At 50.5% G+C, this 142782-nt stretch overlaps 2 protein-coding genes across 2 annotated transcripts; one reads left to right on the top strand and one right to left on the bottom strand.

The window, feature by feature from the left end:
- Positions 1 to 25616: 25616 nt before the first annotated feature.
- On the top strand, positions 25617 to 47190 carry IGFBP5 (insulin like growth factor binding protein 5). The gene is made up of 4 exons (XM_047870067.1): positions 25617 to 26746; positions 40367 to 40596; positions 41193 to 41312; positions 42435 to 47190. The coding sequence occupies exons 1-4, from the start codon at positions 26413 to 26415 to the stop codon at positions 42564 to 42566; spliced, it is 816 nt and encodes a 271-aa protein (XP_047726023.1). The 5' UTR covers positions 25617 to 26412; the 3' UTR covers positions 42567 to 47190.
- Positions 47191 to 53961: 6771 nt separating this feature from the next.
- IGFBP2 (insulin like growth factor binding protein 2) lies at positions 53962 to 79121 on the bottom strand. The gene is made up of 4 exons (XM_047873661.1): positions 78567 to 79121; positions 56954 to 57183; positions 56067 to 56207; positions 53962 to 54464 (listed from the first exon to the last, which is right to left on the bottom strand). Exons 1-4 carry the CDS (start codon positions 79018 to 79020, stop codon positions 54300 to 54302), a joined length of 990 nt encoding a protein of 329 aa, XP_047729617.1. The 5' UTR covers positions 79021 to 79121; the 3' UTR covers positions 53962 to 54299.
- Between the last annotated feature and the right edge of the window lie 63661 nt (positions 79122 to 142782).

A 142782-nucleotide genomic window follows, 5' to 3' on the forward strand; every position in this document is an offset into this window, starting at 1 on the left:
CCATTCATATAACGTTCACTCAGTCAGCAAATATTGAGTACCTACTGGAGTATTTTGGTATCTCTAAGGATGGGTGCATGGACAAGACAACCTGTGAGACCTTACAGCCCAAGGAACCTGTCCTGTATGACTTTGTCTTCAAAGGACCTCTTTGTAGAATGGTTTCTTCATTAACGGAAGCCCTGAGTACTCAGGACAAGAAGTATCCACAAAAGAAAGAGGCACAAGCTTTTTCCTCTTCTTTCCTCTCCATCAGCAGTATGGATACCAATGATAACCATATCATGGAGTCATGGATGCTGGGCCACCCAGGGCCTCCATGGCTCATTTTGTCCATCCTCCTGCCCCTAAGAATAAACAATACTTTCTTGGACCCAGGTGAGGATGGGCCATTTTTAGAGATTCCCAGCATAGTTAATTCCATAGCTTCCCTTGGTCTACTTTCCTTGACTATTGGCCTTTTCCATATGAGTTCTGCCCTCATACCTTGCTGCTATACCTATTTAAGTTCTTTTGTAAAGTTCATCTCAGTTATCACAGGCGATTCCATAGACACCAGAACCCCTTTTGCACCACTTACTAAAGACTACATTAAAATCTTAATCAATCAGCCAACAAATAAATATGCATCGGGCATCAATTATATGCAAAAATCTATGGTAGGTTTAGGGAGAAGTACAAAAAGAAGGCAGAAGAAAGAGCCATGGATCTGGAGATGTAAGTGAGAATCACAGCTCTGACACTTGTTCCCATGAGGACAAATCTTCTTCCTCACGTCAAATTTCTCATCTGTGAAATGGGGCGGCCAATTCTTGCTCCATCTATCACACTGGGTTGTTGTGAGTTTCAATAAAAATTACAACAAGCAGGGGCTTTATAAACTGTAAAATTCCATAGAAATAATGAGTCAGATGTAAGACGATGCAGTGGAAAAACACTGAACTTACGGCCACAGGGCTGAGTGGGCCTGACTCCATCATTTACTTCCCTTGGGACTTCGGGCAGCTCATTTAACCTGTTTGCCTCTCTGTAAAAATGGCTTGTTGTGCAGATTGAGACACTGAACACAGAAGCATCCATCATTAGCCTCTGGTACCTTAGCAGATCTCACATCTGTATTTGTTCATTCATTTGCAGGTGACCAGGGGCAAGAAGGGCATGCAGGCAGACCAAGAAGAGATTGCAATTGTGGTGAACACCTCGGTTCGGCCAGGCACAAAGGGTCAGCCTGGGAGCAATGAGAAACGAGACTGGAAGGGTTGTGGAGGGGGTAGGGAGGGTGAATGCCAGACTAAGGAGTCTCAACTAGACAGGACCATTTGTAGCCATTAAGGAACCATTGATGGTTTTAGAACGGCAAGTTAGCAGATGGCAGATATTTCTGTTCTTTGTGGAAAGTGGCTCAGGAATGGGGAGTCTTCTGGAATTGTTGGGTTCTCCACTCAAGGGCTGAGTGGCTAACCTGCTGGAATGCAACGTGGGCTTCAGAGGGTCAAGGCCTGGCTAGCACCTCTTTTGACATAGCTAGAGCTCAGAGCAAAACCTGCTCAGGGCCTTGTATTCATCACATACAGCTACGTAACAAATGACTTCAAGAAGTAGTGGTTAAAGCCAATTAATAAATATGTATGTATTTATTAAATATTTAAAATAGTAAAGATTTATTAAATAATTATTCTTATCTCACAGTTTCTGTGGGTTAAAAATTTGAGAGCGTGTTAGCTGGGGTGGCTTAGACTCTGGGTCTTTCATGAAGTTGCAATCAAGATGTCAGTCAGCCCAGCCTGGAGTCATCTGAGGGCCTGACTGGAACTATCGTATCCACTTCCAAGATGGCGTACTCATATGGCTGACAAGTTGGTGCTGGTCGTTGGCAGGAAGCCTCGTGACTCAGCACATGAACCTCTTCACAGGGCTGCTTGAGGGTGGTCATGACATGGCAACGAATTCCCCAGAGCAAGTGTCCAAGAGAGAGCAAGGCAAAGGCTACAATGTCTTTGATGCACTAGTCTCAGAAGACACACACCCTCACCTTCATGATATTCCATTGGTCATACTGGTTTATTCTGGTTCAATGTGGGAGGGAACCTACAAAGGGACTGATCAAGGATGATTGGGGCCTTCTTAGGGGCTGGCTACCATGGCAGGGAGAGTGGGATATCAAAGAGAATGATCTTGGAATCAAATAGATCGGGTTCAAATTGTAGGTCCTTGACTTACACCCTGTGTGACTTCAAGCAAGTCACATATCTCAAGCTTCAGTTTTGTCCCTCTGAAACGAGAATAAAATTAGCAGTGGCAGCGTCATAGAGCGTTGTAAGGAGCCAGCAAGGTGAAGCACATAGGGTGCTTGGTCCAGCTCCAAGCCCAGAGTCCATATTTGGTAGATAGTAGCTTTATGTGCTGGTATAATGCACAAACAGGTAGGTAGAGAGTTGTTCTAGAAGCACAAAGTGTCCCTGTGGTAGGCTGAATAATGCTGCCTAAGGATGTCCATGCACTAATCTCCATAATTTACGAAAATGAGACCATATATGGCAAAAGGGATTTTACAGATGGAAGCCAGTGATCTTGGGGTGGGGAGATTGTCCTGGATTAGCTGAACGGATACAATGATGCCATCACATGGGTCTTTATGAGAGGCAGGCTGTAGTGATGTGGAGGTGAGAGGGTGAGGTGATGACAGAAGCAGAAACTACAGTCAGGCAGCCGCGAGCCAAGAGGCCAACGTATGCTGGCAGCTTGAAACTGGAAGAGGCAAGGAACAGATTCTCCCCTGGAGCTTCCAGAAGGAGCCATCCCTTCTGTCGCCCTGATTTTGGCCCCCTTTAGGCTCATTTCTGACTTCTGACACCAGAACTAGAGGACAATAAATTTGTGTTGTTCGAATCTACTAAATTTGTGGTAATTTGTCGCAGCAGCAAGAGGAAGCTAATAGGATCCTTTGAGGGGCTTGAGGAGGGGGATGGAGAGGGAAAGAAAGGATAAAGGGAGGAGGAGGAGGAGGAGGAGGAGGGTGCATCTTACGAAAACCATTGCTCTCTCACAAGACAGAATGACAGCCCTGATGCTGTGGGCTCTGGAACTATCCAAGCACAAGGCATGGATTCAGGGCCCCAGCAGGGATAGTGGCTATATAGAGAAAGCAAAGAGTAACAGAGCAGTTCTGAAGATGACTGGCTTGGCCTGTCGACTTAAAAGGCCTTTTGTTTAATGCCATATCTGATAAAGGGTTAGTATCCAAAATACATAAAGAACAGATACAACTCAACACCCAAAAAACAAACACTGCAATAAAAAATGGACAGAAGGGGCGCCTGGGTGGCTCAGTCAGTTGAGCACCAGACTCTTGATCTCAGCTCAGGTCATGATCTCACAGTTCTTGGGATGGGCTCTGTCAGCGCAGAGCCTGCCTGGGATTCTCTCTCCCCCTCTCTCTCTGCACCTCTCACTCTCTTGCTCGCTCTCTCAAAATAAATAAATAAACGTTTTTTTTTAAAAAATGGGCAGAAGACATGAATAGCCATTTCTCCAAAGGAGACTTCCAGATGGCTGACAGACACATGAAAAGATGCTCAACATCACTCATCATCAGGAAAATGCAAATCAGAACTACAGTAAGATATCACTTCACACCTGTCAGAATGGTCAAAGTCAAAAGCACAAGAAACAAGTGTTGGCGAGGATGTGGCGAAAAAGGAACACGTTACACTGCTGGTGGGAATGCCAACTGGTGCAGCCATGGTGGAAAACAGGATGGAGGTTCCTCAAAGAGTTAAAAATGGAACTGTCCTAAGACCCAGTAGTTGCACTATTAGGTATTAACCCAAATAATAGAAAAACACGAATTCAAAGGGATACATGCACCCCTATGTTTACTGCAGTATTGTTTACAATAGCCATACTATGGAAGCAGCCCAAGTGTCCGTCAATAAATGAATGGATAAAGAGAAGGTGGTGTATATATATATATATATGGTATATATATGGTATATATGGTACATATATGGTATATATATATATGGTATATATGGTATATATATGGTGTATATATATATGGTATATATATGGTATATATATATGGTATATATATATGGTATATATATGGTATATATGGTATATATATGGTATATATATGGTATATATATATATGGTATATATATATGGTATATATATGGTATATATATGGTATATATATATATGGTATATATATATATGGTATATATATGGTATATATATGGTATATATATGGTATATATATATGGTATATATATAATATATACACACTATTATTATATAATATATATATTATATTATATAAGAAGGTGGTATGTATATATATGTATATATACATACATATATATGTATATATACATATATATGTATATATAATGTGTATATATATATACATTATGCAACCATAAAAAAGAATAAAATTTTACCATTTGCAACAATATGAATGGAGCTAAGAGTATAATGCTAAGTGAAATAAGTCAGAGAAAGAAAAATACCTCTGATCTCACTCATATATGGACTTTAAGAAACAAAGCAAATGAGCAAAGGGAAAAAAGAGAGAGGCAAACCAAGAAACAGACTCTTAGCTCTAGAGAAGAAACCAATGGTTACCAGAGGGGAGGCAGGTGGGGGTGGGGGAGATAGGTGCTGGGGATGAAAAGTACACTTACCACAGTAAACACTGAGCAACGTATAGAGTTGTTGAATCACTCTATTATATATACACCAGAAACTAATATAATATATCACGCTATGTTAACTATACAGGAATTAAGATTTAAAACTCGACAATAGGGCGCCTGGGTGGCTCAGTAGGTTGGGCGTCCGACTTCAGCTCACGTCATGATCTCCCCGTTTGTGAGTTTGAGCCCCACATCAGGCTCTGTGCTGACAGCTCAGAGCCTGGAGCCTGCTTTGGATTCTGTGTCTCCCTCTCTCTCTGCCTGTCCCCTGCTCACGCTCTCTCTCTCTCAAAAATAAATGAACGTTAAAAAAAATTTTTTTAATAAAAGTTTTAAAAACTCAACAATAAAAAATGAGTAAATAAACAAAATGCCTTTTGCTTGACAAGAAGTAAAATTGGGTGGGCCGGTTCCTGATGACCTCAGTGGCCCTGCTCCGAGATGGACACTGGGCAAACTTCTCTCTCCCCTCAGAAAGGGGACAGAGACAGGGACTAGGAGAAACTGCCTCCTGAAACCTTGGGGAGATGAGAGGAAGTGGGGGATGCAGGAGGCGGTGGGCAGCTCATCAAGAAAAACAGGATTCGGAACCCCAAGTTCTTCCAACTTGCTGCTCAGTGACACTGAGAAAGTCAGGTTCACTTTTGTCATACGTCAAATGAGATTGCTGTAAGAATTGCATAGGTGAAGCCGTGTATTGTATTCTACACAACAGGCATATGGGACGCGATCAATAAATGTTAGCTATTATTACAGCGACCCGAACGTCTGGTCTGACCTCCCCACCCACAACACCCCCATCTGTAAGAGAGGCACGGCTCCGTGGGTGGTGTTAAATCGTCAGTAAAATCACCCACGTAGCAGGGGCTCCGTTAACGTCAGGTACTCTTAACATTATTAGGAACCCAAGCTTGGGAATCCTACAATTCATCCTCACGCTCACGGAGCACTTAGGAGCAGCCTGACCTTGGAAGATCAGTTGGTCATCTCCGACCTAGGAATGACTATCCCTTCTTTCAGGGTAGCTGTGAGGACAAGAGACATGAACCGATCGCAGTGCGCTGGGCGCTGAGTAGATCCCCCGTAAACGACAGCTATTGTGATGGCCGGTGGCCAGGCCCATCAGCGGGGAGAAGCGTCTCCCACCAAAGGCAAATCAGATGACATTGAAGAATCTTTCTGTTCCCCCGTGACCCTTGCAGCTCACCTGGCTGACACGTGATGACGAAGGCACTCAGCTCTTGCCGCCCGACACGGCCAGCTGGATAAGCGGGAGAGGAGCGATTAACAAGCCGGGAGCAGAGCCCACGGCATCACCCTCAGGGTCCCGTGTTTCCCACGCAGTCACCTCCAGGCAGCCCCACCAGCAGCCCTGCTCTGGTCCAATGGAAAGGCAGTGCCTCCACTTCCAGGGACCATACCAACTGGTTACAGATAGAAGTTCTCACTGGCACAGCATCTCGGTTCCTGCTGCCGGGTGGGGCCCAAAGATGGGTGTGCCCTGTCCCTAAGCAAAATCCTTGCGGTCTCCTGCGAGAACAGTAATAATAGAAGCTTATAACCGTGCTTGTGCACCAGGGGCTCTGCTGAGCACCCTTCTTAAGGAGGTAGATTACCTTCTACCCACTTGACAGGTGAGAAAACTGAGACACAAGGAAATTAAGCAACTGGCTGCAAGTTATTCAAGTTATTCGAGTGGTAAGCAGAGAATCAGGATTCAAATCCAGTCATCTGTCTTTGGAGGCCCTGCTCTCCCCATCAGGCCACTCAAGCGCACTACCCTGGGCACCCGTAGTCATAAAAGTCGCCCTCGTTGATGGCCTTGGAGCCTGCAATGCAGAGAGGAGGCAGACGCTGGCACCACACTCCCGGGATCGCAAGAGGATCCCTGCCTGGGAGGAACCAACCAGACCGCACTTGCCCTACTGGAGCTCGGCCCCCTCCCTGTTCCTTCGCTACCCTCTGTACTGCTCCTCTGAGACCTTGAGACCTTTGCGGAGTCGGCTCCCAGATCCCTGGTGGAGGGAATCCGGTTTCACCCAGGTCCTCCCCAGCGCCTCCAGGTCAGTCCTAAGTAGAATGCTTCCTGGCCAAGACACTAGAAAGTTTCCAACCCTTCACAAACCCCCTCTGGGTGGGGAGTTGAAATAAAAAGACAGAGAGGGAGGAGGGGCCATCTGAGAACTGAGTTTTCCCCAGACACTGAGCAAGCCTTCAACATCCTGAGGACTGGAGTCCAACAAGTTGCAACTCACCAAAACGTCTTCCCCTCCAGCTGCACCGACTAATTACAAGAGAAAGGCTGAAAGGGAAGGTTCAGGCTTTCCATGACCGTGTGGTTTTTCTCTCTTACTCTCCTTTCTCCCCCTCCTCCATTCTTCCTTTCCCACTCTCACTCCTCTTCTTCCTCCCACTCTGGCTCCTGGCAACATGCTCCTGCAGAGAGGTACGAGTTAGCTGTGTGCACTGAGCACAGACTCATCTGTCATAAGGGTCTTCCAGAGGCCACAGAATCGAACCCCTGGCTCCTAACACACACACAAAAAAATCTGCTCACCTGTCAGCATCCTCCAGAAAAGGGGTAGCAAAGGGGAGGCTGGACGGCTCCCCCTCAAGACAGCCTTCCAAAGTAATGCTTACTTTTCTTTGCACAAGTGATGCCCACTCATGCAGAAGATACAAACGCTTAAGATTAGCCCCGACTCCAGCCACCGGCGATAACACATTATCGATACTTTGCTATGCACTAAATCCTTGACAGTCCCAAGAATTATACCTCAAGATCTCCATGACTCTCCAAATTTAAGAAGATGGATATGTTAGGGGCAAACCCCAAGAGCCTTTGCAAAGAGATCCTTACTCTACATCTAAACTGTATCATCGTAGGCTTTAGGAAGGGAATGTCCTAGTTTGAGACCGGGAGTGGATGCAGTACCACCCACTTTACAGATGAGGAAACTGAGGCCAAAGGGATGCATCCGTTTTTTTGTGGCCCTCAATTAAATGGGAGTCAAAAATGCAAAGAGAAGGGAACTTCTTGGCAGAGTCTGCAGAGAACTGGCTGGTGCCTGTGTTGGCCAGGAACTTGGGAGGCACAGGGAAGCCAGTAGGAATCTTGTCCTCCACCTGCACTAACAGGTTGAGTCTCCAGCTTGACCAAACCCGAGTTTTCCAGAATTTGCCACCCGGTGTGTTGTCTGGGTCTGGGAAATGAGACATTGGTGGGTCTGAACAACCACCTTGTGGCCCCAGGTGGCCCCATGCTGACACAGGGTGTGTGCTCCCAGGTAGTAGAACTGGGACCAGCGTATCCCCAGAGAAGGCCACCAAGGAGAGGGCCAGATAGATGCTCGCATTGGATGTCACAGGAACGCTCGGTTCCAGAGAGCGTGTCCTACCCAGGCATTCAGGGAGAGCTTGCCAGGACAGGAAACCTGGGACCAGCCCGCCTCCTCACCCCTGTCCCGCACTTAACACTACTTAACCCTGGCCAAGTCCTCTGACAACCGGCATCAAACAGGGGCAAATACACCTTGAACAAAAAGATCCAGACACCCCAGACTGGCGGTTGAGCTTACCCCTCTATTCCAGGGCAACCAAAAAGCTCTGGGCAATGCTTTGGAGTTAGTTGCAACCTGTAATGTTGCCTGCCCCTCCCCTTCCTCCTCCAGGATTGAGCCTGGAGCTAAAAGCCCTCACTCGCCACTCCCTTTGCACAGCCCAGAGCCAGCCGCGGAGAGTCTTCCATTCCTAGACCTGCTACGGATTGACTCATCCCCTGCCAGCTTTCCCTGAGTCCTAGCCCAGAGTCTGTTCTCGCCGCACCCACAAAGCCCTCGCTGGATGCCCCTCTTTCTTGCGCCGGAACCTCTAAGAAGAGTCCATTTATTTTTTCCCCCAGCCGTGCCCAAGCTCCTACAGCTTCTGTCTTCATATTTCATCTCTCTGGTGGCTCATCACAGAGAAGAAAGAGGGGTTTAATGAGAACAATTCTAGATAATGATAAAAAGAGGAAGGAAAGATCCACACGCTAAGAATCCCAGCTAGCTCATTCTTCCAAATGACCTCGTGGAGAAGTTTAATGGAGGAGACCCGTTGCCCAAGTTTCACGAGGGGCTTTGGAGCACTCCAAGGATCTCTAAGTTCTTGGGAAGTGTTTGGAAATAGAAAATTAATAATTTTGGAACCATTCAAGAGCCAAAAAAATAAAAATAAAAACACTCATATGACTTCTGACCCAGATACTGTTTCCTCCCAAGATACAGACACACCCTTCTTATGTGCTTTGGTACCCATGCCTCCTACGTGTAAACATCCACACACACCATCTCCACACAAACCGGGAGATGCCGGGGATTTGATCTGCCCCAGGTAGAGCAGGTAGAGTTGTCAGATAAAAAAAAAAAAAAAAAGTAGGCTACTTGGTTAAATTTGAATTTCAAAGAAACAACAAATTTCAATGTAAGTATGTCTCAAATATTGCATGGGACATTCTCATGCTAAACTCTATTCATTGTTTATCTGCAACTTTAATTTAACTGACCATCTCATGCTTTATCTGACATCCTCAACCCTAAGTAAGGCATCTACCCTAGGCCCCCCACAGAAACACTACTACCCAGCCCCACATAGACCCTCTACCATAAACGTGAACCTTGATCCGTTGTGAATTCTATTTTCGTATAACCGTCTGAAAATTACTAGGGCTGAGGATCTAGGGCAGAGCAAGTTGCTTTAAGGCCCCTCACCATCTGCCTTAATCCTGCTCCCACTCAGGAATATGCCCATGATTAAATGTTAAGAGTGTAGGGATGCTCAAACTCACCAAATGTCAAAGACTTTTGGTATCCCAAAAGGCTATTTTCTCTCTCATTCTAAATTTTCCCTCCACAACAGTACTGGTTTGGATTAAGAAATGGCTCAAAGTATTGGTCCGGGTGAAGAGTTTAATTCTCAGGTGCTAGAGAAAATCAAAGAAGTGGCTTAGCTGGTTTCTAAGGTAACATCACAGAGATGCCCAGGACAGCAGTCGTGCTATCTTAGCAGATCTATTGTTAAAGGACTAGATGTATATTGAGCCTATCATGAAGGCTACAACTCTGTACTCCATAAACACTGACCATGACAATGAAGACAAGGTCTTAGGGCATCCCTAAGTACTTCCCCTGCTCATCTCCCGGATAGCTATGCACCCTCCAATTTGATGAGCTCTCTCTCTCTCTCCTAGAGTAGAGCAAAGATCTCCCAAATTTCTGATAGAACTCCTTGAAACATCTCTGTTGGGGGCCTTTCCCTTGTTAGGCATGTGTGGACAAGATTCCCTCACGCTTTTGACTCACCCTGAAACGAGGTCTGCCCAAGGCTCAGGTCTCTAGCTGGCAGCTTGGCAGTGAGCCTGTGATGGTTGGGAAAAGAAGCATTCTATTCGGCTTTCCAATGCTGGCTTGCCTCAGAGATCGATACTGCCAACCGGCCCTCCTGCGGCTTCTATCTCCAGGCTGGTAGAATGGGTTCACGTAACTAACCAGATATTGTCAGAAGGACCAAAGAGATGATGTCTGTGAACATTTGGTGAATTCTCAGAAGGACATGGTCAGGTTCTGAAACATAAGGCATCCTTCAAGGATAAGATATGGCTTAAAGCTTCCAAAGAGATTTTTCTATCTCCAGGACATCTCCCGTGAGAAACTCAGAGTTTTTAGGTGCAGAAAAAACATCTCTGGTCTTCTAGGACCCACACAATTTTTTGGAAAAAGAAAGAGCTACAGGGCTCCCAGAGGGAATACAAAGCATAATGGAAGAGGGGTTCAACCTTCAGCGAGAGGACCAGCGTCAGAGCTTCCTAAGAGTGGGAGATTTCTGCTCCTGAAAGCTGACAAAACAATGAGCTCTTACCACACAGCATCTTGCAGAGTCAACGTACCATAAACATACACAATTCCAACACTCTTCGAGGTGGCGGAAGAAGACGTCAGGGACCGCCCGGCGCCACTCCAAATCCAAAAATCCACGAAGACGTTGTAGTGAAAGTCCTTTTGATTGCAAGGAACAGAAACCCTCTCGGACGAGTTCAAGGAGTGACAGGGGCTGTTGAGAGGGAATACTGGAATCATGTCATGGAGTGTCATGGAATCGTGGGGAAAACATCAGAGGATCCAAGAAAACCAGGGTGACTCTCACTGGTCTCCAGCTTATCAGCCGCATCCTCCTCACTTGCCACTGAGTGCCTGTTCACCTTGTTGCCCAATATCCCAGTCTCCGCTACGACTTTTCAGCTCCTGTGACCACGACCAATTCTTCCATCTGTACCTTTCACTTACATGTCTGAACGAGGGTCTAGTGGGCCCAGCTCACTGAGGAATGAGTCTTGACGGGGTCAGGTGTCCTTCCCTGAGCCAATCACTGTGATGGGACAAGGAGGGTTCAAGGCACTGAGACTTGCTCCCCGTGAGCAGAGGCAGAACAACCATCATGATGCCTGGTAACAAGGGAACGATGAATACACCAATGGGGGGAGTTAAGGCCAAGAGGAAATACCCTCCTTGTCCACAGTGAATTGAGACTTCAGGCCAAAAGGCCATCCATTTAGTGGGCAGTATGCTAAGAAGTTTACATATGTTGTCCTGTTTCGTACTCCCGTCAACCCTGCACAGGGGGATAATTACTCCCATTTCACAAGCAAGGAAAACTGAAGCTCAGCAAGGTCACACACCAAGGTCCCTGAGCTAACGGGTGGAGGCGCTATGGTCCAACCCAGGCCTGTATGACTCCTGACTAGTGCGTCTGCAGACACAGTCCTCCATGGAACAAGGTTCTGCCTCTGTACATGGACTCAAATGAAATGCAGACAATGAAAGGGATTTTTCACCCCAAATCACCCTGAGTGAGGAAGAACGGGAAGGGACAGGGAGACCAAGAAAAAAAAATGATGTGTTTTTCCTGAGTAAATAAGGACGAAATGGTAGAAAGGTGGAAGAAGGCTGGCCTATTATAAGGACCTCGGGTGTGAAACAAAGGGTAGCAGAGAAAAATGAAAGCCAAGGCCATAGAAGAGTACTTACTTGAAAGGAGTGATTTTTTGCTGCTGATCTTTGTTCCTGTACCAGAAGTGCCTATTAAAAGAAAAAAAAATGCTGTCGCTTCAGCAACAGACGGAACCGGAAGCCCCACAAGGCCTTTGCCAGGTCAAGAGCTTTTTCTATTCCCCCGGCCCCCATCATTTCCATTGTCAAGACGAGGGGCAGAGGCTTGCTGAGGCACACCGCTCAGAAGGTGTGGCAGAAACCCAGACCTCATCTGAACCGAAGAAGAAGTTAAAGAAGCCTTGAGGGGCAGGGGCACCCTACTATGGGCTCTGCCCAGTCATACCTGAAGACAGTGACCGAAGCTGAGACCAAAAGCAAGTCCTGAAGCAGATCCCCACAGGAAGTAAGAGGAAGGGGGACGGAGAAATGATCAAAGCTAAGACACACACCCCTAAGATCCAGAAACGGACACATACACACTCGCACAGAAACAGGGAAACGGAGACCGCAGAGAGCAGGCTGCCTTGTTTATTCTCCTGAAAGGCATCTGGATTTCTCAGTGAGATCCTGATTTGGGTCTTTTCCTCATTTTCCATCTGGACTGAATGGTGAAACGGCCTGGCACGAGACGTGCCGTGAGTCAGCTGCAGATTCAGGCTTGGTCCCTCTGCCCCTCCGCTCTGCTCTTTGCCAGACCACACAACCTCCCTCCCTCCTGCCAAGCGTGGCTTAGCTCACCATCCAGGTAGCGCACTTCAAAGACTCGGGGGTGAGGTGGGCTGGGCTGGGCCAGCCTCGGGAGGGGAGCAGAGTCCACTCCCAGCCCAAACACTCTTCGTCAGTTCTCTTGAACGCCTTCCGCTCCTCTCACACCCCTGACACTTGGAATAACCCCTGGAAGTTAGAGCTGGAAAACCCGACTTTTCACTGGAGCGGTCTGTCTCTTCCACGCTGCAGGTCTGTGCAGCTTTATGACTGTGGGGTTGACCAGATGTCAGCCAAAGCCCAAGCACCGCCTGGCACCAGCAGTCTGTGTGTTCCTCCCTGAAGTATACTCCCCAGGGCGATCCAAAGACCAGGGGTGCTTGAGTGACCAGAAACCACAGGACATCTTGCAAGGTGTGTGGATCATCAGGGTGTGGTCTGCCTCCTACATCTTCTAAGGTATGACCTTTAGGCCACTTTGTATCAAGAGTAGGGGTGCGATCTCCCACGGAAAACTGTAAAGACCTCTGCGATCAGGAAACACACTCATCTCATCTTCGTGTCCCCGGCAACACAAAGTGAAGGGCAGTGCCTCGTGCTCTCCCTAATTGTCTGCTGACCGGTAGCCTCCTCTGACTTTTTTTTGAAACACGGCAGAACTGGAGCAGCATGAAAACAACATGACGTTTCTTCCTTTCTCAAATCTGTTCTCTCCTGACGCTTGGGTCTATGCATGAGCCTGAGCGCTGGTCCAAGGACTCAGTGTCCTATTGTTTCACTGGTGGAAAACCTGAGGACAAAAATGTCTTTGACATAAAAAAGTAAAACAAAATAAAAGCTTTTAACACTCAGTGATCTGTCAGGCATGGTGGCGGTGAGCAGAAGACGACCCCCCATGACCCGTGTGCTCTCGTATAAAGTCCTCCCCCTGAGTGTTAGTGGGGCATGTAATTTGCTTTCAACCACTAGAATATGGCAAAGGTGACGGGGCATCACTTCTGTGATTGTGGTACCTCATACGGCAAAGGTGAAGGGACTTTGCCGATGTAATTAATTTGCAGTTGACTGAGTCAATTCCGAGGGAGATTTTCCTGGGTGAGCCTGAACTAATCAGGGGAGCTTAAAAAAAAAAAAAAAAAAAAAAGAGGGTCTAGATGTTCCCTGAAGTTAGAAATTTAAACCTGCAGAGGTGCTCCCTGCCCACACATACCCTGTCTCTCTGTCTCTGTCCCTACTGTTTCTCTCTCTCTCTCTCTCTCTCTCTCTCTCTCTCTTTTTCTCTCGGCTAGAATGACACTTTCTGATGTGGGTAGAGGGGCTTGGTTTCTGGATAGGCAGACAGCCACCCCCCTCTCCATTCCCCCGCCCCAAGTCCATCCTACCTGTCTCAAATGTTCATTTCCCTCGACACATCCCAGTCTCTTCCTGCCGTGACGTGATGACCAGCTCTTGACGTCTTGCAGCAAGATCTAGTCAAATCAAACAGGTGGCCTCCACCTGCCCTTCCTCCCCAGCACCTCCTCTCCGCCTTCCTGCAAAATGGAGCATGATTGCCCAGAAAACGTGAGTTCTCCTCCCAAGCCCAGACCGTGGTGTTCTATTCCGCACAGAGCCTTCCCTCTGGGAGTCCATACTTTCACTGCCACGTTTTTGTGGATGATTCCCCAGATCTCTACCACCAGCCCTGCCGTGCTGTCTGTGCTGAGGCTGGCTTCCACCAGACGTTGCCCACGTCCGCCTCCTACTCTCCACTTTTCCTCAGTGCTTCCTCTGCCCGGATCATCTGCCTCCCACCCCATCCTCTCAGATGTCCAGCCTCTAGAACCTCAAACTCACGTAGCCTCCACACACCCGCCTTCCTCAAATATTCCTTTACTGGCCACCGAATTCTGCCTCCGTAATATAGAAGAAAATCATCTGTCGTCCTACTTATTATTCGAGAATGTTCAGGTGAATGTTCAGGGTGTGAGAACAAAGAAGCTCCATAAATTTAACAGCGTACCTGAGGCAGAACACTTACACTTTCATTCTGTGTTAACATTCAGTCTGTAGAAACAGCGGAAGCGGGTAGAGCCGTGTACGTGGGGCCGGACGGCCGTGGAATAATGATCGTCCAGGCTGAGGGATGGGCTCGTGGGGATGATTACACTCCTCTATTTGCTTCTGCGTATTTTTGAGATGCTCCACCATAAAAACGTTTTTAAGTCAAGTTCAATACCCAGTTAAATCCTTAATTAAAAAAGAAGTGGGCAAGGATGAGCCCACAGTGTTTTCATTGGTCCCAAGTGGTAACAGTAGCCTGAAAGTATATCACTGCTTTGCTATTGCCTCTCCTGAACCCCAGCCCCCACCCGGCTGGATCCTTCCTGTTTCTTGCCAGGGGCTGTGTGCATGTGCAACATCTGTTCTACAGCGGTGAGAAGCTGGCTGGGCAGATGGATAGATGCATTTGTACCGTGATGATGCCAGCACACTATTAGGGTGTTTTCACTGTTTTCTCTCACCGGAAGGTCAGGGGCGGGGGGGGGGGGGGGGGGTTTGAGTCCGGGCACCAGTACAGAGCTACTTAGCTTACAACAGTCCGTCTCTGGGTCTCTCGAATACACAGCATGGTCTGTCGGCGTTTCACACTCCACTTCCTGTCCAAGTCCAAGATTCACACAACTCCTGACCTGTTTTCAGACCAGGAGCCATCAGACACAGGTGGCCACATCTTTTGGGCCTGCACTGGCGGTGTGCGGACAGAGAATCATTGCACCAGATGCGGGGGGCATCCATCACACCTTTCTGAGGACCAGATAAAGTCCCTGTACCTTTCCAGGCCTGTGGCTCTTCATTTTGACTTTGACTTTCAACCTGTAGAGCCAATATTGACCTCACTGGTTTCTTCCCAGACTCTCAGAGTAGAGTTGGGCCACATGCATTCCAAATACCCAGCTCTGGCCAAAATCAAGCACCCGGGAAGTGCCCAGAATGGCCTCTAAGTGTCCCCAACACAGGCACTTCACTCCCCCCACCCCCAGCAACACTTCTGCTGCCCTCTGCCATCTGGCTGGGTTTCTCACTGGCTGCAGGAAGCAAGTGATTATGGAGGATTTAATAATTATCAACAAAGGAAATTAAAATGTGTTTGGTTTCACGTCTTTTGCCTTTAATGCTTTCGCAATCTAGAAAAGGTAACTAAGGTGGAAGGCTGGACACTGAGAAATAAAAAATAAGTAAATAGAAAGGAGGAGAGAAACAGACCTCATTCATTAATCTGTAGACATTCCGTGGGGCTTCCAGGGGGCCTACTGCTGCCTAGACCCTAGACAGCACAGGACTGAACCCCACGGTCAAATCACCTGCTCTCAGGGCACTTTCTTTCTAGACATAATGAAGGCCTGGAAAGACGATGAGAAAAAGATGCAAACCTGGCTACAAAAATACCCCCATGAAAACGTGTTTGAAGAAGGTATTGTGAATAATAACTACCACTTGAGTGTTTACTATGTGTTATGAATTGAATTCTGTCCCTGCCCAAATTCCTGTGTTGAACTCCTAACTTCACGTCCCTCACAAGGTGAACATATTTGGAAACAGGGCCACCGAGGGGGCACCTGGGTGGCTCAGTCGGTTGGGCGTCTGACTTCGATTCAGGTCATGATCTCACAGTTCATGGGTTCAAGTCCCATGGGAGCCTGCTTTGGGTTCTGTGTGTGTTTCTCTCGCTGTCTGCCCCTCCCCCGCTCATACTTTCTCCGTCCCAAAAATAAATAAAAACATTAAAAAAGTTTTTTACAAAATAATAACAAAATTAAATAAATAAAAAGGAAATAGGGCCATTACAAGTGTAATCAGTTAAGATGAGGTCATATTGGAGTAAAGTGGCCCCTAATCCAATATGACTAGGGTCCTTTTGAACAGGGACATCAGGACACAGACACACACAAGGGGTACGTCATTCACAGACCACAGCCAGGCTATTCCCAAGGAACTACCAGAAACTGGGAGAGAAGCCTGGAACACATCCTTCCCTGGCACCTTCCAAGGGAGCCCCGCCCTGCCGACGACACCTTGGTCTTGAACTCATAGCCTCCCGAAGCGTGAGACAATGAACTTCTGTTGTCACAGCAGCCCTAGCAAATTAATACACTGTGTAACAGGTGCTGTGCTATGTGATTTAGAGATTATCTCATTTAACCCTTGTGCCAACCCATTGGTAGGTACCATAGCCCATTTTACAGCAGAATAAACTGAGCCAGGGGAAGGTTAAGTAACTTCCTCAAGGTTGGGCTGCTTTAGTCTGAAGGGACCGTGTTATTCAAAACTCGGGGCTCAGGAGCAGCTGGGTGGCTCGGTTGGTTAAGCGTCCGACTCTTGGTTTCAGCTCAGGTCATGATCTCACAGTTCCTGGGATCTGCCAGTGCGTGAAATCTGACAGTGCTGGGCTTGCTTGGGATTCTCTCTCTCCCTCTCTCTCTCTCTCTCTGCCCCTCACCTGCTCGTGTTCTCTCACTCTTTGGTTCAGACTGCATGAGAGATGGAAGTGTTGAATCACTATATGGTACACCTGAAACTAATATAACACTGTATGTTAACTATACTGGAATTAAAATAAAATGTGAGGGGCGCCTGGGTGGCTCAGTCGGTTAAGCGTCCGACTTTGGCTCAGGTCATGATCTCACGGTCCGTGAGTTCGAGCCCCGCGTCGGGCTCTGTGCTGACCGCTCAGAGCCTGGAGCCTGTTTCAGATTCTGTGTCTCCCTCTCTCTCCGTCCCTTCCCCACTCTCACTCTGTCTCTCTTTCAAAAATAAATAAACATAGGGGCGCCTGGGTGGTTCAGTCGGTTAAGCGTCCGACTTCGGCTCAGGTCATGATCTCAACGGTCCGTGAGTTCGAGCCCCGCGTCGGGCTCTGTGCTGACCGCTCAGAGCCTGGAGCCTATTTCGGATTCTGTGTCTCCCTCTCTCAGACCCTCCCCCATTCATGCTCTGTCTCCCTCTGTCTCAAAAATAAATAAACGTTAAAAAAATAAATAAAATAAAATAAAATAAAATTTGAAAAATAAAGTTATCATCAAAACAAAATGAACACGGGGGCACGTGGATGGCTCAGTTGGCTAAGTGGCTGATTTTGGCTCAGGTCATCATCTCACGGTTCATGAATTCAAGTGCCACATCAGGTTCTCTGCTGTCGGCACAGAGCCCACTTTGGACCCTCTGTCCCCTTTTCTCTCTGTCCCTCTCCTGCCTGATGTCTCTCTTTCAAAATAAATAAATAAAATTAAAAGAAAAAAAAAAAGCATGGGGCCCAGGGAAACCAAACCCACCCTCCACACCCAGTGTCGCCTCACTGGGTAAACCCCCCATCTTTCTCCCCTCGGCCTTTGAATCCTTACTCCAGACAGATGTTGTCTCTTTGGCTGGCTTATGGTTAAGATGCTTCCCTGTCCTGCTCGGTGGTCGAGTTGGTGCCTTCATCTGTTCTAAGTCTATACAAGTGGAAGGGCCTGGTGAGACGGGATATTCGTGCTGCGTGTGATACCTCAACTCAAGCACCCTCGTTCACCAGCAAATCGGTAGCCATCTCTTTCGGAATCACGCCATCTGTGCAGGCAGCCTCTGACACATGCCTCCCAGCCATCAGAATACAGACCGTTCACGTTCTTTATGTGTGTTTATTTTAAAAAAAAAAAAAATTTTTTTTTTCAACGTTTATTTATTTTTGGGACAGAGAGAGACAGAGCATGAACGGGGGAGGGGCAGAGAGAGAGGGAGACACAGAATCGGAAACAGGCTCCAGGCTCCGAGCCATCAGCCCAGAGCCTGACACGGGGCTCAAACTCACGGACCGCGAGATCATGACCTGGCTGAAGTCGGACGCTTAACCGACCGCGCCATCCAGGCGCCCCTCTTTTATGTGTGTTTAATACGCGTCTTTGTCTAAGGCTTGTCACTCTGTGGCATGCGGATTCCTTCTGTCACACAGCCTCCCACGCCACTCTGGAAGACATGTCCCATTTTCAAAGGCATGACAGCCAAGTAGCACCACTGTCTTCATCACGGGCCACTAGGCTAACGGGTGGATGCGAGCCTGACCCTGAGACAGTGCACCAGCGCCGACTGGGGCGACGTGATGCTGTCTCATAAAAGTGAAGATGTCGCGGGACCATTTTGTCTTGCAGGTGATTTAAGGGAGTTTTCACGGGTGATTTCGACTCTACTCAATTTGTGTATTTCAAGCTGATTTCAGTCACTACATAAGCCATGACTCCATTGTAGTTTTTAAAAAAACAGTGAAGATGGGGCGCCTGGGAGGCTCAGTCAGTTAAGTGTCGGACTCAATTTTGGCCAAGGTCATGAACTCATGGTTCATGAGATCAAACCCCTGCATCAGGTTCTGTGCTGGCAGAGTGGAGCCTGCTTGCAATTCCCTCTCTCTCTCTCTCTCTCTCTCTCTCCCTCTCTCTGCCCCTCCTCTGCTCACGCTTGCTCTCTCTCTCTCTCAAAATAAATAAATAAATTTAAGTAAATATATAAATAAATAATAAAAGCACCGTGAGAGAGGGACACCTGGGTGGCTCAGTTGGCTCGGTCAGTTGAGCCTCTGACTTCAGCTCAGGTCATGATCTCATGGTTCATGAATTCAAGCTCTGCATCGGGCTCTCTGCGTCCATGCGGGGCCCGCTTCAGATCCTCTGTCCTGCTCTGTCTCTGCCCCTCCGCAACTTGTGCTCGCTCTCGTGCTCTCTCTCTCTCTCAAAACTAAACATAAAAAAAAAATAGCGAGAGGATTATGTCAGCAAAGAAGACATCATACAAGCCAAAAAATCTTGTACCGTAACAATTAAAGCATAATCAGGACAGGAGTGATTTATTTTCAGCAGAACATCAAGTAAACATCAACCAACACACTAAGTTAATGTTGTCATTTTGCGTTTTGTTGGGTTTGTAGTTTTGATTGAGTTTATTGACATATTTGTTGGATTTTACAATGAGATAAGCTTATGGAACTTAGGCCTTATTGTGTTTGTACATATTTAAGTTATACTACAAGTAACATATTTTAAGTCCAACAGAAGGAGTATATTGGAACTTATTGATATTTTAAAAGATTTTAAGTAAAACAAGATTATTTCAATTATTCACATTTGAGACACAAAGGGTTGAGCAGACTAGTAGATAAAGGGACAAAATAGAAACACATCAACAGTGACATGACCAATAGTCAGAATGATGCAGAAATAAAACAAGGTGATTAACAAAATGCTGGAATAATTAGGGAATGGTAAATCGTTTTCATTCAAGAGTAATTTATTAAGGGCCTTCCGTGCCAGGAACTGTCCTGGGGACTCCTGGCCAAGAAGGAGGGAAAGAAGGAAAAGTGGAAATAATATATGAAAATGAGTATGGCCTTGGGTCCTTCAAAACATTCTGTCCAAAGGGAAAGATTCGGTCTAGTAGGTAATAATGATCAAGCACTAATGAGGCTCACATCGACTGCCTCATTTAAGGCTCACGAAAACCATACGGGGTAGACAATAAACTCCCTCCATTTTACTGATGAGGACAGAGGACCACATAGGATAAACACAGCTACATAGCTAGGTGTCTTTAGGAAATTACACATGTGAGTCAGGGAAACCTTTCAAAGTAGATGCGATTTCATTTGGGTCTTTAATAATGACTAATTCACTAGTCAGAACAAAGGGGAAAGGCATTCTTGTCAGAATGAATCGTTTGTGCAAAGATATGGGAGCATGGAAAGGCATAGCTTCTCTAAGGAATGGCACAAAGGTGCAGACCGGCCCAGCTGAGAACATGGCCAGAGTCAGCTGCTGTGAAGGGGTTCAGGCCCATTCCTCAACTCTGGTAATGGATCAAACCATGTCACTGGACCAATCCTTTCCACACTAGTAGAAAAACAGTGTTTCCTGATGGCTCAACTTTTCCAACCAGGGCTACCACATACCATTGCATAGGTTGTGCACTGCACAATAAAGAGCCCCATCTAAGTGGCACTATTCACATATCAGACATCATAGATATGTACATTCATTATGACAATTTCCTGGAAGGGGGAGTAAAGTTTCTCATTCTAACAAAGTCTGTATTTCACAACAATTTTCTGACAAATAGATGTATCCTGAGGAAGAGTATCTTTTTCTAAATCACATAAATTTGCCCTATAGGCTGGTGGTGGTAAGCTAGCTCTTATGGTTTCTTTCCCTTTAACTGCAAAGGAACCTAGATTCCAACCATGCCCTGAAGTTTTATTTGGCCTTTTCATGGCTCAAATGCATCTGCTTCAAAAAGTTAACACACTCTCTGTCCTCCTGTCCCATGTGATTTCATCTTCCCTAACTCACCCACCCCTCTTCTTCCTAGATCTGAATCTACCAACACTGTTTTTGTTTTTGTTTTTGTTTTAATCACACCAGATCACTCTTTACGGTTAATCTCATTTTTCCAAAACTGAAATGCAGCTCTAGGGCTGTCCATTGTACAAACATGTCAGACCCCGTGATCCAAGAAGGCCTCCAACCAGAAACTGGGTTTATGGAGCCATCCCTATTCTGTCGTATCTCTCTGGAATGGTTCCAGAAGCCTTCTAAACATCAATTCTTAAAACTATGAACTTCACTCTTGCTCACATAGTCACTCTGAGTCACAGTTGGCTCCAGCTCCTTCAAAAGGAGCCTGGGGTCAATGTGGACTGTAGTTAACTCGTCACCATAGCAGGCACCACTGCAGAATTAACTCCAAGGAGCTCGTGGCCTCACCCTCAAAATTGTCCTAATCCTGTTCTGTAAGAAACTTCTAGTAAAACCTAGAAAAACACTGTGCAAAAAGGATTCGAAGCTAGTTCAGACGAGTGCCGGGCTCTACAGAGAAAAGAGGCAGGGGCGGGAGCAGGCAGTGAGCTGTTCTCTGCAACACTATCTTTTTAACAAAGTCTCAAACCAGGATGGCAAAACTGTAACGTGTTCAGCCCGGTTAGTTAGTACAGGGTATGTTCTACTATCTTCTGCTCTTTGAATGGCTGAAATATACCGTAATTAACACTTAAAAAAAATTTCGAGGACTTTTTTTATGCACTTTGGCTGAAGGTCATATTCTAATTATTCATCAGAGAAGCTTTAGGGCATTCTTTGATGAATCCAAAGTAATCAAGTTCTGACCTGGCCGAACCTGTCTCCAAGGTACAGTGATCACCAACGTAGCTGCTGGTGGGACTTGGAAGGTGTCCCACGTCCCCTGTATCGGTGCTGTCATGGCAAAGGGGCAGTGCCCAGGCTCCGGGGACATACAGATGACCCACGGGGTGTGGCTGGGGCCCTCCACCGGTGCCTTTGCTACCCCCACCCCCCATCCCCGTGGCTAAAGACCTCCACCAGTGTCTGCTTCTTTCCCTTCCAGAAAGGAGGCGGGCGTGAAATGATGTATCCACTCTGCCACCTAGCCTCCAGCCCCATCACTACAACACAGCTGCCTTGAGCCATTCTGCACAGACCTCAATGTCGCTGAACTTCCCTCATCTGGGGAGGGACCTGAGCAACTGGGTACTTCATTTCCTAAAGGTCACCATACCTTAGTTTCAGGCTAAGATGAAGTGGCAGGACTAATATGCCTGCCGTGTGCTGGCCTCCGGAAAAGGGACTGGTGTCAATCTCTTAGGATCTTTAAAATAGAGTAATTACTCACAGTAGGGAGTGGTTTAGGCAAGTCTGTCTGTCTAAGACAGTGAGGAGAGTAACGCAAAGGAAAGAATGAAGACAAGACCCTCCAGCTGACAGTTTTCCTTTCCAGCGGGGAGGAACCAATGATACTTTTGTTTTGTTTTGTTTTCATATGAAATTTATTGTCAAATTGGTTTCCATACGACACCCAGGGCTCATCCCAACAGGTGCCCTCCTCAATGCCCATCACCTACCCCCCCACCAACCCTCAGTTTATTCTCAGTTTTTAAGAGTCTCTTATGGTTTGACTCCCTCCCTCTCTTAACTTTTTTTTTCTTTCCCCTCCCCCATGGTCTTCTTCTTCTTCTTCTTCTTTTTTTTAAATATGAAATTTATTGTCAAATTGGTTTCCAGGAACCAATGATACTTTATGTCTTATTAAAAGTCCAGCTTTCCCAACCAGGTTAGCAGCTTCCACCCTGGCCTTGAAAACCACTTAGAAACTCACAGAAAATGATCAGAGGAAAAGATTCAAGCTTCATAAAACACAAATGTTAGGTGCCCTTTGAAAAGTTGTCCATATAAACACATAAATCTATGTTGTACTTCTTGGAGCCAGGTTTTGATAAGCAGTGAGTCTTTTAAAGGAATAGGGAGGAGTGAGCTCCGGGGGGATAAGACACAAGTGGATGATATTTAACTTCTTACTTCTCCAAGAAAAATGTGGTTGAAAGACATCAAAACTTGGACATGCCAGGGTGGGGAGCAGAGTTGGGAAGCTAATGGCAAGGAAAGCAAGTCAGCAAGAAAGGAGGGAAGGGAACCTGGCCTCTGACATTTGCATCTGGCAGGAATAAATGAGCCCCTCCCAACTAAAGTCATTGATGCAAACATTTTTTTTTTCTCCAAAAGCAATCTTCTAAAGGTGACTGTGAATAGACGTAGGTCTTCAGAGTGGAGGGGAGGGGGTAACAGAGTCAAGAAAAGCTCATCGGCATGCCCCACAATCCAACATTGTGCACCAGCCCTTCCCTTCTGCTGTCATATGTAAGTATGGAAGCAGACCCATCTGGCCAGTCCCGCCTTTGGACAGACAGCCCCAGGCTCCTGAGAATTCTTTCTCTCGTGCTCTCTAAAGAAGCCTACCCGAGGTTCCTGGGAGAGCAACTTAAACTCTTTTGAAGGGAGACCCGTGATGATCACTTAATGTTAACAGAATCACTTAATGTTTACAGTGTATCCACTCTCCATGGCCCCTCTGTGCCCTACCCCAAGGACCAGCCCCAGCCACCTCCTTCTCCTCCTCCTCCTCTCCACAGGCTTTTCGTCCTCTCCATGAATCATTCCCCTCTTCCTTCTACCTGTCCTCACACATTTTCTTTTCCAGCCACTGGAAGTCGGCTAGACAAAAAGACGTGTCACCGGAGGCCGTCTCTCTCGGAATAGAGGGTGGCTGGAAGCAGCAACTCATGTTTCTCTGGAAGGAGCACCACAGTTTCCCTGTTCATCTTAAATGCTACCAGTGTGCTTGGAGGATCTTTGCTGCGAGCTGGTGCAGACAGAGGAGCAGGGGTCAGAACGCACACCGCACCGCTGGGCCACCCTTCTAGTCTGAACTTGACACAAAAGGGAAAATAACACATGATCTCCCCGGTTCCTCAAATATTTCAACCAAATTTTTGGATATTAATTTTCCCCCTACCTTCCCAAGTCCCCAGATGGAGGGGGAAATGCAATGCAAACAGGTCTTGTAGTTGGAGGGTTTTTTTGTTTGCTCGTTTGGGATTTTTTTTTTTTTTTAACCTTTACACACACAACTCCTCCCCCTCCTCCCAGCTAATACCTACACCCCTCTGGCAATTCAAACAAAAGCACAACTTTAAACTTTAGCCTTGTTTTAAAATGTGGCTTTCAGCTAATAGATAATCAAGAAGAAAGATCAGGATCTGGGAAAGTTAATAGCATACCATGAGATGCTCCTGAACCACACCAGCAAAAGAAATCTTTTCTTAAGAGCAGTCCTACACAAAGAATTCTTATCACAGATAAGGGTGCAGTCTAGTGGCAAACTTCATGAAATGCAGCCCCTTTTCCAAAGGAAAGTGAGAGCACTTGGAAAGGGCCGAAGGAAATGTAAAAGGGATGAGTCCAACCCAGGACCGTCCTCTCAGATGGGGCAGCAATGACCGGCTGTGCGTTTCTCTCTGATCTGGTTGCGAAGTCTGCAGCCCAGCCGTGTCAATTTCAGAAGCAAAGTTGAAATCGCCACCTTCCTTCTTGGAAGAACTTAGCTTTCTTTCATTTTACTAAGGAAGGAAGGGATCCAGTAGTGTCTGAATAGATTGCCTGAGGTTGCAGATAGAATAGTAATATTCCTGGTCAGGATCTCTTCAGAGCAGGTCCTATGGCTGTCAGCTCACAGTCCTGAGATGTGCCTGTGCATGGCAGTTAACCTTATAACAAGGTGTTCCTCTGGTCCGTCCGTCACCCATCCCCTCCAGAGATGTGGCCTTATCCCATAAAAATGCCCCCTGTGAAAGAACGTGGAGGGAAAGTATCACTCCAATCTGCCTTCTTCCATCTGAAAACTCCACACCAGGACACATTAGATCACCAGCAAGATTTTCAGACTTAGCATCTTCTGGAAAGTGCCAGTCTCTGTAACTCACTGCTCCCCACAATGCCGTTGTATGAATGTCCCTTCCTGCATGTACACACAGCACAGATACCCACAAGCATGTGTGCACGTGCATGCATACACACACACACACACACACACACACACACACACACACAGCTTCCCTGGGCCAACAATGGAGCTGAAGGAAAGTGGCCACCTCTTGATCATATGACCAAAGACAGTCAGTCCACCAGCAAGAGAAATGCTCTTAATTAAATCCCCTTGCCCAGACTTTTAAGGGGGGAAATCCAGTTTTTCTTTTCTTTTTCTTTCTTTTTCATTCAGCTCACTACCCTCTCAGCTGGCCATCCTACACTAACACTCCCCCATCAAACACACACTCAAACACACACACACACACACACACACACACACACACACACACAGTAACTTAAACACTAGCAGACAGCCATTTCCCAAAGCTTGGGAAGAATTTCTTGGGCACTGTATATATCCACTTGGCTAATAAGAAAATGCTTCTCCAGGCAGCCCGAGCCTTGGCTAGTTGAGGGGTGGGAGGGAGGGGGAGACCGGGTTACTCTTCATTGTGTCCACCACCTCCTTGAATTCTCTCTTCCACTCGCCCCCCCCACCTCCTCCCCCTGTAGGCAGCCCAGCCCTGTCCCCCATGCCCCTTTCTTACATTCCGGGGGGAGGAGGGCACTGTTCCGGGAGCTCAGGGGAGCCCCCGTGTGTCTAGAAGGCCTCTCCCCACCCCCACCCCGTGTGAGTTTGTACTGCAAAGCTCCTTGGCACCCTCGCCTGGGTTGGGTGTTGGGGAGCTCAAATAGCAGCTACAAACTGGCTGGCAGCCAGGGGCCGTCTATTTAAAAGCGCCTGCTCCACCGGAGCCCGTAGTCTCTTTGGAAACTTCTGCCGGGGGAAAGAGCTAGGAAAGAGCTGCAAATCGGTGTAGGGTTTTTTCTCCTTTTTTGCTCCTTTTAATTCCCCCCTCCTCCGTTTGCACCCTTCTCCGAGCTTCACGCGGAACCTGCGAATTTCGAAGAGGTGGTGGCAGAGTGGGAGCAAAGAGGTGTTAGGGTTTTGGATTGGGGGCTATTTTTCTTTTAATTTCTTGATTTCAACATTTTCCCCCCACCCTCGCGGCCACAGCCGCCGCCTCTTACCTGTTCCGCGGCAGCCGCGCGCCGCAGGCAGCTGAAGGGTAGAGAGGAGCAGGGTATACTTCAGATTTTAAACAAAATTTTTGAAGGCAGACCCATTTTTCTCCCCCGCCCCCACCCCCTTCTCCTCCACAGCCTCCGAGCGCATTATTCCGGTGGTTGTTTTGGGGTGAACAATTTTTGGCTTTTTCCTCCCTGTAATTCTGACCGGGTCCCGCCGAGCGCGGGGGGGTGTTGTTTCTCCGGCCTCCACTCCCTCCGCGTGCACCTGGCGCAGCTCTTCTCCCCCCAACCTGTTGCAAGTCCTTTAATCCTTGCATTTGGGACTTGATCGTGGGCGCCTCAGCCCTCCCTCCATCTCTCCCTACATTTTGCAATTGTCTGGGGGAGGGCACCTGCTCTACCTGCCAGAAAAAAAAAATTTTTTTTTTAATTTCTCCGGGCGCCCCCCTGGCCCCTTTCTCCCTACACTCTCGCTCTCGTGCCCCGCCCCAAGGTAAAGGGGAAGACACGGAGAAGATGGTGCTCACCGCGGTCCTCCTGCTGCTGGCCTCCTGTGCGGGGCTGGCCCAGGGCCTGGGCTCCTTCGTGCACTGCGAGCCCTGCGACGAGAAAGCCCTCTCCATGTGCCCCCCCAGCCCCCTGGGCTGCGAGCTGGTCAAAGAGCCGGGCTGCGGTTGCTGCACTACTTGCGCCCTGGCCGAGGGGCAGTCGTGCGGCGTCTACACTGAGCGCTGCGCCCAGGGGCTGCGCTGCCTCCCCAGGCAGGACGAGGAGAAGCCGCTGCACGCCCTGCTGCACGGCCGCGGGGTTTGCCTCAACGAAAAGAGCTACCGCGAGCAAGCCAAGATCGGTGAGCGCGCTCGGTGTGCCAGTCAGTTACACGGCGCACGGCCGGGGGACACGGGACAAGCTGGCCCCGCGCGCTTGGCCCAGCAAGTGGCTTAGAGCCGGGGTGTAGCCGGGGAGGAGGGTGGGGAGGGTCCGGGCACCTCGGAATTGGAGCCTGGCCGATCCAGCTACCCCGGGCTGCTTTCTAGCCGAGCTTCTCTCGCGGTTTTCGCTCCTTCTCCTCGCCCCTACCCCCACCCTTCTCACCCTCCCCCTTCTTCCCGAATACTGACTCTGAGCTGCTGTTCAGTCTCCCGGTCCAAACCGCCGGGTACTCAGTCTCCAATCTGAGAGGGTGCATGTTACATTATCGATTCCCTCCTCCATCCCCCACCCCCACCCAATACGGTTTTTTTCCGGACTTGATAAAGAAAATCTCTTTTGTTAAAATATTGCTTTGACTGGGGACCTGGAGAGAGAGGCGTTACGGGTCTGCTGTGGTAATTCCACCTTTGTGCCTCCCAGTCCCTGCCCTCCCCCCCCTCCCCAGTCCGTCCTGACATTTCTATCCTCTACGCCTGCACACACTCGCGCGCACACACAACGCTCGCACGCTTGGAAGCTAACGCCTTTAGGGTGGGGGCTCTGATGCCCCTCCCACGTGCACACCATTGCTCTTGACTTGGTTTGACTGTTTGTGGTAGATGGTGAAACATAGTACAATGCAAAATACCTTCTTTCCTCCTGGGAAAGGAAAAATTACAATAGCTCGCTCCGCGGCGGTGGGGAATGGGGGGGCGGCGGGGGGCGGGGAGGAACGGGTAAGGTTTAGGTTCCTGTGCTGAGTATTCGTCCCCGAATCTAATTCCTTTTTCCCCGCCCAAATTCCGATTTCACCTAGGAAGAAAGGTGGGTAGAGGGACAAGAAGGGATGGAAAACTCAGACATCACAACTTGCCCGCCAGTGCTAATCTCCCCACCACCACCACCACCTCAATCTTTCAAATCGGATCGCAAGTGGGTGTGGTGTAAATGCAAGAGGGGCCCTGGAAACGCAGAATGCAAAATCAAGTGGGCGGAGACGGAAAAGCCGCGCTCAGGGAGCCTCCCCTCCGCCTCCAGTAGCCCCGCCCCCTGGTTGCCCCGCCCCCAAGTTCTCTGTGTCTGGCGTCTAGGGTTTAAAAGGTTGACAGAGCTACTTGTTCAATCAGTTCAGTCAGAACAGTTCTGCCTCCTTACCCCCAGCCCCCACCACCAGACGGGGTTTCCGTTTGGACTTAGACCTGATTTTACTTTTTTTTTTAAAGTCCAGTGAATTGGACACAAAAATCTGGGTTCTGAAACATCAACCTGGTTATTCTCTCCAAAAGGGGTTAAGACTTGGCTAAATCATTTTTTTTCTGTGTAGTTTCTTACTGAGACCATGCCCTTCCCTCCTATCTCGTCCATTAGGGCACCCAACGTGAGTTTTCCTAACTGCAAACTACAGACATTATCATACAGGAAAGGAGTCCGCTCCTGAGAAGCGGCAGGAGAACTTTCCTGGGTTCTTCCTGGATCCCTGCAAAGTTTGCAGGTTTCGCCTGTCGCCCGCGGCTGCCCCTCCACTTTGCGAGAGGCTGTCGTTCTCCGGATTGCAGCCTGCAAAAAGGAACAGAGGGCAACACGCAGGCCCCGGAGGCCCTAGAGGCCCGTTTGTGAAGTTATTTTTATTAGGAGCCACTTTCCAAGGCGGTCCTGGCCGCCTTCATCTTGGGGGATGTGGATTTGGAAAATCTTAGCACGGGGGAAGAAAAGGTATGAATCGATTTCCTGGCTTGGAAGCCAGCGCTCTGGGTAAAAATCCGGTCACATCGAAAGTATGCAAGGTATCACTCAGCCGCATTCTGGGCCCGCTTTTATTTGCCCAACCATGTGGTTGGTGTGATGCGGTTGGTGTGAAAGTTGTGCGCGCAGGGCGCGCGCACACGCGCGCGCAATTGCTGGAAGAGCAAATTGGCTCATCAGCCAACTTTCCAGTTCAACGTAATACGCGCGCGCGCGCGCGCGCGCGCGCACACACACACACACACACACACACACACTGGCTTTTGTCCCAAGCAAGATGCCCTTTAGAATTCTCTGCAGCCCATTCCTCAACCCCCACCCAAAAGGTGCCTCTCGGCGAACACGTAGCACCCTCCACGCCCCACCCTAGACTTTGCGACTCCACCCCGCCTTCGGCAGGTGCCTGACCCACCTCAGTTTCGGAACGGCTACAGGAGCTGACCCCCTTCCTTCCGGACGATAGTACGCTAGTGGGCGCTCCTGGCTAGCGCCTTTCAACTCGAAAACCGCTGAGTGGGTCCCCAAAAAGTTGGAGACAGGGCAGAGACGGTTCATAAAAAGAGGGAAAAGAACAGAGAGCGGGAGGAGAGTGTCGGCTCCTTTGGCCAAAAATCTTGTTCCCCAACACCCCACCGCCATGTCTCCCTCCCAAAATCAGCAATGAGAACTTGGATTTGCCTCTCCCTCCTGCGGTTGCCATACAGATATAGATTATGCACACACACACACCCATAAATCAAAAGATAACATGCGCATGTAAAGAAAGATACAGATACAGATACATATATATATATTTTTTTTTTTTTTTTTCACCAAAAGAAAAAGTGCATCTCTAGAATCCGAAATGGAGAGCTGAGGAGAGCGAGGTGGCAGGCAGCCAAAGCTGCTGGGAGGAAGAGCCGAGGGCGGGCGGGCGGAGACTGGTGTTTTGCTGGGCGCGTTGCTGAGCAACCGGAGAGCCGAGTCCGCCCGCGAACTGGGTGCTGGGAGCGCGCCGGGCCCTACATTTTATTTTGGCCAGTTCTGGGGCAAAGATAGATACAGAAACAGAGGGCAGTGTGTGTGAAGGCTGGAGGGAGGCGGGAGACAGGAACTATTTATTGAGCCAGGCTCAATAAATATCGGTGAGCTGGGTCGAGTCAAGGAAGCACCGGGCTTTTGCTTGGGCATTGTTTGGAGAAGGAGCCCTGTGGCTTTCTGGGAGGGAGGGCAGCCCACATATTTGCCCGGGTCTGGGAGATCTTTCTTGAGCCTGTGGGACATTAAGCTTGGGATACAGGGAGAAATGGGTTTAGAGTTTCAGTTCTGTCATTGAGAAATAAGAGAGGACAGAAAGTATGCTCTGGGAAAGAAAAAATAAAATTACCTAAATAAAAATAAATTCGACCTTTGCTGCTTTGAGGGGTTTGGCCTCCATCACCCTGGCTTCCACTCCAAACCTGGTCCGAATGCCATGTTGAAATCAAGTTCCAGAGTTAGGTTTATTGGCCAAATTTGTGTCTGGGTTGAACAAGATCATGGAAAACTGAAGGAGCCAGATTCCTTTCCCACCCGCATCCCCTCCCTTTGAAACAAGTCTTTGAGAGGCTGGCTGTGCCCTGAGCCAACCAAAATGGGAGTCAGGAAGACAGGAGATGGTGCTTTTAACTGGACTTTTCTTACCTCCCGCCCCTTCTTTCTGCTGTGTCAGCTCACGCTGGAAGAGTATGGACAGTTGGCCACGGTGAGAGCTCATTTTCTTTCCATATTTTTTTTTCTCTCTTCTTACCCCTCCTTCCCACTCCACCCCCACCCCCAGCCCCTAGTTCCCAGCAATCCCTGAGGGCTTCCCTGAGGGCTCCATTTTTTTTTTAATTTTTTTTTTTTACATTTATTTTTGAGACAGAGAGAGACAGAGCATGAACGGGGGAGGGTCAGAGAGAGGGGGACACAGAATCTGAAACAGGCTCCAGGCTCCGAGCTGTCAGCACAGAGCCCGACGCGGGGCTCGAACCCACGGACCACGAGATCATGAGCTGAGCCGAAGTCAGCCGCTTAACCTACTGAGCCACCCAGGCGCCCCTGAGGGCTCCAGTTTTAAGTCCACGTGGCTGCCAGTTAGCCTGGGGCTTGGGTGGTTGGTTTTGAGCAGCAAGTGGGCTTAAAGCTGCAGAGGGAGGACCGGGCTGACCTAGGAGGCAGAGGTCACCTCGAGGGTTCCAGCAAAGGGCACAAGAGCAGGGTTCCCAACAGAAGTCCCCGTCCCCTTAATGGGGGGTGGGGGGAAGGGAGATAGGGGGAGGTGGCTAGCGGGGTAAAGAAGGTGATTTTTGTCTAAAGTTTTTGCTTTGTACCTGAGCAATGCCTTTGCAACCTTGGGCTATTTAATGTGTAAGAACGTAGAACTTGAGAAAAGGGATCTGCACACTCCGAGCCCACTGCATCCAGAAACTGGAAGAATGCCATAAACAGAGCAGGTACCAGTGAGGGACCAACACGGGGTACAAGTGAAGAGGGCGGGAGAATGGACTCAGTGAGAGACGAGGAGGCAGTTCAGCGGGGTTTTGTTAGGGTTTTTGTTTTGCGTTTTGCAGTTGGTCTAAAAGTTGCAGTCCCCAGAGACCATCCTTAAATTGCCATCTGGATATGTTTTCCAAAACAATAAGATTTGTTACCTATTTGCAAAAACAAATAAGCAAATCTACAAGGAGGCCAGTTCTAAGCTTCTCCTTCCCACTGCCCCATATACAGAGGTTCTTCCACTTTTGTTTCCTGTTCCATTTCTTTCCATGATTTCTGTTACGATGTTCTTTTTTTTTTTTCTTCTCTTTTTTGTTTAATATAAATCCAGAGAGACAAAGTGGTTCTTCCTGTCTGGCCACTTGGCTTAGCTAGGTCCTAGTGTGCCCCCCAGGAATTGTCTGGGTATTGGCCAAAGAGTGCTGATGCTGGAAGGAACCCACAGATCCCAGCAATCAAAGCAATGGTTTTACAGATGAGACGCTGAGGCTGAAGGCGTTGAGTCACTTGCCCAAAATTAGGCGCGGAGTTGGCAGCAGAGTCGGGTGGATAGAACTCAGTCTTACAGTCCTGTTGATTCTATACTCCATTCTGCCATTCCGGGCTCTTCACTAGTCCCTGGGGCCTGGCCCAAGCTGCAGCGAGGCTGTGGCAAGTACAGCCCAATGGTGGGGGGTGTGAAGGTGAATGGAGGGCTCAGAACTCGGGGGTGCTCTGTTTTATGGGAAGTGAAGTGGCCCCAAAGCAGAGAATGCAACACCCCTTTTATTTGCAATCCCACTCGGTCGCATTCCTTTCTCTACCTGGTCTTGGGAACAAGGCTGGCTTAGGCCAGTGGTTTGGTGAGGGACAGGCAGGGGCAAGGAGAGTGGCAAGGGGCAGTGCTGAGCCCAAACTTCAGATCCATGTACCAAACCTCATTTCCTGAACTGCAGGGCGCTCTCCGGCCGCGGGAAGCCAGGCAGGCAGGCCCTCGCTTCCCCTTGGCTGTGCCTTGGCCCACAGGGGCCAAGGAGAATGTGGCCAGAAGCAGCCGGCTTCCTGTGGCCACCAGCCTCCGCCAGCACAGGCCTTTTGTGGAGTCAAGCAAGCAGGATGGGGAGACCAGAGCTGGCAAGCTCTGCGGGGCAGGATGGGAGGAGGGAGAGAAAACCACAAGCCACAAGAGTTGATAAGGAGGAGAACAAGTCACCAGATTTTGAGCGTATACAAGTATGTCAGACGATCTTTCCCAATGAGAAGAGAGAGAGAGAGAGAGGCCTCCTGATTACAGCTGGGGGCCTCAGATTGATCTGAGGAATTGCCAAAGGCCGTGCTAATACATCCTGGAGCTGTGGCATCCTGTCCCTTGTCTCTTGGGGGATTGATTCTTGAGGACCAGACAGATAAGTTAAAGCCCTCTTCCCGGTAGGTTACACCTGCCAGGTGCGGCTACAAATAGGTTACCTCATTTTCCATCCCTCAACCTCAACCATCAGATGTGGGCCTTCCCTTGCTAAATCCTGAAGCTGAATTTGCACTCAAAACCTGGGCTCCTTTGACCTTTGCTGGTTTGCAACGATGTCTTGCAACGATGCTCCAGTTATCCCAAACCATTCAGATTGTTCCATCCCAGCTGAACTGAGCATATATGCTCCACAGTCTCTTTGTCACCCACCGAAGAAGATGACTGTCCTTCCAGACCCTTTAGGACAACACTGGCCAATTGAAATATAATACAAGCCACCTATGTCAGTTCAAATTTTCTACTAACCACATTTTTTAAAAAGGCAAAAGAAATGGGCGAAATTAATTTTAACCATATATTTTAATTCAATATATCCAAAATATTATCATTTCAACATATGCCCAAACAGTTATAATGAGGGATTTTATGTTCTTTCTTTCACATTAAATCTTTGAAATCTGAGGTGCAGTTGACACCTACAGCCCATCTCAATTGGGACACTACATTTTCACTAGAAATACTTGATCTGTAGTTTTAAGTTTCGTAAAAGTTACAGTTGAAAAACTGGATTCACATACCTGAGTTGTTCCAAACATGCTCAAAAATTGTCCAATAACGAGTATTCGTTTTTAAATTTAAATTAATGTAGGGGTAGGGGTGCCTGGGTGACTCAGTCGGTTAGGCGTCCGACTTCAGCTCAGGTCATGATCTCGCGGCTTGTGAGTTCGAGCCCCATATTGGACTCGGTGCTGACAGCTCGGAGCCTGGAGCCTGCTTCGGATTCTGTGTCTCCCTCTCTCTCTGCCCCTCCCCTGCTCACGCTATGTCTCTTGCTCTCAAAAACAAAAATTAAAAAAAATTTTAATTTAATTTAAATGAAATACATTCTTGAATTCAGCCCCACTAGCCACATTTCAACCTTCAGTAGCCACATGTGGCCAGCGGCCCTGTAACTGGACAGCATAGAGGCCACCACAAGCCCCTCCCCAACCTGAGGAAGGAAATAACGTCCCTACTCTCCTCTGGCATCCAAGGAGTCCAAAAGGAAGAGTCTTGAGTCTGGATTGCCAGACACAACAGGACTCTTCTCTGACCCCTAGCCACTCTATTCTTAGGGGGACCAGAGAGAATTCTCGCCATCTGTTTGCTCCTTGCCACCCCCTTCTGGCCATCCAGGACCATTTTGAGGGAATGTGGCTGCTTAATTGTAAGGTTCTGAATGGACTGTGATGAGTCATGAGTGGAAGTGTAGCCAGGTCAGAGAAATGGCCAAGTGTCTCCTCCCCGCCTCCCCCCTTTTCCATTCAGAGGCTGCTTTCCACCTGGCCCCTCCTCTCCCTTCTGGTTTGGGATGTCTGTAGGGAACAGACATTTCTACTGAGCATGCTCCACCTTCGCCAGCTCCAGAGAAACCTGGCAAGAGATCTTGACGTTGTGCGTAAGTGTGTATTTCTTCTTTTCTTTTTTTAATTTTTTTAAATCTTTATTTGTTTTTGAGAGAGAGACAGAGCGTGAGCAGGGGAGGAGCAGAGAGAGGGGGAGACGCAGAATCCGAAGCAGGCTCCGGGCCCCGAGCTGTCAGCACAGAGCCCGACGCGGGGCTCGAACTCATGAACCATGAGATCGTGACCTGAGCTGAAGTCGGACGCTCAACTAACTGAGCCACCCAGGCGCCCCAAGGCTCAGTGTGCATAAGTGTGTGTTTCTTATATGTAAAGTTACCGCCAGCTGCCTTCCAGGGATCAAGAAATGTGTACCGGAGCTGCAGCCCTGAATCCTACTTGGGCCCTAGGGGAAGTAAAATGAAGGGCGTTTTTTCTTTACCTCTGATCCCAGGACGGTGGAAGATGTGTGAGGGAGACCGTGGCCTTTCATTCCGGGGAGTGTTACCAACTTGACAGCAGCCACATCTGTGCCATCTAGGCAACCTCGGTGCAATTAGGAATTGCAATTAGGAATTAGGAATGCAATCAGACAAGGGGAAACTTCTGGAGGGAGTTCTCGAGGTAGGGACTGGTTTCTCTTACCTGGGCTTGGTGATCAGACTTTCTGGCAGTCTGACTCTTGTTCTGACTGCTTACCCGCTATGCTAGATGCTGTCTTTATTTCTCTGCTTAGGAGAGAGATGTCACATATCCCTGTTGACCAACTTGGCCATTGGCTTAGAGCACCTGAGTACTTTAGTTTTCCTGGCCTGAAATGGGGCAGGGGCTGTCAGGGAGCTCAGCGGGGTAAGCCTAATGGCCTCCCTGTCTACTCACAGACTCTCTGAACCTGCTCCCCGCCTCTGTCACTCACCCCAGGTCAAAGTTCCCCTCCAGTGTCTTCTGCAACTGTCCCTTAGGATGACGGTTGTTTGGGTTTGTTTTCCTCTTGAAAAGACAGTGCTTTTGTCGTTCTCAGACCATAATTCAGGTTAAAAAGAGCCCAGAACATGCACGTCTGTTGCTGACCACAGAGGAAAAGAAAACAGTGTCTTCCAGGAGAGACTAGGGCAAGGCAGACACGGGCCAGGGATGGAATGGGTAGGAGGAGGGACCCTGCAATTCCCCAGGAAGGTTCAGCAGCCTCTCCCTACCGCCCTGTCCCCTTTCTGTTTATGCAAGGGCATGCGCACAGCGTGATTGATTCATATGGCATCCACAGCTGGGAAACGGTCAGACTTCAGGAGACTGAAACGTGTCTCACGGTTTTTTAAACAGTGAGCCGCCAATCCATCATTTCCCCGTAAGCCTCCTGTCCTCGCAAAAAGCAGGAGGATGTGGGCTGGCTGCGAAACAGGGCAAGGTTGGGAGGGGGCTCAAAGCGTCTAGCCACACCCAGGCACAGATCAGTGCCCTCAGACCAGCTGTCCAGTAGAACTGTCTGCGATGATGAAAATGCTCTATACGTGCACTGTCCAACACAGTCGCCATTCACCGCTGTGGCTGCTGAGTCCTTGAAACGTGGATAGAGTGACTGAGGAGCTGAATTCGTGATTTGATTTAATATTTATTCATTTAAGTAGCCACATGTGGCTAGTGAGTACTGTATTGGAGAGCACAACCTTAGATCAAAGAAGTCCAGTGAATCCGGGGATCCCTCCTTGTTCCCGTTCCTCTAAGACTAATTCCTCAGCTTTCTGGCTCCCTCTGCAGCAGCTTCAATGCTTAAAGGCAGGGGCCTGAGTGATGTGACCTCTCAAGGCATCCAAGGAACCCTGACATGCCTGAGTTTATGTTACAGAAACGCTTCTAGACCCACTTCTCTTTAACTCTTGGGGAAATCTGTGCCTGTCTCTATTTAAAGATTATATACCGGTTACCATATAATCGAGAGAAAAAGATAAATGACAAAGCTGTGTGCTTAAGAAATGTACTGCTTAAATTCCACAGAAGGAGTTAGAGTGAGGGCCAGAGGAAACCCAGCTCCCCTTTTCATTCCTTGTAGAGATTCTGGGCAAACCCATCTTGTCTCCTGGCTAGAAAAAGAGACTTTCCCTTCCCCAGGTCCAGGTGGCCTGGCAAAGCCCTACATTCTTCCGGAGCTGTGAATTCCGAATACGCCTCGGTTTCTTCAATTTCCGCAAGCAAAGTCGCAATATCTGGGCCACCCCGTTTTCTCTTAAGTTCGATTATGAGGTTAAGATAGATTGGGAAACTACCGCCGGCCCAGGAGCAGGGAGTTAATGATGCCAGGGCATGACTAGGAGCCCCAGGATGGAGGGTTAGATTGCAGGGAGCAGCGGGTCCCCGACACCTCCGTCACCGGGCTGGGGAGAAGGATGGAATCAGAATGCACCTGCTGGTGCACCGTCCGGCCCCTTCGAGAGAGCAGAGGCAGCCAGAGGTTGGATGTGGACAGCACGGTGGCATTTGGGTAGGAAGCATGCTTCGTATACTCCGCTGTGTGCCCACCCTAGGGTGCCTCCGGGTGCATAGCAGCTGGGCCCACAGCCAGACACCCTCTGTGACTGCTGCGCCGTGGAAATGGCACAGCCCTCCAGGAGGTGTTCGTGTCGGTGCAGGAGCGGCCGTGTTGTGTCCCTGGATGCTGGGGCAGTGCTCTGAACCGGGAGCGCCTTACGAACGGAAAAGGAATGGAGTTGGCCACCCTGATGTGGCAGGGGCTGGGGCCATCAGGGAGCTAGTTGGAATGACTGAGCTTGGAAGGCAGACCAGACTCAGAACCCACCTGAAAGGCAACCATCAGGATGACGGGATAGCCCTCGCTCCCTCAGTCGTTGGGTGAGATTGCGGGATCAGAGGGCCCTGCCTCCACCATCCCGTGGAGGAGCGAACAATAACCGAAGATGCCGCTTTTCCATCTGCTGCAGAATCCTTTCAAAATGACATCCAGAGATGGGAAGGGAGGCCCTGGGCATGTCTCTCTTCCACCCCAGAGCACTTGTCAGCTGCAGATTAGAGAAGCAACACGGGCTTATGCACAGGTCGGCCTTGTCCGCCCCCCCACCCCCCAACAAGCCTCCCACTCTCCCACTGTGTCCACAGGTCAGTTTTTTTCCAGTTCCTCACTGGCCATCCCCACGACTCCTCAAATGCATGCTGCAGACACACAGAGAGAAGGAGAGGACTTGGGTAGCTGTCACAGAAGTAGAGGAGGAAAGCACCCAAATCCCAGATTTTAAAATTGCTTGCAGTCCTCGGAAGCACTGGAAACATGTTGTGTGGCCGTCAGTCTCCTCCGCCATCTACTGGCCATGCGGAGGTATTGACCTGTTTTTGGACCAGCTTCCAGAACCCCCTGCCCCTTGAAGTTCCCTTGCCTTTCAGGGGCCCGGGCAACTCACCAGGAAGTCTTCCCCTAAATCCCCTCTGCAGCTTTGGTCCATATCCTCTGGATGAAAACGTGCAGGAGCAGCCAGCTACCTGTGCCTGCCTGTCTCACCCAAAACTTAAACCCTTCCCAAATTGAACGCCTATTTATGGCTTGGCCGGGAAGCAGCTGAGTAGGGCTAGCCGGCTCTGCCATTCCAGCTCCGGTCTTACTTTCCAGCTTTTTAATCTTCGTAGCTCTGCGCTGGCTTGGTGCCACGTTTCCGCTGTCTCTGGAGACTGCAGGTGACCACAAGACCCTGATTAGTATCTTTGATACTCGACTGTCCTGCTGCCTAAGTAAGAGGTCCCGTGGGGTTAAGTGGCACCAAAAACCAGGAGGCACATCAAAACTTAAAGTTCAGAAGCAGCCAAAGAGCCTGTGCGCTGGGGAGGGTGTGCCCTCGGGAACCCCGCCTTGGTGAGCCCGGGGAAGGAGAGAGGGCTTGCAGGAGTGTTTTGAGTTCCTCAGAGAACTTACAGGGATCTGCATCATTTTCCTATATCAACATATGCCTAGCCCCGAGGCCGTATTTGAACACCTTCAGAGAAAGGACTAAGGTCAAGGAAAATTCGCTCCCGAGTTTATGGAACCACTGTTAACAGCCCCGTCCTCCTGCCAGGAAGAGTGAGTCCAGGGTAAGGGTGGCCCATAGCACTTCCTAGAAAAAGTCCTAAGAGGCGAAGAGTCTTGAGAAAAGCTGTCGATATATGGAGTGCTGTGAGCCAACATGCTGCCAGGCCCACAAGGCAGAGAGAGCAGCTCCGTGAGAGGTGACACGAGATCTGGAGGATGACAACCTCTGACCAAAGGGACGGAGGGGCCCCTGCAAAACAGGTGGCCAGAGGAGGATGGGTGGTGCTCCCATCTTCAGGAAGTAGAAAGAGCACCCTGAGACAACGTGGGTGTACTTGTTTCTGCTTGGACACAGGGACGTGGACCCGGGGGTCCGTTGGAAGGGTTCCAGGAGCTGGTACAGCCAGCCCCTGGAGGTAAGCAGCTTCCTGGGGTCTCTCCCATGAAAGAGGTGACTCCCGGAGCCCGGCCCTGCAGGTGCCCCTGAGGACAAGTTGCTGGTCCTGCAGCCCAGGCTGGAGCAGTTTCTGAAGGAGACACTCAGCCCTCTGCCAGGTGCTGGTCTGGCCCACCCAGCCAGATGGGTGGTGCATCTGGCCCACCCACCCCCCACCCTCCCTCACTTCACGTGGTTATCATCTCGATTAGGGAAAGGGTGTGGCCATGCACCCCAGAACGCCCCCAACCTTTCAGTGGCAACCATCTCTTGTCCTCTCTCCTACCTCAGCTGTCAACTGCTTGTTAAAAGTCCGAATGCTTGGTGATGCCCAGAGAGATTGAGTGAAGTGTCTCAGATCACCCAGCAAGCTGGGCTCAGCAACCCTCTGTGCCACAGTTGGCTTTTCCTTTCCACGCATCTCTCCCCAAGACCTGAGCCTCGGGTTTGGGACTAAGTTACTAGATAACAGAGCCCTAGCCTTTCAGTTTGTACAGAGTCCCCCCCCCCCCGCCCCGCTCCACCCCAAGCCGGCTCTGCTCGTCCCTGTGCCGCACCCCATTCTAACTTGTCCTGCAACCAAGAAAAGTTGGTTTGCTCCAAACCCCACTCCTTAGGCATCCTCCATCTGCCAGGCACATCACCATGCCAGTTAGTCATCACAGCAGGTTTGCTTGACTCCACTGAGTCAAGCCGAGGTGGGAAGAGGGAGGGAAAGACCAAAAGTGGGGGATGGGGACCTGGCGCTGAGTTTTCTGCTCAGAGAAAGCCCGCCTGTTGCTCCGCCATTTGCTCTCTTCCTCTCCGGTGACTACTTCCCCGCCTATGGATAAATACCCAAATCAGCTAACCCCCACCCAAAACACTGCAAACCTGTGGAGGCTTCTTCGGGGCGGGGAACTTCCCTGCCAGGGCCTTAAAGACCGGATACCTATTCACTTAAGTTTGACAAATCCCAAGCCAAGAGACAAACAGGTGCCCAGGTGCTTCCTGCCACCTGCCATCCTGACCGGGTTAGGCCGGGTCCCCAAACGCCTTCCTTACCCCACACCTGGAACTCCCCCTGGGAAGAGGGCCTCTGCCCGGGGGACACAAAACAGTGTCTTCCCACCAAGGTTCTCCTTCCCAGTGCATCCCTTCATCCTCACCTCCTTGGAGTCCTCTCCCTCCATTTCCCATCCCGGTGCCTTGTCCTCATGGCTCCTGGGGAGCCCAGTGACGGTGGAGTGGGCAGGGGACCGGATCTTCCCTCTCCTCGTTTGAGTCAGTCGGGGTCACTCCAGAGCCCTGTCTTCTCTTTCTAAAATTTGAAAAGAAAAGAGGTGTTGTAGCCGGGGCCTCCCTGCCCCCACCCGCCCCACCTTGTACCTGGTCTTGCTCTGGGCATCCTGGCCACGCCCTGACCCACTGGGAAGAGCGGCTCTGTGTCTGCCGAGGCTGGTGGGGTCAAAGAGCTGAGAGGAGACGTGGGGACCCAGAGAAGGGTGCCTGGGAGAGAGGAATGTACTGGAAGTCTGTGGAGGGAGAAAAGGCTAGGGGTAGAATTAACAGATCAACAAATAAATGAACAAAGTCCTGCTTCTTTTAAAGGTCATAAGTCAGCTAAGTATAGACTGTCACCAAGTCTCTCCTATATATAACTGCTCCAGCCCCAGCCAGCTGTCAGCCTCTCTTGGCCTGGAGCTGACTTATGTTCCAGCCTCCCAGGGCCCGGAGCACAGAGCCAGCTCAAGGGTTCCAGGTCCCCCCACCCCGCCACCAGCACTGCTCCCCTCCAAGCCCCACACGTCTGGCTCTCTCAGATCTCCTCCTCTTCGTGATGGTCCCCACCACCACCCTGCTAGCCTAGATCCCGAGGACTGTCCTATTCCCATCCCGGTTGCCCAAGTCAGAATCCATCCCAGTTCCAACAGTCCTGGAGGCACAAAGACCCCACATAGGATAGACTTGGCCTTTCCTGTCCATGCTGGGCTGTCACCTATTCTCCCCCAACAGCCTGCATCTCACCCCTGAGGCTGATCCTCTGCCTCCTTCTCCCGCAGAGAGAGACTCCCGTGAGCACGAGGAACCAACCACCTCCGAGATGGCTGAGGAGACCTACTCGCCCAAGATCTTCCGGCCCAAGCACACCCGCATCTCCGAGCTGAAGGCCGAGGCCGTGAAGAAGGACCGCAGAAAGAAGCTGACCCAGTCCAAGTTTGTGGGGGGCGCTGAGAACACTGCCCACCCCCGGGTCATCTCTGCCCCTGAGATGAGACAGGAATCCGAGCAGGTGAGTCTCGAGGATTCTCTCCTCATCTCCGTCGGCATCCGCACCTGGCCACCTCTGCCACTCCCCTGACTTTTGACCTTCCCCTGCTTCTAAATGAGCATCCGTGGGCAGCAGGTGCTTTGGCTGGGCCTAGCTGAGGGCCTACCGCTCAGATCAGCTTGGGATTCAGGAGGATTTTCAGAGCCTACGTTTATCAGGCCTCGGGGCTTGACCGAGGGACGCCGGGAGTAGAGGCGGTGCTCATTCAAGGAAGGTGCTGGGCTGCCACAGCAGACACACCAGGAGCTGCGACGTCACCTGGGCAGAGGCTGCACGTTCCCCTAGGGCATCTGCCGACGACCACCCTGGATGTAATCAGGGCAGAGCGGAAGAGCTGAGGGTGGGTGTTGTGGGAGGTAAGGGGGAGCATGTGTCTTCCTGTCTAGTTCACACGCAGGCTCCTCCCAGAGGAGGAAAGATCTTAGGTAGCAAGTAATTGGAGCGACAGTCTCGACAGACCCTTCAGCCCCCATGCCCTCGGCCACACGCTCTGCGTATACAGGTGGTTTCTCCATTTGGGTGCCGCCGTGTCCCTCACCCCTGCTGTCCTCACACAGGGCCCCTGCCGCAGACACATGGAAGCTTCCCTGCAGGAGCTCAAAGGTAGCCCACGCATGGTGCCCCGCGCCGTCTACCTGCCCAATTGTGACCGCAAAGGATTCTACAAGAGGAAGCAGGTACGCCACCCGCCCCGCCCCTGCCCCCAGGTTCAGAGGGCTCCTGAAATGGCACTTGCCAGAAATTTTTTTTTACCTCTGAATGCTTAAGATTTCCGTCATTAACAATAGTGTTTCCTGAGCCTCCGGTCTCCGTGCAGGTACCCCGGTCGTCGGGCTCCCCGTTCCCTCCCGTGCTATGATCTACTTAAGTTTTAATGATCCACCTTGTTTCCATGAATCCATTTAAAAAGGAGGCTTTATATCACTATGTCATATCGCACGTTGTACCTACTATTTTCTGACAACCCCACACACAGAAATACATATGTCTGCAGATGATGACTTCAAAACCTATTTTCAGCAGGTACCCACCCCCCCCAAGATAATTTACATCCCATTCGCAGCCAGCCTGCCCTTTGGGCAACACGGACTATTGAACCTATTCAAGCGGTACCCATTACCTTAGGCCGGTGGTTCTCACACTTCCTGGGAAGTGGCTTATTAAAACACCAATTGCTGACCAGAATTTTCCGGGATGGAACTCTGGGAATTTTGCATTTCTAACACGTTCCCTCCCAGGTGACACTGATGGTCCACAAGGGTCAGGGGTCAAGAGCCAGGCGGCCTTGGGTCAATTCTCGGCTCTCCCACTTATGAGCTGTGTCCCCCTTACCTAGTCATTTAATGTCTCTGCCTCCAGCTTCTCGTGCAAAATGATGACTGCACCCATTGTCCTTACGCAGTTATGAGGGATAATGGACTCTTCTTTGTAAAACCCTTAGAACAGTACCTTCTATGTAGTAAGTGTTCAGCAGTTCAGTCTGCTACATGATGAAGCTGTGCAAGTGATGCCCGGTACCATCACCACCACCGCCTTCGTCATCATGTAGCCGCCTGGAGAACACCGCGGCGGAGGACCCTGAATGGGTGACATAAAAAACAGCTTGTAAGAGCTAATCAAAGGCCGACTGTCTAAGTTAGCATCTTCCCTGGGGCCATCCCCATGCAGGGGGCTTACTGGATCCCCACGGCTGAGGTCGGGGTTGAGAATCTGTCTGGGGGCAGGGAAGACAAGGGCCAGACAGGAGCAGAGCCTCCGGGGACAGCCACCCTCACTGCCTGTCGCTCTCCCCACCCCAGTGCAAGCCTTCCCGCGGCCGCAAACGTGGCATCTGCTGGTGCGTGGACAAGTACGGGATGAAGCTGCCAGGCATGGAGTATGTCGATGGGGACTTTCAGTGCCACACCTTCGACAGCAGCAACGTTGAGTGATGCGTCCCCTCCCCATCCTTCCCTCGCCCCGTCCCACCCCCAGCCCCGACTCAAGCCAGCACCTCCCTCCACCCCAGGACGCCACTCATTTCATCTCATTTAAGGGAAAAAAAAATACATATATCTATCTATTTGAGGAAACTGAGGACCTCGGAATCTCTAGCAAGGTCTCAACTTTCAAACCGGCAACAGCGGAGATGCAAAAAGCTAAGAGACCTCCCCCCCTTTGAAAATGGTTTTCTTTTTGAAGCAAGTTGAATGGACAGGGAGGGGAAGGGAGGAGGAACATGAGAGAGAAAGGAAGAAAGTGCACGTGTAGGAGAGAGGGGGAGACAAACCGAGTTTCAAAAAAGGAAAGAAGAACGTGGGCAGGAAGGAAAGATCACCGGGACCATGGCTGGATCCACCTGTCGTGTCCAGCCCTGGCCTGAGTTGGGAGACGTTTGGGCACTAGAAGGTATGGCCCAAGGTGTGGCATTCGATGACACCCTTGGGGGTTTTCCCGACTGGATTGGATGCAGGGGGAGAAAGGAAAAGACAGAAGGGGTCAGTGCCTCTCCTGGATCTGTCTCCACCTCCAGCCAGCGAGCTGCATGGCTCCCACCCGCCCCTCGTCCCCTCTCACCCGGCAGAGGGTTCTCCCTCCCCAAAACTTCTAAAAACTAAAATGCATTCCATTCTTCTCCAAACAGAGCAAATGAATAACCGAGTGTCATTAGAGAGATAGATTTTTCCTAAGCAGATACATAAAGATTGTGTGTACGTCTTTCACTCCCCGTGCAGACGTTTAGAACCCAGTACACACGCCCAGAGTGGACAGACTTGCCCTTCCAGGGTGACTAGATCATGCCGACACGCACGGTGATTTCAGCCCCTCGTTGCCCTCAATTCACCATTAGCACGGCCTCTGTGGGGGAGGATAGGCTGAAAACAATGTGGCCTCGTATTTATCTACGAGGCTCCATGTAGTGATCTATAAGGCATATAAATCTATTCTCTTTCCTTTTTTTTTTTCTTCTTTCCTTTCTTTCAAAGGTCTGCATTAACTTTTCAAAGGAGTTCCTCTGGGGGCACTGAGGAACTTCCTCATTTGGGGAAAAACCAAGAAAACCCAAATTCTTCTAACACAACCCTTAACTCTGGTTTGGCCAGCCTCCCTCGAGGGGCAAACACAACCTTGGGCAGGCCACGGTGTTGGGTTTTTTCACGATTCCCCGTACGCGTGTGTGGGTGTCCATAGGTACCACCGAGCCAGGTAGATGAGGGCTCTCGATGGTGCATTGCCCCTGCGTGCACCGTCCCCCCCTCCCCCCCCCCCCCCAGCACATCCTTTGGACCCTCCAGAAGTAACCGGCTCTGGGCCCTGCACCAGTCGCACACACCAGCTCCAAGTTGGACCCCCTGGTCCTGCCCAGCCTTTTCATTTCATCCGGGCAGAGCCTGCATTTTGAAAGCCTCTCTGGGCCTTCACGCTGGCAGAGCGGGAGAGAGACTGAAGTGAGAGGTGGCAGCAGGGGCGATGGAAGTGAACCGGTTTAAATACAGGGAAACAGTAAAAGTGATTGCATTGCGCAGGCCCACTTAGAGGGCATATGGAGGGACGGGGGCTGGAGGGACGGGGGTAGCGGGCAGGGGGACTGCCCTGTTTTAGCTTTGGAGCAAAGCAACAGAAAGGAGGACAGACCCAAGAGAAGCCTCCCTGGCTCCCCACCCTCTACACCCTTTGGGATTCGAGAGGAAAGAAAGAGGAAGATGGGGGCACAGTTTCTCAGAGGGAAATGAGCTTAATCCAGGCCTGAGGGCCAGTAAGGTGGGCAACTTTAGGCAGGTTCTAGACCCTCGCTGCTGGACAGGAGCAAGGATCGGCAGAGACTGGCTGTGCTTTTGAAGGGACAAGACCATGCGCTCAGGTGGCTACCTTCAATCCACAAGGAGGGACTGAGGCCAGAGTCTTTCGAGCTCTCCACCCACACGGGCCGGTGCAGGCTTTGTCCTCGGTGTGGAGGATGGACGAAGGGCCAGGACGACCAGGAAATGGATGCTCCAAGGGTGCTGTCATTCGGCAGCCAGAGTTTGAACCAGGAAAATTCCCATTCCTGTTGACTTCCTCCACAGATTGGCAGCCGTGGGGCTGTCCTCTGAGGCCCGAGAAGACCTGCCAGGAAAGGGCAGAAAACTGGCAAAGGAGACCCCTTCTTGCCGTGAACACAGCTCTCTCCACTCTCTCCCGATGGCGTGGCACCATGGAGGCCACCCCAACACCGAACTTGGGGCAGTGAAGAGGGACAGCAGAGAAGCAGATAGATTTCAGCTGGTGGGAAACTTGTAGCTATGGAACTCGGGGGGGGGGGGGGTCTCCTGCCCCCCCAACTGGACAGTTGGCCGGGACAGGAAAGATGGTCGATTGTCATAGGACAGAGGGCCCTATGGGGATGGCAGCCGTGAGGACTCACTTGACCTGCTGCGTCCGTGCGCCCCATCTCTCTGCACAACTGTCCCCAAACCCCCGACTCACGTTTCTGTGTCTTAGGCCAGTATTGTAAACCTTTCCCACCTCACTCTTCTGTCTGCCCTTTCTTTCTGTGGATCTTGAGCAGTCTTCTAACTGGGATCTGCCAAGTGGATACTGGGGTGCCGTTGCCCCTAAGAAAAGACTGAGCCAGGGATTGCATACCCCTTCCCACACCCCTCCCAAGACCTGGACCTGGTTCCTGAGAGGGGCCCCCTCTTTTCCCCCTGCTGTTTACTGGACTCTGAACGGGCGTCTGCCCCTGATCTCGGCTCTTTGCTGTCGGCCACGAGGTGGGGGAGGATGGTCTGGTTTCACTCCACCAGCGTCTTCGGGTTTCTGCCGTTCAGGCCGCCTCACCCGAACCTGTGAGGCCAGTGCTTTTGCAGAGGGTGACTCTGGTCAGCTGGCCACTCCCCGGAGGATGCTGGACCTTCGTGACGGATGAGAGTGACCTCCCAGGATGAGAGGGAGGCCTGGCCTGCAAAGGCAGTCATCGAGGAAGATGTCCCCATCGAGGAGCGTGCCCGGGGCAGGGCAGGAGGAGAGGCAGGTGGGCAACGCCACCAGCTGGGATCCTGAGCAGGAATCTTCTTGACTCCAGGCTGCCTGACGGCTGCTGTTTATCCACCTAGAGGCCTTAGGCTCCGGGTTTTCTGTGGCCTCAAGACTCAGTGTTGCCCCCGCCCCACCCACCCACCCAACAGCGGGCCTCTTCCCATCCCCCTCTGACTCATGCCTCACTCTAGCAGCGAGAGGATATCCGTCATTTCCACTGGTTCCCGCTGACTGAGGGAGGCCTAGCCAGGACTGAGCCTCCTTCCCCCAGAGCTTCCCCACCCACCTGAGCAAAGCAGGGCATCTGGGACGGAAGAGACTCGAAAGTTTCTCAGACAGCCAGGCCTGGACAGGCAGGCCTGGAGACATTCAACTCCCCACAGGGGAGGACGGGAGGCCCAGGAGGCCGTGGGGTCTACCTCCTGTCTCCTCACCCATTTCCCACCCCACCCCCCACCCCCGGCCCTGCTGTCACCACCTCATTGGTCTCCGTGGTAACCGCAGGGTCAGCCTCCCCTGGGGGAGGGGGGCCTGACCTCTGCTCTCCCACCACGCAGCCTGGTGGCAGCCACACGGCTACCCCACTCAACTGCCAAGCCCCCCCCCCCCAAGGTGGCCCACGGCTGCTCCTCTCCCTCTGCTCGGCCCCCCCGAGAGGGCTGCCGTGCCCGTGGAACTCTAGAGGGGAGTGGGCCAAGGAGAAGCAATCCTTGGGCTCAAAGAGGACATTTTTGGCTTCTGAGAGAAAGGAGGCTGGGTTTGGAGAAGTGGTGGCACGAGGGGACGGGGACCTGCCAGCCGGCCACCTGGGTGTTGTACTGTCTTTATTTTTAAAACCACTAAGTGCAAGACTTATTTTTGCACTTTTCTCCACTTTTTTTTTCCTCCTAGGTTTTTGTTTCTTTTTTTAAACATACTTTCTTGGTTTTCTAATGGAGTATATAGGTTAGCCATTTTCACAGACTCTGGCCCCCTCTCCAATGGGGGAAGGGAAGGTGGGGAGCACCGGCCACCCGTGCCCGTCCCCCCCCCCACTCCCTGGTCCCCGGCCACCAGCCTGAGTCCCCAATCTCCCACCACCACCACCACCGCATAGTAGCCCACACGGATAGACAGTTGTCAGACAAGATTCCTTCAGATTCCGAGTTGCCTACCGGTTTTTTTTTTCTTCTTTTAAGACAGCAATAACCACAGCACATATTACTGTAGCTCTTTGTAGTTTTACATACGTACATACCATAACCCTCTCTCTCCCCTTGTTTTGTTTTCAACTTTTTTTTTTTTAAATAAATGCTCATAATCTTTACTGGTGAAAAGGATGGAAAAATAAATCGGCAAATAAAACCAGGCTGAGGGGCTCGCCTCCTGTTTAAGCATTTTGTACCTGAGGAAATAAAACAAACAAAAACAAAAGCAAAAAGCCAGAGGATCTCACGTTTTATTAAAAAAGTGAAGATTGCTGTATACTATTTATTCAACTTATAATTTATGTTACTCCTTGATCTTTGTCTTTTGTCATGACAAAGCATTTATTTAATAAAGTTATGCATTCAGTTAGCCTGCGTCAGCGTCCTCCGAGGGCCCAGGGAGGCAGGTGAAGGGTGAGAGGCACACAGGGGTCCCCTCAGGCCACATTCCAGAGGGCAAGGAGAAAGGGCCAGGCAGAGGAAAGGCTGACGGGCCTGCTCCCTCCACAGAGGAGCCCCCAGACCCAGCCTCCCATCCAAACCTGAGCGCCCCCTTCTCCATCCGTTCAAAACATTCCAGTGAGTTAACGGACACAACGTGCTTAGAGCAATTAGGCAATGTGCGCTCAGCTACTGTGTTTTACCGTTATTATCATCATTGAATCTCAGCCCCTGCTATTACGTAAAGTGGCCTTAATCTACCCTTTAGCAAATGACGGGTCCCTTTTCCTTGGAGAGGATTTTCAGGAAGGCATTTCTAGAATGTTCCTCAGTCGCTGATTCCGGTGCCTCGTATAAGCTCTTAACTCCTGGGAACCTCTGGCCAACGTGAATCCTGCCTCCCGCTCCTGCCCAGCCCCCAGCTGTCTCCGCCCAGTGAAGAAGAAAGCCATAAAATGGCTAATGACTCAGATTTTAACCTTACAGCCGTTGAAAGAGCACAATTCCTACATTGCCCCACTATCTGTCTTTCCTTCCTCCTGGGTCCCTTCTTCCTAATGTCCATGCCCCCCCTTCACGTGTGGGGTGCACAGGAGTTCACTGCCCTTCGTGCATCCCACTGACGGCGCCCGATGGCTTCCCAGCCCTCGGGCACAGCACATAGACAGAGTTGGTGGCATCCCCACTCTGCCCAGCCCAAACCCCGGTACCTCGCCCCATCCGAGTCATGTGGCCGATGGAGTGATTAGGAGCATCCTGCCTGGTGAAGAGGTTGGCCTGTCACTGGCCATGCATCCTTAAGGTCGCTGAAACTCTCTTCCCTGGGACCCTTCAGACATGTAGTCATTCAGACAGCACCCAGCAGCAAAGGCAAAGATAGAGCAGGCCCCTCGGCCTTGCCTCTGCCTAGATGCACAAGGAGGTACAGAGAGCGATGGGGTATCTATTCACCTCCCTTTGCAGGGGGGTTGATGAGGGAGCCCAGGGAGAGTAGTGCTTGGGAAGGCTCTGCTGGTCCAGCCACATGGTACCCCTGCCCCGGGACTGTCTCCTGGCGTCTCCATTGGCAGCCGCTCACCCTCCTGTCACCCCCCATGCTGCTGGGGGTGGGGGTATGTGAACCCGGAGTCTTCTCCCCACTGCTCCTCCCTCCACCAGGCTCCGCTGCTGCCCGTGGGCCTCCCCCCTGCCCTGACAACCCTCCTCTGCGAACTTCCTGCTCACCCACGAGGTCACCTAGGATTCTGGCTCCCGGCTGCTCCAGTCCTGGCCCCGCCCCACCCCGCCCTGCACGATTCAGGGGTCATCGGGACAACCCCCACAGCACCCCAGTGATCAGACACTCACGGGGTCCTTGTGACCCAGTAGGACTGGGCTGGCGCCTCCCTCACTGCCAGCCGGCCGCGCTGGTCCATGGCCACACTTCCAGAGACACTGCTCGCTGTGCTGTCGACTTCAACAGTCTCGCCTCTGAACACTCGAAGCTCAGAAGGCACGCTCTGAGCCTCAGGACCCCCAAGGGCTCCACACGGAGAATCCCAACCCCCCGCTCCCCACTCCACTCGTACTCTGTATCTCAGTGAGGAAACAGGTGGGGGCTGCAAGGCCGGCATCTTACTCGGGGGAGAGTGAGTCTTTGGTCTCCCCATTCTATTTTCCAAGCCGTCGAGCCTCTCCGGCTTTGCCTCCTTCCCTGAGGAGACTCGACCCACAGGTCCACTGTTACCTCTACTTTTCTGGGTCCCACCTGCCCTGCAGCACCTCAGCCCTGGAGAAGCCTCACCAGCCAACAGTGGCATTCCCGTTCAGCCCTGCTGAGCCCTGCTGGAGAAGGTCCCTCCGCGGTGTGGGCTGGCATCACCACCGAATCCCCAGGCTCCAAATCCTGCTAGCCTTGCCTCCCTCCCACGCTCCCCCGTGTCTACAACACCCTTTCGTGCTCCTCTCCGTACCCCCTGCTCCCCATCAGAGAAAAGCAAGACCGGCCTGTGAGAATGTCCTACCTTCACATCCAAACCCCTGTGGAGTTAGCCAGAAAGCCACCGCCCCATTCCCCTCCCTCCTGAACCCTTCTTCTTGCTTCCAAAGGACAGCCGCCTTCCTGTGCCCTGCACACCTGCGGCTCCCACCCTTCGCCATTAACCACCCCTCTCCTGCCGTGGAGGTGACGGTGGAGAAGGAGCAAAAGGGGCACATATGAACAGTGTCTTGTGGGTAGAACCCAATGGGTCTTGTTCATGAACTGGATGTCAGGATGAGGGTCATGGGAAAGTCAAGAGTGTCTTCTTGGCACTCTGGGCAGCTCCAATACAGTGTGCCCAAAATCGAATCCATCCTGTACGCTCAGGTACCTTGCCCATCTTATTTTATCTTACACCTCACACACTGCAAGTTCAAGAACAAGAACGCCATTTGAACTCATCACCTTCCCTCCTAAACCACCCTCTCCTCCTCCCCAAATCCTTCCTCCCTTTCCGGCTGCTGTCCCAGAGAATGGTACCGCCATCTACCCAGTTGCCTTAGCCTGACCCCCAGTGTCATTGCTGACTCCTCATTCACCCCCTACGTCCCCATGTCCCAGGAATTGGCTACCTCATCGAAAACTCTCAAATCTGGGGTGTCTGGGTGGCTCAGTCGGTTGAGCATCTGACTCTTGATTTCAGCTCAGGTTATGAGCCCAAGTTCATGAGATCAAGCCCCACGTCGAGCTCCACCCTGAGCCTGCTTGAGACTCTCTTTCTCTCTCCCTCTGCCCCTCTCCCCTGCACTCTCTTCTCTGTCTCTCTCTCAAATAAAAAATTTAAAAAAAAATCACACATCCAGTCATGCCCATCCTCTGCTTAAACGCTTTCCTTTCAGTCCAAAGCCGAAATCCCTCAGCAAGACCCCCAAAATCCTTCCTGACGAGCTCTCTTCTGACTTCCTCCCCAGCTGCTCCTGTATCTACACCCTCTCTCGACCACGGGGAACCTCAAGCCTCCACGTAGCTCATGCTGTTCTCTCGGCCTGAACACCCCCCCCAAAACACACACACCACATCTTCCTCTGAAACTCCTACCTCCTCCTTACAACTGTTCCTGTGGGACATACATTCCTCCCAAGTGCACTCGGGCACAGCTCTGTCCCTCCCATGGACGTCGCAGACTCCCGTGGCTGTTTCCATCCACTGCAGTGTCAACCCTTGGGGACAGGGGCCGTAATCTGTCTCATCTTCACCTCCGAGAACCCTACCCTGAGCCCAGGGTGCAGCACTAACTACACGTAAGCCGCACTTCCTATACGACAGAAATGATTTTATATTTTCAAAGCAATTCTTTGAAAAAGAAATCATCCCAGTATTTAAAAGGGAAATAAATAAAGCTCAGAGGTTAGGAATGTGTCCAAAGTCCCATATGTCATAAGTGGTAGAGTCCAAATTCCGTTCAAAAACTGCCTCACCCCCCGGGGGCGCTCTCACCCACCACATCCTATGGAGCCGGTCCAGTCTCTACTGCAGTGGCCGTCCAGATTCAGAGGGCTTAACAACAAGGCCAGCTTCCCAGGCACGAAGCCTGTGTGGTCACACAGGGCCTGGGCCTGGCTTAATCCTCTGCCATAACTGTCTTGAAATTCTGTTTTTTCAAATGTTTATTTTTCAGAGAGACAGAGAGAGAGGGAGAGAGAGAACATGCAGGGGAGGGGCAGAGAGAGAGGGAGACAGAGGATCCGAAAAGCGGGCTCTGTGTTGACAACAGAGAATCCGATGCAGGGCTCGAACTCACGAACCGCAAGATCATGACCCGAGCCCAAGGCAGACGCTTAACCAACTGAGCCACCCAGGCACCCCTTGAAATTCTTAATAATTTCTAAACCAGGGGCTCTGAATCTGCCCCAAATTGTACAAATTAGGTCACCGAGAAACTAGGTGACTCTATGAATTAGAATCGCCCAGGGGGCGTGTTTCCATGCAGATTCCCAGATCCCTTCCCAGGCTTCTAGCTCAGGCGGTCTTCGACAATGGGTCCCCTGTTTCTGCGAGTTTAACAAGCACCCAAGCTCCCAAATGGACTCCTGGGACCACCGCTTAATAAGCAAAATCACCCTCCGAGACCCAGCAGCAGTTTCCTGTGTTGCCCCCACGGTGGCAGTATAGCCCCAGTGTTTGTCAACAGCCCAGCAGTTCCAGGAGGTGAGCAACCGGCTTGCAATCCTCAAGATCCCTCCCCCGCAACTCCTCCCAGCCATCTTCCCACTTGGGAGCAATTATACTTTCCCTCAGCAAGGGTTTCTAGGGCATACTATCCATCCATCCATCAGGGGGTTCCTGTAGCTAGAGCCACAGTGGGGGTGCGGCTCACCCATAAAATCCTCTTCAGAGGGTTTAGAGCACAGGGAGGCTGTGAGCAAGTGACGTGGAAATGAGCACTCTGCAAAAATACTACAGAAAGGGCCCGAGTCGGCAGCCTTGGGGTATGGCGGGGGCGGGGGCGGGGGAGGGGGTCTGGCGTGAGCGTTAACTCCAGCGATGGCCCCTTCATAATCCACCCCAATCTATATGGTTTTCACATCCATGGTCTCACATTGCTACCACCCAGTTATTTGAGGTTGAGATCATCCCCATGAGATGCAGAAAACTTGAGTCTCAGAGGAGGCGAGTAGCTCCAGGGCAATAAAACAGTAAGTGGTGGGACAGGATTCAAACCCAGGTGTCCTGACTCCAGCTTTCTTTTTGCCCAGCTCTGCATTAGAATCGCCTGGGAAAAAGAAGACCAAGAAAAGAAAAGAAAAAGGAAGGAAGGAAGAGAGAGAGAAAAAGAAAAAGAAAGAGAAAGAAAGAGAGAAAGGAAAGAGAAAGAGAGAAAGGAAAAAGAGAAAGAAAGAAAGAAAGAAAGAGGAAAGAAGGAAGGAAGGAAGGAAGGAAAACCCTACCTGGGCTCCACTCCAGGCCAATTAAATCAGAATCTCTGACGGTGGGATGCTGACATGCATGTTTTTTTTTTAATTTTTTTTTTCAACGTTTATTTATTTTTGGGACAGAGAGAGACAGAGCATGAACGGGGGAGGGGCAGAGAGAGAGGGAGACACAGAATCAGAAATAAGCTCCAGGCTCTGAGCCATCAGCCCAGAGCCCGACGCGGGGCTCGAACTCACGGACCGCGAGATCGTGACCTGGCTGAAGTCGGACGCTTAACCGACTGCGCCACCCAGGCGCCCCTGACATGCATGTTTTTTTAAGCGCCCCGGTCGATTCGAATGTTAGCCGGGGTCGAGACCGCCTGCACCTGCAGGGAGAGCCAGCACCCGCTGCCCCATCCCAGGACAGCAGCTGCAGCCGAGGGGTGGGTGGCAAGAGCACCCACCCGTGGATGAAGGAAAATCAGACCCCAAACCAGGATGGCTAGCCCACAGGGTACAGACCCAGCCCGCGCCAAGAGCGCCCTGGGCTCCCTCCAGGCAGCCCCGCCCTGCTTCCGCCCGGAGAGAGCAGCGTAACTCAGAGCTGAGCAGCCTCCGCACTCTGGAATTTGGAGCCCCAGCCTGGGCCGTGGAGGTTGGACACCTCTGTGTGTTTTTTCTTCATCTGTAGAGTGGGCCTAATAGTTCCTCGTTGATAGATTCATGAGGATTGACAGAATTAACTCAGTTTCGGAGCAGTAGAGCACATGGCCTAAGTGACCAAACGGCCTGCAGGCCTTGGCCTTGGCCTGATGCAGCCTAGAGCACTCTGGCCAGGATTTATCTGCTTTGGGGGACCTGGTTTCCTTCTAAGGGGAGAAGCAAGTCTCACCCCCTTAAAAGCCCCAAGTGCCTTTTTGCCTCTCCTGAGTCGATAGAAGGAACGACAGGAGGGAGATGGTCGAACAAAACCACCTTCCCTCACCTCCTGTGGCAGGAAAGTGTCCGACTCCAGACACACAAGAGGGACTACCAGGAAAGGTGGGGCTCTGTGCCCGGTGCTAGGGAGGGGAGAGAGGGGGGCACTCCTTTCCCTGTGGCCCACTGCCAAGTGCGGAGGCCCCTGCAACTCGCCAGGGGTTGGGGGCCCCCAGAACAGTGGGTAGAACTCTCAGAATTTTGCTTCAGAAACAGGTGCTCATCGGTGCACGTGTAGTCTTGTGAACACTGCTGTTCTGGAAGCCGAAGAGTTACTTGGGCCCCTTGGAGAACAGCACCTGAATTCCCAGAGGCAGCACCTTGGTGAACACGCTGGCATACAATACCCCGCTCCCTTTCCTTGGGGACCTGGGGGTCATCTCCCCCTGCCCAGAAGGGAGCTGTCCTTACTTCAGGGGCCAGAGGGCCTCAGATCCAGTGTCTCCCTGTTCTGTCGCCCTCTGCAACACCACCTGAACGTGAGACTGAACGTGGGAGAGAGAAAGACACTCGCTCGACCGCTCCTCCCTCACTGCCCACCCAGGGGCGGCTTGGGGGCCAGAGGCTGAGCTGGCAGTCCAGGGGAGACACCAGAGTCCTGTGGCCGCACTGGAAGGGTCCACCTGGACTGAAGACTTTAAGTTTCCATAGGCCACTTGAGGGAGGAGATTCCCCTGCCTCCTGACCCATCCTTCTCATTCCCAGCCCAGCCAAGGCTGTGCCTGTCCCACTCACTCCCAGCCCCTACTCCCAGGAGTCGGGGACAGAGCTGGACAGACGGGGACAGCCAGCGCCAGATCGCTTTCCCGGGGAAGCCCCCCAAAGACTCAGGCAAAAGACACACAACTTTATTTTTCCTTCCTTTAATCTTAAGCAAAAGAGACACGGGGGTTCAAAAATAAAAATTTCTTCCCCCCCCCCCCCAAATCTTCACCCCAGCTCCACCACTGCAACTGCCCCTTCCTCCCCAGCAGGGACAGGAGAAGGGGGGGGGGGGGTGCAGGCATCTGGGGAGGGGGAAGGCGGGGGTGTGCCGAGCTCGGTGCTGGTCTCTTTCCAAATATAAATACACGTGTCAACACTCCTGGAAAACCCTCCCCGCCCACCACGCAAGGCTCTCCTCTCTCTGCCCGTGTTTGGAGAGGGGGCGGGAGCGGGGGGTGCCAGGCACCGGCTGGCTGTGGTTTACTGCATCCGCTGGGTATGTACCCCACGAGCCTCCTGCTGCTCATTGTAGAAGAGATGACACTCGGGGTCCCCCCGGATGGTGGGGGCTCCCTGGATCAGCTTCCCAGTGTTGGGGTTCACACACCAGCACTCCCCACGCTGCCCGTTCAGAGACATCTTGCACTGAGGAGGGAGAAGAGAAGGGTATGGAGGACAGGCCTGAGGCCACCAGCTTTCCCTGCTTCCCTCAGCCCGAGGTTTGCCGAGCAGCTACGGGGCGCCCAAGCTAGGGTGCTGCGCGGTGGTCTTCTCGGCCGTGAAGGGTGCCAGGGGACCTCCCTGAAATGCAGATTCCCCTCCAGGAGGCCCGGAGCGGGGCGAAGACTCTGTCTGGCTCCCGCGTGATGCCGGTGCTCTGGCCCAGGGACCACGCTAGTGGGGGATGCCCCACATCGAAACGACTCAGTGCCCACCGGCAGGAGGGGGGACCATCCAGTGGGGGCCCAGCAGACTGGAGTTCAGTCATAGCGTGAAGGGAAAACAGCACGTGACAGTAGAAGTCAGCACTAGCACAGGCCCCTAGCAAGTGCTTTGCACCGTGAGAACAGTCTACACACTGCTCATTTACAGTTGAAAACGCTTTTTCTTTAAAAGCGTATTTATTTAAGTGATCTCTACCCCCATCGTGGGGCTCGTACTCATGACCCTCAGATCAGGAGTCGCTCACTCCTCACACCGAGTCAGCACAGCCACCTTGTGAGTTAGGTGCCATTATTTCACCACTTTACAGATGATCAGAAGGAAGCACAGGTAGGTTAAGTAACTTGCCCAACGTCACACAGCTAGTAAGAGGCGTGGCTGAGATAAGAACCCAGGCATTCCCGTCCCAGGGTCCCTGCTCTTACCCATAAACTAATTACCATTGAAAACCCCTTTAGTTACCCATAAGGGACCAGCCACAGCCTGTCTTTCATTAGAAGAGATCACTATTTCCACTTTTGATCTCCAAATGAAGTAGTCAGCTGACATTTCGAGGGCACGTGTACAAATAGCTTTGAATACTACACTGATATTTAGAGGGGGCAGGATGCCTGCCTGGGCTGTGAGGAAAGTGGGGGAGTGAGACCCCTTAGGGGTCAGCAGAGGCTACTTGTCAAAGGTTTAAATCCGTGATTCTGCAAGTATAGCCCACGGATCATCAGCAATCCCTGAGAGTTTATTAGAAATGCAAATCCTTGGCGTGCTTGGGTGCCTCAGTCAATTAAGCACCCAACTTTGACTCAGGGCATGATCTTGTGGTTCTCGGGGTTCAAGCCCCGCGTCTGGCTCTGTGCTGACAACTTAGAGCCTGGAGCCTGCTTCAGATTCTCTGTCTCCCTCTCTCTCTGCCCCTCCCCTGTTCATGCTCTGTTTCTGTTTCTGTCTCTGTCTCTCTCTCTTAAAAATGAATAAACATAAAAAAAAAAAATGTTTTTGATCCCCACCCAACTTTCTGGAATGGTGAGGCCCAGGAGTCACTGCCAGGTGATTCTAATGCTCAATAGTAAGTTGACAGGCATTAGGGTAGCCCGACATCTCTTTTCCCAGAGGCTCCCTCCCAACCTGGACCCCAAGTGCTGATGGCAGGTGGCTGGGTAGGTGGAGTCAGCCTCTGCATCTGGAGGTGCAGAGGCCTGGCAGCTGGCATCCCCACGCCCCCTCAGCATTCAGACCTCAGAGGATGACAGGTGGGTGGGGCAGGGACAAGCACACCCAGGGCCCAAGGCCAAGGAGATCCTCTCTCACCTGTTTGAGGTTATACAGGCCGTGCTTGTCACAGTTGGGGATGTGCAAGGAATAGAGGTGCTCCAGGGGGCCCCGCTCATCTGGAAGGTGCATGGTGGAGATCCGCTCCAGGACCTGGTCCAATTCCTGCTGGCAGGGGGTCTGTGGGCACAGACAGACACAGAGGGGCAAAGAGGGAGCTCGGAGTGAGACTGAGCTCACAAAACACCGGTCCTGGGAACAACCTCAGAAAGAAGTTCATGCATAGGGAAGGGATTTTTCCAAGGCCACCCAGCAAGTTGGTGGAACCAGGGACTTCCGACAGCAACCTCATGGATATGTCATTGTGCCCCACTCCACCCTCTGAAGAAAGTCACGTGGATAGGAGTTTTCACCCCTCTCTCGTTCTGTGTCAGTGGCTTTCAGGGATCAAAATGGGATCTACTTGCAAAACGTGAATTCAAGTGGCTGTCTCTAGACCATCTCTACCCCAACCCAGTGGGCCAACCCCCATTTCTTTCCATCAGCCCAGCCAGGCCAAGACCCAAGACAACAGAGCTGAGCTGGGGAGAGGGAAGGGCATATCCCAGCGAGACTGAGCAAGTCTAAGGAGGTCCGGCCCCATCTCTAGCATCCACTTCCTTGCCAAGCAGAAGTGTGGAGGTTTCAGAAGGAAGAGACTTCAAGAAACCCTATGCCCAGTCCCTTTCACAGCCAGAAATACTGAGGCCCCCAAAGGAGACAGTGATCAGTCTGAAGGTCACTGAACATGTTAGTGGCAGAACCAGAAAGGAAAGTGCTTTGCCTTCCAGCAACACAGGACGCGGATGGTACTGGGTGCCCTCCCCCACCGCGAGACCCCTTTTACGTGTCCTCCCGCCCCTCCAGCCAGACCCGGCCCCTCTGACCCTGCCAGGTGGTGGCCGCAGCTTCTTGGGCTCATCCAGGCCAAGGTGATGTTTGCCACCCTTCCCCATCTGCCGGTGCTGCTCGGTGACCTTCTCCCGGAACACGGCCAGCTCCTTCATGCCTGACTTGAGGGGCTTCCTACCAGCACTGCCTCCACCGCCCAACAGGTTCACGGTCCCGTCCACATGGTTCTCAACCAGACCTCCCTCAGCGTGCTCATCTCCGTTGTCTGCAGAGAGAGGAAGGGAAGACCAGCTCAGGGTGCTGTTTCTAGAGCGGTGGGCCCCCCAGCAACTGTCTGAACCCCTGGAGATGGAGAGGACTGATATCCATGCAGTTGAGCTAAGCAATTTACATGGACTGTCAACTTCAGTTTCGCAGCAACTCTTGGGCGGGGTGGGGGCATTACCCCAACTTTGGCAGACAGACATGTCAAGGCGCACGAGAAAGACCAAGACCACAAATCCGGGATCTGAACGCAGCCCGTCCGACCCCAGCAAAACGCCTGGGAGGCCTGGCCAGTTCTGCCTCCATCCAAGGCACAGCAAAGGAGCACGGAAGAATGAACGTGTCTGCAAGGCTTTCACCATGGAATGGGATTGAGTCCTTCTGGATCCATCATTCTCCTCTAGAAAGACCTCCCAGATTCACCTGCCATAACCTGCAGTTTAAGATCTTCATCATCCATGACCTAAAAGGGCACATGCCATGTCTGGCAAGGGAGAAGGTGGGGAATCACCACCAGAACCCACGGTTTCCATCACCCCTGCTGCTACTCTTCATTTGCCCAACGGCCCCCTTCTCACGTGCCCCCATGACTCAGTCCCACGACCGCTCCAGCACGGCCCCGGCAGCCCTGGACTGTTCCCATGTCTGTCCACACACGCCACCGCCAGCCCCAGGCACAGGAACCCGTCCAGCTCTGTAGTTTTGGCTTATCACAAGGCACGTAGCCTCACCCAGATGCTTGTCCAAGGAGCATGTTAAGTCTCTTTCAACTTTCTTCAACCACCAGTCAACAACAGGGAAAGGCTCCTACTAAGTGCATAGCTCAGGGTGGAGGGAGCCCTGAGAACAGCCCCCGGCAACCCCAGTCTCACGCTGGCTCAGGTGTATACACCCAACGGCCAGGCCAGAGGAACAGGATGGTACGGAAGAGTCATAACAAGGGGGCCAAATCCCCAAGGGCCCTAGGACGGCTGGGACTCAAACAGCCCCTTGCACACAAGGCAGAGCAAACAGGGTCTCAGACCATGCCGCCCTGAGTGGTCCCCCTTCAGGTCCCAACAAGACCTACAGATGTGGAGGGGATGTTTCTAAACCAATTTGGCCCATTTTTTCTTCCCCTTTTTCGTGCCTTCAAAAACGTACAGCCCTGATAACATGACTGCATGGCTCCTAAAATATTTCTACCCAAGAGTTTCAGGTGAGGCACTTAGAACCTGGTTGTCCTCTCAGAATTCAGCGTGGCGGGCTCAGATGGCCCCTGTCCTGACCAGTGTTCACGGTAGAAAGAGCAGACCCTGCCCTGTGCGAAAGCTGTGGCATTCACTCTCACTTGCCAACTAAGGGATGGGGACACTCATGAGTGCCATGGGGAACTGGCACCTGCTTTCACGGAGCGTGCTCCAGAAGGCTCCAGGAGACCAGGCACCTGCCACCTGGCCCAGGTGTCCCCATCAGCTACAGCGGTTTCCTTCAGAAACTCTGCACGTTATCTCCAGACTAAGGGAGCACTACTTGGTAGGGTCGAATCCCAGCTCCCCCACTTTTTATGCCCGCTGTATTTCTCCTGCACACATAACCTCTCTGCACCTCCGTTTTCTTAACTCAATTGTCGGATCCTAACAGCTCCCGCCTCACAAGACTGTTGAGAGCATGTTAGAGGCCAGGCAGTTAAGATAAGGCCTGGAACACAGAAACCCAGGCCCCGCTTGTGATAGTTATTACTCTGACAGTGATGAAGACGGCCTCAGTCATCTGTTATCTCGGCAATGTGGAACCCGACCGAGGACCAGGAAGCAGAGGAACAGAAGCCCCCGAACATCAGAACAGCTGTCACTGTATCCATGCGTGGTCAAATTCTAGCGCTTTCCTCACAAGGCGCGGGGACATTCGGCACAGGAAGAACACAGACGGTTCACAGCAGCATGGCTCCAGCAAGCCCGGTTTCTGGATGTCTGGTTCCCAAGGCCACCACAGAATAAAATCAACAAAATTAAAAGGAGAAAGAAAAAAGGCATGTGGATAGTGGCAAGAAGCATCAAATGGCAGGGAGAAACGAGGACGCTAAAAAGAACCAAACATAAGAACTTTGGGGATATTTAGTGCAGAGCTTACAACTGCATACCCATCGATGACCCCTGAGGACTTCCACATTCTGTAGCCCAAAACAAGAGTTGTCTTGACTAATGACAATGACCCTGAGACATCCAAAAGGGGATGGGATTAATGTCTGGGTAGCTTGGGTGTTACCCTAAGTAAACTGACCACGGATTAAATCCTGTTCCAGAAGCCCCAACACCACCTGCAGGGGAAGAGCTATTTGAAGCGTTGACCATCGAGCTGGGTGGGAGTCCTGTCCCGTCATGTATGAGTGGACCCATCAACCCACCCCAAATTTTCATCACCGACCCTGATTCCCGACCCGGCACCACCGACACTGGGACCAGAGGATTCACTGGGGAGCTGTTCTGTGCATTACAGGATGCCAAGCAGCATCCTGGGCCCCTCCCTACCAGATGGCAAAGATACCTCCACAAATTGCCAAAAGGCCCCGGGAGGTGAAAGCGCCCCCCACTGAAAACCGCCGTTCGGAAGTTAGGCTTTATCCAGAGGCCTAGAAGTTGCCCAGCCCAGCACCGATGACCCAGGCCCCACGTAAGGTCGATCTGAGTTCTACCACATTCCCCTCCCTCAGCTAAGACCATCCACCACTCTCCCATCTCCAACACACTTCTGGCCCACCAGTCCCCCTTCCGGCAGAGGACGGGTCTTCCCTAGGCATCCAGAGGACTCCCAGGCTGCTGGTCCCCCTTCCCTGAGCTCTCCCAGCCCTCAGACCACTGAGAGGGGCCAAAGCAGCATCCTCTGGCTGAGTCCCAGAGGTCAGCCCACCTTTACTGCTCACAACAAACTCTGGAAACATGTTACATGGGGGCGCCTAGGGGGCTCAGTTGGTTAAGCGTCCAACTTTGGCTCAAGTCATGATCTCACGGTTCGTGGGTTCGAGCCCCACAAGGGGCTCTGCACTGACAGCTCAGAGCCTGGAGCCTGCTTCGGATTCTGTGTCTCCCTCTCTCCTCTCTCTCTCTCTGTCCCTCCCCGGCTTATTTTCTCTCTCTCTCTCAAAAATAAATAAATAAACTTAAAAAAAAAAAAAAGTTACCAGCCTCACTTAAAGAAAAAGAAAGAGAAAGAAAGAAACAGGCTGGATGAAAGACAGGCATATAGGTAAGTATGCATCAGGCCTACCGGCTCTAGGCAGGGCTGGCCCGTCATTAGGTGCAACACGCACAGGCATCCAGGGGCCTAGGAAATGTATCCACTTTAAAATCAAAAGGAAAAATAAGCTTTTACATTAAAAAAAAAAAGGTTTTAATATACAATACTTTCAGTTATTAGGCGCAGTTACCAAATATGATTTTGGAACTTTTTCTCACAGAGGAAAAGCCACAAACACAAAGGCGTCCAGGGTCCACAGAGTCCCTAACACAGCCCTGCACCAGGTCCCAGAAGATGGGGGCCGACTGGACAGTCTTCTCCAAGGACGGACTCGGCTTCCTGTCCTGAGACAGCCCCGATCTCTCTAGAGTCAAGGTCAGTTTGTCCACCCTCGCAGAGGCCACTTGGATTCAAGGCTATGTTTTGTCCCATTCCGTTATTGATCTCAATGCTGCCAACGAACATGCCAATAAGATGAAGAAATCCACGGGTCCGGGTCCGATTTGCTGACGCACATGCTGACACTCCACACCTTGAAATGGAAGCCCAGGGAAGGAGATCAGCGAGCTGACAGGGTGGGGCTCAGAAAAGACTGTAGGCTGAGGAAAGCCTCGATTCCTTGGCGGTTACATTCCCAGCTAAGGAGGTTCAAGAATTCAGGCTCCAAAGTCTAATCGCCGGACTGAATTCTACGTCTACCACTTAGCTGTGCAGCCCCAGACAAGTTACTTAAGCTCTCTGTGGCTGCAAGACTCATCTGTAAACCACGGACAAACAGCACCTGCCTCCAGCGGGCAGCCAGATTCCAGAAGCTGCACATACACGCAGTGCCAGGCACACAGCAGGAGCACACGGAGTCAGCTCTCAGCTGCTCCCATTTCCCGCCCCCCCCCCCTACCCCCAGCTCGGGGAAGTGCTCACGTGGCATCCCCTACGCTCAGTAGGACAAGAGCATCGTCACGTTACTACCCAGTTCTTCCCATATGTTCTCTTATAGGTGACAGAAGCAATCCACAGGAGAACATTCCAGATGTAGAACTCCAGCTAGAGATGGAATCTGCCCTCGGAACAAAAATACTAGGCTGCATTTTTTTTTCAGCCTGAGAGTGAGGTTCAGAATAATATTTATTATGCAACCACTTATGTATGCAGCTCCGTGGGCTGCAGTGCAAAGGTCAGTCTAAGAAATGGTTCTTAGCAGCCCAGATCACATAACTGGAAAAGGCTTCAGGCTCAGAGGCTCCCGGAGACTTTCCCCTAAGGATTAGCCACTCTCTATATAGCATCCCGGGCAATGGTTCAACACCGAAACAGGGAATTCACCCATTATATATGGAAAGGAAAGCTTTTCCAAAGTGGGGGAGACACCGGAGGACCTGAAGTGTGAGAACTCCCATCCCGCGTACTGGACTGCCATACTGCTCGACCTCGTGCACCTGGAGGGGGGCTGGAGAGGAGAAAGGCAAGTAGAATGAGAGGCAATGGACAAGCTGCCCCATTTTACAGACAGCAAACTCGAGGCCCAGCTGGACCACCATGTGGTCTACAGGAGCACACACAACCTCCGTGCCATCATCAGAGACGCTTCACAATTGGCGTGGGGTCCCCACGCTGTTCTCTGACCCAGCCTTACTGAGGGGCCCAGGAGGGCAGCTGGAAGCAGACATTCCAGAAGATAGGGCTTTACTTACACCTGCGTTCTGCATTCTAGACTACGCATTAACACCCTAGTTTTAAATTTTAATTCTGGCCTAGACTTTTTCCCCCAGTGTAATCTCGCTGGATTGTAGCACTGATGCCCTTACTCCATGAAGGTCATGGACCCTTGGGTCCGACGGATCAGATCCTTACTCTCATGAAACCCCATCTTCCCCTAGCGCGATGCTCTGACCTCAGTGCTCCAAAGGACAGTTGGTGATTCCTGATCTATGGAAGACCTTAAAGCATTCAAGAAAATAGGCCCCCAGATCCAAAAGCAACCCCCTACTCCCTCTTGCTTAGAATATGAGGCTCTGTCCTTAACGCAGGCCTGGTGAGAAAAGGGAATTTCCCCAGAAATACACCACATCTTCACAACAGATTAAGGTCTCCTTCCTTTCTTCTTGTCTTTCCCCCACCCTGAAGAAAACCCAGCCATTTTCCAACCTTCTCTTTAGTCTACCTCCTGACTATTTGGAAATCTAAGAGCTGGGAACACCGCAGGGAAGCATCCAATCTGACCCTAAATCTATCATTCCCTCCAGTGGATTCACCTCCTTCAAACAGGTGATAGCATTCCAGGCCCTGTAAGACTGGATTCTGAGGAATGGGCCGGGGTGACGCAGGTTGCTTTCCTGGTTCCATTCTAGCTGGGCACAGACCTCACATGGCTCCCTTTGTTGGTCTCTCCCCAAATGCACTTAATCTTGACACGTGTTGGGCAAAAGAATGAACACTAACTTACCATCTTCCTCTTTCCTCCTGGACAGCTTCTCCATGAACATCCAGGACAGAGGACAATTCACTAACAAGCTCAAATGGGCAAAGAATTGCAGGAGTCAAGAGACCTGAATGCCAGGCCTGGCTTTGCTGTTTATGATTCACCCATGACTGTAGCCAAACCCTCTAACCTCTCTGAGCGCTAACTCCTCAAGAGTGACAAATGCAAATAATAATCCTACTGAAGTGAAGGTTGCTACCGGATACAGGATGATCGCTACTTAAACTGGATAGTGTTGTTAGCATTTGCCCAACATGGGAGAAGCAAGCTCCAGAAGAAATGTGCAGATGATCTAACGGGTAAATGAAAGATGTATTTGCTAGGCAGAGGGAAAGGGTGGGTGACAGCTGATCTGTAGAATGGCCACGCACATGGGGGGAAAATGAGTACTAGAATACTATTTGCATGTTTCTTCTAAAGCCTGATTTTGTTGATTATATGAATTCTGTATGTCGCTAAACAGCATCGTTGTCCACCATTTGATGGAAGTCCTTGGGCGAGTGTGGATTTGCCTAAATTACTTTAACTTTACAGAATCTACGGGAAGGAAGAAAACGGAGGGAACAAGGGAAGGAGAGAGGGAGGGAGAGAAGAAGACATGGAAGGAGGGAGGGGAGGTGGCTCATAACTGCCTTGCATGCACAGGGCAGACAGGGCTCACAGGCAAATTCACTAACATACAGGGGAAACAGCTTTTGTTTCAGAGAATTTGAAGCCGGTCCCTTTGGATGGCTGATTGTGGCCACTATGTGTGATAATGCAGGCCACCAAGGCTGGGGTGGATAGGATAATCCAGGCCATGCTGGGAGGTGGGGAGGGAGGCAGAAGTTAACAATGGGTACAGAAGAAAGGGGAGCTTGTTATTTTTCAGCTGAGGTCCTTTGTGTCTCTGGGTGAGTGACACTGTTTATGTGTTTCCCTCCACCCTCTTGCCTAAAGGTCAGAGGCAGCAGGCAGCAGCCGTGTGTGCATGGACAGCTGCTGCGTGTGGGGCACATTCCAGCTTCGCGAATGATGTTCTCCTGGCCAGCCCATCTACCTCCTGCTGACACCCAGCTTCCTTCCAAACTCCCTTCCCATTCTCTCCCCACCCTCTAAGGCCCTGCTCCCCGCATGGCTGCCTGCAAAGCAAATCTGGGGTCTCAAACACTACCACCTTCTGGGAGACACCCCTTTGGCAACAGACCGGTAGCTCCTCAGAACGGCTTTAGAACAAAAGGAACTCCCTTGTGGTAGGAAACAGCTCCGAGCAGACTCTTCGGATGTTCTAGATCCACAGGTCATCCAGGTTATGGCACACAAGTGCAGGACCTGGCCATTCTCAGCTGGGGACCATCTCCCTGCACCCGCAACTGCCTCAGGCTTATCGCCCAGCCAAGTGTTGCTGAGCTCATAAGCTCTGGGGAGGGGAATGGCCGGTACCCACGCTCACACAGGGAAGGAGTCGCCTGCTACTGGTGACAGTGCACGAAAGCAGGGCAGAGGGCCCGCTGCTTGCCAAACCACCCTAAACTTTCTGGATTCCCTTTGGAACAACAGCTCTTGGGTTCAAAGCTTTGGCCATACTAGGAAGAGAAGTGCTGGTGTGAAAGCTGGGGGTAGGGGGTGGTGTCCCAGGTTCTGCCCCCCTGCTACCATCATGCCTGGGACTCTGAATGATGCTCGACAGGGTGTTTAAGAGGTGTAGGCTTCAAGGGACACCCGGGTGGCTCAGTCAGTTAGGTGCCTGACTTCGGCTCAGGTCATGGTCTCGTGGCTCGTGAGTTCGAGCGCCACGTTGGGCTCTGTGCTGACAGCTCAGAGCTTGGAGCCTGAAGCCCACTTCAGATTCTGTGTCTCCCTCTCTCTCTGCCTCTCTCTCTCTTTCTCTCAAAAATAAGTATTAAAAAAAATATTTTTTAAAAGATGTGTAGGCTTCAATGTATGGGAAACCTGGCTGGCTCAGTCGGTAGAACATGGGACTCTTGATCTCTGGGTCAGAGTTTGAGCCCCACGTTGGATGTTCATTACTTAAAGAAAAAAACCTTCTATGGTCAAGATGTGCAGGGTTCAGTGTGTTCATTTACAAATTCAGGGAGTTAGGTTACGGGAACGGCTCCCAGTCATGGGTGTTTGTCAGAAACCATCTGAAGATGGCAATGCAAACTGGTGCAGCCACTCTGGAAAACAGTATGGAGGTTCCTCAAAAAACTAAAAATAGAACTACCCTACAACCCAGCAGTTGCACTACTAGGCATTTATCCACGGGATACAGGTGTGCTATTTCGAAGGGACACATGCACCCCATGTTTATAGCAGCACTATCGACAATAGCCAAAGTATGGAAAGAGCCCAAATGTTCATCGACAGACGAATGGATACAGAAGAGGTGGTTTATATATACAATGGAGTATTACTCAGCAATCAAAAAGAATGAAATCTTGCCATTTGCAACAACGTGGATGGAACCAGAGGGTACTGTGCTAAGTGAAACAAGTCAGTCATAGAAAGACAAATATATCGCTCATATGTGGAATTTAAGATACAAAACAGATGAACATAAGGGAAGGAAAGCAAAAATAATATAAAAACAGGGAGGGGACAAAACATAAGAGACTCTTAAATATGGAGAACAAACTGAGGGCTGCTGGAGGGGCTGTGGGAGGGGGGGATGGGCTAAATGGATAAAGGGCATTAAGGAATCTACTCCTGAAATCATTGTTGCGCTATATGCTAACTAATTTGGATGTAAATTTAAAAAAATTAAAAATAAAACAAGTTAAAAAAAACTATAAAAAAGTAAAATATAAAGAAATTTCCCATTAAAAAAAAAAAAGAAAAAGAGAAATCATCCGAAGAGCTTGCTAAAAATGGTCCTAGACTTCACCTGTCTATGAACTAGCAAGCCTGGGCAAGGGTCGGGGACTCTGTATTTTTAACAACCTCCTTCAAGCTCTGGCATTTCCAAGGCCCCCTTCCTTTGTGCTTCTCTCTCTCTGGCCTCAGATTCCTGAAGAACTTCCTAGTGATGGGAAAGAGGCCTCCTCTTTTCAAAAGATATGACTTCACAGACACGCTCTGCGAAGACACAGCCCCGTGAGCTCTTTCCGCCCCTAGACTCACGGGTTCAGAAACAGACACACACGCATGCCTGGGTGCACACAGGGGGTCCTTCTTGGCCAGGCACCATGGAGATTTCTAGAGCATGCCCTCACGCCGCTGCAGAAATAGCACGGCCTCTACAGAACTTCCCTGCCTACGCACTCCCTAACGGGCTGCTTTATAAACACCAGGGTCATTCCTGGAATGGCAAAGACCTGGGGAGGGTCAGCGCTGAGGCAGAACGTTTGAGAAAACAAAAACATGCTCAAATTCAGCCAAGGTCCTCTGGGATTCAGTGAGCCAGGCTGTCCTTGAAGAGCCAGAGAAACTGATACCAAGATGGCAAACAGCACTCTCAGCTTTCACTCCTTTCCGTGGGTCCCAAACATTTCTCCTCCGGTTCAACTGAAGTCATCCAACAACCCAGCCAGGTGACCTGTCTGCCGAAAGCCCATGGGAGCAGACGGTGTACTTTGGTGCAAACTTGGACCGGGGACTATGGGAACGGGAAGAATGAGCCTGCCCCAGTGATTCGACATCTCTCAGATATGCGTGCGCGGTGGGCACACGGGCAACAATGTTCATTACGGCATCATCTGTGGTTGCAAAAAACACCATCGGCAATGCGATCCAAACAGGAGAATGGATGAATAAAATCAGCAGGGTAATAACAATGGAATAATACCCAACAGCTGGCAAGAATCACTCTGACCCGTGATCGCTCAGAGATCTACCCAACATGAACAGATCTCAAAAACCTAATATTGACAGAGCAAAAAAGTGGCAGAAGGACACCTCTTGGGCACATTTAACTTATCTTCAGAGAACAAATACAGATGCTGGCTATCCATTAGCAAATTTGTTTAGCCGAGGAAAAGAAACACTAAGTAATGCATGCCGGTGGCTGCCTCTGGGGACAAGGGACGGCAACAAGAGGCTGGTGGGGAAGGCCATCAGGAAAAGATTTTTAAAGAGACATAAAGCAAAAATGACAAAATATCAACCGCTCCCAATTCTGGGTGGTAGACTGGAGTTACTGCGTTATTCTTATTATTGGCTGCAGTGTTACCATTTTAAGATTTTATTTTTAAGTAATCAGTAATCTCTACATGCAATGTGGGGCTCAAACCCACAACCCCAAGATCAAGAGTCACCCACTCCACCGACCAAGCCAGCCAGGCACTCCACAACTGTTTTTCTTTTAACAGTCACTTCCTAGGGCAGTTGGGGAGCTCGGTCGGTTGAGCAACCGACTAGGCTCAGGTCATGATCTCACGGTTTGTGAGTTCGAGCCCTGCACTGGGCTTTGCGAGGACAGCATGGAGCCTGCTTTGGATTCTCTGCCTCCCTCTCTCTCTGCTCCTCTCCCACTTGTGTGCATAGGCTCACGCTCTCTCCCTCAAAAATAAACATTAAAAAAAAAGTCCCATCCCTCATGGGGTGCCTGGGTGGCTCAGGCCTCTTCAGGCCTCCTCCAGCTCTTGATTTTGGCTCAGGTCATGATCTCATGGTTCATGAGTTTGAACCCCAAGCTGGGATTCTCTCTCTCTCTCTCTCTCTGCCCCCCTCCTGCTCTCTCTCTCAAAATAAATAAATAAACTTTAAAAAGAAAAAGTCCCTTCCTTCACTGCATTCACTCTTCCAGGTCCTTGTCAAGAGGGGTATTTGTAACTTGGGGTGCCTCTGAAAGCCCACTGGCTGGAAGAGGACCGAACATCAGTGATTTGGACAACTGCCCTGCCACTCTGAGGCCAGAGTAGTGTCACCATGGCCACCTGTCACCAGGGGCTCCTGGCCAGGTCTCTGTGGCATGAAGAAGTGGGAAATGAGGGGCGCCTGAGTGGCTCAGTCGGTTGAGCATCCGACTTCAGCTCAGGTCATGATCTCGCAGTCCATGAGTTCGAGCCCCATGTTGGGCTCTGTGCTGACAGCTCGGAGCCTGGTGCCTGCTTTGGATTCTGTGTCTCCCTCTCTCTCTGCCCTCCCCCTGCTCACACTCTGTCTCTCTCTGTCTTTCAAATATGAATAAACGTTAAAAAAAGAAAAAAGAAAGAAAAAAAAAAAAAAGAAGTGGGAAATCAGTCAGAGGAAAGACCCAAAGACAGTGGAAGACAGTCATAGGGTCAAGGAGGGGACGACAAAGGAATCAAGACGGTGCAGGCCTGAGAACGGAAAGCCAAGGGACGAGCACATCCTAGTATAACCCACAGGGCACTAGAGGTGTGCAGTGGGGGAGGTGCCCAAGGGCCAGTCATGCCCAGTGGAAGGGATGCACCTGTTCCTCGAGGCCCAGAGAGATAGTAGCTTTAAACTGAAACAGGAGAGAGCCAGGGTAGAAGCCACTCAAGAGTTTCACAGGAAGGACTAAAACAGGCAACAAACTGCAGATGGGAAAAACCGCATGGTTTAGGGAAAGCCTTTCAAGGAGGAGGGAGGATGGACAATATGGCTTCCGAAATGTCCAAAGGCCGCTTGACTGAGACTATGAAGGGCAACCCTGGGCAAGGCACTCTTGGAATTTGAGTGAACTTCCCTCCCGCCTCCCTAACCATACACAAAAAATGTCCCAGAGTGCACTGGCTAAAAGCCGTCGCTCCATGCTTTGCCCTCCTCCTCCAAAGGACAGAGCTTCTTGAAGACACAAACTTGGACTTCACTTCCATAGTGCTTTAAAGAGAAGTAGAAACAAAAGGGGCCACCTGGGTGGCTCAGACAGTTAAGCCTCCGACTTGATTTTGGTTCAGGTCATGATCTCACAGTTTGTGGGATCGAGCCCCACGTTGGGCTCTGCTCTGACAGTGCAGAGCCTGCTGGGGATTCTCTCTCTCTCTCTCCCCCTCTCTCTCCCTCAAAATAAATAATATAAACAAACAAACAAATAAATAAGCAAACAAACAAACATTTAAACCTCAGGAAAGCTAACTATTTGGAGAACATCCCACCTGGAGTCCTGGCCTAGAATATCATGTTGTATTACTTCTCCTCACTTTCCTGGCCTCTCCCTCACCATCCAGGCCCCGGAGCAGCAAGGACGGTCAGGAGTTAAAAAAAAAAAAAAAAAAGAAAAAGAAATCATTAAATGGAAGCACGAGATGGGAGAGAAAAGACGCTTCCCTCCCAGGGGACCCGTATACAAACAACTGTGCCTGTGCTCAGTTCCAAAGAGCTCAGTTCCCCACAGAGTAGCTCCCAGAGTGATAAAGACTGGGTTCTACCCACCTCTCTCCTCCCACCCTCCCCTTCGGCCTACCTCTTGTCCATCCCCATAAGACTGTTCCCAGAGACTGTAGGCCTGACAAATTGAACCCAGAGGGTGCAAACAGAAACTAAAAACCTGTAAGGATGTCCAGGATTGCCTGCCACACTCTCAAACCAGCACAAGAAGTGTCCTGAATATAAATAAGTGTCTTTAAATAGGTCACCATGCTTTTCTTTCTCTTCAACTAAAAGTTCACTAATTGTGTCTGATAGAATACTGCATCGCATCAGGGGTCTTCCTTGCTTATGCTCCCTTTAGAGGCAGCAAGCTCAACCAGAGACAAGCAAATGGGTTCAAATGGGAACCCTCACCTCTGGGACATAAACGGGCTAGGCCCTCCACCACTGGCAGAGCCGTAGTGAATGACAGTGGCATCAAAGGCCACGACTGTCCAGTGGAAAACCCTCCGCCACTAACCCCATTCTGGACTTTCCAAAGCAAAGGGCAGCTGTCCAGGTAAGCTACACCCCATGGAAGAAGCCATGCCTGTGAAATGGATTCTTAAGTGCCTCTTCTTAATAAACTTGGCCCATCAGAGGACATGGAAAAAGAGGCATTTGCCTTCTCCTCTTTTCTGGGTGTTGAGATTAGAGGAAGAAGGAAGGAGGTTAAGGGTGGAGGGGCGGGGGGCGGTCAGAGCCTGTATGACTTCACCCGATTATCTGAGTTTCTGTGCTAAGTGGCTTATGTACATAACTTTGTTTTATCATCAAGCAATCACATGAGGTTGATAATTTCTTATCCACACTCACCTTGACCCCCCCCCCAAAAAAAAAAAAAAAAACCATGGTGTTTGAGGCCAATTGCACAAAGTCATGTAGACAATGGCAAAGCCAAAACCAAATCCAGGTTGTTCAGCTTTATAGCTCTTACCCAACCAGAATGGCATCTAATCTGGCCATCGGCATCACCTACGGAAAGACGCCATTGAAGGCTTTTAACCCCAGGGCTTTGTTTCTTCTGTCCCCCACCACCTCGTCCCTTCTGCACCTCCATGGGACCCTCATCTTCCCAGGGAGGGAAGTCATCAGTCAGATACCAGCCAGCCCCACCCAACCTCAAAAGCCTTCTGATCCATACACCCACCCCACCCCCACCCCCCTTTTATCCCTCCCAACACACCTCCTGCCACTGTTGCTACAGAAACTACCCAGGGTTATCAGGCAGCTGCAGAGTCAGGGCCCAAGGGAACCGCCATTTTCATTTTATCTTGGCCTCGGGCACTTTAGAAAGCAAGTTCACCATCCAGGGGCAACTTGGCACCCCCATCCAGAAGCCAAGACAATAGACCTGAAAGAAACTTCCTGGGGAGTTGCATAAAGGAACGTTTTTGAGAAGTTATGCCTTAATTACTGCCTCCCAGGGAAAAGGAGCTTTTCCGAGCAGCAATATATAATTCGCTGCTTCTTTGCATGCGTGAGTCTGATGGAATGGAGCCCCGGAATGAGAATCTGGAGACCCAGACTCCATTCTGGTCTGTGCTCGCCTCGCCACTGGAACCTGAATGTAGCCTTGATTTCTTCATCTGTCAAGTGGGGAGAATCCTGAGGCTAAAACAGGGCTGGAAAACACAAAACAAAAAAAAACCCTACAGGCGCTTTGGTGAAAGTGGCCCATGTCTAGAGAAAAAGCAATTTTGATTACTGTCATTTTGTCACTTACCCTTTGGGGTAGACCCTTTGGCTGCACTCTGCAATCCAGCTCCGATCCCTCCAGCTGGAAGCCTCCCACCTCCTGGACTTCGCAGGGGTTGAGGATGCTAAGTCTCCCCCAGTCCCACCTCCCCAGCTTGCTGCGGCCTTCCTGGGCTCTGCGCCCCTCCTGGCTTCCTGCCTCCCAGAACTCAGCTCCTTGAATGAAACATAGGCTGACACACCTATACCCATCCGCTAATTAGAAACCCCAGGCCTGGCTCCGCGCCGGCCGGCTGAACTGGAGCCTGGGGGCCAATTCTCCTGCCCCGCAGCTGGAGGCCGGCCAGCCCCTGCCCCTTCTCCCCAATCTCTGCTCCTGCTACCTCCCAACAGCCAGGAAGAGATGCGGGGCTGGCGGCCAGAAGGGGCCCCATGGGCTGCCAAGTGCCCCCTCCCCCTGCTTAAAAAAAGGCGGCGGGGGGAGGAAAGAAACAATTCCTGACTACAGTCGACTCTGTATTTCTTTCCGGGGGAGGTGGCTGTCTGAGCAAGGTCTCCCTCTGCGTCCTGACTGACACCCAGGAGCTGAGCCAGAGCAGATCCTCCCTGGCTTTGTTAAAGGGCAGGAGTGGCCGAGCAGGGGGAGGGGCACAGGGGATGGTCCATTTTCCAGGAGAGAAAAAAAAAAAATCTATAGCCCAGACACTCTACTCATTGTGGAGGTGGGGGGTGAGGGTGGGGGCAGTTACCCTGGAACCTGAAAGCCAACAAGTTTCTCTGAATCTACTACCCCAGCTGTCCAGTGGGCTTTTCCTCCTGGTGCCCCCCTCCCCACAATCACAAAGGCCCCCAGAGTCCAAGGAACTGGCCACCTCGGATTCCCAGTGGCAGATCCTGTGCTTTGTCACCACCATAAGCATATGCTGACCCCTGATGACTCGAGCAACCCCCGTTCTCTGCTTCCTGGGGCCTCCCCTCTACCAGAACGCTCAAGAACAGAGTCACTGTATCGTTATGCCCAGACAGGCGGTCACTCGGAGGGCTCTCTGGGACCACAGATGCAATGAGACATTAGGAAGAATCTCAGGGCCCAGAAAACACTCCCCCGCCCAGCGTGCCTGTCGAGAACCCATCAACCCTTCAAAATGAGGCGCCACTCCCCGACTCGGGGGTGAGGTCAACTCTGGAGACAGCGTAGTAAGGAAACGTCACTTTTTGGATAGAACGTCCAGTTTCTTTGCCAGGATCACGTTCAACTTTCTGGCACCCGAGGCTCAGCCAGGATAGATGTGAAAGCCCATTTTCCTGGAGCAGGAAATCAGGGCCACGGAGTCCCTCCACTGGCTTTGTCAACTCAGTGAACGTACACCCTCACACATGCCCTACGCACTAAGGGGGCTGGGACGGGTCTGGTTCCTCCCAGACCCTATTATTCTGAAGCCTGGATCCCAGCAGGTTTCCTGTAGAGGGTTGTCCATGGAGGAAGCTGCCTCCCACCCCTGAAACGTGGCCTCAGAGATTCCCTGGTCCTCTGAGAACCTGCAGTTGGAGGGCTGGGTCCTAACGGTTGGCTGGCTGGATGAAGGCAGAACTCTGCCCTGTCACCTACTTATGAGCAGCAAGCCAGCACAAGTACCCAGGGTCCAAACTCCAGAGCCACATCTGTCCCCTCAGTCTCTCCACTCCCGACAGAAGCATTACACACACATACACACACACACACACACACACACACACACACACACACACCGCCAAAGTGCTCGGCTTTGTCTTATTATCTAGCTTTACACACCTAAGCACACACACACACACACACAAATACACACGCACACAAGCACCACCCCACGGAGTGGTACTATCTATATTTGGTTTACAGATAAGGAAACTCTTGCCTTGGGTGACACGTATGTGGCTGCAAACTGGGCTTTGAACTGGAACAACTTCACACCAAGATGAGGCCACTCAAGTCCATGGTAAAGCCTGCAGAGAGACGAGTGGCCTGCCTGGCACAGCCAGTTTGGCCTCCGTTCTAAAGGCCCCCGAACTAAGCGTCAGAGAGGAGACGCAGCTTGCGGACATTAAGGCAGCTAATGTGTGTGAGAACCTACTATGTGCCAGACACTTGCCAGCCCCCATGAAGACACTTCACGCACCCCATGAAGAGATACAATCACCCCCATTTCACCAACAGGGAAACCGGTATTTGAGGAAGGCCCTTGGGCATCAGCAATCAAGATCTCGAAGACGGGGCTGCAATGGAACCCGGTCATCCTGACGGCAGAGGCCAGGCTGCTTCCAGCATCATCTGCTGCCCACCAGCTCTTCTTGCCCCACCCTGGGACCCTTTGGTCTCTCCTGCCTGCCGCACACTGGCCACTTCCCCCTCTGAAGTCCCCAGGACTTGGGTCTCTCAGTGGACTTGAGGGAATGCACACGACCGAACCTGGCAGAAAGGAACCTGGCCCGTGCATCAGCTGCACACGGCAGGTGTCCAGGAACAAACTTCCTGGCTGACAGGGTCAAAGGCTTTTCCTGCCGACAGCCCCATCCCTTACTTGGCCATGGGGGCAGAGGGGTACAGAGGAAAGGTCAGCCTCTCGTCTCATTACTTACTGCTAAGGCATCCGTTGACGAGCCTCAGAGTCCACACCTGTGAAATGGGGGTAAAAAGCCTCCCCCTCTCCTTCACAAGGATCTTGTAAGTCAGGAGACAAAGCTGGCGAAGAAATCAGTTCATAAAAGGATGAGCGCAGATGGGAAGGTGGCTGAACCCTTGGCAGCTGCCTGCCACCTCAGCAAAACGCTGGCCAGAGACCACAAGAAGTACTAGAGAGGCCTAGAACATCTGCCAAGCAGAACACCAGCTCCCCCGGCGACTAAAAAGCATAATCTCGCTCCTCTGTGCCTCGGTGTCAGCGGGAGCAGCCTTAGCGCAAACCCGCTTAGGTAACATGGCCACTTCCCCACCCACACAGCCTGGCCCCTGCGCGGCTTCCAACCACCATCATTTCAGGATTAGACTGGTTGCCAGCATTCCAACCCCCAGTCACCTCCCTGGTCTCCATCTACCTGGATTCCCGTGGAAGGCTGGGGGCGATAGATTTTCCATCGCCATTTTCTCGAGCCCTTCCCACCTACTTAGCATCCAGCCAGGTGTTCAAGACCTAACCACAGTGGGAGATGCATGGGAGACCAATGCTGGGGTGGGGGTGGGGGGGTGGTCAAGAAGGCAGAATGGAGAAAGCAGGGGAGGAAAGGGGGACTGGGAACACTAGGAAGGGACAGACTGAAACTAAATGTAGCCTCTGGTCATGGAGGCTCTTCAACAATAATAATAACCAATCCTCTCATTGTTGTTGTTGGTACCCTGTTGTAGGGTATGAGGGTCAACGACAAAACCAAATGTGGGCACAGCCTGTGTATTTTCTGCTCATCTTCATTCCCTTCAGCGCCCCTGCTGTGCATGCCCCCCCCCGCCCCACCCCCCACCCACCCCGGCCAGGTACTGTCCTCCTGTTCTGCTTTTCATTGGACCCAAGGACTTTCGAAACTTCCCGGTACCAAAATTTAGCAATTGCACATCCAATTTTCTACGGCAGGGAATAGCTAACCTGAGACTCAACTATATTCTGACCTGATAAATGGGCCACAGTACAGTGAGTCTCTCAAATTAAGCCCTCGAATGTTGGACAGTGGTGACTGAATGTGCGCCTGCTCTCGAATAACACGCAGTTATTTTTCTAGGACTAACTTCCATGTCATCCCCTAACCCAAAGGAATGATTTGCCTGAAATTTTCATTTTAAAGCTCAATGCTAAGGTAAGCTAACGGTGAAAACCACCTAAGCTTCCCTCTTCCCTCTGCCTACCAGGAAACTCAACAGTCTGACTTGACCAAGAACCGGTGCACAGATAGACCCCTGCGGTGGTCATGAACAGTTAGGTTCTTCTTTCCACCACCTCTTCTAATTCAGAGATTCCTGGCCCTGGATTTTGTTTTCCTAAGATCCTTTGACCTTGTGTACGATTTTTTTTTTTCTTGAAGCTTCTTCAAATACCTCTGTTAAAGGAATGGATGGGATCATGGCTACCACACAAAGGGAACTATCTCAGTGAGCAATCTGGACATAAGTGGAAGGTGAGTAAGGAGACTGCAGGCAAAAACCCAGATTCTATGACTTACTCAAATTCCAGCCCTCCATGCACAATGGCCGGAGGAGGCAGCTGGCCAAACACTGCCTGCCTAGCGGGTTCCAGACCTGTCAGAGCCACACCCTCCGGACCAGACCTGCCTCCAAGGCCAGAGTGCACCCAGCCACACCCTGCTGGGTCCTGTGGCCCAGGAACTACACAGCTCCCTCCCAGAGACCCAGGAGCAGTAGCCCTCAACCCCCCCATCTCCTCCTTCCAGTGGTGACTCAGAGCAGCTTAGCAGAGTTAGTTCTGGGTGTTCTGTCCAGAAGGGGGGAGGGTGGCGGAAGGTAGTGGTGTTAGCAATCGGTGACAGTGGGTCCCACTCATTCCCCAAGTCTATTTTACGACTTTGAACTCAGTATGCAAATTTATGCAAGACAAGATGCAAAACAGCGCTTTGAGCCAGAAGCCCCATTGCTTTTCTCCCCTTTTTTGAAGCTGCACGGAACCACTGTAAATCAGGGCTCGCCTCTGCCCCCCCCCTCCCGCTCCCGCTCCCCCAGCAACTGCAGATGCAAAAGCCTCCTCAGACCCGCCCACCTGCCGGCCTGCCTGCCCCGGGACTTTGAATGACTGCACATTTCTATAGCACCTTTATATGTGCAGCGGGCCAGACGGCCACTTGGGCGGCTCCGCCCCTCGGCATAATCCCAGGCATTGTACCCGGCGGGGAAGGAGGCAGGGGAGATGCTGAAGGAGCCAGTCGCCCCGCCGGCCCAGAATTCTGAAAGGGCCCGGCCGGGCCCCAGCCCACTTCCTCTTCTTACCCCGACATTTCTAGGCACTTCTGCCCACTCCACCAGCAAACACACCCACGCGCTGTTAAGATCCAGACCTCACCACATCTCAGCCCCCCCCCCCATTTTTCTTCCGGGCTCACCTACTGCAACCCTCAGTCTCACTTCTGAGTGGCTCTGAACCAACCAGTCCCAACCCCTCGCCCCCAAGGGACGCAGGCTCAGCACCCGCAGATGTGCCCACCCCCGCCCCCTGCATCCCAGCCGTCCCCAGGAAGTCAGCAACACGGCCCCTGAGTCCTGGGAACAAAGACAAAAGAGCTAACAGCAAAGCCGGAACTGCTGGGGTTTTCTGCCTCAAAATAAGAGGGTGTGTTTAAAATTCTCAAAAGCAACCTGCTCAAAGAGGAATGCAGGCTGGGATGGGAGAGAGCCGGTTCTTCAGAGAGGGGAGAAAAGGGGATGGGAGAGGGAGAGGGGGAGGCAGCAGCACTCAGCGCTATGGTCCCCTCTGGGCCAGTGTCTGCCCCTGCACCCAACCCGGACCGCGGCGCTCTCCAAGCAGGGCTGCAACCCTGCCCCCGCCCAAGACTCTCTCCTGAACAGAAGCCTCCAAACTTGCCCGTCTTCCCTGCATCCTTGCCAGCCCAGGCTTCTCCCCACTGTGTCCCCTTTCCCCCAGCCCTACTGACCCCTGAGCACCCTGCTCTGGGTCACTCCTTTCCAGGGTGCCCACTGGGCTTCTACATCTAGCTCCCACCCCCGCCCCCAACCTGGTGTCCCCTCTTCCCAGTCTGGAACACAAGAGAAAAATGCGGAAGGCGTCTGTCTGGGCACTGGGAGGAGAAGGCTGAGGAGGCAGCTGGGACTAGCTGGCGGAAAGGAGTCCCACAACCAGGCAGAAAATCCAGAGTGACATTCTTCCCATGAACTCACCCCATTGTCCCTGGGCTCCCCTGACAACTCCCCCCTCTGGGGCTCTAGGGAGGAGTGAATGGAGAGAATCTCCTGCATCTGTTCTGGGGCTTGGAAGCAGGAGAGCCGGTTTTCGGGCTGCCAGCGAGAAGGATGAAGAATGAAAAAACAATTCTGCGATGGTCAGGAAGGACCTGTACCACGCACTGTGTTAAGATGGTCAAAATCCAAGCGAGTCTATGAACTTGGAGGCCTTTGGAAAAGTTCATCCTGCTGAGGAAGATGTTTAGTTGGTCAGAGTTCAGCTCAGAAAGCACAGCACCTCCCTGGTGGGGGAGGGGGGGGGTGCGAAGGGGGCAATGGAGGAGGAAGGCAGGACCAAGACTTTTCCTTTTATTACTTTCTCAGAGAAGCCGGAGAGAAGGGTTAACTTGGAGGCGAGACACGCTGGGGAGGGAAGCAAGCAGAGGCAGAAGAAAGGACTCAGTGGTTCTTCTGGCTCCCTGGGAGGAAGCCCTAACTTGCTCTGCACTCAAGGTCAAAATGAGCCAGAGCAATAGAAGAAATATTTCAACTCTGACCCCCAATTTCATTCTCAAGGAGAACAGGAGAAACACAATAGCTGGTTGGAGGAAGAGTGGGGGTCTTGGGGAGGGGGGTGGGGAAAGTTGTACTAGGGCCGCAGAAGCTTACAAGCAAGAACGTGTTCACTTATTCTCTTCTTTCTTTTTCTAAAAAGCTTGAGGAACTTGGTCAGACTCGCTTGCTTTTTAAACAACAGCAGCAGGCAAAGGACACCTTTCCCAACGGTGTCCAAGAAGAAAGAAAGTAATTACAGTTTCCTCCAGGCCACGGGGGCGGGAGGTTTTTGTAATTTTAAAAGCGAACGGAAAACAAAAACAAAAGTGAGATTCTGACAGCCCGGTTTGGGGGGGTTGGGGAATGAGGATCCCTTACAAAGGCTCCCAGCCCCCCCCTCCCCCGCCCCGTTCTACCGGACAGGAAGAATCCCTCGGATTAGGACGGGGGTGACACCTCCCTGCGGTAAGAACGGCTGCGTCCAGCGCCCCGCATCCCCCTGCCGTCCGCCCCGGGGCCCAGATGCTCCAGCGAGCGGCACGGCGGTCCCAGGCTCACCCGGGGCTGCAGCCCGCCACCCGGCTTAAGTTACACAGACTGAACCGCTGGGCTGAGCCTCCCAAGCGCCCCTCTTGCATTGTTCCCCCTAAACGAGATGCACGAGTAGCGCTCTTTTTCCTTTCTCCCCACCCCACAAAGTGCCAGCAAGTCCTTTCTTCCCACCTTACAATCGCAGAAGGAAGGGTCCCTCGACGAGCCGCCGCCTCCTCCTAGCGCCCGTTCTCCCCAGACGTCCCCGAAGTCACCGGCACCCGCCAGCCTCCGCCCCCCAGCAGCGTCCTCCACCGGCACCTTTCCAGGAACCTCTGGTCGGCGGTCACCGACTCAAGCTGTGCTCCCCAAATAAGCCTCAAGCTCTCACTCCCCGGGGTCTGACCAACACCCTCCCCCCCACCACGGCAAATCCCCCCTCCAAAATAAAAGTCAAGGTACGTTCCAGCCGGGGAAGACTAGGGTAACCGGAGATGCCTTTCCGCTGCCGTATATCCCGACCAAATCAGTAAGCAGCCAGGGCTCTCCCGCACGCTCTGACTCCAGCTCCCCTCCCCGGGCCGGACTTTCGGGTCCCCCTCCCAGCAGCCGCCCCACTGCGGGTCGAGGACTCCGCTCTCTCGCCGCTCAAGCGGTCGCGGAGCCCCGGGCCCCACGCCTGTCCCCCGCGGCACGGCCGCCCCCAGCGCTCCGCTGCCCTCCAAGTTTCTCCGAACTAGCTGTCCCAGCCCTGCGTTACCTGCAACCTGCTCGGGGCTGGCGCCGTACTCGGCGTCCCGGCGCTTTTCGCAAGTGCCCTCGCCCAGGACCAGCGCCTGCAGGGGCAGCTCGGAGCCCGGGTGGGGATAGCAGCGCAGCCCCTGGGCGCAGCGCGGGGTGTAGACGCCGCACGCCTCGCCCTCCAGCCGGGCGCACACGGAGCAGCAGCCGCAGCCCGGCTCACGGACCAGCTCGGCGCAGGGCGCGCGGGCGTCGCCGGCCACCCCGGACGCTGCGGCGGAGGCGGCGGCGGGCGGCGCGGCCGGCGGGGGCCCGCAGGCGGCCAGGCGCTCGGGCGTGCAGGGCGGGCAGCGGAACAGCACCTCGGCGCGCACCCCGCGGCCGCCGCCGGCGCCCAGCAGCAGCGGCAGCAGCAGCAGCAGCGAGGGCGGCAGGAGCAGCGGCAGCGCGGGGCCGCCCAGTCTCGGCAGCATGTTGGCGGTGGTGAGCGCGACGGCGGCGAGCGAGCGGGCAGGTGGCACGGCCCTGCGAGCGCGGGAGCCGCCTCCTCCGCTTCTTCCTCCTCCCCCGCAGCCGCAGCCGGGTCCTAAAGGGCCCTGCTTCTCCCCGCCCCCTGCCTTCTCCCCTCCCCCTTTTGGAGACCACCCCCTTCCCCCGACACTCCCGCGCGCCCGCCTGTGCGTGCGCGCACGCCCACTCGCCCACCCCCGCGCGTTTCTCTGCTCTGCGGGTCCCCTGCCCCCTTCTACCTCGGGCCCCCAGTGCCTCCACACCCTTCTACCTCGGGCTCTCTGACTCCCCGGGAGTGCGAGTAACTTGGGGGTTTGAATAGGACAGGCACGAGAGTCCAGAAAAGTGGGCGCTTTGTCTCCTGTTTTCAGTTTGGAAGGACTTAGTTTGCGCGCTTCCCGTGTGGCGGGCACTGGGCTAACTGCTGGGGCAATGCAAAGGACGCGAGACAGTCCTGACCTTCATGTAGGTTTCAGTCCACCGTCTCCATCTCCCTCCAGCCTCTGGTTTCCACTCGGTGCTGGTATGTTGCTTGGGGCAACGACTTTGGTGTTCTGTGAGCCCATCAGAAGAAGGTTCACATCCTCTCAAGCAGCCCAGCCCCGAACAGCCCCTCTTAGTGACCACTGCAGTTTCCCAACCCTGCAAGCATCTGGTAACATATAATTACCAGAAATGCAATTTCTGGGCACTGAGAAACCTGCTCCCTTCCTCTCTGCCTACTCTGTCCCCCCTCCCCCAAGTAATCGCTTAGTTGCCTCCACTCTCCCATCTGGAGGCATTTGCTGCAGGAGAGATTCCCAAAACACCCTGCCTCGGGGGTCTTGGAGAGGTCAGATCAGCCTTCCAGGTGTAAGAGAAAGCCCAGGGGTAAGGGCATTCATAGCTCTCCAGCAGTGCAGATCCACAGGGATGGCCTCCCTCCATTGTTCTGTTTGATTTACTGAGTCTTCTTTCCTGGCTGCCTCCAAGCCCCCGCATTCCAGGCTTGACCAGGCTGTAATTCTCACGCATGTCCCTGGGTTGTGACCCTAACAAAGGCCCTCGTCAGAGAGATTGTCTTGGCCCGGGATGGACCATTAAGCTGCCTCCAGCCCAGGTTTAATTTCCCCGATACCGCCGCCACCCCTTCCCCCTGCCGGAGCCCTCCACGCCAGCTCTAACTTTATGACTCAGAGCCATTTGACCGAACTCAAGAACTCCGCCGCTGCTTACCCAGTGGCCACCTGGCCCTGAAGGTGAGCGAGATGCCCCAGGGACGGCACGTTCTGGCTTAAGGAATTAACAGGGTTTGGGGGAAGATGAACAAATAACCAGTTTGTCAGAGGCTTGGAGGAGGAGAAATATATTTAGATGGAGAAGTGATGAGGGTGTGGGGGTCAGGGGTGAATCCGAATTAAAATTGAAACTTAGAATTCTACCAGGGGGAAGACGGGGATAGCAAGGACAGCTGGAGCACAGGGACCAAAGCAAGGGCACGAAGTGGGAAAGCGAGGTTGGAGAAAGGAAGTCCACTTTGGCCAGCAGCGTGTTAGGGGGTGGGGGGCACTGGCAGGAAATCCAGTGGACTTGGGAGGAGGTGTGGCTTCATTGAGCGGGCAGGGGATTCCGTCCGCCTCCATGTTTGAGCAGAGGAGTGAAACCCACATTGCTGAACTTCGGGAAATCACTAGAGCTGTATCTGATGCAGATCCGAAAGAAATAAAGAGACAACAGTGGAGGGGAGGCTCCGGGTGCCTGCTCCTGGGTGTACCCTATGCCTGCCTGGTAACATTTGTTTCTACTCTTCTCACCCACTAGAGTCTGCGTGCCTTCAGAGTAGGGAGAGTGTCCCGCGTGACACTGCCCAGTGGAAATCGAACGCACAGCACAAATGTGAGCCCCGCGTGCAATTTTCACATTTCTGGGAGCCACGTTAAAATGTGGTAAAAAGAGTCAGGTGAAACCCATTTTAATAAATACTTTAACTCATTGTATTCAAAATATTTTCAAAGGTGATCGATATTAAAAATTATTAAAGAAATACTTCACATTCCTTTTTTCATGCTAAATCCTCAAGCGCTGAGATGTATTTTACGCTTAGAGCACATTTCAGTTTGAACTCGCCAAAACTGAAATACTCACGTGTGGCTAGCAGTTATCATTTGGACAGGGCGCGGGTCTAAAATACAGCTCCTGGCACCTAGTGCACACGCAGTAAGTATGTTGAATGAATAAATGAGTGAATGAATGACTAGTAGTGTTTCGAAAAGTACTCCGGGCAGGACCCCTCCTTCTCAGTCTTCATTGCTAGGTCTGGCAGCTGGGAAAGGTAGCAATGAACCTACTGAGGGGACAGGAGAGACATTCCTTCACTCATTCATTCAGCTACTCCCTTACCATTTGAGATTCATTCTCTTTCCAGCTCTGTTTAGTTGTTTTTGTTTTTTTGTTTTAGAGAGAGAGAGCTCATGAGTGGGTGAGAAGGACAGAGGGAGTGAAGGAATCTTAAGCCGGCTCCACACTCAGCACGGAGCCTAACATGGGCCCGATCCCACGACCCTGGGGTTCCTGACCCAAGGTGAAATCAAGAGTCGGAAGTTCAACCTACTGAGCCACCCAAGCACCCCCCATTCCAGCCCTGCTTAAAGTTCTCAATCTCTCAGCCAACAACTGGGGAGATGAGCAAAGTGAGACTAACTTGACAAAAGCAAAAAACTCCCTGAGATTTCTCTCGAATGAGCCTGAAGACCAAAGCCCATTTCTTTTGTCCTAGTTTCCTGGTTAAGTGTCAGTTTTACGGGGCTCCTGGGTGGCTCAGTCGGTTGAGCATCCCGACTCTTGATTTCGGCTCTGGTCATGATCTCGCGGTTGGTGAGTTCAAGCCCCGCGTCGGGCTCTGTACCCATCACCACTGAACCTATCTCCTTAAGTCCTTTCCACACCCCCGTGCGGTTCAGAGTTCTACTCTAGGCTGCTGCTGCTGCTACAGCTTCCATCACAGAACACCTGCCATCCACCGAAGCCTGGAGAAGCAGAGGAGCTTGGCCAGGAAGCTCTACAAAGGTTTGTTGAGCGAACCCAGGCTGTCTGTACTTGTCCCTGCTGTGCCCACTGTTCCTGGAGCACACCTTACTCTAAATCTCTCATGAGTCCTCGGCAAAGGATATGTCCTTAGTCCTGAGACACTGGCTGTGCCCGGCATTGGCATCGGGGACTTTTCCAGAGATGGGGACAGGCTGAAACTGGTTTTCTCCTCTCGCCCTAATCCCTGCCTTTTTCCATTTGAAAAGTGTTTCACAAACTCCACCCCCATAAGTTTACCTTCACCAAGTACCACCTGTACTTTTATTTACATAAGATTTTTTTTAACATTAAGTCAATTCACTGGTTTTTTTTTTTTTTTGCAACTAAAAGCTATTTTTAAAATAAACTTTATATCACTACCATAAACGAAATACCAGGATTGATGGCCATAGATAGATAGCAACCATAAAAATAAACACAATGAAAACAAAACAATGCTATTCAATTCAAGCTGGATACAGTTGCCTGCTGAAGCCTGTGAGCCTGGCATACTCCTCTGGTTGACAAAAGATGAGCCAGTCTAAAGAGAAGAATTAAAGGCCAGCCAGACCCAAGTTGAGATTTATCTCCATTAAGTCATCAGAAGGAGGAGAATTTTTTTTTAAGCGTTTTATTGAGGGGGCTCCTGGCTGGCTCAGTCAGTGGAGTGTGCAACTCTTGATCTCGGGGCTGTGCGTTCGAGCCCTAGGCTGGGCATAGAGATTACTTAAAAATAAAATATTTTAAAAAATAAATAAACATTTCATTGAAATGTAATATACATACAAAAAAGTACACATATCACAAACTTGCTAAATGTTCACAAATGGACCATTCCTTATCACCAGTACCCAGGTGAAGAAAGAGAGCATTAACAGCACCCAAAAGCCTCCTTCATGCCCCTTCTAGTTATTGCCTCCAGCACCCCATTATCCTGGATGAGTTTGGCCTGCTTTTGCATTTCACATAAATGAAAACATACAATATACAGTCTTTCCGTCTCTGGCTTATTTTTCTCAAAGCTAACAGTGGTCAACTTTGTCCATATTCTCGTATGTAGCTATGGGTTCAATCTTGTTGGGTCGTGTTCGGGCTGTGACTGCACCACAATTTACTCATCCTTTCTACTGTTGATGGACATTTGGATAGTGTCCAGTGTTTGACTCTTCTGAACGCAGCTGCTGTGAACCTCCCAGAACATGCTGTTTGTGGAGCATGTGCACACATTTCTGTTGCAACCACACTCGATATGGAATTTCTGGGTCATGGGGTATGCATGTGTTCAGCCTGAGTAGACACAGGACAGGCAGAAAGTTTTGTGAAGTCAGTGTATGCATATGTATATGCATATATATATATATATATATATATATATATATATATATGTATATGCATCTGTATATCAGCAGTTTATTGCTTCCTATCCTTGCCAACACTTGACACATTTCATCTTTTCTCAATGTACGGGCTCTGGTGGGTGTGTAATTGCAGCTCATTGTGGTTTTTACTTTGCAGTTCCCAGATGACCCAGGAAGGTGAGCACCTTTTTAATGATAGGAGGGGATGCATTTTAAAAAGAGAATTATAGGGGAGTCTGGTGGTTCAGTCGTTTAAGCGTCCGACTCTTGATTTCGGCTCGAGTCATGATCGCGTGGTTAGTGAGTTTGATCCCTGCATCAGGCTCTGGGCTGACAGTGAGGAGCCTGCTTGGGATTCTCTCTCTCCCTCTCTCTCTCTCAAAATAAATAAATTAAATTTTTAATAAAATAAATTTAAATAATTTTTAAAAATTAAATTAAATTTAAAAAATTTTAATAAAATAAATTAAACTTTAAAAAAGGGAGAGAATCATATTCCATAATATTATACCATGTCATGCCCACATATCATGATCAAACACCATGAGTAACACCTAAAATCGTCTTGGCCACACGGGTTGCAGACGTTTTTATTATGGAAATTTTGTTTCAGTTTTAGTTGTTTTGAGTGGAAGAGAAGCGGTGGAAAAGGGTGAGAGTATTGCTTGAGCAGAAGAAATGTCCTCCACTCCATCCACACCCCTGGGAATGGCCAGGGGCCCGTGCACCTCTTCCTGATGAGCCCTGAAGCCAAATAAACAAGCATTGAGGACGTCTGGCTTTTCTGATCTGAGTCCTTGGTTGGAAACTCCATAATGAAAATCTGAGGAGCATGACTGCGGAAAAGATGAGAAATGAAAAACGTGCTCGGAGTTAAGGAAGCGGCCGGGTCTGCCTGCTTTGTGGTGATTTCCCGGACCAGCCACAGGTGCCAGGCCAACAGTCAGGTCCTGTCACCATCATTGTCTCTGTCCTCAGAGCATCTTAACCAGACACCTCTACCCTGATGCTGGCTTAGGTTTCTGGATGGCCCTGATTTCTAGAAGGCACTGAATTGGGTTGAGTGACTGTAAAGTGACCAAATGGAGAGGACACAAAAGAAAATTGGAATGAGAACGTGAGCACTGAGGGCTGGCCAGAGAGTTAAGAGAGAGGGTTGGGGGCAGACTGGATTCGCATCCAACCCCTTCACTCGCTGGCTGCTTCGTTTGGGGCAAGTTACTTTATCTGTCCGAGTCTCAGTTTCCTCATCTGTAATAAGGGGCTGAGATAATAGCACCAATTTCAAAGGGCTGCTGCAGAGAGTAAATGAAACACTATGCCTGGCACACAGTCCTCGACAGGAGATAGTTGTGCTGTTATTATTACCTTATGCTCACAAGGAGGGGCCCATGTCTTTCGGCACAGTACAGGAATGGGGCATGAGCCTCACAGTTCCTCAGTGTGAGGCCAGGCAAGCACCAGGCCCCTTCAAATAAAGCTGGGAAGATGTTTGCAGGAGGAGGAACTCACCAAGCTTGGTGGGAAGGGGCGGGAGTAGTTCCCCCAGGGTGCAGGGTGGCAGGAAGGGGATAGTTGGATGCACATGGCTTCCAGGAAGTACAATGAAGAGTAACAAGAAAGACAAAAAAAAGTGGGGTGCCTGGGTGGCTCAGTCGGTTAAGCATCTGACTCTTGATTTCAGCTCAGGTCATGATCTCCCAGTTTGTGGGTTCGAACCCTGCGTCGGGCTCTGCACTGACAGCATGGAGCCTGCTTGGGATTCTCTCTCTCTCTCTCTCTCTCTCTCTCTTTCTCTCTCTCTCTCTGCTCTTCCCCATGTGTGCATGCACAGTCTCTCTCTCTCTCAAAATAAATAAATAACCTTAAAAAAAAAAGAAAAGAGTACCAAGAAAGAAATATAAATAGACATCAGAGCACAGTGAACCCTCAGAAGCCCGGAAGAAGGCATGGAAGCGGTCTGGGATCCAGAACCTTATCTTTTCTGTAAGATGTGGCAAAACAGCATGACCATAGCCACAGGCAACAGAGGGCAGTGACGAAAGGAAGAAAGGAACGAAACTCCCAGCAGTGCCTCTGTGCAAACACTCCCACAGGTGCTATTTCATTTAATTCCCTTAAGTGCCAGATGAGGCCCAGAGAGGTGAAGTGACCTAGTGACCTGGTCATCCAGCTGCAGACGGTCCCTGACTCACGATGGTTCAACGTACAATTTTCGACTTTGCGATGGTTGAGGAAGTGATACGCCTTCGGTAGAAACCATACTTTGCATTTTGAATTTGGATCTTTTCCTGGGCTAGCGGTGTGTGGGGTGGTCCTCTCTCCAGATGCTGGGCGGTGGCAGGGAGCCGGGGCTCCTAGTCAGCCAGCGATCGTGAGGGTCAACGACCAACACACTCACAACCATCCCGGATCCCTACAAACGTTCTGGTTTTCACTGTCAGTACAGCAGTCAGTAATTTACAGGAGATACTCAACATTTTATTGAATAGGCTTTGTGCTGGATGGTTTTGCCCAACTGTAGGCTAACATAGTGTCCGGAGCATGTTTAAGTTGGGCGAGGCTAAGGTGTGATGTTCAGCAGGTTAGGGTATCACACGCGTTTTCAACTCTCGATGCTTTCAGCTTACAGTGGGTTTATCAGGATATAACCCCACTGGAAGTCAAGGAAGATCTATAGCATTTAATAGAGCCAGATGCCAAACCCTCACCTTTCCACTACCCCGGGGGACCAAAACTCTAATCCAAGATCTGCTAAGATCGAGGGGTATGGCCACAGTTGTCCCCCATACCCCTCCTGGCCCACACTGCCATTGCCTTGTTCTGGTAAGTTACCTCTCGCTGTGTAACAACAAACCATCCCAAAACTTAAGTTTTGGAACAACCATTGGCATCATCTCTTGCAGTACTGTGGATTAGCAGGGCTCAGCTGGGTGATTTGCACACAGGCTCTTTCATGGGGTTGTAATTCACAGTGTCTGCGACTTGGGTCATCTGGAGGCCTGGCTGGGGCTGGACATCCAAGAGGGTAGCCCCTTCACCTGGCCAGAAGTTAGTGCTGGCTCCTGGTTGGCAGCTAAGCCAGGTGGTCAACCACAGCGACCCCTCTGGCTCCTCCACGGGGTTTGGGTTTCTCAGGGTGACAAGGCTAGGTTTCTTGAGACAGTGTCCCAAGAGTGAGTGTTCCGAGAAGCCGAGTGGAAGTTGCAAGGCTCCTTGATGTCCAGAAGTCCCACCACATCATGCCCCCTCATTCTGCTGGTCAGACAGCCGCCAGGCCATCTCGTCTTCAAGGGGGTGGAGAATTGGCACGTGGGACCGAAGAGATTGTTCAGGTCATCTCTGGAAAGCATAACGGGGCACAGCCCCCCACCCCTCCTCATTGATGAGAACACCTGCATGGAAGGCAGGCTGTCACTCTACCTCCCTCTGCTTCTCAAATTGCTGCTCCCTCCCTGGAGATGAGGACCCCTTCCTCTCCCCCCACCCCTGCTCTCCAGAGGCAATGATAGGAATAAAACCAATCACCGCCCTTCCCTCCACTGGGGCACCCACAGCTCCCCAGCTCCTGAAGCTCACACTTTCACAAAGACCGCTGCAGACCAAACTTCGGGCAGAGGTCTGCCGTTAAACAAATCAAATTCCCCCCCTCTCCTTTTGTGAGGTTGTTGGGGTCCACATGTTGTGGAAAGTCTGGATGGGTTCAAGACCTCGGGGCCCATTGCATCAGAAGGAGGGGTGTTGAGCAAAACATCCCTCAGCCTGAATTCTCTAGATCGGGGGTCCGCAAAAGTAAAAGACCCTCCAGTGAATATTCTACGCCTTGCGGGCTTCAGATGGTCTCTGTCACGACTACTCAACTCTACCATTCCAGGCCCAAAGCAGCCAAGGACGACAGTCAAACACAGGAGCTATGTTCCAATAACATTTTATTCACAAGAACAAATGGAGGCCAGAACTGGCCCGAAGTCTGCAGTACGCCGACCCCTGCACGAGGGCCTCCTTATTTATAGGGAGCAGGCTTTCAAAGACTGTCAGGCCTAGGAGACAACGTAGACCCCGCAGAATCACTCCCAACCTGAATTCAAGTGACCAGCATGCTGGTGTCCCAACATGTGACCCCCAGGATGCCTGTTGGAAAGGCCAGCTGCAGACACATCACATTCTGGATTCTTTACAAGGGTCCCCACTCCCCCAGCTTTCCTCTCCATCCTCATTCCCTCCCAGAAGCCCACAGTGAGGTGCCCGGGTCCCCAGCGTCACCAGATGAGAGTCTCCCTCTGGCATTTGGCCTGGCCCCAGCGGACCCTCCTGGTCACCAGGACGAGACTCGGAGAGGACAGGGCTCTCCCCCTGACACTTCTTGGAGAAGGAAGGCAGGCCAGGAGGCACAGGGAGGCCAGGCAGATGTCACAGATCAGAATGGGGGAGAACTGGTAACTGGCTTCCCTGAAAAGGTTTCAATCGGGGTGAGTATCTCCGGAAAACGTGAGCGGGGCCGCTGCCTCCATCAGATGGGCCTGCCCCCTCCCCCCACCGGCGCAGCTCTTCTTTCGAGGAACAAGCGATACTCTATCTGGAATCGTTAAGTAAACCTTTCAGGCCCTGGCAAACAACAGCCCATCTTATTCCAATGGGGGAGCTTCTGAAACACAGCAGACTTCTTAATCCTAAATCTGTCTGCGGGCACCCCCTCCCCTCTCTGCAAATCCCTGCCACCCCCACTCCCCAGTCCTCTGCTGGGAGAAGGATTGCTCACTCTGGCTACCTCTGGCCCCTCGACCCTTGGTTTTGAGTCTTCACGTTTACTCTCAGTATTGTTACACTCGGTTTTTCTCCCCACCCCCACCCCCACCTCCTTTCAGGGTCCTCTGTCTCTCTCTCTCTCTCTCTCTCTCTCTCTCTCATTCAGTGGATCTCAGCCACACAAAACTGTCTGAGCAAACTTGTTCAGGCCCCCACAATTATCTCATCTCCCCATTACCCCCACCCTCACCCCCTTGAGGCCACGGAGGAGCAAGCAAAGCTAAATAAATAAAGGCTGGGAGGGGACCCAGCCAGCTTTTCTGAGCCCTGGCGGTGTAAAATCACAAGCGCATAGGCTCAGCTTGCCTTCTACAACCCCCCACCCCCCAACCCAGGGCACCAGCCTCCCCCCCCACCCCTCCCCCCATAGTCAGATCAACAAAAAAGCTGAACCCCTCCTACAGATGAAACCCAAGTCCTCCGCAAAGGCGTGTCGCAACGCAGGCTGCAGTCTGTGTGTCCAGCTGAGCACACAGACCTCCCCCTCCCCAGTCCTCTCACTCCCTTCCTTCAACATCACACACACACACTTCGTGGCCCTAACTCCCCTTTCCAGGAAATCTGTTGCCTCAGCAGAGAGACAGGGAAAGCAAGAAGTTGCTGTAGGCACGTTTGGTCTCTTACAAAATTGCTGCCGAGCAGTGGTGAAAAATGGGTTGGAACAGCACCCCTCTGCCTCCCCACCTCTTTCCCGCCTGGGAGAAGGCTGTAGAGACTGCACACTGCAATTTTACAGGCAGGCCTTGGTTCTCCTTTGCTCTGTAATTAAGCTGCAGCCTCTCTCCTCCAATCAGAAGCCAGCCTGACTGCTCCACGGGGATTGAGGGGGAAGGGAGGGAGATTTGAGTGTGGGAGGGAATGATGAAATCATCCAGGTTGGAAACTAAACCCTTGGGGGTGGGGTGTGAGTGGAGGTAGCGAAGAATCATTCCCTCGGGGAAGAGAAAGACCCTCCCTCATTCCCCCACCCCAACAAGTTCCAAGATTCTTTACAGGGGAGGATGAAAGACATCCCCTGAGAGAAGGAGGCTCTCTAGACTACGGTTCTTGCTTCACTCCTGATAGAGCACCTTCCTGAAGGTGAGGCAGACCTCATCGTTCCCCATCCCTTGCTCCTGACACCACCACTCAGGACTGGAGCCCCATCCAAGCTGTCCTAAGATCTTAGTTTATATTACTTTGTGTTTCTTTTGGGGTCTCCCGTCAATCCTTTCCATTTCCCAAGACACAAAAAGCTTGGTGAGGGCAGGGACTGGTCTTCTCTGATTCCTGGGCACCCCTCTCCCACCCCCCCACCCCCATACCCCTTCTGCTTGACTTTGCCCACAGTAGATGGAGATTAATTACCCCATTCTCCCTACATGCCCTTCTGGGGCCAGCCTTGGCGATGCCTCTGTGAATGGAAGAATTGCAACCTGAAGAAACAAAGCTCCTCTTCACACAGGCAAGTGGGTGAATGTGATTTCACTGCCCAAGCACTGGTCACTCCACCAGGCACTCCTACCTCTTCATGCTGGCCATGGGCAGGTAATAACCACCCCCTGAGTGAGTGCCATTGTGTACAGAGCTTTTGCCAAGCAGCACTTCCCAAATATCCGCCATTCGAGAAACTGCTCCTAATTTTGCCATATCTTTGAACTGCCTTGATTATGATGCCTTTAATGTTCTCTTTAAGTCAACTCATTTTATTTAACTAAAAGATTGTAAGCAAGAATATGCCTAAAAACACAGGTTTAAAACACGCTTTTTCCTTTACACATGACGATGAAATACGTAACTTGTCAAATAAAAGATGTTTCTTGGAATACCACCTAAAATTGGCTTGCATACCATATGTTGGGACAAAACATAGAAAGTATTTGAATCTTTTGGTCAGGTTACATATTTTAGGCAAGTCTCCGAGGATCCGTCCCCTTACCTGTAAGACGAGAAGAAAAATGCCTGTTCTGCCTTCACAAGATAATAAATACCCTATGAAGGGTCAAGGGCAAGATCAGTAGCTATCAAGGAGGAAGGGCTTGTTTAATAGAAGACATGGCCAGGATAATGGCATAAAATTTAATAGGCATAGGAGTTGTTTTTTTTTTTTTAAGTATAAATTGCTAAAAGAGGAAGGAACAACAGTGTCATACATAACTCAAAGGAACAGGAGCCCTGCACCAGATACTGCAAAGAGATATAACAGAAATATTAGAGACACATACCGGCTATTAAAGGAAACAATACACACCCACATGAAAAACACAAATAAAAGAACCTATAGGGAATTATAACCTGATTGTAATTCTAGTGAGCCAAGAATGTAAAGCAAGGGAAGAACAAGCCTCTGGATATATCAGAGGGAGCTCTGCAGCCTAACCAGTGAGCTGGGAAGGCTTCCTGGAGGTGGTGTTAGAAACACAGTTCTGGCTCCTTGGTTGTGAGGATGTTTCTGGAATCCTTTTTTCTTTTGCCCCATCTCAACTCCACGTTCCCTTGGGTTTTAGCCGTGGACAGCAGGTCCCTGTTAAAAACTGCTTTTCCGGGGGCTGCTGATGGTTGTCAGGACGTGGGGGCCCTCTGAGTGTCCACAGCAACACAGAGTCTCTGTGATGTCTTCCAGGACTAGCACCTTCTGCTGCTCTGAGTCCCCTCCATGGCCCGCCCCCCAACTCCTCTCCTCTTACCTGCAGCCTCCCGTGGGCACCTCCTTCCCTGGAAATCTTTTCGGCTGCCGCCTCCGGGGAAACTTACCTTCCTCACTGTCTGTAAAGTGTTTCTTCTCTCTGTAACTTGTCACAGTGTAACTATTTCTATCTCTTATTTTGTTGGTGCGCTGTTCCACTGTAGCTTACCTTGGGGTCTCTTTCTGTCTTCCTGAGTTTTCTGCCTCTTTTTCATCAGTTGTCTTCATTAAGGATATTCGTTTTCATGCCTATGCACCACCCCCCCCCCCCAAAACCGGCTAGAGGCCTCCAGTGACCCAGCCCTTCCCTTCTATAGAAAAAGCCCTAAAGACTCTGCTATATTGTAATGATAATCAGTGGCCAGGACTCTGAGGTAACATTGTCTGGGGTATGGGAAGAAGGGAGAGTTTAGAGTCACAGAGAAACTACCACCATTGCGCGCGCGTGCACACACACACACACACACACACACCCGTGTGGCTGGGGCGCAGCCCATCGGGCACCTTGCCAATACTCTCCAAATTGTGCTTCCTGCCCATGAGCCAGAATGGAGAATCAATAATTATTTCCATCCACATCTTTACAAAATAGTAAACAACCCGGAGGCTTGGCCAAGTCAATGACCTCAGTTCCTGTTCTTTGTCCAGAATCCTGGTCTCTGGACCTTCAGTGTGTAAAGGGGCATTTGAGTCGTAACGCCACCGACTTCGTAGCTTGGAACAACCAGAACGGGCACAACATACTTTACGGGCTGTTAGTTGAGGGCCCCAGGGCTAGCCCTGCCACGTAATCCACAGGGTGGGTTTTGTGCAGGTCACCAAACTGCTGGGAACCTCAGTTTCCTCACCTGCAAAATGGGGTAAGAACACCTAGCTCCCGGGGTTTCTGTAAGGATCGAGTGGAATCACTCGTGAAGGCCCTTGGCAGGACGGCCAGTCCAAGGAGCAGGCTCCATTCACTGTCAGCCAAACCCAAGCTGGTCTTTTCTGAGGGGCTCTGGCCTCTTGGGAGCCATCCTCTGAGACTTTGAAAAGTCGGATCCAGAATATGGGGTGCCTGGCATTCTTCACCACCACCTGTCAGCGCCTGAGCCCCATCTCTCATTCCCTGGACTCGACGATTCCGAAGGGATCCACCAGGCCAGGCAGGGCCCCCCCGGGAGACCTTCACCCCACAGGACTGCCATCTGCCGCGGCCTGTCCGCCCTAGTAGGTCCTGAGTGTCTGGAACAGGAGCTTCTCCCTGGGGGAAAATATTATTGTTTTTTGGGCCACTTGTTTGATCCTTCAGAGTCAATATTTGTGGAGATAAGCACAGCGGCATGTAGCCAGTGGAGCTGTTTACAGTGCAGCCCCCACCCCGTTGGGCTCCCATCCCCTCTGGGTCACCGTGTGAGCTGAGAGGGTGCGTTTCACCAGCATTGGGTCCTGCAACTCACCTGGACTGCCTTGGCGGGGATGCAGAAGGGGGGTGGAGTGGGTCTGCTCCTGTCCCCGAAGGTGTGCTGTCGCCTGCTCTAAGAGGAGCGCCAGGCAGGAGTTTCATGTGGCCTTCCAGGAAGCTGACAGCCTAGACCCTTGTCCCTGCAGGCCCCTTCTCCAGCACACATCCCAGGCCCACCCAGGCCTTCTCCAACAGACTGTGAGGTCCCGGAGTGCTCTTCTCTAGAAGAACAAGCTTTTCTGTTTCCACGTCACACACACACACACACACACACACACACACAAATGCCTCGAGAGATTTTCCACCAGGTCCGGAGGGCTTATCAAAGGATTGGACTTAAAATATAGGTTACAGGGGGCACGCAAGCTTCCCTTTGAAGTGGCCTAGAGGGGAGGGCACCCCCGTGGGCTGGGCAGGCAGCAATTGGCCAGCACAGCTGCACAGGGGGTGCGATGGGAGGCCACAGTGACACCTGCCTAGGAGAGACACAGGGCACATGGTAAGCCGCCGAGGACAGAGAACACAAACACGGTTTCAAACAAAGCCCAAGCCAGAAGTCCTGGGGACGTGCATTCCAAGTCTCGGTGGAGCTGCGTGTCATGTGGGCAGCTCTGTATAATTACAAGGGAGTAGAAGCAGGGATGGAATTATTTAACCACGGTTCATGGTTTTCTGGAGAGACAACAGCGAGGCTGGCGAGCTAATAACAACAACCAGAGAGGAGGAGGCCGGGGCAGGAGAGGGACGGAGGGGGAGGAGGAGAGCCTTGGCATAGCTGGGCGGTCTGCTGCGTGCCTGGCTCTTGGAGAAGTGACGTCCAAAACTAACCTCATTTAAGTGTCTTAAAATGTTTTTTGATGTTTATTTATTTATTTAATTTTTAAATGTTTATTTTTGAGAGAGACAGAGAGAAAGACAGAGCATGAGTGGGGGAGGGGCAGAGAGAGAGGGAGACACAGAATCCAAAGCAGGCTCCAGGCTCTGAGCTGTCAGCACAGAGCCCGGTACGGGGCTTGAAGTCACGAACCATGAGATCATGACCTGAGCCGAAGTCGGACACTTAACCAACGGAGCCACCCAGGAGCACCCCCCCTTTTTTTTTTAATGTTTATTTATTTTTGAGCAAGAGAGAGAGAGAGCGAGCAAGCAGGACAGAGAGAGAGGGAGACAGAGAATCCAAGCCTGACGTGGGGCTCGAACTCATGAATAACGACATCATGACCTGAACCGAAGTTGGACGCTCAACCTACTGAGCCACCCAGGCGCCCCTCATTTAATCATCTTATTGAATTCTCACAACAATCATACAAAGCTGTTCTCATTATCCCCACTCTTCAGATAAGGAAAGTGAGGCTCTGAGAGGTTAAAGTGATTTATTTGTCCAAAGTCATAAAGAAAGCAGGCCCCCAAAGGGGATTTTGCTGACGTTGGTCCAGGCACTTCCAACAGATCCGTTTTTGATAAACTCATCATTCTGTCCTGTAGACAGCCAGGGCCTCCTTATCCTGCCTTAGCCATTTCCTTGATTATTCCTCTTTCTCTCCTTTGAGACAATGGGATCCTTTGTCTCCTAGGCCTGAGCACATACTAAGCCCCAGGACCAGTGGGTCAAATGAGTCAAGAAGACTGATGCCATCCTTAGCCAACCATGGAGGCATGATTGATAGAAACCTGCCTGAAGCCCTTGGGAAGTTGAGAGGTGCTCAAGAATTTGGGGGGCACCTGCTGTGTGTCAGGCACAGTTTTCATTTCTGGGATACATCAGTGAACAAAGCAGATAGATGGCTCCCCTTGCCCTGGCGGGGCCGACCCTGGGGGGGAGCACAGGAGGACAGACAGACGCAGGGGGACGTTCCCTCTCACTGACTTCCTATGACAAGGCTCCCCAGCCTTGAATTTGTCCCCCACGTTGCCGCCAGACCGTATTCTTTTTCCAAATACAAACGTGATCCACTCAGATCCCTACTAAAAAACCTTTCAGTGGCTTCCCTTTGCTCTTAGGACGAAGACCTAAAACCTTACACTAGCTGTCAAGGTCCTAAATGGGGTCTCTGCCCCATCCTGCCTCATTTCATGTGAGCCCCCTCCCCTCTCAGCCAGTTCCTCCTGCAACCCTCTTCTCCATCAGCAGCTGTCTCCCGGCCCCCCCTCCACTCCAGGCCCCTTCTTACAACTCCACCCCCACTGCCTTACCCAGTATGTGGACCTCTCTGCTACCCCAGAAACCCCCTCCCCTTAAGGTGGAACATATATATAACACGCCTCAGGCACTAGTCACTGCCTAAGAACAAAGGTCAGGGAAAAACAAATGGTCAACTATCATAGTCATGTGGGACATGGAACCGCACTATAATTTGTAACTATCCTAATGATTTACAAGCAAAGCACAATCTTAGCAATAGTCAGACCTCCAGGAACCTACAGACTCAATTTCCTGGAGCCCTAACATCACCTTCTCTTTCACTGGGTAGAGAACCCTGTGTAATCAGCCACTTCTCACAATCCCAGTGAACCTCATTCTGTCCATGGGTCCTGTCCCCGTGCTATAATAAAAACACTTTGTCCCACCATAAACAGCCTCAAGAATTCCTTCTTGACTACTGGGTTCTATGATCCTGCATCAGTAGGGACAAAACAGAAGGTCTGACTTCAGACAGCCCAGGTCATACGGTCACTGCACCTGTAGATGAAAAACAGAAGCCACTGCAATGTGAAATCCTGGAGAAGAGATGGGCCGAGGTGAGTCACTAGCCAAGTTTATCTCTAGGAAAACGCTGAGCAGAAACTCACAAAGTTCATGCATGAGAGCTCTGCTCCATATCACCTACTCACCTTTTCTTTGGAAAAGTGCTAGACTGGGCTGCAAAAGTCACTTTCTAATTAAAGACCTAAGAATCACATGTTCATTTGCTCAACATGCACTGATTAGGCCCCTACTGTGCTCTGGACATATAAAAATGAACTGGACTCATGCAGTTCTTGTCCTCAAAGTCCTGCCACACTAACAAAGCAGGCAGGCTTTGTAGGATGAGGGGGTTGGGGCAATGCTAAAGATAGCCAGGGCAATATGGCAGGGCACGGGAAGGGCTTCTTGGAGGTGCTAAGACTCAGGAACTGAGTCAAGCAACAGATAAGAGTCAGTTGGATTGGGAAAAGCTGCCCGGGTCATTGGTATGGTACATGGAAAGGCACGGAGGTAGACCCAGCTTAGGGCACTGTGGGAACAGCTAGTGGTTTGGAGTTGCAGGGAAGTCAAGTGTAAGTTCCCAGTCTCCCAGTTGCTGACCCCCTGCTTGAATCTGACCCTGAAACCCCAGGTTTCACGTGTCATCCTGTGATCTAAGATAGGGATGGAAATGCTCCCATATCTAGGAAAAGAACTGTAAGATCCGTAATTACTATAAGAGCGAACAAAGAGTGGGGATAGAGGTCGGTCCTCGGAGATCTCCAGAAAGGGGGTTGGTGAACGATGATCTTGGTGGTTTAGTCCACTCAAATCAAGAAGCATCCAACAATGAGGAACAGTTACTACACGTGCCCCTCCCCAAGGGGCACTCATAGAATTCCCCCAACAGTTTCAGGAGGTAGGAGCCATTATAATACCCACATCACGGAGGAGAAATTGAGATACATATGCAAAGGTTAAGTCCGGTGCCTTAGAGCACGCGGTCCTTTTCCAACCCAGACTCCGCTCCAGAGTTTGTACTCTAAAATAGTGCTTCTCAAGTTACTGCTGGTGAAAGACCCGTTGTCCCCACTGCCTCGCAGGCTGACGCTTTTGCAAAATACAGTAATAAAATGAATTACTAGGAAAATGATCACGTGCTTGGATAGCGCAGCAATGGCAAATTGCTCTGAAAGTTTCCGACGCTTCCTCTTGGTTTCTACATCTACCCCTTCACGGCGAAGAGCAACATGGGGCTACACACGCGTGGAGCAGAGCAAACCCACCATTATACACTTACTCATGTGCTGAGGATGTGAAAGACCGAGCTGGGCGCAGAAAAAAAAAAATCACTTGTCTGGATTCCAAAGGCCGAACTGTCAACCTCCACCACTCACCCCAGCATTAAGGACTCGTGAGACACTTGGCTCTGTGTGGCTGGTGTGGGTGACTTAGGGAGAGGCCCCCTGTGTTGCACAGGAGTGACACCAGTTAGCTCCAAAGGTCCCTTCCCAGACCAAAATGCTAGGATTCCATCTCTTTTTGCAACACCCCAGCTCAGCAGAAATGTTTGCAAGGGCCAGCTGTTTTTGTTCATGCATTCATTAATAAAAGTAGTGAATGCAACAAGAGCCACCCTTTTCTTTCCTTTGTCCTGTCCTGAAAGGGGGCAGGGAGGGAGCAGGAGAGGCTGCAGACGCAGGGGACGTGCCAGACGTGCAACAGGAAGGGCTCAGCAGCCGAGGACTGTGAGGAAGGAAGGCAGGTGGGCGGAAGGCGGGCTGATGGCGGGGGGAGGGGAGGGGAGAAGGGCCGTGTGACAAAGGCGGACAGACACATGGAACCAATTACCCCCGGCAATGGGGTGGGGGTGCACCTGGGAATTAAAAAACACCTGGCAGTTTCTGGAACAGAGGAGGATTAAGAGCTGCTGAGGAAAATGGAGCAGATGATAGAGCAGGACTGGGTGAGATGGGAGCATACTCGGAAGGGCTCAGCTCCCGTCCCCCACCCCTCACACGGGAACTCACTTTGATCCCCTGGGGCCTGGGCAGTGGCTATTTCTCAGTCTATCAGTAGGGCGGGGAGGGGGGCACTCTGGGTCCTCCATTCCTGAAAGGAGGAAATTGGTTACAGAGGTGAGAGAAAGCCTTCTTGGGCCAGAGGAAGCATGAGGAGCCGAGGAAGATTCTCCAGCAAGGGTTGCTGCCCCAAACACAAGACGCTGGTTCAATTCTAATTTCTGATAAATATATAATTCGGGGTATAAAGCATGTGGTTATGCAATGTATGAAACGCCACAGAATCACACGCTTCGACATGATTAAAATGGTAAATTCGATATCCTGTGTATTTTTCCATAATAGAAAAAACGAACGTGGAATTGTATTCGGTTTATCTGAAATTCACATTTAACCAGTGCCCTGTATTTTGTTTATTAAATCTGGCCACCCCACACCCAGCAGGAGCTCGAATGACGCAGGGGGCTGCCCAGGAGGAGCGGGGGCCACAGAGGGGACAGAACAGCTGCTGCTGAGGTTGTGGCAGGAAGTGAAGGCAAGGGAAGGAAGAAAAATGGTCTGGCTTCTCCCCTCCTCCCACCCTCCAGTGACCCACCAGTTCTTTCCATCAGCCAAAGCTCCCAGAAGCCAGAGGGTAAAAGAGCCTCTGCAATGCAGGGGCAGAGAAAGGATCCAAAAGCAAATATGCGGTTATTTTAAATGACCCAGGAAGGCCGGATTTGCCAAGCCCGAAAATGGGGATCTCATTTTATTGGCAGGCTGAACCGAAGCCCCAAGCCCCAAGCCTCAATCGGGTCATCACTCTGAGGTCCTTGCTCTCGCTCTCCTGATCCCTGGGACAGCCACAGGCCAGGAGTTGCTGCGTGCTGCTAAGGCAGCGGATGAGAGCACATTTGTGAGCGCCTCGGAGCTGGGAACCAAGGAGGCTTGCTTCAGCCTGGAAGTGGAGGGTATGGCTCCCGTCTTGCAGCTGGGTCCCCAGTGTCTATTCATTCCTTTATCCAGCGTCTGCTCATGAGATACACACGGTCCACAGCAACTGAGTGTGGGGTAGTAAGTTAAACAGACACATTCTTCAGGTGCTCACGGTTCCAGTGGGTTGGAGGATTTAAAATGCAATGAGCGGGCGCCTGGGCATCCGACTTTGGCTCAAGTCATGATCTCAGGGCTCCTGTGGAGCCTGACAGCCCGGAAACCGGATCCTTCTTCGGATTCTGTGTCTCCGTCTCTCTCTCTGCCCCTCCTCCGCTCACACTCTGTCTCTCTCTGTCTCTCTCTCCTTCAAAAATAAGTAAACATTAAAAAAATAATTAAAATGCAATGCAAATGAGCTAAGACACAAGATGTAAATGGCAAGTGCTAGAAAAGACGAGTGGAGAAACAAGGCAGCTCATGATGAACAGGAGGAAGTGGATGGTCTAGGCGATACCTACAGTAGATGTAGAGTGTGCCCAGCCCGGTGCTCGATGCTGGGGGACAGCAGGGCAGAATTGGACACATGCCCCCTTGTCCGGAAACTCATGATGTCACTCACAACAATCCCCAGAAGGCAATCACCAATATTTGTCCACTTGTCTCGGCTTCTCATGACCCTGTTGGGGGAAGAGAACAGATTTAGTTGCACAGAGCTCTTGGGTTCCCACCAAGTTCTACCGTCTGCTCTGTGATTGCTCCTGTTCTATCACATTGGCACTTCTCTGTTTCCTGTCTGGTGACCCCTGACAGCCCCCAAGAAGCGGCAGGAGCTGCATCCAGTCACATGGAACCCCGGAGCACCAAACTCAAAGCTATGAACAAATGACTCACACGTTTACCTGTCAGCCCGTGCGGGAGTGGCAGAGAATTGGAACCCGGTTCTGGTGTCAGGCTGCCAGGCTGGCAGTGGTCCCCTTGAACAAAGTTATATAAATGCTCAGCGTGTCTGTTACTTCATTTGCAAAATGGGAACCCTAACAGCACTTCATAGATTTGCAAGGCTGAATAAGATCGTGCCCGTGAGCGTGCTTAGGGATGTGCCTGTTAGCTATCATTACTCGTTATCGTATTTGTTAATCACCCCTCATAGACTTAGAAACCAATAATAAATTCACTCTCACCTGCCTATCTTCAGGTCATTGCCTTTTAATTTACAGGCTAAAAACCACTAGTTGGACGGGGGGGGGGGGGGGGGGGGGCGGCGGGGGGGAACGCCTGGGTAGCTCAGTTGGTTAAACGTCTGACCTCGGCTCAGTTCATGATCTCATGGTTCATGGGTTCGAGCCTCGCATTGGGCTCTGTACTGACAGCTCAGAGCCCGGAGCCTGCTTCAGATTCTGGGTCTCCCTCACTCTCTCTGTCCCTCCCCTGCTTGCGCTCTGTGTCTCTCTCAAAAATAAGTAAACATTAAAAAAAAACCCACTAGTGGGTAGTGAAATCACTTGAACAAGTATATTATTATACATTTAAAATAAATATTTATGATAATTACATAAGAAAAGACAAGCATGTTGGGAAAAAGAAGGAAAATAATAGAAAATATCAGGGCATCACATGTGCTGAGGGTTAAGTATTCTGTGCAAGTGGCGACTCGGTTGAGGGGGGCGGGGCGTGAATGCGTGTGTGCACTGTGTTGTGGTGTGAAAATGTGTTTCGTACTGTGGGTCATGGGCAAAATATCCGAAACCACTGTCTTAGGTTAAATCATCATTGCTCATATAATTCTACCCTTCATGCTTTTCAACACCCTTGCTCCTCCCAACCCGCAAACACCACTCACTCTCTTCCGCTCGCAGGCATTCACCCCTCCTTTCCCTTCCCTGCCTGCTCCGAATCCCTGAGACCATCCTCTCCCTCCCTGATCCCTCAGTGCCCCCCCCCACCTCCTCTCCCAGGTCCCCAACGCCATAGGACACCGGAAGGGTGCTTTGAGCCACGATGGGTGGAAGACAGCCAGGTCGTCCGCAAATACTGGCAGCCCCTGGGGCCTGAGGAGAGGAGGGGCGGTGAGGGAGGTTTGGCTGGGTATAATCCGGGGCCTGGAAAGGACACTGATGGAAGTCCAGCGGAGTGAAGGGAGGGGTCCAGGGACACTTCTGCGGGTGAGTGGGGTTCAACCCGAGGCAGGATGAAAAGAGAGAAAGAACTGTAAAGAAAACCGGGGGGGGGGGTCCCTGAAACCGTCGGGAGTCAAAGGGGTGCTGGGCCGAGGCAAGCTCGAGAAGAGAAGGGACCGTGGGGCGGGTGAAAGAAGGGCCGGAAAGGCTGGAAACCTCGGCCCGGCGCCTCCAGGCTCGCCCAGATCTGCAGAAGGAGGGCGTCCTGGAGGGCCCGGGAGCCACCTTGGGCCTTGCAACACTTCCCGCCCGCCTCCTTCTCTCCTGCTTGGGAAGGTAACCGGGCTGGCTCAGAACTCTGCCCAGGGGCTGCAGCCGGCGTTCCTGGAGCCCCCGGCCCCGGCGGCTTTGTTCCTCCGGCTGCAGCCCCGCCAGCGCCCCGGGAAGCGCGCTTTGCATGACAAAGCCCGACGTCCCTCTGGGCGCGCGTCCCTGCCACCCCCGCCCCGTCCCGCCGCGGACGCACGGGCCTTCTCCAGGGCTCCCCGACCCTCTCCTCACACCCCAGCCCCAAGGCAAAGGGAAGCTGTGTGTACCATCCAGAGTCTGACCCTTGAAAGCATCTTAGTGGCTCAGCGTTGGAGTCCGGGACCGGTTGGCGGGATGAGGGGGCTCCCAGGCGCTAATGCCATCAGCCATCCCTGAAAACCCATCTGAGAGTCACCTTGCGCTCTGGCCTCGGTCATGGTAGGCACCGGCGCTACCTCCCCTCCGTGGGGCTGCTACTGAATGCCGTCTAACAGCCTTTATGGACGGCGGTTCTGGTACCGGCGTTCCAGAGTCTAGACAGGTGAAGGCAATGACCAAAGCTTGTCGGGTGTGACCGAACCAGGAGTAGGACGGGGTGGGCAAGCGGGAGAACCCTGGCGGTGTCCCAGAAGGCGGCCGCCACGCCACGCCTGCCCGCGGAAGAGCTGGAAAGCTGAGAGTTTGTGTGAAAAACTTTTAAATACTGACACCTAATTCCAAAATATTCTACCATCATGCAGGCCAAGCAAAACCATCTGCAAGCCTGACTCAGCCTGCAGGTACCGGTTCTCTGCCTCATTCAAGCAGCTGTCAAACTTAAGCATGCTTCCAAGTCTCCCAGACGGTTTGTGGAAACACAGATTGCTGGGCTCCTCCCCAGAGTTACTGAGTCCGGACGTCTGGACTGTGGACTGAGGAACTGCATTTCTTTGTCTTTTCTTTCTTTCTTTCTTTCTTTCTTTCTTTCTTTCCTCTTTCTTTCTTTCCTTTCCTCTTTCTTTCTTTCTCTTTCTTTTTCTTTCTTTCTTTCTTTCTTTCTTTCTTTCTTTCTTTCTTGTTTCTTTCTTTCTTTGTAAACTCTAGGCCTAACCTGGGGCTTGAAATAGCACCCCGAGATGGAGAGTGGTACTCTCCACAGACTGAGTCAGCCAGGCGCCCCTGAGAAGCTGCATTTCTCACAAGCTCCTGGGTGATGCTGATGCAGCCAATGCAGGGAACATACTTTGAGAACCACTGCTCTACACTATACGAATACCACCACCATCCCAAGTGATGCTCTGCGTGACGCCACAGCAGCTTCTCATGCGGCATTTTCAAGATTCTAGGTCCTTCATTTGGCAAGTTCAACGATCATGATGATGATAAAGAAGAAGCTAACAGCTGGGGTGCCTGGCTGGCTCAGGAGGCAGAGCAGATGGCTCTTGATCTGAAGGTCGTGAGTTCAAGCCCATGTTGGGCCTAGAGCCTACTTAAAAATAAGGAAGGAAGGAAGGAAAGGAAAGTTAAGTTACTAAACATAATAGCTAACTTCTTAAAATGTGTCCTGCATGTGGTATTTTACCAGCGCTGGGGCCCCTGAGGTAGGAATTATAAATAGCCCCTAAACGGGGCACCTGGGTGGCTCAGTCAGTTGAGTGTTTGACTCTTGGTTTCGGCTCAGGTCATGATCTCACAGTTCGTGGTTTTGAGCTCCGCTTTGGGCTCTGTGCTGTCGGTGGAGAGCCTGCTTGGGATTCTCTCTCTCTCTCTCTCTCTCCCCCTCTTTTCCTCCCCTCCTCTCTCTCTCTCTCAAAGTAAATAAGTAAACTAAAAATGTTTTTTAAATAAAAAAAAATAGCCCCTTACAGATGAAAAAAGCTAATAGGTTGTGGATTTGGAGCCGGACTGTAAGACACCAGAGACGACCTTCTGCCCACGAGGATTCGCAGAATACTCCGTACACACTCCATCACATGTCCAGATCCCCGAGATCATACTCTTCATGAGTACGTCTTCACAAATCATAGCAAATTGTGTGCCAGCTCATCGTTGATTCACGCAATGGGTGTGTGCACTCACAGGTCATGCTACTACAAAGACTAACACAATAAGCAAAAAGGGTAGGGAGTGATGCCGGGAGGAGGGCAAGGCTATTTGAGGATAAAGCAGTCAGAGAAGGCCTCTCAAAGGAGGTGGCATTTGAACAGGGAGATGAAATGAGAAAGTAAGGAAATGAGGAAGAGGGAGCAGCGAATGCAAAGGCCGTGGGGTAGAAACAAGTATGATGTGTTCTAGGGCCAGTAAGACCAATGTGGCTGAGAAGCATAATCAGAGAAGAACGTGCTAGATGAGGTTGGATAACTGGGCAGGTATCCTAAAGGCCAGCCGATGAGTCTGCATTTTATTCCAGGTGTGATGGGGAGCCATGGAGGGTGCTGAGCAGGGGAGAGACCAGCTCTGATTAGGCTTGGACCAGGATCCCTCTGGTTGCAGAGTAAAGACCAGACTGCAAGGAGGCAAGAGAGGAAAAAAAAATGGAGCCGGTGCCTAAGGGACAAGATGTGCAGAGATGCCAGAGAGATGAGCTGCCTTGGGGGATCGGGGAGGGAAGTGGTGAAGGACAGGGAACAGGAGAGGTGAAAAAAAAATTGAATGCCAGATGCAAAAATTAAAAGTATCTGATAAAGCAGGGCAGGGAAGTGCTCCTCCCTGATGGGGACCCAGGAAGATGAAGGAAGAGAGGTGATGGAGTCACTTCTAAGGACACCCGACCACCCAGGTTTCCTGCCTCCCAGTCTTCACACCCGTACCCTGCCCTGCTGGGGATAAGAGGTAACTGTCTGTGGGGTTTGGACTGCAGAAAGATGGTTCTGGTCCCCAGACCTCTCTCCTATTAAGCCCGTCTGAAACTAAAGTGCTTAATATTTCCCAGTAGGGGACCTGGAGTTATTTGAAAACTATATTGTGGTGATGGCTGCACAACTGCATACATTTATAAAGTCCCCCAAAGTACTAAGGGGTGAACAGAATGGTGTGTAAACCCTACTTCAATAAAATTGTTTAATGAAAAAAAACTTTTGCTCACAGGGAATCATCCTTTGAGCCTTGTGCTTTGAAGAGTTTCCCTATCACTAAAGAGCCTATAGCACTTAAAAAATACATGTAACATCCAACTAATGAAAAAGCAACCATGGAGAGTCCTGCTTTTGCAGAACACTTGAAAACATATGAAAATAAATATTCCCTGAATAAATGTAAGAGGTTGTTTTTTCTAAACGAGCAGAGTAAAAAAAAACAGTATATAATTTCTTTTTTTTAACTTTTTTTAAATGTTTATTTACTTTTGAGAGAGGGAGACAGAGTGCGAGGAGGGGAGGGGCAGAGAGAGAGGGAGACACGGCATCTGAAGCAGGATCCAGGCTCTGAGCTGTCAGCACAGAGCCTGACCCAGGACTTGAACTCATGAACTGCAAAATCATGACCTGAGCCGCTTAACCAACTGCACCACCCAGGTGCCCCAAAACCAATATATAATTTCAACGTTGGTGTGTGTGTGTGTGTGTGTGTGTGTGTGTGTGTGTGTCTGTGTGTCTGTGAGAGAGAGAGAGAGAGAAAGAGAGAGACAAAGAAGGAGAGAGAGAGAGAGAGAGACAGAGAGGTCCAGACATTAACTGAGTACTGGGGATTAAGTTTTATCTCTGTATTTTTATTCCCAAATTTTTTTCTACAATGAATATTAATAGTAAAAATGCCCCATTAAACAGGTGAGTGCAAAGTGAAGCTATACAAAATCGAGTTAAGGGAAAAACAGCCAGGAAATAGGTCATGTGCATTTATCATCGCACGCAAATTGTCTGTAGGATCAGCACTGGGCAAAGACAAAGCAAACAGGAGAAGCAGAAGGAAATAAATTAAAATGTTAGTCATGGAACCATAGGCGAATTCAACATTTTTCTCTTTGCTTATCTATATTTTTTCATTTTTCCACTGTGAACATGTATTATTTGCCTAGTGGGAAGGAGGCATAACATCTTATAAATCATTGGCACTGTGATGTTACAGATTACTTTCCGCTTTTCATGGACTATTTCATTCTTGTTTTTCCACTGTGAAGATTTAATTTAGTTCAAAAACTCCACAACTATTTATGGAACGCTTACTCTGTGCCAAGCACTGTCCTAGGCACGGCAGGAAATGGAAAGATTACTGAGGCACGATCAGGTCTCTTCTCCAGCAGCTCATCTGACCGTCGGAAAGGCAGACTGTTGCAAAGAACAGGACTCACCTCCCCCAGCCCCCCCACCCCCCATGGTGTGAGTCACAGGCTAAAGATGGAAGTATTAGGTGTGAGGGGAGTTCAGTTAATTAGTCAGCAAAATTGCTCTTTAAAATTTTTTTTTAAATGTGTATTTCTTTTTGAGAGAGAGAGACAGAGCATGAGCAGGGAGAGGCAGAGAGAGAGGCACACACAGAATCCGAAGCAGGCTGCAGGCTCTGAGCGGTCAGCACAGAGCCCCACGCGGGGGTCGAACTCACAAACCCTGAGTTCATGACCTGAGCTGAATTCAGACATTCAACCGACTGAGCCACCCAGGCGCCCCCAAAATGCTCTTTTTTAAAGGAAACTCTCGGGGCGCCTGGGTGGCTCAGTCGGTGAAGGGTCCGACTTCAGATCAGGTCGTGATCTCACGGTTTGTGAGTTCGAGCTCCGTGTCGGGCTCTGTGCTGACCCTCAGAGCCTGGAGCCTACTTCGGATTATGTGTGTGTGTGTGTGTCTCTCTCTGCCCCTTCCTGCTCACACTGTCTCTCTCTCCCTCTCTCTCTCTCAAAAACAAATACACATTTAAAAAATTATTTAAAAAATAAATAGAAGAAATTCTATTATTATTGCAAACACTTCTGACAAAAGTAATCTTTCTTGCCTTACAGGCTTGCCAAGGGCAGATCTCTGAGGGACTGAGCTCCGGGAGTAGGTGAAACTTTTTGTAAGAAGCTGATACTTTCCTCGTCTGCTATGTGGGGGGCATTGTGCTTTCACTTAAATCTTCACCCCTGCAGGAGGCATAAACTGAGGGAAAGAGAGAATAGTACAGTGGATAGAAGACCAGCCTCTATAGCTAAACTGCCTGGATTCCAATCCTGGTGTTTACTACTCGACAGTTATATGACCTCCAGTAAATTTCTCTTATTTATTTATTTAGTATTTACTTACTTACTTAGAGCGAGGGAGGGGCAGAGAGAGAAAGGGACGGAGAGAGAGAATTCCCAGCAGGCTTCATGCTGTCAGCGTGGAGTCCAATGAGGGGCTCAAACTCACAAACCGTGAGATCATGACCCGAGACGAAACCAAGAGTAGGAGACTTAACCAGCTGAGTCACCCAGGTGCCCCTGACCTCCAGTAAGCTTTTTAACTTCTCCATGCCTCGACTTCTTCCTCCATAAAACGGGCATGATAACAGTACAGGCTTCATAGGATTTGTAGCAAGTACTAAGCACATCGTGTACTGGGAACAGTTCCTGACACACAGGACACACGCCAGGATTTTATCGCTTACATTATGTTCCATCAAGTAAATATTCACACTACTTTGTATTACGTTCTCCTTCAGCTTTTTTTCCTCCTAAAGAGCCCATTTATGACAATGACTCAGCAAACATCTCTGATCACCTACTAAGTACCCAGTAAGTACTATCCTCCCCGCTGGGAAAACAAAGACAGACTGAAATGACCCCCACCCTGGGGCTGCTCCCAGGTTAGTGCAGGAGAGAAACGCAAACGCAATGAACAGAACAGGGCTGGTAATTAAGAACAGCGGTTGCCTAAAATGTTCTGAAGTTCCAGAAAACGTTTCTCTCCCTCTAATAGTTAAAACGTGGTTCCCATTATTGTGTTTACAGTGTTTGCTTGTGAAGGAAAGAAGGAAACTAATGTTCCTGGGTGTCTGGTGCGTGCCAGACGACATGCTGAGTGCCTTATAGGCATATTCTCCTTCAATTCCACAGAAAAAGTACCATATTGTCTTAATTTGACATATGGGGAGACGGAGGTCTTTAGCTCAGAGGGCAGGTAACCCCCTAGGCTATACCACCCATCGTTTCCCCGAGTCGGGGCTCAAAATCAAGCCTGTGCTCTCAGCACTACGCCGTATCTGCTCCCACTGTAACATTCTATGTGTCATCTAGTTTAATTCTCAGAGCAACTCTTGGAGGGAGACGTTATTCTGCTCATTGTTACACATGAGGCAACTGATGCTCACAAAATTAAATTATTTGCCCAAGGTCAAAGAGTTAGTAAGTGACAGACCAAGTGCCTTCAAAACTGTGGTCTTTTTCTAGAGACCGTGCGGCCTCTCCCATCGCCTCCTGTTTGAGATAAAGTCGAATTTCCATCCGGGCCTGCAAGAAACCACCCCGGATGGGGATGTCGGAGAGACGTGGATTCTCCTCCTAACTCTGTCACTTATCAGCACAGCAGCCTTGGATAAATCGCTTTGCCTCTTGGGGCCTTTGTGCCCTTATCTGTCCAGAGATAACACAGGGCTCACACCTGCCACAGGTCTCCAGAGGAACGACATAGAAAACAGGCTGAGAGCAGACTCCGCTGGCATAAACCCGGGCTAGGAGCCCGAAGAGACGCCCAAGGAGCGAAGAGGGAGGAGGCTCCGAGGATGAACAGTCTTGCTGGTGTGTGCCACCACCTATATGCGAGAGGGGTCCTCAGTCTTCTACCTGTCGGACAGGGAGGGGCAGGATGGCAAGTATATGATTTCTTCAAGACTGGGACATTCCGTATCACCTTTGCAAACTTCGGCAAACGTACCTGCAATGCCATGTTATCAGGCTTTTAGGTTAGACACGGTCCCTGCCTCATTGGAGAGACAAGGCGCTCTCCTGAAAGAAACAGCCCAGTGTGGAAGCACAGACCGAGGCCCGCGGGAGCTTAGGTTTGGGGGCAGGGCTGGGAGAAAATGGGAAAGACTTTCCAAACAAAGAGGGAACGGCCCTGGATGGGGACTCAGGGAACAGGTCCCGGAAGAAAAGGGAATAAGGGCATCCTGGACTGAGAGAGTTCTGGAAGGTGAGGATGGACAGGAAAGGACGTGTTTTGAGGCTAATTGATAGATCAGGTGTCTGCAGCGGGGGGCTCGCAAGATCCTCTGGAAAGGTAGAGTCCAGGCATGTGGTACTTGAAATACAAGATCGAGAGACATGTTTTTATCTTTTTATCCTTAAAGAATTTTGAGCACGAGAGTAATGTGATCATAACAGGCCTTTGCGGCATTACGCGGAGCCAAGTATGACAAACAGGTTAAAGTTGGGAAAAGACGGAACAGTCAAGAAAAGTATGATAAGGATGAGCAAAGGTGATTTGGAAAACAGGGCACCGTTGATGGCCTTGCAATGGCGCTCCCCAGGGTCAAACCAGGTCACCAAGCAGGGAGGAAGGGGTCGGCAGTGCCGAGATGGAAATGAAGAGCGTTACAAATCTCACGAGAAGCTTCAGAGTGAATGGCAGGTCCATAGGTTAAGGGACAGGTTCAAGGAAAGTTTCATCTATCACCGACCAGGTTAAAGACAAAAAGGAAAAAGCCCGCAGAGAGAGGGAAGGAAGGCGTGACAAGAAGAACAATGGTGGGCAAGACTACAGGGCGGAAAGAGCTCCCAAGGAAAGGTAGACTGGGCTTGCCTGGTCCTTCCTCCACCCTTCACTTCCAAAGCTCAGATATATGGACATATTTGAAAGTTTTATGGGTTAGATATAGAGGCAGTTGGATGAGTTTATATAGACGTCGCCACAAACTCAGCTGGCCTCAGTGTTTTCCATAAAAGGGGTATTAGGTTGTCAGCTGTGAGGAAGATAGATGGAGGAGAGAAGGGGATGTTTGGGTTTGGGTGTCCCCAGAAGCAGACTGAGGCAAGTAGTTTGCTTGGGAGCTGGTTCCCGGAAGCACAGTATAGGAGCGAGTGGGTGGGAAAGGGAGGGGAAGGTAGGCAGTAAGGATGCCCTCTGGCCCAGGAACCACTGTGGGGGCTTCATCTGGTGGGGAACTCTGGGAACCCACATGCAACACGCTCCTCAGAATTATCCTGCAAGAGACGTGAGGGAGCCAGAGAATTTATCCACCAGCTCTCATCAGTCATTGATTTAGGGCTGCTTCCAATGGGTACATCCTGCAGACACACTGATGGACAGTGCCATGCACACTGCAAGAGAGGGCATAGTAGGCTCTGGCAGCCAAGGTGCAGGCAGTTGGAAGCATTCCTGGAAAGGATACTAGCTGAGAAGATACGGATCCAGCACCAAAAGCATCTGCTAGAGACAAGAACTTTGGTGGATAAAAAATGTTTGAAATAGAGTCAGGTGAGATGTGTAATAATGGTTCTTCGGGGATACGTAAAGGGAGTTCTTTTTTTTTTTTAATTTTTATTTATTTTTGAGAGAGAGACAGAGTGCAAGGGGGGCAGAGGCAGAGAGAGAGGGAGACACAATCCGAAGCAGGCTCCAGGCTCTGAACTGTCAGCACAGAGGCCGGCCGACACGGGGTTCGAACTCATGAACGGTGAGATCATGACCTGAGCCCAGTCGGACGCTTGACCGACTGAGCCACCCAGGCGCCCCCGTATAAAGGGAGTTTTAACAACTGGAGAGTCAGCTCAGAGTAAAGGGTATGAATCTCTAACGATCTAACGAAGCAAAACTTGGGACCCAAAAAGATTCCAGACACACAGAGGTGAGAGCAGAGACTACAGATGGTCAGGATGAGCTATGGCCAGGCATAGGCAAGAAAAAAGGTCATAGCGGAAAGTCAGGGAAAACATTCCAAGCCCCAGAGACCCACCAATGGGCTGGTTGTTGCTTCCTCCAGACGTGATATGAGGATATAAAAGTAAAACACCACCGAGAACCTAAAGGGCTGGAAATAGATTATTGGTTCCACTGCCCTTGTTCAGCTGATAAAGGAGCTGAAAGGGACAGGGGGGGGAATCTGGAGGCCGTGGCGTGGCTAGTGAATTTCAGTGCCAGAATTACAACCCACATGTTCCACTGCTGCCTTGGGCTGTTTTCCCCTGGGACAGATTCCAATAATTATGAAAGGTCGACTCAGCAGATGGAGGGAAGCAAGAGAGTAAAGAAAATGTAATCAGAGCATAGTCAGAGCTGGGGCATCTGCCTGGAAGTGACAATGGAGCAAAGTTCCCGCCTTAAGTAGAAGGAGACAGTGTGGCTTTGCCGTCAGGGGAGCCATGGTTCTGGAGCTCTCACGGAGGAAGGTGGGGGCAGTCTGGTAGGAAGGGGTCTCGTGAATGTGGCTCGCAGCTGCCTTTGCAAAGTAAATGATGTTTTCTCTTAGATTAGGAGGAGTTCTTGACAGAGATCACAGAGAGCGAGCTAAAGCCCACTCCCCGCTTTCAACAAACCACCCTCTGGTCCCGTCCTGGATCAAAACAGCAGATAGATGATCCATGTGCATGTCACAGAGATGGAGTGTGGAGGAAATGTTCGCCCTAAGGTAATGCAGCCCTAAGGAATGAGGGGTTTGGTCAGACACCGTGAAGATGAAGGTCAGGCTTTTGAGAACAAGCATGGAGCCCACGTGTCTTGTCTACAGCCTCCTGCACTATGGAGGCATGACAGGAAGATACAAGTCTTCCTGTCTAGTAGGTCTGCCCCTTGCCCAGGGTTGGGGGAGGCTTAGGGATGGGGACAGAGCGAGGAGTTAGCCATGGAGGATCAGCTTGGAAATGGTGCATCAGCTCGGTCTGCCTGCTGAGTGGGGAGACCTTCGGTCCCGGAGGCACCCCGTTGGCCTCCTGCCTCTGGTCTCTGTGACATTTAGTGGCGTAAGCAAGCCACTAACCCAAGTTTAAAGGCTACTGCGGCGTAATGTCCGGGATCTTTGGGGGCCACCTTTCAGTTATGTGGGAAGGCACAGTCTGAGGTGACTGGGAGTCGTCTGTCTGCATTGGCAAAGGCACCCTAAGTGAGCAGCAGCAAACCGCGAGAAGACTCCTAACAAAAGTGGCCCCAGGCTGCCACAACGGGTTGACGCTAGTACTGTGATGAGAGGGCCGAGGCAGGAGAGGTGGATGAGACGAGACTTCAAGAGAAGAGGTATTTAGTGTGAACGGTTGGTTTTTAACAAGCACTCAGAGACCATTTCATGGGGAAAGCACAGTCTTTTCAACAAAGGGTGCTGGGAAAACCGGTCAGCCACATGTGAAAGAATAAAGTGGCACCCTGACTTTACACCCTATACAAACGTGAACTCAAAATAAATCCAAGACCAGGGCACCTGGGTGGCTCAGTCGGTTAAGCGCCCGACTCTTGATGTCGGCTCGGGTCACAATCTCATGGTTGTGAGTTCGAGCCCCACGTTGGGCTCTGTGCTGAGTGCAGAGCCTGCTTAAGACTCTCTCTCCCCCCACCCTCTCCCCTTCTCCCCTGCTCACTCTCACTCTCTATCAAGTTAATAAATAAATAAACTTTTTTTTAAAAAGCACAGGAAACAAAAGGAAATCTACAAAAATCAGATTTCATCAAAATTAAAAGCAATTTGGGGCGCCTGGATGGCTCAGTCGGTTAAGCGGCCGACTTCGGCTCAGGTCATGATCTCACAGTCCGTGAGTTCGAGCCCCGCGTTGGGCTCTGTGCTGACAGCTCAGAGCCTGGAGCCTGTTTCAGATTCTGTGTCTCCCTCTCTCTGACCCTCCCCTGTTCATGCTCTGTTTCTCTCTGTCTCAAAAACAAATAAACGTTAAAAAAAATTAAAAAAAAAATTAAAAGCAATTGTTAGGAATTATTATCAGGAATAATTAGGAATTATTAATAAGGGACCAATATCTAGTTTATATAAAGGATGATAATGCAACAAAAACACCTCAATTAAAAATAGGCAAAGATCTTCAAAGCTCTCATCAGACAAAAGAAGTCTTTCTGTAACTGCATGGTGACAGATGTTAACTAGGCTGATCGTGGCAATCGTTTCTCAATATACACAAATAACAGATCATTGTGTTGTACACCTGAAACTAGTGAAATGTCGCATGTCGCTTATACCTCCATAAAAAAGAATAGGCAAAATGGTAAAGTTTACTTTATGTGTATTTTACCACAATAAACAACAACAGAGAAAAGACATTCAGTTTGTGGGAGCAGAATAATCATACAGAACTGAGACCACGGAGGAACCAGAAGCCAGAAGCCAGCTGCCCGCCCCCCCTCCCTCCGCCGCCCCGTCTCAGGGGAGGAAAGTGGTGTCATCAGGGGAAGAAAAGCACCTGAGAGCGTTTGGGGTCAGCGGATGTGTAGATGAGGCTGAGCATGCTTGGAAAAGGTACCAGATGCAGAAGGGTTTTTGCTTTGAAAAAAGAAAAAGCCAAACATCCCTGTGGTTCAGGGATTAGAGAGGGGGAAGAGCCAGCTAGGGATCAGTGTGGGGTGGGGGTGGGGGGCTAAGTGGGATGAGATAAGCGGTAGGAGTGGGGGTGTTGCTGGTGGGGGAGGAGAGGGGTGGTGGGTAGGGAGGGTAGCTGGCGTGGGAGATGTTGCCCACGGGTTCTTTTTTAAGCCAATAGTTCCAAGCTCGGAACGGGCGTCGAGACTGGACCACGAAGTGCTGTCTCCTATGTGCTCCACGGTGTGTTTGTACGAAGTCCTCGGGGCCCTCCCGTGGGACACGACCCCTGTCTCACAAGGACAGATGCTGTCCCTCCCCTCTCTTCTTTGCTGTACTTCCTACAGCCCCTGTGAACTTCCCCCATCTGGCCGTGACCAGTCTCCAAAGGGCATGACCACGGTTCTAACTCGGCTTTTCATGTTCCCAGCTCTGGCTTTGGAAGTCGCCCAGAGGAAGGAGCAGGATTAAGGAGAAATGTGAACGCATCCTTCCTGTGTATTGTTTCCCCCAGAGCCAGGATGGCCAGCACTTGGACATATTTTGAGCCAGAGATTTAGAGTCTAAGTTAATTTGGGAGAAAGGAGCTTTTGTCCTTAAGGAATTTAAAGCTCAAGAAGAGGGTGTCACATTCTATAGCTGTGACAAATTGAAGAGAGAAAAAAAGCGGTCTTTCCAAGGATGGGGTTAATTTACACAGTATGCAGAAAACTGAGCCGGGTCTCAGGAAAATGAAAATCAGGAAAGCCAGCAGTGGCCCGGGCAAAAGCCAAATTAATCTCTAGAACCTGCGTTGGCTTGTCGAAAAGTAAACACAGGTGAGTTCCAACGGGAATGGAGGTAAAGGAAGGTGGGGGGAGTTCCTTCCCTTTCCACCGTGGGGACATAAAACCCCCACCAGTCTGTGAGCTGCCCGAGGTAGAAATCATCACATTTGGTCCCTTGGTGACTTACAAGATGTCTGGCCCTCAGCAGGGTCTCACCCACCGCGGGCAGAATGAATGACTGAATGCCAGACCCAACAAAGGAAGGAGGAAGTGAAAGACGAGTGGAGAAGGCCCCATTCCAGCCCACATGTCACTGATAACGGTGATAAAATGAAGGACAAAGTGGACTGACTTATGATACCACTTCGACTTTGTCTAACTTTGTGCAAACACTTCGTGTTCGGCTGGGATAAGGGAGTCCCTGGACGGGTAACAAACAAGTGAGTGAGCAGAGAAGTGGTGTCTTCCATTTGCAGCCATTTACAGTTTGCAAAGCTATCACGTGCACATTTTTTCCATAGAGTCTGTAAACCACCCCATGCACAGGCATGACAAATAGTACTTTCTCCTTTGATGAATAATCAAACTGCAATTTGAAGGCCTGAAATAACTGAAATCACAGAGCTAAAAGTGGCAGAGCACACATTTTTGACCTGTGGTTCTGGCTTTCAGGGGGCCCACGCTCTGGAACAAAAAAATCCCACCCATGTGTTCAGCCCCGTCAACGCCACGCAGAGCCTTTTCTTTCTTTCTTTCTTTCTTTCTTTCTTTCTTTCTTTTTTTTTTTTTTGACCCAGGTGTCCAGGAATAACATTGGGTCTGGTTTTGTGCAGGTTGTTCATTTTTTTTTACAAATTTTTACAATTTTTTTTTTTTTACAAATTGTGCAATTAAATTATGAAATGTGTGACTCAAAAGAGTCACATCTCCTCCTGCCAACAAAACCATCCGTTTCTCACATCTCACGAACGAACGTCAGAAATGCCCATTTTCGTTTCTGCCCTTCCGGCGATTTCCCCACCTCCCCGCTGTCTGCCCCCGTTTCTTTGCTCGTTTTCCCCAGGCTGGTCTTCCTTTCGGAACTTGAGAAGCATTTTTGCCTTCCCGCTTGCTGCTGTGCTCGCTTCGAATGTGTGCTCTCCTCCTCCCTCTTTACTTTTCCCCAAGGCCCTGGAGTTGCTTTCTTTGGAGACAGCCTCTACCCACTCTTTCTTTCCAGCGCGGGGGCCAGCTGGCCCCCGAAATCAATCAGGGGCCCATGAGAGACCGGGCTGGCCGCTGTCACTCCCGCCGTGGAATTTAGGTAAGTTCCCCGGAGGCCCTTTAGAGCAAACGTGTCCAGAGTCGGCTCTGCCTCACGGAATCCTCCCATTTCCCGACGCCTCAAGGATATCTTTATCTGCTAAGCCATGGAGTTTCTACTGGAGGAGCGTGGACTCTCTTTGTGTTCCTTCCCTTTCTCCTGTGTCTTTTTTCTTTTTTAAAACGGGCTGCCTGGTCTCCCAGGAGGCTGTCAATAGGCTTCGCCCACTCTGCCCTCTCCGCAGCTCTCTCTTGTCCATTTTTAAAGTTTCCCTTTTCAGCACCGATTTCAGCCAGCCTCCCACGCCCTGAGCCTTCCTGGGGCGGCGTGCCCTGTACTGCCCGGTTTAGGTGCTGGAGGAGTTTAAGAGAACTTTCAGTCCGGGAATTCCAAACCTTTGTGTGTTTTCCTTGGGGTCCATCCATGCACTTCTGGGGAAGCTGGGATGCTCCAAAGTCTCATGCAAAGTGTCAAGGGTCTGGCCACTAAAGGGGTAGCGGACGAGAGACCCCACAGATTCCCATTTTGTTCCCAGGAGGCTCCCCTGGCCCAGCCCCCTCGTTTCACAGATCCGCAAATGCAGTCCTGTGGAGCTAATGGGTGTGAGCTGGGAGTCCCACTTGGGGCCTCTCTTATTTGTGCTCTGCCGTATCTGCGTGGATCTTTCTGCCCCTCGAGGCTTCCCTCAACACTCCTCCTCCGTCCCGGGTTTTCCCTTTGGATTCTTGCTTTCCCACATGGGCACACACATCACATACTCCCTTACGCTTCCACAGGACTGGGGGCTCGCTGCATAATTGGTGGGGCCCACGGCAAAATCAAAAAAGTGGGTCCCAGCAGAGGGTGGGAACGCGATTGCGAGTTTGGTGCAGGGCACCTGCCTGGGTCCCTGCATGGGGGATGCGTGGGAGGTCCATGTTCAAGTGTGCACTGAATCAGCCGTGGAGCTGCAAACCCGGGAGGCTGCCATACCTCACCCCGCATGACACACTGTGGGGCACACGCTGACCCTAACCCTCCCTGCACCTGAACCCAGGCCAGGGCAGGTTAGCAGTGGAACATGGCCCACCATGGCGCCAGGCAAAGGGTGGCCGCCGTGGTGGAGGGGGTGGGGGAGGAGAGAGGAGGCCATCCGGGGCCTGGGAAACAGGATTCAGACTGCAGGCTGTGGCCACCCCAGCCCAGAGAGGCAATGGGGGGTGGACCCCACGTGAACAGAGGCTCCAGGCCTCCTGCACATGCTTCTTGGTCCCACTGGACTTGACTTACACGACCAAAGATGGAAGTGTTAGGAAGCTCCAGATGGCAACAACTGATCATCAAACCGAGTGTGGACCCTCCTGCATGGGTCACGTGCCCATGAAGTGTCCTGACAGCCTGGGACAGTTTTCAAAGCACGTTCACATCCTTGCCTTTGTTCTGACCTCTAGGTAGCCCTTTGACTCAAACCGATTGGGTGTCTTAAGCCTTATTTTACAGGCAAAGACAAGACTCCACCAGGCATAGCTTACATACGTGAGTTCTGGAGTCAGACAGCTCAAATATGGGCTGGGCCTCAGAGGGGTGAAGGTTCTTCTTCAGGGTTGTTATGGGATCACAACAAATAATGTATGGAACACGTTCCCTGGTGCCAGATGCAGTCAGAATGCTCCATAAATGGAGATGTTAGTGTGCCCAGCGGATGTATCTGGCTTTTCCCAAAATTCTGTTCATGACCACTGTCACCAGTTTTCAGTTTTTACATCTTATCTGTACCATTATTGGCTTAATATTTTTTAAATTTAAATCTATCTACTTCTTTTACACTTCCAGTGTTATTTAATTTAATTTTATTTCAAGTGTTTTTTTAAATTTATTTTTGAGAGAGACAGCGCAAGTGGGGCAGGAGTGGAGAGAGAGGGGGACAGAGGATCTGAAGGGGGCTCTGTGCTGACAGCAGATGTGGGGCTTGAATTCACGAACCGTGAGATCACGACCTGAGCCGAAGTCGGACGCTCAACTGACTGAGCCACCCAGACGCCCCTCCCATTTTGTTTTATAGGGTAACTTCATTTTACTGTCGAAAATGAAAGACCAGCATCACTCCTCTTAAATAGAAAGGTAAAGTAAATTCGTGGAAAACAACAATGGTATGAAAGTCTGGCCAGATACTTTTGCTTGCTGAACACTCTGAGCTTGTGCCTATTTGTCAAAGAGGGAAATTAGCAAGGATTAAAGACTCAGCCTCGCCCTGAGATTTCTCTTTGACTTCATCTGCAGGAAATCATTTTGTCACTATCCCATTCAATGTTACCCTGTGTCCAGCTGGTGCCTGTACCATGACCACGAACTCTTGTGCGTTTCTTCGCCTGCCGCGCTTTGGGAGAGCCTAGACACGAGGTTAGGACGCAGTGGAGCTAAGTTTCACAAAACGTGTAGCATGACTGCAAAAAACTAGAAACCCACACAAAGCAGCTCCAAATGGTTTTCAAGGACACATGGACTGAAAGAATTCACATTGGCTCCTTAATAGTGATCACCTGTGAGGAAGGGAAGAGGAAAGCGTTGTTGGCAAAGGGACTTGCACCAGAATCCCAACATTTTAATTGTCTTACCAAAAAATGCTTGAAATAGGGAAGTACTTTTACAGTTGTTAATTCTGCATCATGAGGGTGTGATTATGTAGCGTTCTTCAGACTTTTACGTGTTTTTGAGTTTTCTTAAATGTAAAAGACAATAAAAGGGAAAAGGAAGAAAAGAAGCTCAATCAGGCAAAATGCTCCCAGATACGGATGCAGGGAAGGATCAAAATGCTTTGGTAAATCAGGGACTGTATCAGTTTGCTACAGCTGCTGTAATAAATACCATTGACTGCGTGGCTTAACCAATAGAAATTTATTGTCTCACAGTTGTGGAGGCTGGAAGTCCAAGATCAAGGTGCCAAAAGGTCTGGTTTCCTCTGAGGCCACGCTCCTTGGTTTGCAGGTCGCCGCTGCCTCCCTGTGTCCTCGCACAGTCTTCCCTCTGTGTGTGCCTGTGTCTTAATTTCCTCTGATAAGGACACCAGTCAGACTGGATTCGAGCCCACCCAAATGATCTCATTTTCCCATAACTACTTCTCCAAAGACCCTATCTTTAAATGTAGTCATACCCTGAAGTATTGGGGGTTAGCACTTCAACATATGAATTTGCGGGGCACAGTTCAGCCCATACCTCTTTAATTAATGACCCCCGCTGACCTACTTCATTATACAGGAGTTTCTTGTCACCTCCCTTTACTGATTCTATCGACCTTCCCTCTTCTTCCCAATGTCCTGGACATCCAGGCAGGGTTTCCTGATTGCCCCACTGCTTGCACCTTTTCGATCCTTCCTGGAATCAATTCCTGCTTCCTCCAGCCAGCCTACAGAGTTCCATCTGTCCTCCTTACCCCAGCTTAGCCCATCTCTCTCTCTCTCTTTTTTTAACGTTTATTTATTGTTTGAGAGAGAGAGAGAGAGAGAGAGAGAGAGAGAGCGGTGGAGAGGCAGAGAGAGAGGGAGACACAGAATCTGAAGCAGGCTCCAGGGCTCTGAGCTTTCAGCACAGAGCATGACACGGGGCTCGAACCCACGGACCACAAGGTCATGACCTGAGCCGAAGTTGGCTTAACCAACTGCGCCACGTGGGCGCCTCTAGCCCTGCCCATCTCTTTGAGTTCACTCCTGTCTTTGGATTCTCCACTCAGGAGCCCGATGGCACAGCCTCCACCCAGGTTGAATCTCTGCAGCTTCATGAGCCCAAACTACCTGCTCATTGACTGCACATGCGACACATTTCTCCCGCCTCCCATCTGCACACAAAATGCCTACGTCATCTATCTTGTCTCCTTTCTTGAGATGCCTCCAATGGGGCTGCTGGTGGCATTCACCTGCCCTGTCTCCCTGTGGTTCTTACCGTTTTGAGCTCACAGACTGTATCAGTCAGCATCCAGTCAAGGGAGCAGGAACATCTCTAGACACTTAGCCAGATTAGGAACATACTACAGGGAATTGTTCACGTGAGGGACGAGAGAGGAGAAGCCAGGCAGGGCGTGGTGAAGGACAGGAACATGGCGGCCCATGTGAACAAGGGCGACACGCTAGTGACGGTGGAAAGATACCAGGACAGAAAGAACCTGGTCCCGCCATTCCCCGGAGCTGCTCTCTAGGTCTGCACCGTGTGAACCCAGCCTGTTAAGTGGAAAGAAATAACTCCTGTTGCTTGCTTGGAGTCTCTGTTAGAGCTGCCTAGCTCAGACCCAGGAAATGCATCTCTTTTCATGTTGCCTGTTTGAGGGAAATCTGCAGAGATAGGCTCTCTCCCTTCCCCGGGGAGACAGAGCTGGGGCCTTGTTCTTGCCACCTGAAATGCCTTTAAAGGCCTTAAGGGCGCTCGTGATACAAATGCTGCAGCCTGGGTGACCAGCTGTCTCTGTTTGCCCAGGAACAAGAGGCTTCGTGCATGTAGAACTTGCACTGCTTAAATGGGGAGAGCCCCTGGCAAACCAGGATGGGCCTGTCACCCTCCCTTCTTGTGCCTGTAGCGAGCATCTACTTCCTCAGACAGAAAATCACCTGCCAGAGTCTCAACCCCGACCTCTCTTCCTGGGCCCAGGGTCAGACCACAGCCATTCTTGGTGAGTCTGGTTGCCTCCCGGTGCCTCTTTGAACGAGACATGGCGAGTTCTTCCGTGACCCCTGCTTCATTCCCGATGAGAATAAACACCATCCCCAGCCTCGACCTGCCGAACAGAATCACCACAGGGTTCCTCCAGCAGCCCTGGCCCTCTGCACCCGAGATATTTTCCAAGATAAATGCAATTTCTCTGGATCTGAGGCGCGTGTCACATTCCCTGCTTCTAGGAATCTGCCTGCCCACAAACGCGGGTCTCTGGTCTCATCCAAGTAGACGACAAGAGACAACGGGGTTCTCCCACCACACAGTCCTTGCTCAATCGCTGTTTTCCTCCTCTCCGAAGGTAGCCTCTTGGTGAGGTTGTGCCCATCAGCACGTTCCTTCTGTCATCCTGCTTTCATCTGGGGCACAGCTTGCTGGATTGGAGCAGTAGATTGAGCTCAGGCCTCTGTGTTTGGAAACATGCCTCTGCCTCTGTTCTCCCTATCATGTCGGGCAAGTGGCCTCACCTTGCAGAGCCTCAGTTTCCCCACCTGTATAATGGAATGGTATGGTAGGCTGAAAAATGGCCCCGGAAACATATCATTATCCTAATTCCTGGAATTTACAAATGTTACCTTATTTGGAAAAAAAGAGTCTTTGCAGATGTGATTAAGGACCTTCAAATGGGGAGATTATCCTGGATTAGTTGAGTGGGCCCTAAATGCTATGACAGATGCCCTTAAAAGATGGAGGTAGAGGGAAACCACACGGACAAAAGAGGAGGGAGCAGTGTGACCAAGGAGGTGAAGATTAGTGATGCTGCCACAAGCCCAGGCATACTGGCTGCCACCAGAGTCTGGGAGAGACAAGGAGCAGGTTCTCCCTTTGGGCCTCCGAGGGAGAACATCTCTGCTGTTATGGCCTGACCTGTGCCCTCTCAAAACCCATATGCTGAAGTCTTAACCCCCAGTACCTCAGGATACAGCCACATTTAGAAATAAGGCTTGTAAAGAGGTGGTTGAGTTAAAACGAGGCTATTAGGATGGGGCCCCAAAAGGACTGCTGTCCATATGAGGTACACATGTGTGCCCAGAGCGAGGACCGCCGAAGACACAGTGAGAAGGGGCCATCTGCAAGTCAAGAAGAGAGGCCTCAGCAGAAACCAACCTGGCCGGCATATTGTTCTTGAACTTCCAGCTTCCAAACTGTGAGAAAGTACACTGCTGTTGGTTAAGCCACTTAGCATGTGGTACTTTATCATGGCAGGCCCCGGGAATTAATGCGGGTGGTGATACCTAACCCAGGCTCGTTCTAAGATCGAGATGATCACAAGGGTGCCTGCTGGGCTGTGGGTGAGTACTTTCTACATTTTAGTGGTGTCTGAATTCTCCTTTCGTGGAGACTTTTCTACACCCAAGCAGAAGTAAAATAACAACTACAACAATCACAAAAAATGATACACCAGCCATAGTGACTTTTTTCCTTTGGTCTTCTCTACTCCCTGACCACCCTTCCTGTGTGTGTGTGGGTGTGGGTGTGGGTGTGGGTGTGCACATGCACACCTATTTCCCACCTTAATATTCCATCTTCCTTCAGTGAACTGCATCATCTATTGGGGCTCCATGAACAGCATCAATTTCCTGTTTATAGATCTGTCCCATCACCACTTACTAGTCGTGAGGATCGCAAACATTTATGGGATACTCATTTTATATGTAGTCAGGAATTGTTCTTTTTCTAAATTGTGTCATTTAATGCTCTGAGTATCCCTTCGATGTGGGTACCATTATTATTCCAACTCGACAGATAGACAGAGTTTGACCGAGGAAGCAGCACAGCTGGGAGGCAAGCCCAGGTAGCTGGCGCCCAGGCCCACACCCTCACCTCCTCTTAAATCTCCCGAGGGCAGAATCCACCCTGCCTTAGTCAACCTTTACTCTCTACCATGTGCTTGGCACAGAGTTTGGACTCAACAAAGGCCGGCTGGATGAACAAGTGAATGACATTTTCCACATGCCAAAGAAAAGTCAAGAAGATGTTCTCCAGAACTCTGCTCGGTCCAGCATCTCTTTATCTTGACTCTGCTGCTGTTACTGCTACAGCGGTCCGACCACGGACAGTCCTACACGGCCCACGTCCATCACACGCCTGTCACACTCTCTGCCCTCAGCCTTTTTGACCATGGAGCTGAGACATTGTGAGTGGACACGGCAGCCCCCTCTGCCCTTTCCATCCACTCCATCCACTCAGCGGTGGCCTTGTCTCCCCCCATGGCCACTACTCATCCATGTGGATGGGAGAGACTGGAATTCTCAGAAGTCTAGTAAGAGAGGTCTAGATTCCACAAGAATCTGGAAACTGCACAGGGCCATGGTAACGCCACACATGTTTGCTCTTCCAACTTACAGAAGAGAAAACTGAGGTCCAGAGGTATTAAATCCTTGCCCAAAGCCACAGAAGACTGGGTGTCATGTTTGACTTCCACTCAGGCCTCTTTCCAATATACCAAGTCAGTACAAAAGTGACCCAGTCCAGCAGAGAGAAGAAGATTGGGCTCAGAGCCTGGTTTCAATTCTTACCAACCATGTGTGGTTAGGTATGTTATGTAAATTCCCTAAGCTTGGGTCCCTTGGCCCACACAGTGAAGACAAGGCTATTTGCTTGCTGCCATTAGAACTACTGCTGGCCACAGAAGTCACCTGGCCAGACTCCTGCACGCAGATCGCAGACAGAATCCTGAACTACATACTTCAGGAACTGACCAGTCCAGACCTTGACCTGTCTCATTCCACCTGCCAGTCAAGGCCCTTTTGGGGAGCAGGCTGCTTTCCTATTAATAACGGGGAAGGGACTCAGAAAACCTTGATTCTCTATCACTGGCAGCTCCATCTGTCTCCAGACCAGGATCAGGAAAAAGGAGGGAAAAATGGTAGCTCGCCTGAATAATCCCATCCCTGAGTAACCTCATAACATCTCTTTGGAGTCAGGAAAATATTTACCTGGCAATGACATTCTAACTTATTCAGTTGTCCCTCCTTCGTAATGAATGCCTAATCACTATGGAAAATAATCTCTTCTAAACTATGTATTTCATAACATAACCCATACCAGAAATGTGTTCCCACGTCTCTTTTCTTCTAAATATTTTAAAACACATTTGAATGTAAACACACACACGCACACACACACACACACACGCAACGATGTTCTATTTTTCTTAAATAGAAATCTGCAATAATGTTTTCATTGAACATAAAAGAGGCCAGCCCTGATGTCATCATTGTAAACTCCTAGAGCAGGGTTTCTCAACAGCCCCGCTATTGACATTTTGGACCAGATAATTCTTTGTTGTGAGGCTGTCCCGTGCGGCATCGGGTATTTAGAAGCATCCCTGGCTTCTACCCAGTAGATGCCAATAGCACCTCTCTTCCATCATGACAATGCAAAATGCTCCAAACACTGACAAACATTCCTTCCCTGGGCGGGGGGAAGGGGGGGGAGGTGCAAAATCATCCCCTGTTAAGAACCACTGTCCTAGAGAAAGGAGACGAGGCCTGTAAGACTCTCTTTGCCCTGCCCCACCTGAATTTAAGTTCTCTATAGAAGTGCTTTTGACAACACTGATGAATTAAATGTAAGGGTAGGAGTTGAGTGAGCAGGGAAGAAAATACATCCTTTGAATATACAAAATGCACTAGGCACTATGAAGGAATAGTAATACAATCACAAACTACGCCACGATTGTACATGTCAGCCCCCTATCCTTCTGTCTCTTGGACTGAAGATGGGCCATCAGTTGATGAACATCTCAGAAAGTCTTCATGGTCTTTATCTGTTTCCTTTTGTTGGTCCTTAGGAGGTAGGATGTGTTAGAACAATTATATTCTGAATCTCTTTGAACAGAAATTAGAGATGAAATGGAGAAGAACCAAAAGGAAGCACAAAAAGACCAATAGTGAAGAACCCTGGGCTTAGCAACGATGGGGAAGCAGTGACACACTGTTAGGGGAGAGAATGTTGTTGCCAAAGCCCAGCCAGAGGCCAGACAAAGGCTTAAGTACTGGAGGAAGGGCTGTCTGACGAGAGGACTGCAAGGCAGGGATGGGGCAGGGCAATAAACTCCCCATGTGTCTTTCTCTTTTCCTGCTTTCTAATATCTAATCAGTACCACCATTGGTGAAACCCAAACAGAAGGCCAGGGCAAAGGAGCCCGGATGATGTCGTGCATAGAGGTCAGCCCCCCAAAGTCTTGGAGAAGGGCAGATGATGCATCTAGTGAGTTATAGGGGCAAATGGAGAATCATCAGCCACACAAGATATGTTCAGAGAAGAGTTCGTCAGTCTGAACTCTTTCCAAGAGAGAGTCCAAACACAAAAATTTCTCTGAGTCTCAGTATTCCTGACTGTGAAATGGGCAATGCCTGTGTCATGAAGTGGTAATGAGGATTCTATGATATGCCATACGGAGGGACCAAGCACAGGGCCTGGTACATTCTGGAGGTTCCATGTATGTCAGTTACTTTCACCTTTCCTGCGCCTAAATGGCCCTGGACCAGATTACTTTTCCTGGTCTGGTGCTCCAAGTGACCTCTGTGCCTCTTTCCCTTTCTCAGTTCATTCACCCATTCATTTATTCAATAAGTATACATTCACTGAGCATCAGATATGATCACTGCACATACCAGAGTGGAGAGTGCAGATGTATGTGGCCCTTGCCTCTGTCCCTTCTTTCCTCACAGACCCATCCCCATGTCTTTGATCGGGGCCCCTGGTTCCTCATTCCCGACTCTCATTGCTTTTATTTCTTCAACATGTACCTAGTGTCTACCTCTGACAAAATCGTGAGGACGGCGGTAGGAAGAAAGAGCCCTTGTTTTTACCTGAGGAAGCTACTTAACTTTTCCAGGGATGCTGAGCCCAACGAGCAGAAGGCAGAAAAGTGGTTGGCTTCATTTTGAACATGAGTCCCTGCCAGAATCAGTTACACAACCACGCATGCAAGTGAAAAGGGTCCACCAAGAGAGTCAGAGGTGGAAAGACACGGAGAGGGCCCAGAGGCTTTCTGAAACGTCTGTCATCAGATTGCCACAGGCTTGGAGGCAGGAGGGTGTCCAGAGAGGACCACGTCCAGAGAAACTCTGGACGTGGTCTCATTCTCGGCCTTTCATGTTCTGCTTATTGCCTTGCAATTCTAATCATCTGTGCTTCCAGCCCAAGTGTCACCTTCTAAGGCTCAGGGTTGTGATCTGTAACATGAAGAGGTTGGAGCAGATGAATTCTTAGTTGCCACAGAATAGTCTAGCTCTAATATTTTGAGTCTATAATCACGGGAAGGCTATGGGAGCTTTAGAACTGATTTTATGGTTTTGGATGTTCTGGCAGCTTCAATCATTTCAAGAAGGTTAAAGACTCTGGGATCTGGACAAGTTTCCTTCCGAGCTACCACCCAAACTATTCTTGAAAAGAGCCTACAGAATGATTTTTCTACCAGGGGGCCTCAAGCTGGCCTCCAGATATGCAAACAATGCAAAGGGAGTGTGAATCAGAGGACAAGAGCTAATTGGTGCCTTGGAGTCTGAGCCAAGGACCGGCTTGGGTGTGTGACCCTAAGGGGTGTGACTGAACTTGAAGGTTTAGTCACTTCAGCTATCAAAAGAATTATATCAAACTTGATGCGAAGCTGAATGTGGAGACTATTAATACATAATCACCATAATGATAACTCTTTACTGAGTGCTTACCCTATGTCAGAGGCCATGCTAAGTACTCGATAGGAATCTAACTCCATTTTCGCAACACTCTAAGGTACGTATTATTATTCCCAAGATACAGCTGGCAAAACTGAAGTTTAAAGGCGTAAGTAACTTGCCCTAAATCCCTCGGCTATTAAGTGAAGGATCTGGATCAGATCTGGGATTGAAACCCAGGTCTGTCTGACTCTGAGATCACTGACTAACTACCCGCTACGCTCTCAGAGCTCCAGCGGACTTTGGAAAAACTTTAGTTCATTATGTCTGCTTCTGAGGGACTGCTCGGAAGGATCACAATGTTCCCGATTTAAAGACCTTTGGGATAAACTTTGCAGATTTTCTGTATTCATTACCCCATCTCTGACCACGCTAATGTCTCAGCCAGCGCCCCTCCTCCCCTGTCCCCAGAGGTCTCTGGACCATGTTAATCTGTCTGGTTTACAAACTCTCTGGCTCCACATTCTCTAGCTGTTTCCATCTGCTGTCCTGTCTAAATTGTCTGGGAGGCCGCAGGAAAGGAAGATAGCAAGGTGAGCAGAGGGGCCGAAGCAAGCAGAGGGATATCAGAGTATGTGATACAAAAGCTCTCCATGCCACCTACGGGATCTTTCAAAGTTCAAGTACGCTGCCCTTGGTCACCTTGATCTACAGTTTATGAACTTGAGCTTTGGAGTCAGCTAGAGCTGGGTTCTAGGGGTAGTTTGGAAGTTAAGTTACCTCCTCTCTCCGAGCCTCAGCTCTCTAATGAAGTAGGAAGAAGTCCATGAGAGGTTGTTTTTTCCACTCCTGGAGGTCATGCCTCTGCAGTTTTCAGCACAGCACCTGTCGGTCACATGGTAAATGCTCCAGACTGGTAGTTGCTATGGGTGGTAAGCTCTCATTGGCTGCCAGCTCAGCTCCTTCTCGAGTATGCCGTGCAGTGCCAAGCGGCTCATGTCCTTTCTGGGAGGTTCAAAGGCTTGCCTGCCTCTGAAACTCCCTTCTGATGCTGTTCCCCTTCCCAGTTTGTGAACAGAAACAGGTCCAGTGAGGCACCTGGCTGGCTCAGTTGGTGAAGCGTGTGACTGTTGATCTCAGGATCTCGAGTTCCAGCCTCATGTTTGGTGAAACAAGTCCCATGGCTTTGAGAAGAGGCATGATTGACCAAGCACTGTTATCTAAGCACCAACTGTATACAGAACACTAAACTGGGCACAGAGGAACCATCTTCTTATGGAGTAGAGCATCTAGTTGGAGAAATAAGACCAATACTCATGAAAGAAGTAGGCTTTAAGAATACAAGACTGGGGCGCCTGGGTGGCTCAGTCGGTTAAGCGTCCGACTTCGGCTCAGGTCACGATCTCGCGGTCTGTGAGTTCGAGCCCCGCGTCGGGCTCTGTGCCGGCGGCTCAGAGCCTGGAGCCTGCTTCGGATTCTGTGTCTCCCTCTCTGTCTGTCCCTCCCCCGCTCATTCTCTGTCTCTCTCTGTCTCAAAAATAAATAAAACATTTTAAAAAAAAGAATACAAGACTGTGCATAACTCAGTGTTTTGCTGGGACAGCAAATGCTAAAGTTGGTTAAGACTCAACTAATGGCTCATCCAAATCCCTGACAGATCATTATCAGAGGCTCTGGGGACCCCAGGAACCTCATACTTAGTTATAAGTACAAACAGCCTGCAAGAGTCAGAATCATATTGCTGGCACGGGCAGTGGCAATGATTTGTGTGTGGGCTGTTTTTTCCATTTCCAGAGGGCAGAGCTCATGTTTGGGCTGGTAGGGTGTTTCCCACTCAATAAACAAAAAGTGGCCACAACCGGATTGGGGCAAAATGCTGAGGACAAAGAGCACTGAACTAGAGGTCAGGGGACCTGGGTCCTAATTCCATCATGACCATTGACTCCTTGTATGACCTTGAACAAGTCTCTTGCCCTTTTGTTTATGAAATGAAGAAGGCACATCAGATAGAAATTTTTGAATTGTGTTTCTTTTATTTTTTAATTTCTTTTAATGCGTATTTACTTTTGAGAGGGAGAGAGAGAGAGAGAGACAGGGTGTGAATGGGGGAGGGGCAGCGAGAGAGGGAGACAGAAACCGAAGCAGGCTCCAGGCTCTGAGCTATCAGCACAGAGCACGATTCGGGGCTCCAACTCACGACCCGTGAGATCATGACCTGAGCCGAAGTCAGACGTTCAATTGACTAAGCCACCCAGCCACCCCTTGAATTGTGTTTCATGGTACCCTAAGGTTTCTAGAAATTCTGGAGCTTGGAGGAAGCTAGTGGGTCAAGGGGAAAGGTGAGTGGTGGTTTGAGACCATAGGCTATCCCTCTCCTACCTTTCTGTACCTTCAAACAGAGCAACTCCACTTATATCTTTTTACATACGGAGATTCTATGGTAGCTTTCTTGGAAAGTCACCTAACTTGTTTCTCTCCACGATGTTCCTTTTACACAAAGGTCAGCTGAGTCTCAGAGAGGTGAAGTAACTTGGTCAAAGTCATACAGTGAGTGGCAGGAATGGTATTAAAGTTTCCTCTCTTTTTAATTTATTTTTATTTATTTATTTTTAAAGTTAATTTATTATTTTGAGAGAGAGAGAGAGAGAGAGAGAGAGAGAGAGAGAGAAATAGTTCACACACACGAGTGGGGGAGGGGCAGAGAGCTAGGCAGAGAGAGAATCCCAGGCAGGCTCCACACTGTCAGCACAGAGCCCAATAAGGGTCTCAAACTCACAAACGATGAGATCATGACCTGAGCCAAAGTCTGACACTCAACTGACTGAGCCACCCAGCTGCCCCTCTTCTCTTTTTTGAATATTTATTTATTTTTGAGAGAGAGTGAGGGAGAGAGAGTGTCAGTTGGGGAGGGGCAGAGGGGGGGGGGGGACGGAGGATCCGAAACGAGCTCCATGCTCACAGCAGAGAACCCGATGCAGGGCTGGAATTCATGAACTACAAGATCATGACCTGAGCTGAAGGCGGATGCTTAACCAACTGAGCCACCCCAGGTGCCCTTAGAGTCCCTTTTGTGATGATGACAATTATTTGGTTGTTCTCCCGCAGATTTGGAACAGGTGTGCCTCCTAAATTCTGAAAGGGGCACGCTGAAAGCAGGGCAAAGGGTAGGGGCTGAGCACCCATGAGCAAATCACATTTCAGCAGCGGCTCTGACAAAGTCCACCTGAAGTCCCAGCAACATCCGATGGAGAAGCTGCCATGAGCCTGGGTCCTTGATGACTCCCCCCTTTGGGTCACGATAGGGGACCCAAGCCAAGGCAAAGAGGCCCACTGGTCCTTCCAAGGCATCTCTAGAGTGATTGTCATCTTCTCCACCCTCTGGCTCCCAAGCCCCTCTCCCCTCCTTTCTTCTGCCTGACATTCAAACCAGGACTCTGCATCTTTGCTGCCCCTCAAAGTCCACGTTCAATCCCAGTCTCTGTCAGTTCTCCTGCGAAGCATCTCTTGAATCCTCATCCTTCCCATCTCCCCTGCGGCCACCCGGTTCAGCCCGCAGCCACCACCATAGCCGCCTGACGGGTTCCCCGCTCCCCTGTCTCCCTTCCACTGGAATCCCCAGACCGCAGCCAGACTGAACTTTCTAAGAACAAAATCTAATCAGGTTACCTTCCTACATAAATGCTGTGACGGCCCCCAGGGTCCTCAAAGTCAAGGCTTATTCTGACCAGGGCTTACAGACTCCTGCGGACTCCCGCCTGCCTTTCTAGCAATATTTCTCACTGTTCACCTCTCATTTTTGATTCTCCAGAAAAGCCGAACAACGTGAACTTCTCTGACTATATCTCGCTCTTTCCTTCTCTCAGCTACTCTTAACTTATTCCTCTCAAGTCTCGGTTGTTAAGTATCCTCACTGACATGACTACCCCCTCCATCATATTACACTCCCCAAGCTACATCGTAGTTACTCACCTGCATCTCTCACTAGACTCTAAGCTCTGAGAGGGAAGGCGGTTTGTCTGGATCACTGTAGTGTCCCTGGCCGCTGAGTGCAGTGACTTGTCACATAATCATCACTCCGTAAGAATGGGTCGAAAGAACAAGTTCTCCTTAGGCCAGCCGTGTCTTCACATCACCGGGCCAGTGAAATAAAAGCTCCTGAGTGGGTGATGGGGTGAGCTGAGTGGTACCCCACCTATCTCCTCATTTCCCTGGGCTCAGCCTTTCCTAATCCATTCACATTTCTCGGCAGGTTGTGCAAGATTCCTGAAGGGGCTTTCCTGGGCAAATGCCTAGCCATTTTGCATTTATCAACAACAACCTGGGAGGCTGGAGGCCACAGAGAAGCACCAACTTGTATGTGAAGTCAGGGTTTTCAGGGACATCTCCTCTGCCCAGAGCATACCCTAGTTTGGCCCACGCCAGAATGTTTCCTAGTAGGGTCCATCTAATCTGATCAAACTATAAAGAGGGGAGAGGAAATAAGGTAATGTATGTCATTTTCCATCAGAAAATGTCGACACTGCACACAGAATGGTTAATCCAGAGTGAAATAACAAGCATTTGTTCAAAGCTGATTTAACGTTTTCTTAAGACACCTCACATTGTTGCAAATCTCTCTGTGCTATAAAGAAGAAAGAAAAAGAAGAAAGAAAGAAAGAAGAAAGAAAGAAAAAGAAAGAAAGAAAGAAAGAACAGAGGGAAGGAAGGAAGGGAAGAAGGGAGGGAGCAAGGAAGGAAGGAAGGAGGAAGTGAGGGAGGAGGAAGGGAGGGAGGAAGGAAGGGAGGAATGAAAGAAAGAGAGAAGGGGGAAGGAGGGAGGAAGGAAGGTAGAAAGAAAGAGAAAGAAAAAGACAAAAACAAAACAAAACAGCCGTTTGGATTTGGGAACAAAGAGTCCCAGGACAGTTTCATTTCCACACCACCGTCACTGCAAAACAAGCCTTTGGAAAATGCTCTTTCGTTAACAAGCCTATTTACATGTCTTCTTGGGTCCTTGCAACAGTGCAAGAACTTCTTGCATCTTTTGACACCAAGAGCAAATCCTTTTCCTGCTTTTGAAGTCATCCTTGGTGGGGGGGAGGGGAGGGTGGGTGAGGGGTATTGAGGAGGGCACCTTTTGGGATGAGCACTGGGTGTTGTATGGAAACCAATTTGACAATAAACTTCATATATTGAAAAAAAAAAAAAAGAACAGGCATTCTTCAAAAAAAAAAAAAAATGAAGTCATCCTTGATCCCAACCCCTGCCTTGACCCCCCCCCCCTTTTCCAATTCGGCATGTCATGGAGTGTGTGCTAAGATGTGGGTCCTGGGAACACTCCCAATTGCGTGGTCGTCGTGGCTTCGGCCAGGGCATTCTCAACCGTAATGGGTTTTGGTCTTTCTGCTTTCTTTTAGAGTCTGTCTGCCTTTGGCATTCTGCACTTTCACGATGGTGATTCTAAAAGAACATTTGGTTTTATTTCTCTAGTTTGGGGTTCATTGTAATTCCTGAATCTAAACGTTCTCATCATCAATTCTCAGGGAACTTGCCTTCAAACATCACCTCACCTCATTCTCTTTTCTCTTCCGGAACGTCTATTAGCTCAGTGTGAGATTTTTCATTTTATCCTCTGTGTCTTCTGGAATCTCTTTCACAGTTTCCATCTCTGGGCTCTCTCTGGATAATTTCCTCGATTTACCTCCAAGTTCACAAATTCTTTTTTCAGCTCTGTCTCATCTACTCCGTAGTCTGTTCCTGGAGTTTTAAATTTTAATGAGTACTTTTTTTTTTTTTTTATTTCTAAGAAAAAGTACTACAGATGGTCCCTGACTTACAATGGTTCGACTTACGATTTTTTGACTTTACAATGGTGCAAAAGCAATGCACATTCAGTAGAAACCATACTTCTAATTTGGGTTTGGGATCTGCCCCCCAGCAATATGTGCCACAATGCTCTCTCCTGATGCTGAGCAGCAGCCGGAAGTGCAGCTGACAAGGTGAACGGTCACAAGGTGAACAAGATGAACGGTCGCAAGGGTGAACAGCCTACACGATGACAACCATTCTGCACCCAGACGGCCGGTCAGCTTTTTGCTTTCAGGATTCAACAAATTACATGAGATAGTCAACACTTCCTTATAAAATAGGCTTTGTGTTCATGTTTTCCCCCATTGCTGGCTCATGTAAGTGTTCTGAGCATGTTCAAGGTGGGCTAGGCTATGGGGTGTTCGGTAGGTTAGGTGTATTAAATGCATTTTTGACTTCTATTTTCAACTTACAATGGGTTTATTGGGACGTAACCCAAGCGTAAGTCAAGGGAAATCTTTTTCTTTAATCTGCCTGATTTTGTTGACGTTCTAGATACTTATGTTTTTGAAGCTTTATTTTATGCTACTAGTCATTTTAACACACTGTTTACAGTCTCTTAGGATGCTTCTATAATCCAAGGTTCTGGAACATCTAGTGCTATTGTTTGTTGGATCTGTGGACTCTTGCTCATGTTTTTCTATGAGTGTCTTGTGTGATTTCAGATTGTGAGTTCATCTGCAACAGGGTCTTAACCTGGTGAAACCAGTATAATCAAAGCACTTGCTTCTAACAGATGACCACTGGTCCAGACCAAATTTTATGTTATTTCTTAGCCTAGGGGTTTCTAGGCTGTTCAGGAACTATTTATTCAAACCCCAAAGCCACTAAAGGCTCATGCCAGTGGTTTTGAATTCTCAAGGGAGACATTTTCCCCTCCTGACCTAGAGCTCAGCTCAAGATAAACAAGATCTCTTCCCACTTTTCTAAGCTGGAGATTGACTATTTCTGGTCTACAATTTTTTAAACGATGTTGTCCTTCTAGGGTCGTGGCTTTCTGTGGATGCCTCAGTGCCAATACTCCACCTCCCAGGGACTGAACATCTTGTTTCTTATCCCTGAACGGTATTAAAAACTCAAACCCCTGTGTGAATAAGACCAGCTCTAACATCAGCACCACTTGTCCACCCCCGTAGTAACTGCAAAGGGCAGCCCATGCAATTACTTTTCCAGTTCTCAGTTCCCTGTTGGTTTCTGACTCCTGGAGAGTTTTTGTATACTTAGCTTTGTCAATAACAGGTAGCGTTTCTAGTGTGTAAGCGCCTGGCATCGTGCTAAGTGCTTATCCATACTAACTCATTTAACTCCTGTAACCCCCCTTCAGAGATTGAGATATTATTATCAGGCTCATTTCATATAAGGAAATTGGGGCCCAGAGAGTAAAGTAACTTGCCCAAGGTCTCGCGGCTGGTAAGTAAAGAAGTTTGGATTCCAAGTGTAGGCACACTGGAGGCCTGTGCTCTCACTACTCTTCACTGGTTTCTTATTTAGATACTTCGGTGTTTTTGTAAGAGAAACTAGACTCCACGCTGCAGTTTCATGCTGTTTCTCCCAAAACATCCAAATCGAGAATAACTGTGTGAATAGACATGCTTTCTGACACATAGACAGACATCCTGGCAATTTTGACTAGCTCGTCTCGTGGAGAAAAGCGCAAGCCTGTACCTCAGAGGAGAAGCCCAAATCCCAGGCTCCATCAACAGGCACGCGTACTTGCTCCAAGTAGATACTTACGGTCACGGAAACTTGGGTACGTCAGACTTGTCAGGGACATTAGACGCAGCCTTTCTCAAGGGGTGGTCTGTGGGCCATCTGCACCAGAATCAACCCAAGGTACTTCCTAAAAATGCAGATTACGAGACCCTATGCCAAACCCACCGAATCAGATCTCCTCGGGTTGGGCCCCGGAAACTACTTATTAAGATAAGCTCTCCATCGGGTTCTAATTTTAATGTACGCTGGAGTTTGAGAACCACCACTCAGCACTTGCTTCGGAGCCCACGCTGGGCTCGAGCTCCTCCTCGATGTATGACCATGGCAGGCCCGTGAAAGGCACCTTCTCTTCCTTTTGTGACCTGGTCCCACCGCTTAAAGCACAGACGCGGAAGCAAGCCCACAGGAGGGGGCCCTCTGCTGGGGTCCCACTGCACCTGGGTTCCTCTTGGCACACAAGTTCCTCTCTACGATATACGCAATAGCCTTGACTGCTTGTTTCTCTCCCCATGTCGTCTGGGAAGATGGAAGATGTTCTGCTTTGTCACCCCAGCGCGCAGCACGGTACCTGACCTGACGTGTAGTAATTGCTCAGTGTTTGTTGACTGAATGGATACGTTGATTTGCCGAAGAGTCTCCTGCGAATCAATGATGCTATGAGGGCCAGAGCTGAGGTCTGAATTACCCCAAGGAGCCTCTCAGACTTCCAACCCTGCCGATCCAGCAGGCACTTTCCTCCCATTCCTCCAGAGGCCGATAGAATTTTTTTCTTTGCCAAAAGGACGTCTGAGGTCTGGACAACAACTCATTCCTTCTCACCCGCTTCATCGGGCTGAGACACAGGGATTGCCATCCAGCTACCTCACCGGGAGGGGGTGTAAGCAGACGGGGGCAGACCATTTAGAAGCTGCGGTGTGGGAATCATTGGAAAGTGCTGTCTGGCAGTGACCCAAAGGGCTCAGCCATCTCCAAAGAGTTCCTCACTGTTGGTCCTCGAAGGCAGGGAAGCTGGGCTGAGATGCCGGTGGGCTTCCACCTGCCTTCCTCCAGCAAACATGACCCTGAAACTCGCAGGCCTGCCCCCTCATCCCTGCAATTCCAGCAAAGCCTGGCAAGGAGACTCTGGGTGAAGGGAACTAGCCCCAATTCTCTGTCAACACTCGCAGCAGACAGAATGTTCCAGCAGACTCTCCACCCACACTCCCTTCCTCACACCAGGTTAGCCCACTCACTTGGGGTTGCCCTTCCTGGAAGCCATGCGTTAAAGTCTTCTAGCTCGTCTCTGTGTAAAATGTTTTGCTCTAGAGATGCCTGGGTGGCTCGGTCGGTTAACTGTCTGACACTTGGTTTGGGCTCAGGTCATGATCTCACAGTTTGTGAGCCTGCTTGGGATTCGATCTCTCCCTTTCTCTCTGCCCCTCCCTTGCTCATGCTTTCTCTCTCTCTCTCTCTCTCTCTCTGTCTCTCTCTCTCAAAATAAACAAATAAAACTTTAAAAATAAATAAATAAAATATTTCCTTCTAGGTCTTTCTATGTGCCTGGCCCCGTGGGGTCCTCTGCAGATTACTGAGAATAGGCCTTGTCCCCGCCACCCTACCGTAGACAGGAAGACAGACCTTCCCACGCACACTTAACGCGGCCCTTGCCAGATCATCCTCTGGCTGGGAGTGGTGGGGGGCGCTTTCCGGCTCGCGGGGAGGCCTCCCCTCCTCCTGCCGGAACTCTTCAACCTTGTGATGCTGCTCTGCAGGTGCCACATCTTGAGGGGTGATGTTTCAGCACTCCCAGGGCTCGTGGCCTGTGCACTTCTGTGCCCTGGAATCCCCCACCTCTCCACGGAGCTCCCCGATGCGGGGGCCTAGAAGCAGCTTCGGGGCTCCCCTATCACCCCCCCCCCCCCACCCTCATTCCTGGCTCTGGCTCCCATGTTTCACCTCTGGCTCCCACCTGACCTTATGTCTAAGTTCTCACCGGTCCAGAAGCCTCCGTGACACTGTTCCGGGGCGCTTGCCGGCAGGAACGGTGAATTCTCAGCAATTCCCCATCCTGCTGCCTCCCACCCCGGATTCAGGAAACGGGTGAGTCCCTGGACACAAGGCCCCAAACACCAAGTGGCCTGCTTAGCAGTTTCCCGTGGTCTGTCCGTGGACACACTTTGTTCGCTCGTTTGTTCGTTCAAACGTATATGTTTCAGACAAAAGGGAACGTACTGGCTCGGGTATACTCTGAGCCTCTGGGCGTGGAGCTGAGGCATGATGTCGGGAAACTGATTCTCCGCCTGGGCCTTGGTTCCCCTCGCCGCATCTCTCAGCTCGCCAACTCTGGTGGCTCCATCCCACGCATGTGCCCCCGCCCCCCGTGGTGGCAAGACAGCCACAGCAGCCCAGGCTCCCCGCTGGCCTCCATCCCCTTCCAACGGAAGCGCCGGACTGGCCTCCCTGGCTCTAACTGGTCTGGACTGGGGCGTCTGGTCACCCTGTTTCCCAGGCCAGGGAGACGTGATTCACCCACTGGCCAGATCTGAGCTTCCTGCTACTCCCTCTTGGGGGTGGAGTCAGCTCCTCAAGGACCACGTGGGCGGGAAGGAAAATGGGCCACTAAGCAGGAAACGGAGAGAACGAATGAGAGTGACCCAGAATGGCAAAGGTCCGGAAGAACTAACACTTTGAGAACTATCGACACTGGAAGTGCATTCTTTTATTCAGTGCCGACCTTGTGAGGAAGGTACTCCTATTTCCACTGAATGATAAGAAAACCCAAATATTACCTCAAATGGTGGAGAAGGGGTAAGATCCCAGGCCCCCCCTGATTTCAGAGCCATTCTTAAACCATTTTGCCTACAAATCACTCCATCTGACAAACCAGCCAAGCTTGAAAATTCGTTCTTCCTCCACTTTTTCTCCCTCACTCCCCACATCTAATGGTCACCGGATCCTGCTCTTTCTACCCTGAACTTCAGGTTCCCCTGACCTACGTGGCCTCCATTACCTCTCTCCCAAATGTAACAGTAGCTTCCTGAGGGATCCTGGAGTCCCTCAGGGGACTGGAGGGATCCTGGAGTCCTGAGGGGTCCTGGGGGACCACAGGATCCCCCAGTGATTGGCTGACACTGGACATAACTCAGAGACATGCCTTAGTTAGTCTGATTTTTTTTAAAAAAATCGAGCCAACAATTTAAAATTAGAATATTCCTCAAGCGTATTATTTTTTCCAACTTATTTTGAAAAAAATGGAAGATCTGGCAATATTAAGCCTGCAGTTCCCCCCCGCCGCCCCATCCCCACGCCAATAATGGATAAAACTGCATAGCTATCGCCTGCCTTAAAAAGTGCATCTGTGCTTTGGTTTGCCAGTGTTCCCACGTTCTTGTTCTTCTTTTTTAAAACGAAATTAAAATATTTGAAAAAGTACCATATCCACTGATTTGGAAGATGGAAGTTACAAGCGGGGGATACAGTGAACAGTCTTGCAACTCTTATGCCTCCCTTGTAGCTTTCCAGAGGTATTCTGTACATAAACAACCAAGTACACACACACACACACACACACACACACACACACTCCTTTTTCCTAATCTTTACAAACACAACAACATGCCAAACTCCCTACCAGTTACCTTGCTGTTTTCTCTTAACAATGTCTCTTGGAGATTATGTTATGTCTGTACAAAAAGGGCTTCCTCGTTTTGGGGGTTTTTACAGCCAGATAGAATTCCATTATATAGCTATACCATAATGTATTTAACCAATCACCTATTGATGGACTTTTGGGACATTCCAAATCATTCGCTATCACCAACACCACTATAATGAATAATCACACACACGTGCTATTTCACAGGTAAATAAGAATACACTCCAGAAGTAGAATTGCAGGGTCAAAGAGGATATGCTGCAATGAAGCTTTTAATTGCAGGGGACAAAACATGATATCCAAAAATTAAAGATGGCTCTTGTTACATCACCGACTCACCCATACTGATGTCTCGACTCTATCTCTCCCACCAGGCACTAAGTTCCAGCAAGACAAGAAGCTCTTTTGTCTTATCATCACATCCTCACCCTCCAGCACCATGCCCGGAACAGAGTGTCAACAAATAGGGGCTAGAGGGAGGGAGAAAGAAAGCGTTATTTTTGAAAAGAGTTTGTTTATTTTTAAATGTATTTATTTATTTTGAGAGAGAGAGAGGGAGAGAGAGCAGGGGAGTGAGAGAGAGAGAATCCCAACCCACATTGACAGTGAGGAGCCCAACGTAGGGCTCAAACCCACTAACGGTGAGATCATGACCTGAGCCAGAATCAAGAGTCAGACATTCAACTGACTGAGCCACCCGGGTGCTCCAGAAAGGATTATTCTAAATAAAGGCTGGTTCTTAGGAAGCTGTGCTCACCCAAAGGCCCTGATTCCATGAGCTAATAGAATAAGAAATCATCAGGCCCTCCAAAAAGTCGCCAAAGTACACCAGAGGGAAAAATAAAAGTAACTCAACCCTAAGGTCCGGCCACATGCCTCCTTCTAAGACAAGGAGCTGTATTAGATGCCATTCTCCTACTTGGCCTGAGTGAGAACAACACTGTGGAAACCAATCTCTCTCTATTCCAGGAAGGGAAAAGTTGAGTTGGAGGTAGAAAGATGGTCCACCAGGGGAAAAGATAACCAACCCTCTGTTCTTCTTTTAATTTTAACTAGATCCACATTTGCTCTCCAGCTTGACAGAATGATGTTGATAGATGCCTTTCCTTTTCATCCAGATATTTCCCAGATGGCTTCAGGAGTCCCTGAATGGTATGTTTTGGCACAAAATGTACCCAGAGGATCTTTAAGAGGTCTTATTCCTAAGCAAATTCAATAAAACAAAGTGAACAAGTCCTTGGCACTAACTAGAATTTTCTCCAAACCCAATATTGAGGCCTGATGTACTTTCCAAAAGTGGAAGCTACCAGTAGGCCCTCGGTATTTTTGGAACGTATGAGTGCCTCAAGACAGAGTGTTAGAGGTGTAAGGAGATTACACCAAGGATTTGAGAGCTTCTTCCCTCCCAACCCAATAACACCATCCAAGCTTGAGAGGAGGAAGGAGAAGAAGAAAGACAAAGAGAAAATGGGGTAGGAGAGACTCGGTCATGACTGGAGGGAGTTGGGTGACTCTGGGAGGGAAGCAGGAGGGCAGTGGTTCAGCAAGACAGAGAGAGAGAGAGCAGGAGAGGAGAGAAAAACAGAGGGAGGGGAGAGGAGAGCTGGGCACACAGGGAGACGTGCAGGGCTTAGGAGGGCTGCTTCTCCCCACACTTGGTGGAGACTATGCCTGAATCCCCCTGATCTCTTTCATGGAAAAGGCAGGTCTTCCTAGAGGAAGACCACAGAGGTCCATGACAGGCTGCCTCCTGGGAGGTTATGGAAACAGAGGCTGTGGCCAGGCCAACTGGAGAGGCGTTTCAGCGACGGTTTGCCCTGGTATGTGAAAAATTTTTCCTGCTTAGATAGTTGGCAAACATTTTAGAGGCAAAATGGAATTTATTAACAGAAAATATTTGTCAAGGATTGTTCCTTTCCCCTCCCTCTGTTCTTTTCTTCCTTTTATTCCTTTCTCTCTCTCTCTCTCTCTCTCTTTCATCTTCTTCCCCGGGTGGAGGACTTCATCAACAAGGTTCTTTCATCTTCCTCTGTGGTTTGGATCTCTAGGCCTGACCTGAAAGAAGAGGGAGATGGCTTCAGAGGAAAAATTTGGTCCTCAGGACGGCTTCCTTCTCTACATGCAGGTGTCAGCCTTCCGCCTCAGAAAGAGCCTGGACCGATATGGAATTGTCTTTCTGTTCTGTTCTGTTCACCCTGGTGTAGGCTTGAGACCCCACACACTTAGGTTTGACTCCATGATCTGCCACTTATTAGTGGTGTGGCTTTCACCTTTTTGGGCCTCCGTTTCCTTAGGAGAGAAAGGAGGGGGTGTGATCCTTGCCGCTTGCCATTGCTATGAGGCTGCAATGAGAAAGTGTATGTCAAATGTCTGGTATGGCGATCGGCCCGGAGTAAAACCTCAATGGATGCTCCCTCTGTTACTTCGGATAGAGGACAGAGAGCCTGTGCTAACCTGCTCCACACAGTTACTCCACTAAGAATCAGAATATGGCAGCTACAGGTATCGGTTCATATGAAACCTACAGTTAACCAGAGGCAGCAAAAACAGATGATGTTTATTGAGAGTTCACTAAGGACCTAAACACTCTATCAGTATTATTTAGCCCACACTACAAGCCTTCCATTATTACAAAGTTGTGGTAGAGTGGCTGAACCAGCATTTGAACCCAGACCATCTGGTTCTCCAATGTGCTTTGTTAATCATAATGAATGCTCTGTCCCTGTGGCGATGTAAAGGGAACCATGGAATAAAATCACTCTAGAAACCAGATGGGCTTGAGAGATCAGCTTTTCCAGATCTGTTTTGTAGAGGAGGGAAATTAAGCCCAGAGAAGGGAAATTCTCACCCAAGGGGATTTCTCCCATGTAGTGGGAGAGCCAGGACTAGAAGCCCAACATCTGGAATCTCAGGCCAGTTGTCCTGTCACTGAGAAGAGAGGAATGGTCAGATTTGCTGCTGGGGAGAGAGACTGCTGGTTGGCCACCTGCCCTTGAGAACCACAGGTCTTAACTTAAATTCTCAAATTTAGCCCACAAACCAAACTTTTTTCAACCACCTTTGATCGGGCGTCTGCCATGAGGGAGGCATCAGAGGGTGCATTCGCCATGAAAGAGACTGAAGACAGAGAACCCCTTCTGTGTGGAACAAGAATAGGCTTTGGGTCATGTTAAACTCATCTCTGCTGAGCTGGAACGAGGCAGCTTCAGGAACACTGAGCAAGAAACCAATGCTGGGTTCTGTGTGGAGATCTAGAAGGAGAGGGACCTGTGGTACATCTCTTGAGGGGTCAAGAAAGACTTATTTGCAATGCTCCTAAGAAACCAAGGGCAGGGCTCCATTTTTTTCTGATGTAGGGAGAGCCCAGCCACACCTGCACGTACAGGTATAGCCCAGCAGCTCTTCAGACACTGAAAACATCCATACCACTTGGAAAATAGCCACTACCCTGAGCCCGAGGAGTGCCCTTGCTACCCCGGTCTCTCTGCTGACGCCTTTACACCTCCCCCAAGTCCAGCAGCTGAACAGCTAACACAGGCCCCAGCAGATGCCTTCTGGAAGCTTGCTCCCGCCCTCAGAGTTGGCCGTTACAAATAATCTAGCACTAAATTCACTCTTACTGTTTTTAACGTTTGAATGTCACCTCCAGATGAAGCTACCCAAATGGAATGAAGCATCTAAACAGAGCCACATGGGGTCCATCTGGGTGGCTCCCCAGAGGACAGATCCCGCAAAGGAACTCTGAAGGGGTAAGAGATGCAATTTAGTGGCTAGGAGAGTGGGGGTTTGGACAAAAGCTCTGATTAAGGGGCAGTCCTCTCCGTGCATGCCGAGGTTTAAACACAGGGTTCAGGCGCCTTTCGCATCCCTCTGCCCTCTGCTGCCCCCTGGCCCCTCCCCTGTGACAGACTCAGAGGGCCGCCCCAGTAGCCAGCGGCCACATTATTAATACTTCTTGATCTGCCGGACTCCCTGTGGTTTCCCTGCCAGCGATGCCCTCCCTCCCCTCATTGCACATGCTTGGGGCTTATGCTCCTAGACAACTCATGCTGGAAGAATGCAGGTCAGAACAGCCACAGAGGGCTCCCCAGCAACCCACCAAATCCTCTGCCCGGCACGGTCCTCCAGAGGTCACCCAGTCAGGGTCCGAGGTAGGAGGCCGTGAAAGCAACGTGGAGACATTTTGCAGGGAAAGAGGTTCAATAACTTGCGGGGGATGGTGTCCCATATCTTATGACGGTTGGAAAAGTGTTCCTTAAGTCTTCCCCACAGGCCCTCCTATTCAAAGGGAGAAAGAGCAAATTGGGACAGGGAGAGAGGGAGGGCCGGGGAGGGCCAGAGCTCATTCACCTTCTCCTGTGTTGCTATGGAAATGTAGACGGCAGTTCATCCCGCTGGCTCTGGAGCTGGACAGCCCGGGCGGGGTTCATGTCCGGGTGCTTCCTCTTACCAGCTGTCCGACTCTGGATGGGCAATCGAACCTCTCAGAGCCATTTCCCCATCTGTAAGATAAGAATAATGGCAACACAGAGTCCTTACAGGGATTAGATGAGGTAATGAATGCAAGGCATAGACCCATGTGACCATCGTTAGTGGCCTTCTCTTCCTTCATCATATTAAGCTGGACAAGGAAACAAAACAATCTCCCGAGCCGTTCAAATATGCATAAGATTAGTTTAGGAGTGTTTTCTGCCAGCTACAGACTTTCTCACACATCTTCACCTGGGTTTTCTTCCCTTGGCTTCCCTATCTCTGATTCTCCCCCAGGAATGAAAGGGTGAGCGATGCCTAGACAGTCAGGAGATGGTTCCTGAAGCCACACAGATATTTCAGAAGGGGTTTTCTGCCATTTTGTACCTCCTTCATATTAGGAGCCTCCCAATGTTCTGTGTTTAACATGAAACGTCCACCTCTAGGAAGATTAAAGACACAAGGATAAGGTATGTCTGGGTGGTTCAATTGATTGGGTGTCAGACTCTTGATCTCAGTGTCATGAGTTCAAGCCTCTTGTTGGGCTCTGTGCTGGGGTGGAGCCTACTTTTAAAAAAAAGTACAAGGATATGAGATACACATACATATATTTGATGCACATATCATACATAGTATATGTTATAATGATATAGGTTGTGATATTATATAGTTTTATATATAATTATATATTAAAATATAATCATATATACTATTATATAATAAGATACGTATCACAACCTGAATGTCAAATAAACAATGCTGAACAAGTTTAACAAATAATGAAATAATTAAATACACATTTATTTATTTATGCTAGACCACCATCAGGCCATTAAAAAATTAGGTTTAGAAGCGCCTGGGTGGCTCAGTCAGTTGAGCGCCCAACTTAGGCTCAAGTCATGATCTCACAGTTTGTGAGCTCGAGCCCCGTGTCAGGCTCTCAGCTCTCAGTGTGGAGCCCCCTTTGGGTCCTCTGTCTCCCTCTCTCTCTGCCCCTTCTCCACTCTCTCTCTCTCTCTCTCTCTCAAAAATAAATAAACATTAAAAAAAATAAAAAATTGGGCTTGGGATAATAGAGTCTTAAAATATAAAATACGGTGAAAAAGTCAAGACACAGAACCACATTAATGGCATGATCTCCACATATCCAATAGATGTTTGAGTACAGAGGAATGGCTGGAAGGGAGCTCACCAGAATGGGAATTCTGGTCAATCCTGAGCATTGGAATTGGACATGAGTTTTCTTTTCTTCATTACAAAAGCAATCCACGTCCATTGTAGAAAATTTGGAAAATGGGGCATGGTAGAAGCAGAAAAGGTTGATTTTACTTTTAAAATGTTTTCGAAAAAGAATGGTTGGTTTCCAACGGCCTCACCGGGAACCTCGGCAATCAAAAGGGTCTGTTCCTCTACTACCCGATACCCACCCCCAATGTCTGCAACACTGTCCTCTGCACACACCTGCACACACACGTGCACGTACACACGTGCACGAACACACACGCTCACACATGCATTCACCTGTGCACACACAGCACACCCTGAGATTTCCCCAAGGCGTGCGGTTCAGTCCCCTGGGGGCATTGCGGGGACTGAGAAGAATGTATCTGCTGGAGAGAAGAGGGAGACGTGAAATGACAAGGGAAGGAATGGACTTCTGGGAATACAGTTCTTACTAATCGTCGTCTTCATTCAGAGAGAGTCTCTGCCAGAGAAATTAGAGTCTGTGGGATGGCGGGCCGGCTGCTGTTTTAAGAACCATACAAGCAACTGTCTGGAAGGACTTGAGGGCCCTTGCTCACCAGCCCCAGCTGCCCCGTCCTCTCTTGTCCTGTGCCAAGCAGCTGTGTGACTTAGTGGTTTCTAGGAGCACCACGTACTCGCGGTGATCGTGTACCTATAATCTGGGCAGGGTTTGCCGGGGGCCGCGTGCCTCTGCTCCACATGCTGTAGGCTGGGCAGCTGGACTGGGGGCTTCAGGACGGCTCACTCACGGGGCTGGCACGCTGGCACCGGGCGCTCCGCCAGGGCCGAGGGCTGGGAGCCTCGGTTCCTCTCCACGCGGGCTTCTCCTCCCCATGGGCTGCTTTGGCTTCTTCTCAGCATGGTGGCCAGGTTCCAAGGGCAAGCAAGCATCCCAAGAGACAGGAAGTGGAAGCTGCCAGCTTCTGAAGGCTGGGGCCCAGATATCGGCACGGTACCTCGTGTACTCCGTTCATTTGTCCAATGGTCACAAGGCCAGATTTAAGGGCAAGGGAGACATCCCACCTGTCAAGGGGAAGGGGATCAAAGGATTTGGAGGCCACGGTTCCAAAGTGCCACAGACGGACACAGACGAGACCTCTTCTTGGCCAAGCCACCATGGCCCTCACGAAGGACGGATGGGATGAGAAGTTTGTCAAATGAACAACATCACACCACATCCGTCAAGAAGCAGGGAGCTCTGGCCTGGAAAAGGAAAGCCCACTATCTCTCTCTGGCCCACCTCCCCAGCTCCCACAGCATGGATCCCTCCAGCCTCTGGGCAATCCTCTCCCATCCCCTCTGTCCCTGACAATTCTGAACCACCTCCCGTCCCTGATGGTCCTCAGGGCAAAGGCCTGTGTGAGCAAAGGGAATGTTCCGTGACTCCTCAGAACCAGCTCTAGAAGCCAGGTGACAGAAGAATCAGGCCACTTCTCTCCGGGCGAATAATGAAAGGGAAGAGGGAGCCAGCTGTGCTTTGTCCAGTCAGTGTGCAGCTCCGTGGGACTGCCCTGCTCGCGGGATGGTGACTCCCGAAGCCGCTGAGAAAGGACCTCACAGATGGGGTCCAGCCCCTCATACTCGGAGGACACTGAGGCTCGGAGCAGGGAAGAGGCCGGCCCGGCCGAGCGGAGCCTCGAGCCCAGTTCTCCTGACTCCAAGTCCAGCGGCCCCTGTTCCAGGCCACCTCTTAGGGCGCATTTGTTCTTTCCTATCTATGG

This window comes from Prionailurus viverrinus, chromosome C1, assembly GCF_022837055.1.
Source record: "Prionailurus viverrinus isolate Anna chromosome C1, UM_Priviv_1.0, whole genome shotgun sequence".
In the NCBI taxonomy this organism is placed as follows: Eukaryota; Metazoa; Chordata; class Mammalia; order Carnivora; family Felidae; genus Prionailurus; species Prionailurus viverrinus.

Bases quoted from the DNA above. Each gene is read 5' to 3' on its own strand.
- IGFBP5 (XM_047870067.1), top strand. From the start codon at position 26,413: ATGGTGCTCACCGCGGTCCTCCTGCTGCTGGCCTCCTGTGCGGGGCTG. The intron at 26,747-40,366 runs GTGAGCGCGCTC...CTTCTCCCGCAG, and splicing joins CCGCGAGCAAGCCAAGATCG to AGAGAGACTCCCGTGAGCAC. The intron at 40,597-41,192 runs GTGAGTCTCGAG...GTCCTCACACAG, and splicing joins TGAGACAGGAATCCGAGCAG to GGCCCCTGCCGCAGACACAT.
- IGFBP2 (XM_047873661.1), bottom strand. From the start codon at position 79,020: ATGCTGCCGAGACTGGGCGGCCCCGCGCTGCCGCTGCTCCTGCCGCCC. The intron at 57,184-78,566 runs GTAACGCAGGGC...CTCTCTCTGCAG, and splicing joins CAGCCCCGAGCAGGTTGCAG to ACAACGGAGATGAGCACGCT. The intron at 54,465-56,066 runs GTGAGAGAGGAT...CTCCCTCCTCAG, and splicing joins GCCTGTATAACCTCAAACAG to TGCAAGATGTCTCTGAACGG.